The sequence below is a fragment of the Saccostrea echinata genome, unplaced genomic scaffold, assembly GCF_033153115.1.
Source record: "Saccostrea echinata isolate AGI-Se365-2 ecotype Australia unplaced genomic scaffold, CSIRO_AGI_Sech_v1 ptg000029l, whole genome shotgun sequence".
Taxonomy (NCBI): Eukaryota; Metazoa; Mollusca; class Bivalvia; order Ostreida; family Ostreidae; genus Saccostrea; species Saccostrea echinata.
In genome coordinates, this window is record NW_026889778.1 from 36,203,479 (window position 1) to 36,347,657 (window position 144,179).

Genomic DNA, 144,179 nt, shown 5'->3' on the forward strand with positions numbered 1-144,179 from the left:
TTTATCGTGCCAACGCCTACCGTGACACGGGGCTTCGGTTTTTAAGGTCTCATCTCTCAGGTATTTGAAGAAGTAGCTTTGTAAGTACCTTTCACTATTATTTGTTGTTGGTTGATGTGCAAATTATATACTGCATGTTCAAGCAGTGGTATTTAGACATAAAAGAAATTTCTTAGTAACTGGCACATTTTATATTTGTTAAATCTCTCTCTGTAAAAAAAAAATGTTTTCTTATAAAATACAGTGCTTCAGAGTTACATGTATCATAAGCAATATATGCCTTATACATTGATCATGAAGGCATTACATATACCAACATGTTTAATTACTGCAATTTTTAAGGATTGTTTTATTTCGTATTATTTTCTCTTGTAATAGAGTGTATCATTATGCTCAATGCAAGTCAGACAACATTCACTTTGGATTATATAAAATCAATGAAAATAAATTAGAGAGAGAAATATGTGTATTTAATAAAACCCTTATGTTTAAATTTTTTTAATTAAGCGGTTCCCAGTAAATTCTAAATATAAGCAATAATTACAATATATTTTGTAATTATACATGCCAAATCTTTCATAAATTAAATTACAATATATGATTTATTCTCTTCATGAAAGCTACTTCTAAAATGCAATTTGTTCAACATTTACTTAAAATAGAACAAAATCATTGGCTATCATTAAATATCAGTCTTTCACACATTTAAATTAACGAAAGTGTCAAAGTTCGGGCCCTTTTTTAGTAAACGAACATTTCGTGTTCCAAAATCTCCTTCTTCCCTGTGATGTTAACGGTGACAAGATACGCCAGTATTTAATTATATCCTCATTAACTCAAGATCCGTCATCTAACTTCCCTGTTCATCGAATATACATGACTGTATGTATTCTGTTTAATATCAATAGTTTCCTATTTCCTTTCCCGCAGAGTTATATCACAAACAGTAGAAATATTAAATTATAAATGTTTCCATCACGGGGTGTTTATCAAAAGAGGTAAGGACTCATTTGGTTAACATTTTGTGAATTACTCTTAAAATTCGGAATGCAAGTTAAAGTATCGAAGTGGACAATATAATAATCACTCACATTTAAAATCATGTAAGTAACGTTTTCAAAGTAAATTTGTAATTAAGAAATTACACTTGAATCGCAATAAAAAGATGTGTTTTTATAAATTAAAAATGGAAAAACTTTATACATGATATCCTCTGCAAACATTTTTCTTAGGTTTCCAGTTAATTCATGAGATGAAGGGATGCAAAAAGGGTAAATTGATTCCTAAAACAATTCTCATGATGTACAGATACCGAAACAACTATGTTAGATCTGAATCTATATAGTGAGCGAGTCCTAGATTTATTGAACAATTTTTCTGGAACTCAGTTATGCCTCAAAGTGTCCGAGAAGAATTAAGTCTGAGAAATTTAAAAACAAATAGGGCGGAACCAAAAGACTTCGCCACATCGAAAGTAAGTATCACTTATCAGTGGAGGCACTATGGAAGCCACGATCACCGCCAAACAATGTTGAAAATATCAAATATTGAAAAGATTTGGTTTCATTTATTATTGCCTATTGAAGACTGTCCTTTCTTTCTTCCTCTTCTTTAGATTTTTTTCTTGTTTGCATAGTGGTAAACTGTAGGCATAAATACGTTTTCAAATCAATAACAAATTTCTGGATCCATTATTGCTTATTGTTGTTTAATATCAATGAATTATAAACAGAATTGATTTATATTTGTTAGTGGCTTTGATTTTTGTTTTGTGTGTGGTGTGTGTTTCAATATTTTGCAAATAGGGCCAAAGTGTTTATATCCAATATGGTCAACTACATGGAGCCTATTTCACTTTACAAACCTTATATTGATGCCATACTTTAGGATAATCCAAGCACCCTATCCTGAACCTTGGCCGTTGAACCTCTCAAACTGGATATATCTCGCGCTTGCCTCAGCATCTCTGATAGACTGTTTGACTTCTAACCTTGTCTTTATTAAAAGAAAAAATCTTCTTGAGGTTGTAGCGGGTGTGTTATTTTGTTGGTTTATATTCTATATTTCTGAACAACTGATATTATCAACAAATTGTTTAGGCAAATTAAATTATACCTAAATTCCATAAGATATTTTGAAATTCATATATATTTACAAGACACCTTATTTCACTGATATCAAATATACTGACATATGAAATATTCCGCTTTTTGCTAGATTATATTTGTTGATGATAAGCATTAATATTGTTTCTGACCTTGTCTAGCTTACCTTAGCAAAAGAATCAAATGAGCTTAAAAATTGTCCGTTTCTATCTGTCTCTCAGTCTTGCTTTTGTCGTTTGTTATCTATTTAAATGAAACTTGTAAAAATGCAAGAGATTTCAAGTTAATTGTTGAAATGATGGGACAAACCTTTGTACGTGTAATAAAGAAGTACTGAAAATAGGAGGCCTCATTTAAAAATCTTAATCTGCAAAACATAAGAAATATGTAGGAAAGATTATTGAATTAAACTTCTCCTAAAAAAGAAATGCTTACAACTAGTCAAACTGGTATGCATATCCTGATGCAGCGCTCATTTAAGTTTGTTCAAAGTATGGTGTTTGGGACAAGGTTGGGGCCAAGATAAGGGGGTGTCAAAGTTTTACAGAGAAAATGATCAATTTCTGGAAAGACAACAAGGCCTCAATATTTAAGCTTCACTTCAAGCCTTCAAATTCTTAATCAAGTTTGCTGCAATCATGAAATTTAAGAATTGATGGCTTCTATAGTGTTCATTAGTATTGAATATTTTTTCCTTTAATCTAATTTCTGTTATAGATACAGAGCCTAACATTCCATGGTTTCAGCAAGTGGTATGGGTGCTCTTTAATATAGCTAGTGCCTCTATACTTACAAGCACGTTGTTACTTTAAAGCCTTATACCCTTTCGTAAGTGTTAATATTTGGTTTTGCTCATTTCTTAATTATTGTTTTTAGATGTATGTTCTTTCCTACTGAAATACATAGTATATAAAAAGGGAAAATATGATGAAACAATCAAAACAATGCAAGTCGACTTTGAAAATTTTTGTGTGGTAATTTTCCTCTTTTGTTGCAGGAACCGATCCATACAACATCATTGTACAAATCGTCAGCCCAGTTCACGTCATCCTGAACAATTTTATCAGTGCTAAGGAAACAAGGATACTTCATTTCTACCAACCTGTTTTATTTATGTTTCTTTATTTTAGTCAATATGGGTTACTCTTTGATAGCTGGCAAGCGAGTTTGTCCGCTATTAAATTGGAACGAATCTCCGCTTATTTCAGTTGCAATTTCAATGGGGATATTATTAATATTTGTACCATTATTTCATTTGTTCGTTTATGGAATATTCCGATTAAGGACTTATGCTATTGATAAATTTAACAAACGCAAAGAAGAAGATGTTCCAAGTAATTGATTTTATAAATATCATATTTCAGTAAAATGATTTAAGCAATTTATATTTCAATACGTCTCAAATGTTTAACATTTTTCTTAACCCTGTAATATTGATTGATCGATTGCATATCGTTTTACGTCCCATTCGAGAATGTTTCACTCAAATAGAGACGTCGCTATATACCGGTGAGGGGATTCAAATATATAGAGGATATTTAATGTTTTGTAGTTAGATATGGAATTTATTTCACGAGTTGGACAGGATTTTTATTTATATTTTCACGAGTGCAGAGCACGAGTAAAAATATCAAAAAATCCTGTCTCATGAGTGAAATGAATTCCATATCCAACTACAAAAGATTGAATTTTCTGTTTATTATATTTTCTTTGATTTTCCCTTTGCCTCTGTCTTTTCTTAATAGTGTTATGGGCTGTGACGTCATAGTTGAACGGTTGAGACGTCATAGCTTATCATTTGTGAGACCTATAGAAAACATTGTAACATGGATTTTAGCAACACATTTGGAGAAATTGGCAGTTTTTGTCTCTATCAAGATGGTTTTGTTACATATTTTTTGACAGGCCAGAAATTATTTTTTACTTACATTGATATCATTTCACATTGTAACAGAATATGACTTTGCATCCTTTCACTCTGTGAGAGAAAATCACTTTTATTCAATAAATAAATCACAGTATTTCACGGTTGAAAATGTAACAAGCATTCTGAGAGTGTTGCATTACCAATACTAGTCCCCTACCTGCAAGTGTAATCTGGTTCCCTTTAAAAATTGAAAATAACATAATTTCGTCAAAAATCAATGAAGCATAATGAAATGCAAACTTGATCTATAACTCATCAAGGTTAAGTCACATACCAAAAATCAGCTCAATATCTGCAAGCGTTTAGAAAAAATTGCGGAAAACCCTGAAAAATTGAAAAGATCGTTTTTCCTTCAAAATCATTGGAGCGGAACGAAATGAAAACTTGATCTGTAACTCATCAAGATACACCCACATGCCAAAAATCAGCTCAATATCTGCAAGCGTTTAGAAAAAAAAGTGCGGAAAACCAAGTGGGACAGATTGACACACAGACAGAGGGACAGCTAGACGGACAGACAGACAGATGGGCGGACAGACTCAATGGAAACCTATAGTCCCCTCCGGTTTCACCGGTAGGGAACTAATAAAAGACCTATAATCGGCACTGAGGGCTTATTAAGCAGTGAGGTTTTTTTTATTTTGCCAACGCCAACCGTGACATGGAATATCGAATTCTAAGGTCTCATTCGCAATTCGTGCTCAGTCGATATGCTTTTCTGTAAAGTCGATATATCTATGGATCGACCTCATGAAAGGGCGCTATATATTTGTAAGAATTCTTTATTCTACCGATTTAGAAAAAAAAAATGGATTTATTGATATTGTAAGAAGATTTGAATTTTCATAGAAAGCATCCATCATCATGCTAAAGTCAGTTAACCAGTGTTGGTGTTAGTCTGAATTGATTTTTTTTAAAGAACAAAGACCATATTTAGCCAAAATCGGCCTAATGTCAAAAGTGATATATATCACAATTTAAAGACTTTTAAATATGTTTTTTTCAACATTGTAAACTTATTTTTCGTTTTTATTATTGAGAAAACGCTCAGTTTGAAGTTTATATTAAGGGAATATAACGAGTGATTAAGCGTAATTTGTGATGTAAAGTACTTGTGTTTTATGACGTCAACCCATAGACAACTGCAGGGTGTTATTGAACTTTAGTTCTAATTTTAAAATCGTGTTTTTTTTTAAAATTATGAAAATGAAATGAAATACGAAATTACAGAGAAACAAATCATAACACACACGGCACACCATAGTTCAAATCGGTCGACAAACCCGCTCGGAAGATTGCAGAGGACTTGTTCATCGCCTTTGTTACGTAAGTAATGTTTAACATTCCTTTGTTGTTGCTTTTTCTTGTTTTGTTTTCTTTTTCTTTTTTTTCTTTTCTTTTTTTTTTTTTGGAAATATCTTCAGAAGCTGCTACAAACTTTTTGTTAAAAATTGACTAAAATCAAGTCACAGGTGCAGCACATGTAACGCGTCTACCAGCTGTCTACTGTTTTACAAGTTGGCCTTATTTGTTTTTAAAAACCACAAAGTGCAGGTTGAAAAAGCAAACAAACACAGTTGGTCGTGGTTACCAAAGGATTTTTAATATGTTTCGTAAAGTATATGTATTACCATGCTCAGTAGAAGATTTTAAATGTAATAAATGTCATAAATCATGTTTACCGTCATATCAGCTGTTCGGTAGAATCAGCTGTTCCTAGCCATGCTATCTCAACAAACAGTTGCAACATGTGTAGAAACATAATGAAAAGGACATCAGAACCAGTTTTAATCCCAAGTGAAGTAATTAAGACTCTTTCCATTCAGGGTATTCACTATACAAAGCAGACCAGGATTCAAAATGACTTAAATTTTTTTGAGGTACATGTACCTGCTTACTATAATTTAACAGTAGTTCTGACATCTCGCATATATTTGTAATTGTTCATCTGGTATACATTTTTCACTAGCCTAACTGTAAGGTTGCATCAACTTACATGTACTATATATGTACATGTATAGTACATAACAATAACAATACCTGTTATTAATCAAAAGTTCTTGTAAATATTGCCAATTTATGCATTTTGTCATGTACACTGTTAATGTACAGTACCAACCAGACCCAACCTGACACAAAGCAGTCCCAGAGCAGTCCCGGGGACTGCTTTCTGGGACTGCTAAAGCAGTCCCAGAGCAGTCCCAGAGCAGTCCCACAGCAGTCCCAGAGCAGTCCCACAGCAGTCCCAGCAGTCCCAGCGGTCCCAGAAAGCAGTCCCAGCAGTCCCAGAAAGCAGTCCCAGCAGTCCCAGTGGGCGGGGTTAATTAACTTAATGGGCGGAGCTTACTCAGAATGAGATTAACAATAAACAATGTAACTATATAAAAGGCAGTTGAAATTGATGAGCAATTCTTTCTGAGTAGTGTCAACAAATATTTACAATTCTTACACGACAGTCATTTCTGAACTGTTAAGAAAATCACAGTACGCGTATAGAAACAAATTCTAATTATTGAATGAAGAAGACGTTCACACATATTAATAACATGCATATTTAAACACAATTATTTGGTATATTAATTTTTAACCAAAATAAAACCAATTTCTTTATTTTTTGTGATTGATATTGGTTTTCATATTTATTTTTTTATATAGAAAATTAAACTTGAAATGTTTATTTTATACCAGATTTAGCTTTAAATAGATAATAATAATTATAGAGCAAGGCCGATTCCCATACTATACTCTGAATGCATTTTTCTTAAGTATTGGAGCTTTTGAAAAATTCTTTGTTAAACATTGCCGAGTATTATATTTTAGTCATGATTATTTTCAATGACTTCTTAATTAAATTATCTTTAGATTCTCAGTTTTAAGTGTTTTATTATATAAATGTTCGAGTGTACATCTGTAAATCACGCAAATGGAACCCTCAGATTATGTTCAAAATTAATTAATCCCGAAATAAATTTATACACAATTATTGAAACTAAGATTTTTTGCAGGACATAGATTGAAATTAGTGTCAAATTGAATGTTGACCAGCGTGTTCAATGATGTGTAACACTGATACCCAAATAACATGCATTGACTTTCTGCTAATGCCCAAAGGCGATTGAAACCTCAGGTGTTGACACCATTTTATACAATCCAGCTGTATTAACCGGCCAGGTAAACACAAACAAAGAAATAAAAAAACAAGTCACAATTCCCGATATTTTCAAATGTTTATTTTTTAAATAAATGTACTCTTTTAATAACTTGTTTATAAATTAAAAACTAATTCATAAATAAATCCCCGAATAATTGTTCACATTGTTTATGTGACAGAAGAATGGTAGAATAATTTTATTTCATGGTCATTAAATAAATTATTAGGTTTTATTTGAGGATGGTAAAAAATAGCATGGAGTGCTCTTTTTTAAGCATGGTATTAGCTTTTTCCATTAAGAAAAAAAAATCCAGTACAGTACGTTCCTCTGAATACATGTATCTTACTGAAATGACAAGTTTGTTTGTTTTTAAATAGTGCTAATGCAAACTTTGAGTACATATATAATTTGAAAGCATTAATTTATTAAATAGGCCTAGATAAATTTTTTTTCAAACACCTGTATTGAAGTTTAATTTAAGGGATAAAAATCATCCCCTGACTTCCCTTTTTAACTACTTTTATTTTCTTAAAATTAATTCTAGACTACAATTGTGTAAATTTACAGCCCTCTTAAGACATTTAGTAATTACATGTATAACTATCTCTATTTATTTAATTTTTGTATGAAATTAATACTTGTTTTTTTTATATTTGTTTCTATCTTAAACACCTCTCTGCAGAAAGTAAACAAAACAACAACAAGGAGCTGCAAATTCAGAATACACAGGGGGCGGAGCTATCATGTCACTCAGAACCCTTTTCACGCATGAGTGAACAAAGCAGTCCCAGAAAGCAGTCCCAGGGACTGCTGGGACTGCTGGGTCTGCTTTCTAGAGCAGTCCCACAACAGTCCCAGAGCAGTCCCATAGCGGTACCAGAGCAGTCCCACAGCGGTCCCAGAGCAGTCCCAGAGCAGTCCCAAAGCAGTCCCGGGGACTGCTTTCTGGGACTGCTTTGGTGTCAGGTTGGGTCTGGTTGGTACTGTACCTACGAAATTATTCCTGCTTAGTTTTCATGTTCATTTAGCTTACAGTCTTTTCTTGTACATAAATGTACATACATACTGTGTAACATACATATAAAAGAGTCTTCATAATTGTATACATGTTTATCTGGTAGCTCCTTACTAACTAAACTTGTAATGTCTATATCTTAAATAGTTCATTCAGATTTGATGTTTCCCACGTATAGGAATGTGCTGTATCAGCAGAATGCTATATGTTTAGTTTTAAGTCAGTAATTGATGTTGACAGCCTAAGCCACGCGGTTTGTGAAATCGCTTAGTTATGTAGTTTAGAATTAAAGCATTTAACTGAACGGACGTGTTTTATAATGAGTGTCTAGAGCACGATAATATTACGGACAGTACATTGGCGACGAGGATAAAAACTGCAACAATGGCAAAGGCATTGCAGTTACCTGCAATTAATTCGTTTGATGTTAATGGTGACCAAACCAGTGTTTCACAAAGGTGGGACAGATGGAAGAAAACTTTTGAGTTTACCTAACAGCGTCTGGCATTACCGATAAACGCAAAAACGGGCACTGTTTCTACATTCCGCGGGAAGTGAGGTACAGGAAATATTCGATACTCTTGGTGACTCGGGAGACGATTTAGACGGCGCTAAAAAGAAACTGGATGAGTATTTTCAACCAAAACGAAACATAGCATTCGAGCGCCATTTGCTCAGGAACGCGGCACAAGGTGAAACAGAAAAAAAATTGATAGTTTTGTGACTAGACTGCGCAAACTGGCTGTAACCTGCGAGTTTGAGAAGCCAGATAGCAACATTCGAGACCAAATCGTTGAAAAGTGTAGATCGTCAAAATTAAGAAAAAGGCTCCTAAAGGAAAAGGAATTAACTTTGAACAAGTAATAGCTTTTCAAAAAGCTTGCCTGACTAATCAATCAATATCCACGGAACGTATAAACAAGGGAGGTGCTAAACGTTTTCGTCATCAAGGAGCGACATAGTTGCGATACTTCATTACACAAGATGTACAATTGACTTTCTCAAATCTCATAAGCAAATACTGCAGATTAACAAATATCTAAGACATGCCACTATTCAGTCATTTATTATTTAGTCCACGGGTTGACAAGTTACGTTGGGATGAAACTATAACTTTAAGTGCGATAGCGTAGATTATAATTTTGGGGAAAATAGTTAGATGATTCTAAAGAAATTCATATTGCATGTACTCTCTTACTAGAGGGCGCACTTCTCTAGTCAGTGATAGATTGATGAGATGGCCTCTTTTTATAGACTGGTCTGTTTTCCGTCGTTCTCGACGTCGAAGTAAATTATTAACAGTTTTTTCTGCCTTTTCTTGAAGTGTTTGAGACAAAAATGCTTCAATGCTGCTCTAGAACTCAAGGTAAATGGACTGTACACTTTATAGCTAGAGCAAAACAAGACACTAATAACACCCCCCCCCCCCACATAACCACCCCCCCCCCCCCCGGACGAAACTCACGCGCTGATGGTCTTACCATATATGTATTATAAATGAGTTTAGAAATACATCTTTATGTGCAGTTTTAAAATTGTTTAGTTTTTCTTAGCCTTTCTCATAATTATAATATCGTGCTTTTATATGAAATGAAAACTAGTACAGATCATGATGTCTTCTTCATTTTGCCGATTCTTTGCTTAGAACCTTACGGTAGTTAAGCCCATTCCTCTATGGGAACTGACCTACTCTTGTCTCTATCCTTGTTCATCACAAAGCATGAAATAATATGCTACTGGCTGACTTTCTAAGCTTTTTTAAAAACCTTACCTTGTAACGTACATTATTAATAAATGTAATTGAAAGTAAAGGTGGGAAACAGACTGAATCAAGAAGGGATGTCCCATTTACTAGGTGGAGTGAGTTTGCTTATGATTGGACTAGTTCACTTATGGGATATATAGTAAGAATAATCAGCAAATCCATTGCTTTAGTGTTGCCTGCCCATATACGATGTGTTCTTTTAAAATGAGATAAAATTTACTGTTAATAAAAAATCTGAAGCTTAAGAATCAGGTTAAAAGAATAAACGTTATTTATTTCCATAGAATATCACCCATTCACCCATCACCCATTCAATAGAACAATCCAAGAAAAAGGCGCGAAGATAATTTACATGTGACATTTGGCGCGAAATGATTGTGTCACCCCTTTTGTAGAAGGCAAATGGACTGATCCAGTAGTTTAGAAACGCAGAAAAAATGTTACACGGACATGCCCGTACAAAGAATCGCAAAGAATAAACGTGTGCATGCCAAAAAACTGAATTAATTAAACACATCATTATTTTGCATCAGTAATACGATTATTTCTTCAGCAAAATGTATTTGTTTAAATGCAGGTAGCAAATTCCAGTGTAAATCAGCTTCCAGAAAAACTAGTTCATTAAGAATGATCGCTTAGTTTCGGATCTTGAAAAATTTAATCCTTATACTGCCTGACGCACGTGGCGTCAGGCAAAAATGCAGTGGATATAGCCCGAGCTGGCGAAATCGTAGACGAGGAAGCAGACAGATTTAAGGGCAATGAGACGTTTTCAAACTCCGATGTTAATGCTGTTAGACCGTCGGTAGGTCACAAAAAACAGTACGGGACTGAGAAAAGTTCCCAGAAAGATGCTACGTGTTTTCGGTGCGGGCGGAAGGGCCACATTGCAAGGAGCTGTACAATCACTAAGGACAAAACGTGTAATAAGTGTGGAAAAAAGGGTCATTTCGCAAAAGTATGTAAGACGAAATCGGATACCCCGCGCGCAAAACCAGGTAAGGACCACCGCAGTACAAAGCATGTTCAATTAGTACTGAGCGAGTCCTCAGATGACGAGTTCGCATTTGCTGTCTACAACAAAGATACGAACGGCATGATATACGTTAATGTGGGCGGAGCTACAATACAGATGCTAATTGACTCTGGCGCTAGCTGCAATATCGTAAACCGCAATGTATGGAGCGCCATCAGTTATAACGACGAAACATTAACCCTATCGAAAAGCACAAAAAGATTGTTTTCTTACGGATCAAAGGAACCATTACAAATACTAGGAACATTTCGGGCACTCACAAAGTATAGGCTGCGCGAAACATACGCAGAATTTGCTGTCGTTAATGGCGATTACATTTCCTTACTAGGAAAGGACACAGCGGTAGAGCTAGGAGTTTTACGCATAGGAGTCGATGGACCGGACCTCTGCTCTGTTGTAAGTGAACTTGATAAGATTGTTGCCTCAAGGAATCCTGTTTTCGATGGAGTAGGGAAACTGAAAAAATTTCAACTGAAAATTCATGTCGACAAAACCGTGACCCCCGTAGCACAACCGTTACGACGCTTACCGTTTAATGTGAGGAAAAGCGTGAACAAAAAGCTCGAGGAGCTGAAGAAGATGGACATAATTGAAAAGGTAAACAACCCCACGGCTTGGGTGTCACCACTTGTCGTTGTGCCAAAGAAAAACGGGGAAATTTGAATCTGTGTCGATATGAGACGGGCCAACACTGCCGTCCAACGTGAGCGGTACCCAATTCCGACGGTAGATGAAATGCTAGAAGACATGAATGGCAGCAGAGTGTTCTCAAAACTTGATTTACGCTGGGGATACCAACAAATAGAATTAGACAAGAACTCAAGAGAGATCACCACATTTGTGACACATGAGGGCTTATATCGCTATCAGCGCCTTATGTTCGGAATTTCCTCAGCATCTGAGATCTATCAAAGAGTAATTGGTCAAGTCATTCAAGGTATTAAAGGGGTGCGGAATTTGTCTGACGATATTATAGTTTACGGGACGGACCAGGCGAACCATAACAAGAAGCTTACGAAAGTGCTTGACAGATTAGCTGAGAAAGGACTAACCCTTAATAGAGATAAGTGCAAATTCGGTCTGTCATAAATTGTATTCCTTGGACACGTGATTTCATCAGAAGGGATTCGCCCTGACCAGGAAAAGGTCCAAGCTGTATCAGAGACCAGGACACCGACCAACAGTTCTGAAATAAGGAGTTTCCTGGGGCTAGCGAACTACTGCGGCCGTTTCATACCGAATTTTTCAACGATAGCTGCCCCACTACGCGAGGTAACAAGAAAGAACACGCATTCGAAATGGACGAAAAGACACCAGGATGCGTTCGACATGCTTAAAAGAGCGCTCGTAAGTGCCGAAGCACTAGCATATTACAATCCGAAAGCCGAGACAAGGATAATCGTGGATGCAGGTCCCGTAGGACTTGGAGCCATTCTAGCACAGAAACAGCCAGATGGATTATTTAAACCAATTGCATATTCAAGTCGATCTCTAACCGACGTTGAGCAACGATACTCACAGACTGAGCGTGAGGCGCTGGGTGTCGTGTTTGGTTGTGAAAAGTTCCACATGTATATATACGGAATAGAGTTCGAAATCTGGACGGATCATACGCCATTGACCTACATTTTCTCTCCAAAGTCAAAACCACCAGCCAGAATCGAGCGATGGATATTGCGACTACAACCGTATCAATATAGGATCGTCTATATACCTGGACCAAAGAATGCTGCTGATGCTCTATCGAGATTGAGTCGAAATCAGGCTTGCCGAATACGCCACATTGCAGACGAGTATGCGCATTTTATCGCTGATAATGCTGTGCCAAAAGCACTTACCATTCAAGAAGTTCGTCAGAAAACATCAGAGGATCGAGGACTCGTCGAGATAATGAGGAGTATCAAAAAGGGTCATGGCCGTCTGGATCCAAGAATTCGTACCGTGGAAGCGGAACTTTCGGTCTTCGACGGGATAGTATTACGTGGATCGCGCATCATACTGCCTAAATGCCTGAGAAAGCAAACAATATCATTGGCCCACGAAGGACATCAGGGGATTGTACGCACGAAACAAAGATTAAGAGAAAAAGTATGGTGGCCAGGCATATATACAGAGGCCGAGCGATTTGTTAGAGCGTGCCACCAATGCCAACTTTTGACGAACAACAATAGGCCCGAGCCAGTTCGAACAACGGTATTACCCGACGGGCCATGGCAAGATCTGGCTATAGACCATCTTCGCTAGCCAGGGGTTTCTGATACGCTACTCTCCTCATAAGCCCTAGGCATACGGTGTTAAAAAAAGTTGGGATTTTTTTCTCAAGTTGTGATTGGAGTTGATCGACATCGTTCGACCAATCAGCAATTGTTTTTTTTGTAAATGACGATATTTGCGTTCGGGATATATCTTGACTCATTAATATCGGTAATGTAAAACGCAAGTAAACAATGATCCGTAAGATAACATGCCAATGTTCTATGAATAGCTAGTATGGTGTCATCCAATATCTAAAGCTACGTGCAAAATATGTGATTAAGAATCTATACTGAAGATGTAGATTTGCATTTTTACATGTTTAAATAACAAATTAACCTAACTCAATACCTTCTTGTTAATTATTCTTTAAAAACATTTTTTTTTAAATACGCTTTTTATTTCTGTCGATGACGCAATCTGTGCGTACCTGGTATGGTAAGAATCATGATCACGTGACAAAAACAATCCCGTCTTTTTTTCAGCACCGTATGCCAAGGGTTTATGAGGAGAGTAGCGTATCAGAAACCCTTGGCTAGCGAAGATGGCTATAGACCTTATGGGACCGTTTCCCTCCGGGGAATACCTATTAGTCGTCATAGACTATTTTTCCCGATTCCAGGAAATAGCCATAATGAAGAAGATAACTAGTGAGAAAATCATTCTTCAACTTGACAGTATGTTTGCTAGGCACGGCTTGCCTTGCACCATGCGGAGCGTTAATAGACCACAGTTCGTGTCGGAAGAGTTTAAGGGATACCTGGATTTAAATGGTATCAAACATATTCGGACCACACCATACTGGCCGCAAGGGAACGGGGAGGTAGAAAGGCAAAGCCGAACATTACTCAAAGCTATTAAGGCTGCAAACGCAGAAGGTAAAGATTGGAGACAAGAGCTACCAGAGTTCCTACTCGCTTATCGCGCCACCCCGCATTCTACAACGGGGAAAAGCCCGTTTATTACTGTGAATTACTGTATAACCGGAAATCCGTACCAAGCTACCAGAAATGAGTAAAAGAAACGAGAACGAAGAATTACGAGAAACGGATGCAAGACAAAAAGTAAACTTCAAAAGGATAGCAGATGAGAGGCGCCGCGCTGTAGAGTCCGAAATTGATATCGGCGACACAGTTGTACAACGTCAGCCTAAGCGCGACAAGCTATCAACTGAATTCGCGCCTGAAAAGTTTATCGTGAGGGAGAAGTGCAGAAATGCAGCAACTCTCGAGGATGAAAATGGATCTTAAATAAAGATAAACTGCACAGCTATAAAGAAATTCATACCGAATGAAGAAAACAAAACAGAATTGCGTGACCCGGAAATTAGCGTGGAAGAACCCGGAGACGAAGTGGATAAAGATCGTTCTGTCACAAATACTGGAAGATCATCCCGGGAACGCAAGCCACCTGCATATCTAAAGGACTATGTGACCAACTGAAAAAAACTGATCTTTTATCATTGAACTATAACTATGTTTTGATGTTGTATAAAGATGAGTTGTTAGCATTACAGGCTGTCATTTCTGAAATTTTGTAAAAAAAAAAATGTTTTTGTCTAAGGTAAAGAGGGATGTAATGTCTATATCTTAAATAGTTCATTCAGATTTGAAGTTTCCCACGTATAGGAATGTACTGTATCAGCAGAATGCTATATGTTTAGTATTAAGTCAGTAATTGATGTTGACAGCCTCAGCCACGCGGTTTGTAAAATCGCTTAGTTATGTAGTTTAGAATTAAAGCATTTAACTGAACGGACGTGTTTTATCATGAGTGTCTAGAGCACGATGATATTACGGACAGTACAAAACTGTTACATGTACCACCTGCTTAGATCTCATACATCCTTATACCTGTATACAGTCTTTAGCTTGTTAAACAGTTACGTGTACAGTAACATTCAAATTAGGCAATAAGTATAGATTAATGAATATAAATAGATAACGATAATGATTGACAAAGGTCTAGACATTAAGCGTGTTATTAAACAGTTTTGTGAATGAAGATTGAGGTATATGTCATTTGAGGTATATGAATTCACACCTATTTCACAAAGAAGTGGCATATGTATATCTGAGTATAAAAATCTAGTATAGAAAATTTAAGTACATATCTCAAAAATTCAACACTACTTATACAGTAATCAACCACACTTGATTTTGTTGCGGTAAATTCACCCTCTTCAAGTCTTCCATTCAGCAAATACATATTGTTATTTTTACAAAAATTTTATAAATTGTTTCCAAAATTATTTTTCGTTTTATCAAATGATTTTCGTTTCCTAGGTATATTTATCTTTTGTAATTCAAATAGTTTTGAAAGACAGTCTAAACTGGGATCATCTAACTCATATTCTTGATTTGATATGTCATTTGGTTCAATAAAATCATCTTTTTGAGACATTCTTGCATTAAAATCTCCAATTAGGCATATATGATTAAATTCAATCTGTAGATTCAAAAATTCAAGTTCAATTTCTTCAAAAGCTTCCCTTGAACTATATATAGAACTTTCTGGGGGTATGTAAACAATTCCTAAATTCAAATCTTCATCTGAATTAATTAAAAAAGAATTTAATCTTAACCAGTGACAAACTTACAATTTGTGTGAATAATAGTTACAAAATCTTTAATAGATTTTTTGTATCCAATTACAATACCACCAGAACGTTTGTTAGAAAATACGTGTCTACTTTTAGCATCAAAGAAAAAATCAGTATGATCAATGGGTGTAGTATCATCCGTTTTTGTCTCAGTAAAACACAGAATATCATAAGAAGTAATAAATGTAGAAAATTCTGGGTAATTTAAACGTCTACTTAGACCACAAATATTTAATCCTAAGATTTTAAGTCTGCGAACATGTTCAGTGAATGAATTGAGTGAGTGAAAGAGTGTCGGTTGGATAAGTGTCCACTAAATTGTCACGTGGTAGATTTCCTCCTAGGTTATCTTACCTTTGACTTACTGAGCCGCGTCTGTTGAATGGTCGGAATTCACGGGCCGCTGGAGATAGGCGCGGATCTAGATTGTGTGGCGCGTTGTTTGGCTTTTTAGCTCACCTCGACGAAGTCGAGATGAGCTTATGCTATACCCCCGGCGTCGGCGTCGGTGTCGGCGTCGGCGTCGGCGTCCCAGGTTAAAGTCTTAGGAGCAAGTCCCATTCCCAAGTAACTATAAGCCCTACCTTGACCAAACTTGCATGGATGATGCATCTAGGGATGGACACTACCACACTTGCTTCGGATGCTGGATCTGACCTAGATTTTCCAGATGAGTGACCAGGTTAAAGTTTTAGGAGCAGGTCCATTCCCAAGTAACTATAAGCCCTACCTGGACCAAACTTGCACGGATGATGCATCTAGGGATGGACACTACCACACTTGCTTCGGATGCTGGATCTGACCTAGATTTTCCAGATGAGTGACCAGGTTAAAATTTTAGGAGCAGGTCCATTCCCAAGTAACTATAAGCCCTACCTGGACCAAACTTGCACGGATGATGCATCTAGGGATGGACACTACCACACTTGCTTCGGATGCTGGATCTGACCTAGATTTTCCAGATGAGTGACCAGGTTAAAGTTTTAGGAGCAGGTCCATTCCTAAGTAACTATTAGCCCTACCTGGACCAAACTTGCATGGATGATGCATCTAGGGATTGACACTACCACACTTGCTTCGGATGCTGGATCTGACCTAGATTTTCCACATGTGAGACCAGGTTTAGATTTAGGAGTAGTCCCATTCCCAAGTAACTATTAGCCCTACCTTGACCAAACTTGCATGGATGATGCATCTAGGGATGGACACTAACACACTTGCTTCGGATGCTGGATCTGACCTAGATTTTCCAGATGAGTGACCAGGTTAAAGTTTTAGGAGCAGGTCCATTCCCAAGTAACTATAAGCCCTACCTCGACCAAACTTTCATGGATGATGCATCTAGGGATGTACACTAACCAACCTGCTTCGAACGCTGGATCTGACCCAGATTTTCCACATGAGTGAATTTTAGCCATATTTTAACCAAATTAGCATGGATGATGTATCTAGGGATGGACACTTCCAGACTTGCTTTGGATTCTGAATCTGATGTACATTTTCCAGATGAGTGACCAGGGTAATTTTTTTTGGAGTAGCTATATAATATTATGGCCTGTTATGATTAAACTTGCATAGATGGTGCATCTAAGGATAAAAACTTGCAGACTTGCTTTGGATGTTGGAACTGACCAAAATTTTCTTGATTACTAAACAGGTCAAAAGTTTTTTTGAGCAGGTCTATAATTAAATCAAACTTGCATGGATATTGATCTTGGGATGTACCCTATCTAGAAAAAAAATATGATGTGAAATTTGCCTTACATGTAGATAACATTCGTCGAGGTGAGCTTCGTAATCTTTGATTACCTATGTTTCTGTTCGTAATCTGTCAGCACAAATAGTTCGCCGTTAATATAAAGTTTATCCATAATCAGTTGCGCTCTCTTGCCCTGTCGTTTAGCTGCCTTGTAGTGCAGGTACAGCAGTTTACCGTTTTCGTTTATCTTCTTGGGAAATTGTTCGAATACACTGAATTCTGGGTCGCTTTGATCGCCCGGACCGCCTTGATCCCGAAGGGCAGTGATAACCGTAATTGCAGATTTTCGGACTTTTTCACGGTCCTAAAAGTTTACAAATTTTGCCACAACTGCCCGAGATTTTGTCTCTTGTTTCCGGCCTATGCGGTGAACTCGATGAAACGGAATTTCATCTGTTATTCCAAGTTTATCAGTCATAAATGCTTTTAACGCTTGTTCACATTGTTCTGCACTTTTTTTCTTTTGGTTCATTAATACCCAGGAATATTAAGTTGTCCGTCATGGACCTTGCTTGTAATTCATTTTGCTATTCTTTGAGGTTGGTCAGTTTGTTTGTAATAGTTGCCATTTGTTCTTTAAGTGCCACATTCTTTTTTTCTATATTTTCATGCATTTTTTTTGGAAATCTTCATTTCTGCTACAGTCCCTGAAACGTTCTACTTTCCCACTTGAACGGTGAGCGAACGCTGAACGAACGGTGAGCGAACGCTGAACGAACGCAGAGCGAACGGTGAGTGAACGATGTGTGAACGCTGAACGCAACTTGGTGAACGATGTGTGAACGGTGAACGGTGAGCGAACGCAGAACGCGAACGGAGCGCAAACGCGAACGCAAAGTGAACGGTGAACGAACGGTGAACGCAAGATGAACGATATATTCGGAATGCCTCTGATCTTTTCCTTGCATTGAAACTATTTTATTGTATTATAATGTCAGGTGCCAAAATAAATAAATAAATAAATAAATAAATAAGTAAACCAAAAAATGAATAATAAATAAGTAAATAAAATAAATTCTCCAAAATTGTCCTAAGAAAGACGATTCATGCACATTAAGTTTTTAATCACACGATTTTTAACGCATTAAAACATTGCAATTGTTGCCGAACGCTGAAGTATAAAAGATATTTTTTTAGTTGGAAAATAAAAATGTTTATTCTTATTTGATAACAAATCAGAGAAAACTTCTGACTTATAGAATGAATTAAAGCGATTGTAACATCCATTCATATATGTATTTCCGTGTCAAGACGATTTCATGTAAAGTAATAAAAAAATTAATTACAAAGGTCAGTGGACGTTTTGCATTTATACCCTCGTATTTTAAATGTTTAATACAATAATATATTATGTGTCATTTCTATTTTTCATGATGATTTATTGAGCAGACTTCTACATGTATCTGTAGATGGCCGTGATTATACTCAGACAAGATAATACAAGGACACATATTCATATTATTTGTTATAAATTCAATTTTCAGAACTTGATATTTAAGTAATATTATCAAACAGACAAATGAGAGAGAGAGAGAGAGAGAGAGAGAGAGAGAGAGAGAGAGAGATTCCGTTTCAGCCCCCCCCCCCTTCCTTCCTTTCAGGCTTCACTAAATGTTTGCACCTATATCAAACAATAACTCTGATATTTTTTTCTAAATATATTAGACAGTGAAAGTAACTCTTTTTTTTTTTTTATCAACAAATCATATCCATCTGTTTGACAGTATTACTCGTTTTTATTTTCCTGTTTCAAGTTCACACGAAGTCCACGTGCTTGTCCTGTCAATCAAAATCATTCGACACTGTGCAGGTGTGAAAGTTTCGTCACATCGAAGACGAAGTGCAAGTATTTCCAACAAGTTATAACATTTATTTTTATCATTTCTAGATTTGATACCAACATTTGAATAATTAGTGAATAAAATATATTGGGCATTAACACTTGAATTTGAAACATACTCTCTGCCAATTTCAAATACCACCGCCGACACGTGTACATTTTGAACTACTATTGTTTTGTGACTTTTTTTTAGATGCATGTTTGTTTTGAGACTGAAATTTTTGTTCTAAAAAAGACCTTAACTTTTTTTTAACAGGTTAATTAAAATTTTCTGGAAATACAGTACTGACTAAGTAACCGATTTAGCAGAAAAGGGGGGGGGGTATTAATTATATCGAATAGCAAACATATAAAGTTACGGTGAAGAAAGATTTTTTCTCTATAACTATAGACTTTACATACATGTATTATAGTAGCGAATATTCTGTAGTGCATTACATTTTAAATAAATATTTCCTTTAAACACACTATCAATTTAATTCTCTCCAAAGATAATAAATTAACAGGATATCCGCAGTACTATGTATAACTCTCAGAACTAGTTCTATCATATTTTCTGTAGTAATTGAATAAAAAAAACGCGTTAGAAATAAATATTTTCGTAATTTTGCTGCGTAATTATTTGACTTGGATAATTATATCTCCATTAACGATTTGTCGTCTTTAACAAAACATCAAAATGTTGCAGTGCTTGAAGTATTTGCACATTGGCCTTAATTAAATTTAATATTTCAGCATCGTTCTACATAGGTACAGGATGTGCTTATAACAACATTTTTTTCCAGAGTAATTTAATAAATAACCTAATAGCTAAGTTAGAATAATAAAAATATATATATTAGATTTTTCCCCCATGAAATAATGATTCTTCAAACACGATATGTTAGTATTAAATTAAAAAATCTGTAACTCCTTACCTACAAAAAGATAAGTCCTTTCACTTGGGAGTTCCGAATGGCAATGACCACTGAACGATAGGTGAACGCTGAACGCAAGGTGAACGCAAAGTGAACGGAACGAAGAGCGAACGCTGAACGCTTTGTGAACGGTGAACGCGAGCGCACGGTGAACGGTGAACGCAAAACTGTGAACGGAGAGCGAACGGTGAACGCACGGTGAACGAACGGTGAACGCACGCTGAACGAACGGTGAACGAACGGTGAGCGAACGGAAAAATGGGAAAGTAGAACGTTTCAGGGACTGTACTATCTCTTTAGATGTTTTTTTTCATTCTAATCTAATTTGTCACTAGTGAATGTAATGCTTTTTTTTCTATTTCTGACATTTTTGTTTTTAATTCGAACACATCTGTTGTGGCAGTATTCATTGTCGCTTCAAATTTGCTGATTCGTGATTCAATTTGGTCAAGTTTATCTAGTTTCTGAAAAACTTTGTCAAGTGTTTTGGCTAGATTATCTATTTTACTGCCGTAATCAATTGGCTGCATTCCGCCCTGATACTGTTGTACATGTTGTACTGGGGGTACAGGTCCTACGGGTGAAAAGCTGTATTTCATTACCGGCATTTGCGACATTTGTGGAATTTGATATGTATGATTTTGATTGCTTTGCATACTCTGATTGTTCACTGGGGTTAAAAATTACGGGTGAGAGATTCTTTATGTGTCTACATTGTCTACATTGTCTTGAGACGTACCCATAACACTTACTTTTCTTTGTTGCGCTTCACTGCTCACATTTGGGCCTTCTTTTCTTGCCTTTTTTGATTTATTTCCACCGCAACCACTTTCAGGTGTTTTAGGCTTCGTAACACACAGTTGATATTGTTAGATTAATCTCCCAAATCTTCCAAAGTTTGTTTTATAACAAAAAGATTATTTTAAATTCAGAGCTTAAAAAATCATGACTCTCATTCAGCTCACGCATGCTGAATATGATGCTGCATATCATTTAAACTAGACACCTATAATCAGTTGTGTTTTAAATACAAGTAACTTTATCTTTTAAATTTAGCAAACCTTTTTAACACATAACCTACATGTAATCTGTATTCCTTGACTTAAGGTACATTTAATATAATTGAAATTATAAAATACCGTGATATAATTCACCCACACAGTACATCATCTTCATTGATTAGAAGTCTTGGGAGTTCACCAATACGAAAGTCAAACTTTTGTTAACTTTTGATTTGGTCTCTAACTTTATTTTCCATCCGATAAATAGTCGTTTTTTCAGATATGATTTTCTTTGACAGTTACTTTCTAAATAGTTAAAGATTATTTCTACTCCCTCCAAAATTTAAGGAAAAAATACTAGTAGTTTAATAATGTTTCATTTTGAAATAATACCAATGAACCGATTTGAATATTAGAATTTCTTTTGATTTGTTATTTTGATATCAAAAGAATATAAGATTTAGTTTGGGAGATCCAATTACAAGAAGGTTTAATACATGCAAAATTCTGAATCATCTTTAAAATAGAAAGGTACACTGATTGCATGTCATTGATCAAAACATAAGTGCAGCAAAAAGTACTAACATTAAGTTTCATACCAAAGTCATAAACTGCTACTTATTCCACAAGGAAGAAGTGCATTAAGATTCAACATCCCTCTGTTAACAATGTAAAATTTTATTTAAATCCTAATGAATTTCCAAAAGGAATTCAATTTATAAATGAAATACACTTTCAGCATAGATTGCCGGGATACAAGAATTGACAGAAATTGGTTTATTAACTTGACAGTCTTATAAATAATAGCTGTTTATCCCGATGAAACTTATCTTTCTTATCAAAGGGTCAATGAATCCTTAAAGATTAAGATAAAGCATTAACAGGTGGTCAACTATGTTCAGCATTTCAAGCTGAAAATCATTTTGAAATGAATTATTTTAGTACGTATAGATGAACAAAGGCCGTTATTTCATCTGTGTAAACTGCAAGGAAATGCATCGGGGATGAAACAAAGCATCTGCAATAAATATGATCTAAAAGGCTATAAAATTGCAAAGTATTTTCATTTTAATTGTATTGAAATATTTTAATTTTTATATCTAATTATCAATGGAAAATAGAATTAGATGTATTTTTCCAACTGAAAAAAAGTAAAGTGCTTTAAGCTACTGAAGACTCAAACTATTGCAAAAAGATAGATGTAAGAAACTCATACATGATGAGGTAATCGGTAATTGTGCAGCACTTATCTTTACGAAAAGCCAAGGACACATACCCGTAATAAAACATGTAGATTACCCATGATGACCAGTCAAATCTGATGTATACATGTAATTTCTTATCAATAACTTTAACGAATGTAGCTTACGGCTGTTATCGTTAAATGGTGTTACTTGGAGCTGTCTGGAGGTAAGTAATTTCGCAGTACAGTTAAGGTGCCAAATGGAAATATCGGCGAATTTTTTAAACAGAAAATACATTCTTTATAAGGGTGGGTGATTCTTTTTAAGCCTTTACTATTATCGGACAAATGTAATGTGGCTGAAAACTACATGTTGAGGACGTTTATATTTCTTATTTAGATTTGTCACGTAATGTGGCAGTCACGTGATTTTAGCAAATATACCTGTAGTATTGAGGTCATCTATAAATTCCAATATTGCAAGGGCATAACCAAGTTAAAAATCTAAGTTTAATTTATAATTATTTTCAACACTCTTTGTAGTTTGTGAAAAGTGCTGTGAACCTATATAGCTTCTAGTATATAATTGCTAAAATTACATTTGTTAGACCGTATGTTGAATATTTTGCTGGTCAAGTACATTAAATGTAGATATAATTAATTCATTTGCAAGATTTCATCAGGTTCGCAGCACTTTTTAAATATCTTCATACCTCTTGAGTTTATGTGTAAAAGCTTGTCGTTATTCATTGAGGGTATGCCCTTGCAATATATCGATTTATTACGACCCTTCTATTACCCTTAAATGAATCTGCATGCAAATGTACGGCAGTTTCACTTGTCTAGGAATGCACGGGAAGTATATGAATAAAATCATAAAACAGACATCGCATCCAAGTTAATGGCCTCTTATATATCTATAATTTATATTTCATTTAATTACAAAACACATTTTTCATTGTATAAAAAATAACTTGATCCGCCTCTCATTGCATACAAACTGCGTCAAATTTTACGATATGACGTCACATTGACAAGTTCATTGCGATCAGTGAATTGTTTATATATGACTGTGTGGGATTTAACCAACGACAAAACTACATCCAATAGTAAGTATTGATGTAGTTTAAAGCTATCCAACAGTTTAAAATAGCGTATCATTTCATTTTGTGGTAATTTGAAGACCATGTATTTTTGTGAGATGTCATAGTACTTAAGCATTTCCCGTAAAAATTAGGCCTCGCCTCCTTATTGCAGCCTTAACTGTGCTGCGTTATTATTATATTAGGTTAGAGAAAAAAATCCACGTAAAAAAATGTTGGTATTTGATAAAAATTACGATAAAGAATGACATATATAACATGCATGTATATGAAAAATGGGTTATCTCATCAGTCACATACGTTACTTAACCGTTATACTAAGACCACTACAACTCTAGAAATGTTTCCAGCTCCAGCCTTTTTTTCAAGAATGTATATTTATCTAAATCAATATCTTCTACATATTATGTAGGGTTTATCATTTCATCTTGGATGGGTCATATATATATATATATATATATATATATATATATATATATATATATATATATATATATATATATATATATATATATATATATATATGATGTTCCTCTATAAAATAATTTGACTATATAATTATTGGTCTCTGCAATCATATACAAATAAGCCCCTTACCATATTTAGGAGAAAACCGCGTATGGTCAGCCCTTTTAACTATATAATTTATAAATTGATACCTTTAGACAAAAGCATGCCTTATTCATGCAGTAACATCTATTGAACAAGCAAGCCCTATATGCGTACTAAAGGTATTTGAATTCCAGATATAGAAGTTACTGTGTTAATGCCTTATTCAGAACGGACAGTGAACTGCTTATGTCTGAGGTCTTATTCCTTCAGTCATTCGGTGAAGGAACGACATAGAGTTAAGCAAACCCTTATGAGGTCAACTTTTAACTTCTAAACTAATTTATAACTCATCAAGCGAAGGGTTAAAGAGGCTGTTTAATTAGTAACAGATTACACCCTTTGACTAGGTGCAAATAACAAGTGTGAATAAATGAACAGTACCTAATTTTTTTTTAGCAATTTCCCCTTAACATTCCATTCAATGTTAAAAATTGCTTGATATGTAAATCACTTTACAGCAACAACGATCATCATCAGCAACGACGTCGGCAGAGAAAGGCAATTTGTCTAAAATCCAAGACTCAAATGGAAGTGTAACCAGAATCCTTATAAAGCAATCGTCTGCAGTTTTAAATCGGCATCATGTTGGAATATATTCTTACAGTTTTTATTGTGATTATGTGTGGATATACCGTCGTTAAAATCTTTGTTTTTAAAACAGAGAGCCCGCAGCCCCCAGGACCAAAAGGATGGCCAATAGTTGGGGTGGTGTTTGAGGTTGATATTTCAAAACTTCACATTAAACTTTACGAATGGGCGCAAATCTACGGCGATGTGTTCCAATTTGATTTATTAGGCCAAAAATTTGTCTGTATAAATTCAATAGATATCCTTAGAGAATTGTTTCTGAAAGAACCAAATGCCACTATTACTGCAGATCGTCCATTAACATTTACTGGTAAATATGTATGCGATGATTATGCGGATGTAGGATTTTCATCACCAAGTGTACTTTGGACAAAACGTAGGAAACTTGCGTTTCAACTTCTACATACGTATGGAAACGGACTAACTTGCTTGGAAAGTCAAATATTAAAAAATCTACAGACAATCAAAGATAATATTCGGTCTTTATCTGGGAAGAATATTTTCCCTGTCGACTTCGTCGATGACTTTATTTTCAGCACCGTTGAAGTTTTGGTAAGAATTACTGATCATTCAATATCAAACTTCAAAAAAATTGGTAGAAATTACATTTTTAATTATGTTTATTACTGTTTGCTTTAGTGAAATGGTTAATTTTGAAATTTTCTTGTTCTCATGCATCATTTCTCAATTCTTATTTCAACGTAAGTTACCTGTTATTGAACAGAATAAAAAGTGCATAGAATAACACGCATTTACTGCTTTTAGTGTTTCTAACAGTTCAGGTTAGAAATACTGAAAGCAGATACTATCTTGCAGATTTGAATTAGTCTATAATAAGTCGTGTTGTTAAAGATAGGCTATATTTAATTAGTTAAGTAGAATCTGAAGACAGAAGATTTTTTAAAGACGTCATCAATCAAATCAGAGGCGTGAAGATGTACTAGAAACAGTAAATCTTCTACAGTAGCATTCTAATTAATTTTCATATTTAACCACAATTTTCAGGTGAAAACCTTTAATTTTAAAAATTGCAATTATTGATGTTAATTAATAGAAGAAATGATGAAGCTTTATCGTTGTTTTGAAAGGGAAACTTTTTTAAATTTTCAACAGATAATTGGTCGCAGTTTTGGAAAAGAGGGTCCCCTGCGCAATCTTCTAATAAAACAGAATGATTTGGTGAACAAGGTTGCCAACCCAGGAACAGATTCAATCTACGCTGTGTTTCCTTTCCTCCGATTTTTGCCTCTGTCTGTATCATTGGCTTTGCGAGAACTTAAAAAATCCCAAAGTTGTTTGTTGGATTTATTAGATACGTTATCGGTAATGCATTAATCAATATCATATTTAATAAACTGTTATATGCTCATATATACAGCGGAAATCAATATTGTTTTGGCCTGGTCTTATTCATTAAGTAACAGTGATCAAGACTAAAATCTGAAAGCTTTGTAATTTCTTTGTTTATTAAAGATATTTGTCCATAGAATTCTTCACAATATATTCTAATGAAGTAGAAAAATATGACTTTTGTGTCCCACTTAGGCTCCGGTAGTTTTGGAGTATTGTCTTACCGCGGCAGGTGTAAGATATTTTGTGAAAGGACTTCAAAGGTACACAGAGTACAAAACTGTAAATATTATCAACAGAGAATAGGCTAAACCAAGAAAAGGACTTAATATCCAGCGATGTCCATAATTATACTACTGATTGCATACGCAAAGGGTTGGGTTGTTTTTCTGCTACTCTCTACATAAAAAAATAAATCAATTGCACGATTAGTTGAATCACTGTACGTACAGCAGTATACTTTAATGAGGCTGGGCGGACAACGAAGTATACAACAGATTCATATTGAAAAATATGAAATATGATTTTCTAGCCTTATGCTATTATTTAATAAAGAAAAACCATGTGTTCCAGCTAAATATTTAATGTATAATATCCTATATTTTTATAAAGAACTCTTATTTTGGATGTTTAAATAGTCTGTAAATGGTCCTGACCACTCAGACATCTTAAAGTACGAGGATGATCCAAAGGTTTGCAAACTAATTGAATAACTTCCATAAAAAAATCAAGCTAGGTTTCAGTGTTTATCTTTTTTTTTTAAAAAAAAACCCTCTTGTTTTAGTACATGTTTTAGTACACACATGCCATCGTTCTGCCAATGCACGAAACACAGAGTCCAGATGGTCATGTAACATGCTCCGCAGCGTACTGTTCAAAGCAGCCCAAAAATTTACCACGCAGGTTATTTTAGTAATAGGAATAGCCCATATGTCACAAATTGCCAAATTTCGGCCATATGATGGTGGGATTAGGATATCTTTTCCCAGTATTAGTATGGTGTCCATCACAACCCGACTCCTCTTTAATTCGTCGTGTTTCCGGTGTGGATCAAGAATGGTTCATTTCCTTTTATCATATCTGATTTGTTAACGGTCTAAAGTAACTGATATTTAAGTGGATTTAGATTTCCTTATTGTTAAGATATTCAACTATTTTTCTGACTGTGATTCGGCGATTCTTTATTACAAATTCCTCACATAAGGACACATCTCTTTCCAAGCTCCCTTTCACCGGGCACCAAAACAATCATCATATTTAACCATCTCCCTTCCATCACTAAAATAATCCATACAATTACTAATTGAATTTTTGGCACGTCTTTTCTCGCCATAAACCTTGTACAAATCATTATTAATTACTGCAAACGATTTTACGTAAAACTTTACAGCCGTTCCTTGCTCGAGTACGACTCGGTCAACCTTTTTTTTTTGTCACGTCATCTACATGTTGACGACATTTTCACATCGTACATGTAACGTCTTAAACAAGTAGCAAAATATTACGTTACACATTATTTATAGAACATGTTTATAAATATACATTTGCCAAATTTCATTCTGATCTGAATTGTGTTGATAGTTCACGAACTTTTTGATCACCTCTCGTGATTGTTAATAGTAAATATCCTTTATTACTTATAAATTTTAATGAATTATATGTTTGTTATATCTATCAAAATTTTTCATTTACAGCAGCGAAACTAGTTTTTAAATTAGAAAAGAAACTTTTACAACCCAAATAAACTAATAAAATATGGATTCTTTTAAGAAAGAAGAATGCGAAGAAAAGGGAATGTATCACACTATGAAGGAAGTAATGGAAGAAGAAGACAAGAGCGGGAAACCCTGGTTCACAGAAGTAAATCTGGCGGCATTATTACTGAACCTTGTTACAGCCAGTAAGTGTTAAAAGACATTTAATACTTTATATGGTTAATAAGTAACCTGTCCCCTAAAACAATTCAGCCTCATACAATGAGCTTTGCTGTGAGCCTTAAAAAGAATGTCATGTAAATATATTCAGGTCGAAGATGCAATTTCAAATATTCCACTGCTCAGCATGAACATTTTGCAAATGTATTAACAGACAGAGCATATGCTTTAGAGTATAAAAGGGGTGAATAAAATGTGACGTAAAGGACAGCAATAAAACACTGGTCAAAACTGAATAGAATACTGGTATTCTATCCTGTCCTGTTATTAAAACTTATGTATATGGACTTTTTTTATCATATGTATATCCTAAAATTAGAGCCTTGACTAACTTTCTTTTTAAATAAAAAAATAATATGTTCGATTTGCTTGAATAAGAAATTTAGAGAAGCTTTCCGATGCACATATTTTATTGAATTTCATTAAATTTTATGCTTCTACCATCACAACTCATAGATGGCCATTTGGCATTTGGCTATGTTCTATTATTTCATTTCTATTTTCTGGTAATAGAATGGCAATTACATATGGACTTGGAATAGGTTGCTGGGTGGGTAGGATATTTAAATTATTTGAAAATTTACACAAACGTAGAAATAAAGCTACTTTTACAGATCTCGCGTTATTACAGGTTTCCTGACGACTAGAGGAACACTTCTGTCACTGGTGCATATACTTGCTAAGAGACCAGAACTTCAGAAAACACTACAAAAAGAAGTGGACGATGTCATAGGAACCGATCGGGAACCTAGACTGTCTGACAGAGAGAATTGTCCTACGCTCGAGGCTGTTATCTTGGAAACTTTGCGATACATTTCCCACTTACCAGTCTTTGTTTTTCACTCAAGCTCCGATTCTTTGACAATTGGTGATTATACAACAGATAAAAATACAGTGGTAAGAAGATTTTGAATAACGTACATGTAATATGAGTTAATCTGATATTTTTTTTAAAAATATATGACTTAACTACCGATACATTGAATTTGTAAAATAATTTTTGTTTTTTACATTTTTTCACAATATGGAAAAGTTAAAATAGCTACAAATACAATGTTGTAAAATACTACAATATATGAACTTCAGAATGGCAATGTACCTGAAAATATTTCCAGACCTCAAGATACATGTATTTTCATTGCGCGAAGATTGAAGCAAGGATTTATGTTTTATAAACTTGAAATTGTAAACAGTTACTTTTTCTTAGGACAACAGTTACAACTTAACTGAATTGCCGAGGGTCATTAAAAAAACTTAGACAATGTCGCTCTTCATTATGTTATTATTAAGATTAACACACACACACACACCCACTCACACACACACCCACAGATATATATATATATATATATATATATATATATATATATATATATATATATATATATATATATATATATATATATATATATATATATATATATATATAACATTTATTTTGTCGATGCGTTAAGTTTCATTCCATTTGATTAAATGGAACTCATGTTTCTTAATTCTATAATAATCATGTTTTGTCACCACTGAGCATTGTTCACAACATTGTAACGTCAAAAACATCGTTGTGAAAGTTTCTCAAGCTCCTTCTTCATTTCTAAAAGGGTCTGTAGTGCATACCCATTCATCAAAATCGTCTCCATAATACTTGACACTTAAATTTGCTAACAGTTATTCGAGTAGCATGTATTTAGTCTGTCAGTGTTCTCAAATTCTTTACGGCAAAACGCTACTTTGATTCACAAGTTCGGCAACTGTAAAGTCACTTTCAGTGCCGTTACACACTTTTTTGATCAGATGTTTACTTATAATCTGTTTTTTTTTGGCAGACCGTCCATCGTCCGATTCAAATCTCTGCCACTCAAAAACTGACATTTATATATAAATGTACGGCTCACTTTTGAAACGTTTCTTGATTCCTCAAGCATTTTTAGCTCACCTGAGCCGAAGGCTCAAGTGAGCTTTTCTGACCACATTTTGTCTGTAGTCCGTCTGTCCGTCTGTAAACTTTTCACATTTTCGACTTCTTCTCCAGAACCACTGGGCCAATTTCAACCAAACTTGCTACAAAGTATCCTTGGGTAAAGGGGATTCAAATTTGTTCAAATGAAGGGCCATGCCTTCTTTTAAGGGGAGATAATTAAGATTTTGTGAAAAATTAATGGCATCATTAAAAAATCTTCTTCTCAAGAACCACTGTGCTTGAAAATATGAAACTTATGTGGAAGCATCCTCCGGTAGTGTAGATTCAAGTTTGTTCAAATCATGACCCCCGGGGGTCGGGTGGGGCCACAATGGGCGATCAAAGTTTTACATAGGAATATATAGGAAAAATCTTTAAAAATGTTCTTCTCAAGAACAGCAAAGCCATAATTGGTCATATTTACATGGAAGCATCCTCAGGTAGTGTAGATTCAAGTTTATTCAAATCATGACCCCCAAGGGTAGGGTGGGGCCACAATGGGCGATCAAAGTTTTACATAGGAATATATAGGAAAAATCTTTAAAAATCTTCTTCTCAAGAACAGCAAAGCCATAATTGGTCATATTTACATGGAAGCATCCTCAGGTAGTGTAGATTCAAGTTTGTTCAAATCATGACCCCGGGGGTAGGGTGGGGCCACAATGGGCGATCAAAGTTTTACATAGGAATATATAGGAAAAATCTTTAAAAATCTTCTTCTCAAGAACAGCAAAGCCATGATTGGTCATATTTATATGGTAGCATCCTCAGGTAGTGTAGATTCCAATTTGTTCAAATCATGACCCCGGGGGTCGGGTGGGGCCACAATGGGCGATCAAAATTTTACATAGGAATATATAGGAAAAATTTTTAAAAATCTTCTTCTCAAGAACAGCAAAGCCATGATTGGTCATATTTACATGGAAGCATCCACAGGTAGTGTAGATTCAAGTTTGTTCAAATCATGACCCCGGGGGTTGGGTGGGGCCACAATGGGCGATCAATGTTTTACATAGGAATATACAGGAAAAATCTTTAAAAATCTTCTTCTCAAGAACAGCAAAGCCATGATTGGTCATATTTATATGGTAGCATTCTCAGGTAGTGTAGATTCAAGTTTGTTCAATTTATGACCCCCGGGGGTCGGGTGGGGCCACAATGGGCGATCAAAGTTTTACATAGGAATATATAGGAAAAATCTTTAAAAATGTTCTTCTCAAGAACAGCAAAGCCATGATTGGTCATATTTACATGGAAGCATCCTCAGATAGTGTACATTCAATTTGTTCAAATCATGACCCCCGGGGGTCGGGTGGGGCCACAATGGGCAATCAAAGTTTTACTTAGGAACACATAGTAAAAATCTTTTTAAAAAACTATTACTTAAGAACAGCAAAGCCATGATTGGTCATATTTATATGGAAGCATTCTTAGATAGTGTAGATTCAAGTTTGTTCAAACATGACCCCTGGGGGTTGGGTGGGACCACAATGGGTGATCAAAGTTTTACATAGGAATACATAGGTTAAATCTTTAAAAATCTTCTACTCAAGAACAGCAAAGCCATGATTGGTCATATTTAAATGGAAGCATCCCCAGATAATGTAGATTCAAATTTGTTCAATTCATGACACCCCCCCCCCCCCACCAAACCACTTTTAAATTTAAACTTTTCAACCTTTCAAGACTGAACTGATTTCTGCTTTTTCCTAGCCATAGTGCTCAGGTGAGCGATGTGGCCCCTGGGCCTCTTGTTAGAGTTGATTTCAGAGGTTTCCCGAGTGCAATACATATATATTGTTATAACAGTAACTTGATTCGAAGAGCCGTATCACGTCAAGTTGACAGGTGCAGATCATCAGATCAAACGAGACGCGAAGCGTGATACGGCTCTTCGGATCAAGTTACTGTTATAATGATAAATTTATTATATACCCCTTTACAACTAGCAAAATATAATAAAAGGAAACGTTTTGGCTCAATTACATTACTTTTATTCATTAAACAAACCGTTTTGTCAAGGAGCTTTTTGATGGACGAAAAAAAAACAACATTTATCTGTGTACTACGTCATCAGTTTCAGAGAGGGGTGATATGGATTCAGAAAACCACAGAGTGGTGATCGGAACGTCGGATCACACCGTCACGTGATTGCGTAAATTCAACAGTAAAACTGAGTGACAAACAGTTGGGTATATAATAAATATGTATTATTATAACTGTTACAGTAACTTTATCCGAAGAGTCGTATCACGTCGAGTTGACAGGCGCGGATCATCAGATCAAACGAGACGCGAAGCATCGAATTTGATCTGATGATTCGCGCCTGTCAACGAGACGTGACACGGCTCTTTGGATCAAGTTACTGTTATAATGATAAATTTATTATATAACCCCATACAACTAGCAAGACATAGTTTTAAAAACTTCTGAAATCAATTATTTAATATTTTTTCCATTAAACAAAGCATTGTGTCAAGGGACTTTTTGATGCGCAAGAAAAATAATGTCATTATTCTGTGTACTACGTCATCAATTTGAGAGAGGGGTGATATGGATTCAGAAAACCACAGTGTGGTTATCTGGAATGTCGGATCACGCCGTCACGTGATTGTACAAAATCTAAAGTAAAACTGAGTTATACACTGTTGGGTATATAATAAAAGATTGTATCGCTTCTCGCTGCCGCGTAACGTCCTACGACGTCATCTTTTTGCGCTCTTTTTCAATGAAGACTATTTGTCTTCTGAAATAGTTTTCATTTTAACGAATCAATATATTACAATAATGAACGTGCTCCGACAGTCCATTTTCGTTGTCGTTTAAAATATTTTTTTAATAATTTTTTATTCAAATTACTTTAATTGTTAAAATATGTCTACCAAATTTGGTTATAATATTTCGTCAAATGACAAAAGTATGTGTATGTTTTAATGACTCTAGTTTATATTCTTACAGATTATTCCAAATGGATGGACAATGCACCACAGTGAAAAATACTGGGAGGATCCTTTCACCTTTAAACACGAACGATTTCTAGACAGCGAAGGCCAATTATTGGCCGCTACTCATCCTATCAGGAAGAGGTATTTTCAGGAAGAAGCACAAAACTCTAGGAATAAGATCATTAGACTAATTCTGCCATCCGATCCCGATCAATTATTATATATTCATGAGTAGAATGTTAAAATTAACTTTCTTTTGTATGAACAGTTCTGAAAATATGCTAAATGTTAAGCAATAGTGTTTACTGCCGTCTTTGAGATTTGTAATAAACTACAAATCTACTCTGCAAAACATGTATAAACTGTACTTTGAAAGTACAGTTCAGACTTTAGATATAGTCAGACTAGTGAGGTGTGAGTTTACATGTATAAATGTTTCCCCCCATTAATTATTTATTATTTTCAAATTGTATATGACAGTACATTCCTAATAAATGCTTTCTGAAAGATATAACAAAATGAGACGCATAATTACAGTATTTGAACCTAGTTTCTAAATAACTTTGAATTCAAATTAAACCTTTCATTTTAAAGGCAAGCTTGTATAAAATGTTCAATATTTCATCTCAAGGAAACAGTGCAACTTATCTTTAACGATAAAATATTCTTCAATGTAAGCTTCTTAATTTGATATGAATGGTTTACTCTTTGTTTTTTTCCAGGTTGGTGGCATTTGGACTAGGCAAAAGAAGTTGTATCGGCGAAGTATTTGCAAAATCCCGTATCTTTCTTTTCTTATCTACTTTGATGCAAACAATAACGATAGCTGAACCTTACGGAAAACCTTTACCAGATCTCGATCCAAGGGAAATGATTCCAGGACTCGTCTTACAAGCACAACCATTCGAAGTTCGTTTTTTACTGAGAAATAATGAAGAGTGACCTCGTAAATTTCATAATGGGAAATATACGATAAATACAAGCGAGACCTTGAAAAACGTTATGAATACATGCTTCGGAAATATCAAAAGATTAACCGTAAGTTATCAGATTTATACATGACTTGTACATACAGCAAACAGCATAGGAGCAAGAACGTGAATCGTGATTTTGTTGTTTTTGTGCTGTGTTAATGTTTTTAGACAAATTAAAGTATCTTTAAAAAATAAGATTTTGTACCTTACCTACAATAAAAGCATGTATTTTTATGCTGTAGTTACATTTCTTTCCATATTGCACTATTGGTACCCCTTTCGAAAACAGCTGATTCAAAATTGATTCTCATAATATCATAACGAATATTCTTGAATGTGTTGAACGCTTCAAACACTTATGACGTTAATGTGGAATTACTTCTATCATTTATGATTAACAATTAATTTGTGTGACTAAACTCTCAAACTGAAATCTTTCAATGACATATTTGTGATATAATATATACCAACAATTCGAAAAATAAATGAAGAGACGACTTATTACCAATTTCTTCCACATAACCAAATATGAGTGCAAGGTATAAAAACTGGACATATTCTTGTTTTTTGTACGAATTTTTAATCAAGGAAATATTACGAAATATCTAGAGAAAAGAAGGTATTTTAATAAATTGCGTTTTAAAAGGGGCATAACTCTCAAAACAAAACCCGCAAATCAGGTTAAAAATAATTAGAATCATTTCATTTACATAAGTGGTTTAGAACTCTTTGCTTTCAATTCATTTGAAATATATTTTTAAGGTGTATCTCAACCAAATTTCTTCAAATGCTTATTTCAAAAGAGTGTTTCAGACTTTCTGCAGAGCTACCTATTTTTTGTAGAAAGTCGTATCCCCATCACTTCCGTTGACTAAGCTTTGAGCAGTTTAAAAACGCTAACATCCTTTTGGAAAATTGGCCAAATCGACTGTTGAAGTGCCTAAACCTTTATAAGAGTTAGTGGTTAATGAAAAGAATATTTAATCTATGACATGAGTTGTTGATTTTAGGGCTATATGTAGATTTATGAGACAATTAAAAAAAATCATCGGCAGTGCCTCTCGGTTTGCAGACGAAGTTGGCAACCTTGTTGATTTATATGTAGAGAACGGGGTATATTATATAAATTGTTTGTTTTAGGTAATTTTTCGAATCGTTGGTATAGATTATATCACAAATATGTCACTGAAAGATAATTTATGAGAAAAAAGTCGAAAAGGACCGGGGGTCTATATCGAAGGGGGGGGGGAATGGTCCTGTCCTCAAGCACCTGTGAATAAAGTGAGATCATCGAGAACTGAAGAAACCTGAGCCTTCTCTATCGACTTCGTTGTCATTTGGAATAAAAGATAAGATTTTTTTTTGCTAAATATGAAATAATTTTCTAATTCTGCATATTCAAATTGTACTGAATGAAGTTTAAACAGTTAATCTAATAGATACCTCTGTGAAAACTTGCTTAAAGCCCTATACACAAGAAAAATGTTTCTTTAATTCATAAGCCATTATTAATTAATCCTGTTAATGGCGTTTCAGCTGATTACTATTTCACATTCAAAGTAAATTAAGAGAACAAATTTCTTTTGGATGATATCACTAGCTAGGTAACATCTTTGAGAATCGCAATGTTAAAATACATATTGGTATTCCGCAATGCAAGTTTTAATTTTATGTGGGATCTTTCTTTTTTTTCTTTTTTCTTTTTTTGTTATAAAAACGGTGTTCTCGAAAATGATGGTGAGCCTACAGGACCCGAGGAATGGTCATTACGAAGGACATAAAGAATACTTAATGATTTTCCTCCAAAAACTTTTGGCATTGACCAAAAACATCCACACAAGTTGTCCTAATTATTCAACAAAATTACAAGATTTTTGCTTAAGCATAAAAAGATAAAACTCTTTTCTATACGTGTCATAATTCGGTCAAGTGATAAAAATATTCATAAGCCAACGAATAGTCAGTCACCTTTTTAAGGTCATTGGAAAGTGTGTCATTTGTAGGAAACCTTCATGAAAACAACGAATTGGCAAAGCGAAAACAGCCGTCGTTTTAATCAGCGATCAGCAGTTTTTCACATAGCAAATGCTAGCAAAAAAGGTAAGTAGATAAGTTTGATTTTTAGTAGTTCTTAGCCAAAACTGGAACTACTTTCACATTATATGTACCGAATAATAAAATTCGAATATTTCTCAAGTCATAGTTTCCCATTATATGCACAAAATTGTAGACCTCTACAATGTAAAATTAATTCGACTTGACAAGACTGTAGCTCTTCTGGTGTATATTTACGATACAGAAAGATCTATCTTAGTATAGTTTACTTGTGTAAAGATCTAAGCAGACCAAAGCTTAGGAGGAGCTAGAAGCGTTTTAAAAGAATTCAAAGAAATTACTAATTTTCTTAACCATGGCAACACAATTTGTCAAAATCGAGAATTATGTATATAAGTGTAGTCTACCTTGCAAAATGATTCTGGATTGGATTGGCATGTCATTCGACTTCAACAAAAATGACAGGCAAATTTTTGAATGGAAATTGAGGCCCAGGAGAGCTATTTATACAGTGCCGACCAGACACAACCTAACAGAAAGCGAACCCAGAGCGCACCCGGGGTTCGCTCTCTGGGTTCGCTTCGGGTTCGCTTGGGGTCCGCTAGTGCTGACCCCGAGCGAACCCGGAGCGCACCCGTAGTGAACCCGCAGCGAACCCAGAGCGGACCCAGAGCGAACGCTGAAAGCGAACCCCAAATTCAGTAGCGGTCCCAGAAAGCGAACGCGCGTTCGGTGTTGCGTAACAGAGCTGTCAATCAGGATTAGCGATTAACTCATCAGCGCGTCGACCAATCAGCATGCTGAACACAACTGTCGATCAGGATAAGTGAGAAAATGCGTTGACCATCAGCGCATCGACCAGTCAACATGCCAGTTTGTAATTTAAACATTGTACAAGCAAAGCGTGTGAATGTACAGTGTAAAAATATTATCAATGTGATTTTTAGACATGATTTTACATTTATATATTTTAATTCTCCACACAATATGCAATATTTACAAATCTATTTTCATTATTTTTTATTTTTAAAATATATTAATACATTATAAATTTTTATTATGCAGGTAGCATGTTACATGTATAGTTACATATTTATTTTCTTTATGTTTTTAAAATCCATTAATATATATGTGAAGTCAACTATTTTGGTGTTTACCAAAACCTCGGATTGATGAGGATTCTATGTTATTTTATGTTAAATAAGTGTAGTAGTCCTATCTTGACTAAAGTGAGTTTTTGCACATCTACATGACACCACCAACCATTTCTGATTAGGCTACTGTGTAAAATGTAAGAGGAGTTTGAAAAAGAAGAGTGTGACAGACAGACGGACGGACAGACGGACAGACATGAGTAACAACAATATACCCGAACTTTCTTTAGAAGTTTAATTACACTATCTTGAATGGTATCTTTAAAACTGAGCTAAACACTAATTTAAGAAAAGTGAAGTCAAGATCAAAGAAAAGGTTAAAGTCAAAAAATGTTGATGCAGTTACATAGCTCTCATCAATATCTATCAGCATATGAAATTTGATAAAAATATCTTCGATAGTTTCTTTGAAACTGAGCTTCGAACAGAGCTAAACGCAAAGTATGACGGAAAGAAAGACGGAAGGATGAAAGGACAGAAGGACGGAAGACGGACATGACAAACACTATATGCACCGGCCATATTCATGGCGGGGCATAAAAAACAAGGTAAAAAATTTTGCTTGCATGCACCCTTTCTCCATACCACCTCTCCATGTTCCAAGATTGAAGTTTTAATGTCAAAAGGTTCTTAAGTTATGGTTTGGAGGTGTTTTTCTCAATTTGACCTTGAATGAAGAAAGTAGTCAAGGTCAAAATTTTTAGTGCAGTGCATCTTTTGTAAATGTCTTTTTTCTATGTTACAAATTTGAAATCCTAATGTCAAAAGGTTCTCAGGTTATAGCATGGACTATATTTTTATATAAAGATTGACCTTGACCTTATCAAAAGGTAAAGGTAAAAAAAGTTTGGTGGCCTCAACCCCAATTCCATACCACCTCTCCATGTTTCAAGTTTGATGTCTGAAGGGTTGTCAAGTTAAGGCTCGGACAAAATTTGATTGAAGAAGAAAACTGACAAAAACAATATGTAGACTAGTATAGTCTACTTGTTGCATCAAATCTGTAGGAGGAATAGTTTTGAAAGAACAAATTTGTTTCTACATTATGTAATGAAACTTTAACGTAAGATTCAACTTTTCTTGCCTAGTGGTTCCTGAGAAGGAATTGTTTCCTTATACAGTAAAGCATGCTTATAGCGAAACAAGCCTATAATGAGTTGACACTTACAGCAAAGCGATTTTCATTCCCTGTGACTTTAAAATATATTGTAAACTTAATGGATATAAGCAATTACACTTATAACAAAGCAAAATCGTCCGTCCCAGGCACTTTGTTTTAAGTGTGTTTTACTGTACATTCCCATGTTTACAAAACCTTGATCCCCTATTGTGGAAGCACCCTACCCCTAAAGGTCATGATTTGGACAAAGTTGAATCTACACTAAGTAATGAAGTTTCACATAATTTTAAAAACTTTTCTGGCCCAGTGGTTCTTCAGAAGAAGATTTTTGAAATAACATTAAATTTTCACTCATTCTTATCTCCCCTTAACAGAAGGCTTGGCCCTTCATTTGAACAATTGTTTTACACAAGAAAAAATATTTTGCATGAGAAATAAAACTCGTTGTGTTTCTAAATATTTCATCACACCTCTAGTGTGTTTCTTCTTATTTTAACTAAGATAATGATGATTTTATTATGACTTCAATTTTGTACAGGCCTTTGTTTGATAATTATTTGTAATTTACCCCTCAAAGTAGTCATTTTGCCTCAAGGGACTGCCAATAAAAGGACGAATGAAAACCTTTTTTTTTTTTTTTTTTAGAATTTAAAGCAAATGGAAACCTTTTGCTGCCAATCTTTTCTGATAAAAATTCAGTGCATACAGTCTGCATATTTTAATAATAAGTGTTCTATCGTTCTGTTGCAAAAGAACTTTTTTTCCATCCAGATGATGCAATGGTATTAGTGAAATAGTTATCTTCCGCTGAATAATCAAAACAAGAAGAGGGCAAATTAAGTTTTAAGAATTTGTGCCCAATTCCATATTGTACATGTAGATATTCAATACTAAAAAAATCAAATCAATAAAAAGGAACAAAAGTTAATTTAATTTTTTCATGCAAAGGATTCAAAATATTTTTATGTTCCAAAACCTATATATTTCCTTACGATACTTAACCTGGATTCTTTTATAAAGACTACTTTGGTTGAAAGCCCGTCAGTTTTAAAAATCAGGAATAGCTACATGTATGGAATATATTTGGAAATAAGCTTAAGCTTGGTTTTCAATTCGTATTAACACATCATCATTAGGACCATAGGTAGCAGTTTTAGTTGAGGGCACAATCAAATATTTTCAGGGTGGGGAAGGTACTACGAAACAAAAATTCCCTGACAAGCAAAAAAAGCTCATCTTTAAGAAGGCAAAAGAATAAAGTAGCTATGTTTCCTATAATATACCATATAACGGCAGCATTTTTTGAGGGCCCCTCCCGTGCACCCCTCTTCAGTTTCCTACGGCTATAATCATATGTGTTTCATCTGTGCGATGATTTAACAAACCATGAGCTGGAAATGCATTTAACTTGAAAAAAAAAACAATCCTTAAAGAACCTCTATTATATATAAAATACATTCATAAGAGAGAAAAAAATTGTATAAATACACGTACTTTAAAATATATAGTTCATAGTACTTTATAGCTGACATAGCAATTTATAGCAATTTTAAAACTATGTTTGATTGATACACGTATATTGTTCTCCTACACTGCCCATGAATGTAGTTACGTGCAATAATATGAATGAAAGGAAAAATGATTGAAAGTAATGCAACTCTGATCAGTGTAATTATATTTCTCTTACAAAATCAATGTGAATTTCCAATTCCAAAATTATAGCTTATCGCTATCAAATAAATGCAGCTTGAGAAATATTACAAAAGTGTCAACTTTTTTTATTACATAAAACTACATGTAAATGTTAAAAATCATATTAAAAGAAATAAAATTATACGTGTAATTAACTCCATATGAGTACATTAGATCATGCCTACCCAACCAGGATAGATAAAATCAGAAATTTCCCCTCCTCGAAAGGCATTAGAAAATAAAGAGCCAGGGGTATATAAATGTTTATAGTATACAACTGTTCCACGTGTCATCCACCCTGCCCACCAACCAAAGGTTCCAGATGACATAATCACGTGATTACAAAGAGATAAAATAGCCATATCAATAATTGGGCTATTATCATGCAGAAAAAATATATTTTCTTCCTCGTGTAGCTTTTGTTTTAACCAGCCTATCTCATTTGAAGCAGCAATAAAGAAAACTCTCTTTGTTTTAAATTTGTCCCTAAAATACTTCATTGCATTGAGATAATATGTTACATTCGGAGTGACGTAGCCATAATTCTTGGCAGGCTTAGACACGTAATCACCTCTTCTCGAATGAATGCCAATTACTACATCTTCCGATGTATCCCTGAATCCCATTTCATTCAAAATGTCAGACAGTTTTTCACGAGCTTCATCTTGAATTTCGGAATTGAATGTAAAAAGTTCCCTGATTTCATCTTCATATTGAGTCCAATACTTCCATGACTGAAAATAGCCATGAAAATAAAATCTTTTGTTCATGGACAGTTTTGTAAATTTTTCATCATAAGAACACGGCCATCGCTCAGCTTCACGAACAACTGTGTTGCATTCTTGTCTTCTTGCATTCTGCTCTTGAGATTCGTAGTGAGGTAAAGTGAAATATCTAGACAACTCGAAATTTTCAGGAAATATAGGATATAAATTCTTAATTTTTGACGTAACGTGGAGAAAGGCGTATTTAAATATAAGATTCCCTAACCTCCCATTAAATGTCATACAGGCAATGGACTTATTTCCGCTTGTGTAAGTGTAAGCTTGCGCATTGCGAACATATGACGATGTTGTGAATATCTTCAGAATGCCTGTTTGTCTTCTATGTTCTGTTTGCTTGTTTTCTCTGTGGAGAAATACTGAGGACGAGTGATATAAAATTTCAGTTTTTTGCAGCGGGAAATTTTCTTTTTTGATTTGATTTTGTCTCAAATAAATGTTTTGGACAGAAAGAAAAATAACGGAAACCAGTAACAGCAATGTACCTGAAAATAAGAAGAGAAGTAATTATCTTAAAGTATGAAAAGTATGAATTTTAAAAAAGTGGCGAATTGAATTATCTCTTCATTTTTAAAAGTTTGTTACATGTAATTACTGATAAGTTCAGAGGATTTCATTGCTCCTTTCTTGAAATTCTATATTACCTCTGTTTTAGTTGCAATTGAAAAATATTCATTGAAACCTTACTCAAATAGATTTGTCTGTTTATTGTGAGATATATATTAAATTTCCCATTAAAAAAATGATTTAATGGAAAACGTACATGGAGAAACAAAGGAAGACAATCATGCATATGAACATAAGAATGTTTTCAAATTTGCATTCATATTAGCAGTGTGTCATCATAACAGTTTTGTTTTATTGTTTTAATAAGCTATAGGCATATATATTATGGAATATTAGTCGTTTTAAAAGATCTACATTATATAAAATTTTTTACGAAATGTGCAAGAAAAGATATTGTTATTAGATTTTATAATTAATAAATAATTGAAAATTGTTAAATTTCAATTATTCCATGGATTATAAAAAAGAAATAAAAATATATCTATGCAAGCAATTTGTGTGCTATGCACAGTATAAATGTCGAAATAAAATGTAAGGCTTAGCAATGAGTCCAAGCGATAGTATACGAGCTCATTGACTGATCTTAATTGAAAATCAACTCATCTCAGTCAACTGCAATTATCTATAAGGGGTCTGGTAATTTACGTGTGTTTATTTCGATACAGCAAATCCATTACTCACAAATTGTTTTCAAACTTCCTGGCTAAAAAAAAAATTATGATTCTTATATTAATGAAATTAAAATCTAAAATTTCATCTGAAAAGGGAATATTAAGTACCATTATTAAGATGCAGTTCGATTGACGCTAACAACTCTTGCTAAACATGAAGTATGCTTGATCAAGACAGTACGTGACACGTGAAAAGAACAACATTGTTACAAACAAAAAATGCTGAAATATATCAATAAAAAAAACAGGTTTCATGCGTCACTTAGCAAAATTTTCAGCCAGTTTTATATGCTTGTTGCATACATTTCGTGAACTTTGGACATTATAATGACCTTCTTAGCAAATATAACCTAACACTGGATCGTATTTTGGCTGACGAATTTCATAACAATTATTAGACTTTAATAATGAATTTTACTACGGAATGTTAAATCTACCTGATAAATACAGAGGGGTTACGGCGGACGTGACCGGTGAACAGAGGATGCTTACTACTCCTAAGCACCCGATCCCACCTGGAATTTTCATGGATCCGTGTTTTTTCCCCTCTTCACAGATTTTTATTGTTTATAGATTTTTCTTGGAGATCGATCACTGTTCATTATCTTCAACGTTTTTATTGAAAGCATTTAACGTTCTTCACTCACAGTCTTTCACTTATAAAATTCACGAAATCTTGTTAACAATCATTATCATTTGTTCTTGGGATAATGATTTAAAAAAAACGTCGACAATATTTTCAATTTCAATTTCCATAAGAATCAACCAACCAAACCCCCAAAAAACAAAACAAAACAAAAACAAAAAACAAGAAAAAAAAAAAAAAAAAACAAAACCCAAAAAAAACAAAACAAAACAACCCCCCCCCCCCCCCAAAAAAAAAAAAAAAAAAAAAAACAAAACAAAAAAAAACAACAAAAAAAAAACAAAAAAAAACAAAAACAAAAAAAAAAAAAAAAAAAAAAAAAAAAAAAAAAAAAAAACAAACAAACAAACAAAAAAAACAAAAACGAAACCAACTAACAAGGAAAAGGAACCATACCCATTAAGAAGAAGGGGAAAATATCATATAAAGGTTGTTCGTACCAGTATCCTCTATATCTAACGAAGGTCTAAATCTTGGTGATAGGTCAAACAAGCCAGATACATACATCCGGGGTTTATATCCTTTATATAGGATGTTATCATCCGAAGATATTTCTTACGGATTTGACTAGTACATAGACAATCAAGTTCGATCCAGAAAGTTTAAGAAAACTTAAATTATAAAACTTGACTTTTTCATCTGATAATCATTCCAAAAGGATAGTAATTTAACTTACCTAATTTAGACTTCGTAAAATTATTCATTATTTTCCTTCCTCTGCACTCAGTTGATAACCTTTATACTGTGTTTGCATTGATTTATCAATGTAGGAGTTGATAAGTTATAGATATGAATTTATATGGTTCAGTAATATTGTAATATCACAGTTTGTATTCTAGTTTGTGCACGCTTTATACAATGAAATAAATGATATTTGTATGTAAGCATAATCTTTTAAAACAGGCCAAGCATCTTTATCAACTGTGTAAATTATTGTAACAAAAACATACCATCCCTGACGCATACCTAGGTTATATTGTCTCTCTTTGACAAACAAATGCCATACTTAAAAAGAAGTTTCAAATTTTAGCGTTTTCAAGATATAACATTTGTTAGAATTGCCATTGATGTTTAACATATTAATTGCACAATATACATTATGGTTTATTTGCATAAGCCATACATCATTGTTCAATGCAACAGATAATGAACCCCGCTTTGCGACATAATTCAGCACTTGACAATTTCACTCCTTTGTTTATCATCTGTGATGGCGTAATCAGTATCGTGGTGTTCATGTACTAAGCTAAACAAACTGTTCACACTAAATGCTGTAAAATTACAACAAACGTACAAGCTTGACATCAATGCTTATTCACTTTATCCGGCTCAGGCATCGCAGTCAATTTTATACTGTCGACAGGGCAGGTATGATTTAAAGAGAAAGTGATTTCAGTTCTTCATTTTGTGACACTTGCGAGATGTTAACTTTATTCAATTTAGCAATCCTTACACTCTTGATAAATAAACAAAGATATATATATATATATATATATATATATATATATATATATATATATATATATATATATATATATATATATATATATATATATATATATATATATATATATATATATATATAAAACAAACAAACAAACAAACAAACAAAAACCAAAAAAGAAAAAAAAAACTAGATGATTCTTAAAATTTTATTTTAACGGTATGTAAATAATGGAAACATATATTTTATGCAATTATAAACGTGAAGTCAACAATTTTGGTGTTTACCAAAACCTCGTTTATAAATAAACGGATTGATGAGGATTCTATGTTATTTTATGTTAAATAAGTGTCGTGGTCCTATCTTGACTAAAGTGGGCTTACCTAAGGCAATCAGAAGTTAGAAGGTTATTCCCTATTCCCTATTGACTATTCGAATGGCGAACCGGATGCTGCTACCGGTTCCCTATTCAAGTTACCGTAAGTGTCCTAATAATTTAAAAAAAAAAACTTGAATAACTCATTATAATACATGTTAAAGAAGCAAATCAAAGACATCACTTAAAAAAGAGGAGTGAGGACCACAAACCAATGTAGCTAGCCTGATCGAAATGATGACAGTGGATAGAAAAGGTAAACCTTGAACCAGGAGCTAGTTAACACCCTGGATCTCATATTTAGATCTTCATATTTTTCCAGAGGAGGGGACAGGAAGGGACCCCTTGTCTTTCAAAAGGAATTGAGTTTGCAAGAGCGGTAGCCCATTTACTTAATGCTGTTCATGCTCAATCCATGTGGTTGCTTGCATTAATTTTTTTTTTTTACTTTTAATAAAATATGGAGATAACGAACAGGAACAAAGCTCAAAAGACCATTGGAAAAATACATATTGGGAGCAGGGTAAATACGGATTTCTAAAAAAAAAATCTGAGGTAGGATCAGGTGCAGTGGAGGAGTAAGCATCCGCTATTGACCAATCACACACATCGTGTGCTTCTTGTTTTGATCGGATAAATGGAAAAATTTGACGACATAGAGAACAATCCCTACTCATTTAAAATACATATACATTTATTGATTACAAAATAGCCCACAAAATAAACAATGTTCATCAAAAATAAGAATAAATCCTGGAGTAGATATTATAAAGTACTTTACATATTTATACTATGGTATTTTGTTATCTCTTCTCTAAATTGTCTCATAAAAATTGTTTTTAAAATTTCTATTCTGATGAAAGTCATTATAACTAAATAAAATGTGAATTAACATAAAAACTACTATACATGTACATATTCTAAACTGAACTATTAAACGAGGATTCCAGATATGTGCCAGTTGATAAAATTCATTGACCAGGATTTGTTCTGCTAAACTAATCAAATACAAGCATCTAGGTCCTCCTTGTACTCTGTGTACAACATTCTCCGATATTTCCAGTATTTTTCATTCTTTTCTTTTATATTCTTTTTCAAACATGGTGAAAACTTTCAAGGAGGAATTTCAGGTTGAGTTTTTCAAACTCGATAATGCAGAACCCCGGAATTTTGTCATTTCCAAAGTAAGTCCAACTATAAAGTATTCACCTATATTAATTTACAAAAAAAAATGAAATTCATTTTTGTTTTCAAGTACAGTGAAGATGTTTAGAGCAAAATCATATATTTTTTTTAAAACTTGAAAAAAATTTCAATTATTCTAATACATTTTACATGTATCATTTTAACATAATCTTATCAATCAGATGTTTAACTCATTGTTAACTCCGTCTGGTTTTTTTTTTTTTAATTTACAGAATTTAACTGTAGCTATCTTTAAAATTAGAGAAAGATGCAGAAGCAAAATCTTAATAGAATTGCCGTATCAATTTATCTACCATTTTTTTTTCATTTAAAATACTAACCAGATAAATCCTCTTTTTCTAGTTGATGCACATGTTTTTCTATCCAATATGGACAGTGATCTGGGCCGTATTTTATTTATTCAATTTGCTCTTGATGCCATACTATAGAAAAGACCTAGCACCGTATCCTGAACCATGGCCATTTTTACCTTTCTAACTGGGCCTGTCTCATTCTTGCTGTTCATGCGGTATTGGACTGTGTAATTACTTTCTACGTCTTTCTGAAAAAGCAGCCACTTCTGGTCCCTGATCCAGGTAGCGAATATAACAGCAACATCATCAGACAACAACAAAAACAACAACAATAATAATAATGTTGTCATAAAATCTTGAAGTTAACTATATGAATAACATAAAACACATATTGCACATATTATTTACATATCAACTTTTCAAAGACAATTACATATTTTTTATAAAGCAAAACAGTAATATTATTCAGAGTTTTGATAATTTTGATAATTGATAATAGTTTATGTGTATATAAGCTAGTATCTACGTGATATGGATTTAAAACCAAAACTGATTATAAAAATGTTAAATTACAGCTGGTTTGATGAATACCCCCCTGGTATGAGAAGCTGCTGTGGGTGACATACAACATCACAAACGTTACAACCCTGACAATGACACTTCTACTTGGCTCTCTTGTTACTTACCGTAATACATACCACTGAAACACTCACAGTTTTCTATAGTAGATATTAATTCAATTGACTATAGGTCTATTGCAACCAATCGCAAAAATGAATCTTTTTTACGCAAGTTATTAAAAGTCAGGACCAAAAATAACAAATTAAATAAATCTTAATGGAAATTACTTACACCTGTTAGAGATAATCATCCAGCATGTTGCATTCTGTTTAAAGGAATTTGTTACGAATCTTGATATTAATAACCCTTTAATTTATGCTTAAAAAATATTAATTTGATAATTTTGTTAATTTTGGGTGATTTGTTTATATTTTTTTATGTAACGTCCCTTCAAGAATTTTTCACTCATAAAGAGACGCCACCATTTAATGTGGAGGGCTGTCAATTATGACCTGTACTCGGCACTTAAGGCCTTTCAGTAATGAGTGATCTTTTTCGTGCCAGCACCCTCTGCGACACAGGACCTCTGTTTTAACGATCTCATTCGAAGAACTGATCTCCGCATTGCGCAGTGGATTCTAACCCGCGACGTAAGGATCAAGTCCTTACACCGCGACTCTAGAGCAAACGTTTTAACCACTGCGCCACGCGGGTGGAAGCACTTTGTAAAACAACTGTTTATGGCATTTATCTTTGGGATCATTTTTGTCTGCGTGAAAAAAAAATATCGAATTTAATTCATTTGATAAAAATTAGTATAATGTAAAAGTAAATTGGTTGTCTCATTTTTCAATTAAAAAAATAATTATAGAAAAAAAAAAAAAAACTTTTTTACAGGTGCTGACGCCCCAAGTGTTCTGATACAAATATTCAGCTCCTTCTACGTCATCGCTAATATTATAATCGGAGGCAAGGAAACAAGGATTTTGCATGCCTACCAACCAATGGCATATCTGTTCCTTTACATCCTGTTCAATTTGATTTACTCGGCAGCTTCCGGTAACGCGATTTATCCAACTATGGATTGGGCAAAGAAACCTGGATACGGAATCCTCTGGCTTCTTTGTATCCTCCTGTTAATTGCACCTCTGATTCATCTTCTTGTTTATGGTATTTATAGACTCCGAGAATTCATTGTTGAGAAGTGTACAGAAAGATGACGTACCTGTCTAAAATACTTCTGAATATTCCCACGACAAATACTAGACCTGTTTGATTATATTTGTTAATCAATTAAACCTGTCAGTCATATCTGAACATTCCATACACTAATAATGTATAAAATTGTAAAACAATAAATAAATAAATAAAATAGATAAATAAATGAAAGAATGTTTCAGACTGTCTTGTAGTGTTTTTTATTTTTGTTGATGGCATATATTACCTCAAGAAAATCTGTATATGAAGAAAATACCATTGCATTCTAGGTTTGTTTTAAAATGTCAGTGGGTATGCAATGAAACATTGTTATGTTATTTCTTACAAAGTTAACTTAAATATTAATGAAATAAATGCAGACAAGCAAGTAAGATTAACAAGTTTTGTAGATTTTAAAGAAATATTTTTTTTTTCAATATTGATTTGATACGTTTGAGTATGTCACAAAAAGTCATTTCTTCTGAGTGTTGCATAATAGAAGATGATCTTAATTAAATGAATTGAATCAAACAAATAAATCTGTTGAAAAATGTACATAGGAATGATTAAAGTGTGTTTATTCTGTGTGTTCTTCCTATGAGATAACAGTTTCAAATAAATAATATTATTATATTTACTGATTTATTTGAAAAGTGATGCTGTTTACTTGTTATGTCGGCAAATGAAATTCTTTTTAAAAATTAATACATTTGCCTAAGTGATACGTTGGTACTTTGCCATCAACCTATGGTGTACAGTAATGCAAAGTGAACTACAATGCATGCAATAACAATTAAATATGTTCGAATAACTCCTTGATCAGGACTAATTGATAAAAAGTATAAACACCTTTTATAAAGAAAAAAAAAACCCAACAAACATTTGATATGGTATATGGGTTTAATATCACTGGAATATGATGCTGCATATCATTTAAACTAGACATCTATAATCAGTTGTGTTTTAAATACAAGTAAGTATATCTTTAAAAGAACTATATGCGGTATATGCATATTTTTTGCCCCCTCCAAAAGTCACATTTTGAAAAAAATTTGAAATGTGCTGAATTTTATATATTGTATGAGAAATCTAAATGAACAAAAAATATTATAATTTCAAAGTAGGTTATTGGCAATTTTTGTTTCTATGACGTCACAAACTATTCGGATTTTATGTTATTTTTCAGAAAGAGGGACAAAATTGAAAAAATTTGTTCAATTTTTACTATAAAATTTATAGAGCGCAGGCCTGCTCAAGAACAATATTTACATATTTCATTGATATTATCATTCTACACATTATATTAAAATATTGGGTCGGAGCAGGCCTGCGCTCAGTGACTTTTACTCAAATTATCGACGTAATATACACCTTTTTCTGTGTAAATCATGAAAATTTTGAATTTACGTCATTTTCCTGACGTCATATCTAACATATGGCGTCATGGCTTATGAAAATATTCAGTGCTTTGAAGTCTGCAGATATCCCCCTGTTTTAGAACATAATTAAAGATTTCTCCGTCAAAGTTTGATTTTGGGGGGCAAATATCGGTCATTACCGAATATAGTCCTTTAGCAAACCTTTTAAACATATAACCTACATGTAATCTGTATTCCGCGACTTAAGGTACATTTAATATAACTGAAATTATAAAATACCGTGATATAATTCACCCACACAGTACATCATCTTCGTTGATTAGAAGTCTTGGGAGTTCACCAATACGAAAGACAGACTTTTGCTAACTTTTGATTTGGTCTTTAACTTTATTTTCCATCCGATAAATAGTCGTTTTTTTTCAGATATGATTTTCTTTGACAGTTACTCTGTAAATAGTTAAAGATTATTTCTGCTCCCTCCAAAATTTAAGGAAAAAATACTAGTAGTTTAATAATGTTTCATTTTGAAATAATACCAATGAACCGATTCGAATATTATAATTTCTTTTTATTTGTTATTTTGATATCAAAAGAATATAAGATTTTGTTTGGGAGATCCAATTACAAGAAGGCTTAATGCATGCAAAATTCTGAATCATCCTTAAAATAGAAAGGTACACCGATTGCATGTCATTGATAAAAGCATAAGTGCAGCAAGAAGTACTAAGATTAAGTTTCATACTTAAGTCATAAACTGCTACTTATTCCGCAAGGAAGAAGTGCATTAAGATTCAATAACCCTCTGTTAATGTATGTAAAATTTTATTTAAATCCTAATGAATTTCCAAAAGGAATTCAATTTATAAATTAAATACAGACACTTTCAGCATAGATTGCGGGGATACAAGAATTGACAGAAATTGGTCTATTAACTTGACAGTCTTATAAATAATAGCTATGTATCCCGATGAAACTTATCTCTCTTATCAAAGGGTCAATGAATCCTTAAAGATTAAGATAAGGCATTAACAGGTGGTCAACTATGTTCAGCATTTCAAGCTGAAAATCATTTTGAAATGAATTTTTTTTAGTATGTATAGATGAACAAGGGCCGTAATGCAAGGAAATGCATCGGGGATGAAACAAAGTATGGCGTGTAAAACGTTGCTTTATTCGATAATCTTGTGATGCATATTCAAAATCTTGTGATGTATGTGCAAAATCTTGTGATGTATATTCAATATCTTGTGATGTATATTCAAAATCTTGTGATGTATGTGCAATATATTGTGATGTATATTCAAAATCTGGTGATGTATGTGCAATATCTTGTGATGTATATTCAAAATCTTGTGATGTATGTGCGATATCTTGTGATGTATATTCAAAATCTTGTGATGTATGTTCTATAATCTTGTGATGTATGTGCAAAATCTTGTGATGTAAATTCAAAATCTTGTGATGTATGTGCAATATCTTGTGATGTATATTCAAAATCTTGTGATGTATGTTTATAATCTTGTGATGTATGTGCAAAATCTTGTTATGTATATTCAAAATCTTGTGATGTATGTTCTATAATCTTGTGATGTATGTGCAAAATCTCGTTATGAATATTCAAAATCTTGTGATGTATATTCGATAATCTTGTGATGTATGTTCAATAATCTTTTGATGTAGATGCAAAATCTTGTGATGTATGTTCTATAATCTTGTGATGTATATGCAATAATTGCATTGTGGGTAATATTCGACTTAATTTCGATAACCTTTGTAAGGACTTTTTTCATTGGTCTCCAAAGTGAAAGTAGAAACGCTGTGAAAAGGAGAGTCCTCAGTCCAGGCTTGGGGTCTGTAACTTTATTTTACACTGATAAAGTCGATAACTTTTGCGCAAATCTGAGAATCCTGTTACCAGTGAACATGTCCTAAAGTTTTTGTACAACGAGGAAATTCTGCATGTCCATCCAGGCGTAGATGAAAAGAAAGTTGTACAAAGTCACTGTAGGTACATGTAGGTACGTATAGGAGTGCACTTTTGATAAAAAAGGAATCATCATGATCATAAACATTTTTTTAATGAGAAAGTGATTGTACGCGTACATGATTTCGCATTTTAGATTAACCCTTTTAAATTGTAAATTTACTTTTCCATGACTTTTCCATCGAAGAAATGAATGTAGCCTAATATTTTTTCTTTGACCAAAGTATCAAACAAAAATTTGGATGGAAAACTTTTTCATCCTACGTACGCGCATTGATGACGTTTTCTGTCCAAATTTTTGTTTGATACTTTGGTCGAAGAAAAAAATATTACATTCATTTCTTAATTTATTATAAACCCCCCTCCCCCCGGAGGCAGGTCTTTTCTTCCAAATTTTCACTATGATTTTTATATTTTTTTTATTCCAGTCAACTCTAGTTACGCAGTATCTGCTTGTACTGTGAATGCCCATTGGATAACTTCATATGACATCATTTTGAAACAACCTCTGCACCTCTGTTGTATGGGTAATTATAAGATATGCATTAAGATTTATATGTACAGTACTTATAATTTAAATGAACATCTACAAGTGTCTGTTGTAAAGGGAAATTAATTTGATTTTTTTTCCTCAATCAGTTAAGAGGTTAAAATGGAAACTGTATAAATTAACGAAATCAGTTAATTATTCTTGTGTATTCTGTACTAATTTGTTTTAATGAAATTAATTATAATTATTATACTCCCCAGTTGAAAAGTGGGGGGGGGGGGGGGGGGGTGTATAATGATGGGGGTGTCCGTCCGTCTAGCTCTCCATCTTTCTGTACAACCATACATTAATATATACTTTGGGGTACCCATTTCTTATCAGCATCTCCTCTTATACCACTGAATGAAATTTGATGAGACTTTTACAAAATCTTTGTTACATATAGTGCCATTTTGCAACCCCTATTCTACTTTTAATCGGACACATATTTCAGATTTCCCATAGCAAAATATGGACTTTGCCATTATAATAACATGGGAGGCAGGGGGATCATTTTGTGAGCTCAGTGCTCACAGTACCTCTAGTTTATTTTTATTTTCATTTTCAGATATAAATGCATGCTGTGTATGTAAAACATATGTAAAGTGTTGGTGGCTTAAAAATCTGAAGACATCAATGAGAAGGAACACAAAAACCATGGTGCATAAGTTATGTCCAACAAGTCCTTTAAAATACAGGTAAAAATTACTGTACATTAATGAACAAAAATTTCTACTTTTAAGGATCCTTCAATCACTTTTCAACAAACAAACAAATTATCCTTGCTATTTTTGTCCCGCCTGCAAAGCAGAGTGACACATAGGGATCACTTTACCCGGTGTCTGTCACACATTTGATTTGAATATTTTGCACAAATTATTTGCATCGCACAATGACTTTTGTAAAATACCATAGTTACAAACTTTGAGATCATTGAAAGTGACCTTTGACTACTTTTTGTAAATAGTTCATAATGAATGTATCCGGTTCGGCTTTTGATATTTAAGAGGTAAGTCTATGCTATTTAGTATATGCACTGATTGTTGTCAGTACCAACATTATGTGAACAGTCTACAACTCTACATGTCCTTCCTCTTTGACCTACTTCGCAAAAAATACTCCAGACATTTAATCCAACATACATGTATGCCTTTTGAGTTTTGAGAGGTAGGGTATCGATAATTAATTAGCATTTATACATGTTTATGAGCTCATGACACTGTACTTGCTGGATTATGTATAGTTACCATACACATTGAAATTTAAATACTCATGTATTTCTATCAAAGTCTTACACACTTTACTATTGATGGATTTTTTTCTTAGCAGACAATAAGCACTATAATGCTAGTAGGAAATAAATAGCTGACCACTCTTAATTAAGATTATTTACACTTTTAATGATGCAATATAGAAAAGGTTACACTTCTTTGAAACACTCTAATTATATTATTCTCTATATTTTAAATTAAAATAAAAGAGCATTAGATATGTCATTTGATAATAAGTACAGGATTTTCCTTAGAAAGATATAATGGCAAGGCTTGTCAGGTTTATTGTTAAAATTTGGAACATTGTATGAATGATTTATATTTTTTTTTTTAGCTCACCTGACCTGAAAGCTTAACTAAGCATCTCATGTATTGTGATGAGGTTTTGAAATTTCTAAACTGTACAAATCATGACCCCTGGATGGTAAGATGGGGCCTTTCAATTGGGGATAAAAGTCTTTAAAAATCTTCTTCTACTGAACAACTTACTAGGAAAAAATTGAAACTTTATAGAAAGCTTCCTGAGGTAGTGTAGTTTGCAAACATTCCCAATTTTTATACTTCTTTAAAATTATGAACCACAGGTTATAGAGTTAAAATATTAATTGGCATCATCAACTAAATGTTTTTAATATTTTCAGCTATGGATTGGATTCAGCCAGAGTCACATGAGCACCATATCCTTCTTGCTCCTATGACAGAGGATCCTTGACTTGTCTGAAATTTACTGAAGCAGATGCTCCATTTGTCTGGTTATGCTATGCAATGATTCTGTCTAAATACTACAGAGGCACCAAAAGGGTATTGAACAAATCTTATGGGGGAAGTCATGAGGACACAAAGAATAACTGTCTCCAACTTTGAAGCTGTGCTTAATTTTAAGTGAAAAAGGTAATGCATGTGCACATCTGCAAATGGGTATCTGAACTTATGTAGTCAAAGTTTGTGTAGCCATGTACAAACAATTTAAGAGCCCTCTATACACTGCACACTAAAGAGTTCTGATTTGTTGTATTTTTATGCAGATAGAGTAATCTGCCCTTTGATCTAGAATAAGATAAATTGACGTGTACAGTTTATTTCTTAATTTGTGATCAAATAAAGCATTTATAACATTTTAATAGGCTAAGATGAATAGATTGAACACTTTAATTTGCTGGTATTTTGCCCATTTAAGTAAACAACAATGATATTTGTTCATCAGTACTTCATTGTCTTTGAACATTTTTCCTGGGGGTAAATGCAAGGTACACTATGTTGAACATGTAATAGATACATGTAAGCTCAACATTTAGACCCTTACACACTATAATTTTCTCAATGTCCAAAAAATCTTTTCCTTTAGTGTATAGAGGGTCCTTAATGCAATGAAATTTAAATTTCAGTGTAATGTTATATATTTAAATGTTTATGAAAAATTCAATGAATTAAATCAGATAAAACTGTTTTGTTTTATGCAAAAACTAATTAATTGCAGACTTGCTGTTTTTTACCTTCTTTTTGACCTTACTATTTTAAACTCAATTTAAAAGAAACCATTAAAGATATTTTTATCTTTATCACATATAATAAAACTTATTGGTGAAAACTTATCAACGCTGTCCATTATTTTTTTACCTTGTCGTTCCCCATGACATTTTGACTTTACTAATAGTCTTATTTTAATATTAGTTTGAAAGAAACTATTCTCAAGATTTTCTTTAAACCTCATTCACTAACACAAATTGGTCACAGCTATTCAACTGTGTCACATATTTCTGACTTAACTTTCACTGTGACCTTGACCTCAATATCTCTCATTTACCTCATCTTTAACAAAGAAGCAAAGCACATTTCTTTTCATGTTGCATTACAATGAACACTGGGCAGGGCATTCATGTACTATGGATGTGGTTTTAGTTTTCAATGATTGAAATATTTTGGTTTATTTTTCAGGAATTTGGCTCGATGAATTGATTGGGTGCTTAAGGTGTTTCACATAATTTAGTTCTGCATCCTCCTCTCTGTGAAGTATCTTACCAGACTTTATGCTACGACAGCAATTTCCAAGTTTGTGAAAGTCAAGTGTACCTACTCTGCTGCATTATTAACAGCTGAAGATGCAGTCCATTATCTGAAAGACTTATACTTAGGTACATGTTATTGTTTATAATATTATAAAAAGGTTTATTACTCCAGTCCTCCTTTGGGCTATCACCGACTACTTGGCGAAATTTATCTGTAAAAAATTTACCTTAGTTTGCATAAATTCTAATTATATTTTCATATTTCAGAATACGGGGAATATTCTTTACATCTGAAAACTGACTTTGCCCACTACCACCAGATTCAAGGTCAACACATGTGTAACAAGACATGTTGCGTCTAAATTCTTCTTGGTTGGGACCCTGGTCAACAGTGTCATTATTATAAGAATTGTGTAGGATAAGGAATGTACTAAAAATATTGCACTGCTATAAATTTTTACTATAGTACCTTTATTCCAGAGAAAACTAGAAACTTTGACAAACTATGTTGGTCTCTGTTCTGTTCAGTAATTGATATGACAATATAAATCTGAGATAAATAAAGTGAAGGAGATTTTGTAAAAAAAAAAAAAAATAATAAAATTTCAATTCAGTACCTTTTTAGTGCATAGACATACAAAATTTGGTACTAAATTCCATACATGTGTAGTTCAGTGACATATAGAAATACACTTTCTGCATAATGTCTAATTTTTAATCATTCATTTGTAAAACATGATCATTTAAATATTGCAACAAGTAACCTGTGTATTTAAAATACTTATATTGTCAAAGGAATAAGTGAAGTACTCATTGCCATTGATTGCTCTCCAACTGATAAGTGTGTTTGTTTGTATGTTGTTTAATGTCCCTCTCGAGTATTTTTTACTCATATGGAGGTGCCACCACTTGCCAATGGAGAGCTGCAAATTTTGTCGTATGCTCGGCACATAGGGCCATTGAGCAGGGAGGGATCTTTTTCATACCAGCACCTACTGTGACATGGGACCTCGGTTTGTACGGTCTCATCCGAAGGACCTGTCTCCACGTCCCACAGTGGGATTCGAACCCACGACATAAGGATCAACTCCTTACTTCGGGACTCTAGAGCAGATGCTCTAATCACTGCGCCACGCAAATCTAGAGCAGATGCTCTAAGCACTGCGCCACGCGGGCAACCTGATGAGTAAGAATTTTTTAAAACACATAAAATGGTTCAATTTCACTCTTAACCAATAACGAATCTACAAAATACAAAACTTCCATCAGAAACATTGGGAGAACATAGACTTAAGTACACGTATATAATAGCTGAACAGGTGACAAAAGAATAATATTGAAGTTAAATTATGCAACTTCTTTCAAAAGAGGGACTTGCAATGCAAGTTAACAAGATGAACATAGTTGAAATATCTGTGGAAGTAAACCAAAAATGAAGTATTTCAGTATTTGATCCTTTCATTGGCACTTGGCAGTGATGTTGTGCACTGGCAATTTTAAAGCACAATGCAGCCTCTAGTTAAGTGAACTGACCTCTAAATAAAAGAAAAGCAGGTATATTTAGACACAGTCCTGATTCAGTGAATGATGAATCTTTCATCAGATACATGTAAGATAATTAAGGACTCCTGCACTGATTTTAGAATTTGAACCTCACTATGTAGGACTATGACAAACATCTGATGTTGGGCCAGGATATATTAGCTTTGAGCAAAGTGTTATGAAGTATGACGATTTATGTAAGAGAGATGGAATGACTTGTGTCATTTTAATTAGTATCATCTATCAAGGCTGTAGCTGATACAACTCTGCAGAAGATTTAGACAGTGATATTTTGCTTTTCAATTGACAGGGGAAAAACAGGGGTTTTATCTGACTTACTCTAACAAGTTACAACTCTCCATGTGAAGCATGCATGTACATTGTATATTTAAAAATGACTGGAAGGCTTACAAAAAATCTGTGAGATAAGGTTAGGTCACATAGGTTTAAACATTGGGTTGCATCAAGTTAGTCATCAGTTTTAGCAATCATGATTGCAGGTGACCAATCACCATATCTCATGTCAAACCTAATCAGCTGTCCCACTACATGTGTAATACACTGAGAAAATCATATGAAAGTGATCGATGTATACAGTAGCTGCGAACTGAAGAAAAAAACATACAAAGGATAGAGTGTAGTTGACACTGTAATTGGATAAGCCTTAAACTTCTATATACTCTTCAAATTTATCACCGTTCACGGTAGCTCAGTCGGTAGAGCGCTCGCTTCGTGATCGGGAGGTCGTGAGTTCGAATCTCGGCCGCGACAGACCTAAGTCGATAAAAAAATAGGTAGCAACTGTTCCTTCGCCATGCGCTCGGCACTTTGAAGTGAAAGTTGCGGGTCCTTCGGATGAGACCTTAAAAACCGAGGCCCCGTGTCACGGCAGGCGTTGGCACGATAAAGATCCCTCACTGCTCAATGGCCCTGAGTGCCGAGTAAAGGTCAAAATTTGAAGCCCTTCACCGGTATATGGTGACGTCTCTATATGAGTGAAAAATTCTCGAATGGGACGTAAAACAATATACAATCAATCAATCAATCAAATTTATCATGAGTATATTCCAAATATAAAATTATGCTGAGTAATCACCCTAATTAATATGACAAGAAGATAATCTTTTTTCGTGTTTTCATTATTACTAGACTACCGATCAGCTCTTTTACAGGAGAAGAAAAAACTTGATGAACAACTAGTTTTTCTTTAGAAATATTAAGATTTTCGATGATTTGAGGACTTCACTCTATTTATCATGTTAATTACATTTATATCTTCCTCACTGAAATACCTGCATATATAATCCATATCTTATGTCTCTTTTCTTTGTATCAAAACGAGAGACTGATTGATAATTATTTTTTAACGCCGAGTCGGCAATATTTCGGCGATCAAAACGAAAGAAAAGAAAGTCCAATTGATCTACGTATGCATCACCCCGCTACTTTCGTTATTTGCAACCAATGAAAATTGTCCTTACTTAACCAGAACACTATTGCGTCATATTACCCAAAATGCAATTATTGCACATACATAACAAGATTATTGCATATACATCACAAGATTATAGAACATACATCACAAGATTTTGCATATACATCACAAGATTTTGAATATACTTAACAAGATATTGCACATACATCACAAGATTATAGAACATACATCACAAGATTTTGAATATACATCACAAGATATTGCATATACATCACAAGATTATAGAACATACATCACAAGATTTTGAATAAAACATCACAAGATATTGCATATACATCACAAGATTATAGAACATACATCACAAGATTTTGAATATACATTACAAGATTTTGAATATACATAACAAGATATAGCACATACATCAAAAGATTATAGAACATAATCACAAGATTTTGAATATACATAACAAGATATTGCATATACATCATAAGATTATAGAACATACATTACAAGATTTTGAATATACATCACAAGATATTGAATACACATCACAAGATTTTGAACATACATCACAAGATTTTGAATATACATCACAAGATTTTGAACATACATCACAAGATTTTGAATATACTTAACAAGATATTGCACATACATCACAAGATTATAGAACATACATCACAAGATTTTGAATATACATCACAAGATATTGCATATACATCACAAGATTATAGAACATACATCACAAGATTTTGAATAAAACATCACAAGATATTGCATATACATCACAAGATTATAGAACATACATCACAAGATTTTGAATATACATTACAAGATTTTGAATATACATAACAAGATATAGCACATACATCAAAAGATTATAGAACATAATCACAAGATTTTGAATATACATCACAAGATATTGAATACACATCACAAGATTTTGAACATACATCACAAGATTTTGAATATACATCACAAGATTTTGAACATACATCACAAGATTTTGAATATACATCACAAGATTATTGAATAAAGCAACGTTTTACACGCCATAACAAAGCATTTGCAATAAATATGATCTAAAAGGCTCTAAAATTGCAAAGTATTTTCATTTTAATTGTATTGAAATATTTTACTTTTTTGTCTAATTATCAATGAAAAATAGAATTAGATGTATTTTTCCAACTGAAAAAAAAGTGAAGTGCTTTAAGCTATTGAAGACTCAAACTATTGCAAAAAGATAGATGTAAGAAACTCATACTTGATGAGTTATCGGTTAGTGTGCTGCACTTATCTTTACGATAAGCCAAGGACACATATCCGTAATAAAACATGTAGATAATCCATGATGACCAGTCAAGTCTGATATATATGTAATTTCTTATCAATAACTTCGCCGACTGTAGCTTACGACTGTTATCGTTCAATGGTGTTACTTGGAGCTGTCTGGAGGTAAGTAGTTTATTATTATATTAGGTTAAAGAAAAAAAATCCACGTAAAAAAAAAATAAACAGAAATGTTGGTATTTGATTACAATAAAGAATGACATATATAACATGCATGTATATAAAAAAGGGTTATCTCATCAGTCACATAGGTTACTTAAAGACCCAATTTTTTTACCGTACGGTTACCTGAGCAGAGGGAGTTGTCTTAGTTGTACTGGTGTTATTTACCTGGAGAGCCCAAATACTCAAGATGTCAAAAATCCCTATACACATTGTAGTACACAGGAAGTCTGTCTTTGGTGATCAGGATCAACATTACACGCTTTTGTCTAATTTTAAGAGAAATTATTGTAAATAATTTTTATATTTTAATATAAAATTGGTTTTCATCGATATCTTTTGAAGGAAAAAAAAATATAAAGAAATATTTTTTTTTTTTTTAAAGAAAAAAGAAGTAAATAAAAATCACGAGTGAAAACTACAAAGCAATCATATCAATATTTTTTAATCGTCAGTAAAAGAAATCATCATTCAATAAGTTTAAATATTGAAATAAAGAGATTTCATTTATCGTGTGGACAATCCGACATGTGCCATAACCAGAATATCATTTATTTTTCTGGCCAACAATCGTGTCAAAAGTATTCACCAATGGAATTTCTGGGGTCCGTGTTTTTATGCCCTGTTCACAGATTTGTATTGTTTGTAGACTTTTAATAAAAGATCGATCACTGTTCGTTATCTTCACCCTTTTCATTATACGAATATATACATTAGAGGAAATTCGAACAGTGATTGTGACAGTTGAGTTGTCTTGGACGTCATATCGCTTACTACATGTACAAGTACCAAAGAACAATGGAGATTGAAAAAATTAATCATAAAGTCAATGTTTAATTATCTACACTCAATTATTTTTTGAAATATAATTACCAAACAATATAGCGATTTGATTTTTTTTACCAGAGTGTATACATACAAAGCGACCATGCAGTATATGAAAGCGTTTTACGCATGACCGGGTAATTGTTTCCCAAACATGCAAACTCAGATTATCAGGAAGCACAGGTAGCTGGCCTGTCAATCAAATCAGTAGCTTTTGTTTTTTTTAATGATTGACGGGCGGTATATTATTGATCTCGAATTAGGTAAATTTTGGGGGCGTTAACGTAAAATTGGGTGTTTAACTGTTATGCTAAGATCACTGCAACTGTAGAAATGTTTCCAGCTCCAGCCTTTATTCAAGAATGTATATTAATCTAAACCAGTGTCTTCTACATATTATGCAGGATTTAGCATTTCAGCTGGGATGGGCCATACATATGCATGTTATATTTATTAAAAAATGACTATTTAATTATTGGTCTCTGCAATCATATACAAATAAGCCCCTTACCATTTTAGGAGAAAACTGCATATGGTCGGCCCTTTTAATTATAATGTATTAATTCATACCTTTAGATGCCTTATTCATGCAGTAACATCTTTCGTAGAGGCAAGCCCTATACCCGCACTAAAGGTATTTGAATTCCAGAAACAGTAGTTACTGTGTTAATGCCTTATTCAGAACGGACAGTGAACTGCTTATGTCTGAAGTCTTATTCCTTCAGTCATTTGGGGAAGGAACGACAAAAAGTTAAGCAAAACCCCATGAGGTCAACTTTTAACTTTAAAATTAATTTATAACTCATCAAGCGAAGAGATAAAGAGGTTGTTTAATTAGTTACAGATTAGACCCTTTGACTAGGTGGAAATAAGAAGTGTGAATAAATGAACAGTACCTACATTTTTTTTTTCAGCAATTTCCCCTTAACATTTCATTCAATGTTAAAAATTACTTGATATGTAAATCACTTTACAGCAACAACGATCATCATCAACAACAACGTCGACAGAGTAAGGCAATTTGTCTAAAAACCAAGGCTCAAATGGAAGTGCAACCAGAATCCTTATAAAGCAATCGTCTGCAGTTCTAAATCGGCATTATGTTGGAATATATTCTTACAGTTTTGATTGTGATTATGTGTGGATATACCGTCGTTAAAAACTTTGTTTGTAAAACAGAGAGCCCGCAGCCCCCAGGACCAAAAGGATGGCCAATAGTAGGGGTGGTGTTTGAGGTTGATATTTCAAAGCTTCACCTTAAACTTTACGAATGGGCCCAAATGTACGGCGATATTTTCCAATTTCATTTATTAGGCGAAAAATTTGTCGTGATAAATTCAATAGATATCCTTAGAGACTTGTTTCTGAAGGAACCAAATGCCACCATTACTGCAGATCGTCCATTAACGTTTACCGGTAAATATGCTTTCGATGATTATGCGGATGTAGGATTTTCATCACCAAGTGTACTTTGCACAAAACGTAGGAAACTTGCGTTTCAACTTCTACATACGTATGGAAAGGGACTAACTTGCTTGGAAAGTCAAATATTAAAAAATCTACAGACATTTAAAGATGATATTCGGTCTTTATCTGGGAAGAATATTTTCCCCGTCGACTTCGTCGATGACTTTATTTTCAACACCGTTGAAGTTTTGGTAAGAATTAATGATCATACAATATATACTTCAAAGAAATTGGTAGGAAATTACATTTTAGATTATGGTTTTACTGTTCGCCTCAGGGAATTGGTTAATTTTGAAATTTTCTTTCTCTCATTCATCATTTATCTATTATTATTTCAACGTAAGTTACCTGTTATTGAACAGAACAAAGATAAGCATAGAATAACATGCATTCACTGCTTCTAGTGTTTTTAACAGTTCAGGTTAGAAATACTGAAAACAGATACTATCTTGCAGATTTGAATTAGTTTATAATAAGATAGGTTATATTTAATCAGTTATGTAGAATCTGAAGACAGAAGATTTTTAAAGACGTCACCAATCAAAACAGAGGTGTCAAGATGTACTAAAAACAGTAAATCTCCTACAGTAGAATTCTAAATAATTTTTATATTTAACCACAATTTTCAGGTTAAACACCCTTAATCTTCAAAACTTGCAATTATAGATGTTAATTAGCAGAAGGAATGATGAAGCTTTATAGTTGTTTTTAAAGAAAAACTTTTTAAAATTTCAAACAGATAATTGGTCGCAGTCTTGGAAAAGAAGGCCCCCTGCGCAATCTTCTTATAAAACAGAATGATTTGCTGAACGAGGTTGCCAACCCAGGAACAGATTCAATCTACATTGTGTTTCCTTTTCTACGATTTTTGCCTTTGCCTGGATCATTGGCTTTGCGAGAACTTAAAAAATCCCAAAGTTGTTTGTTGGATTTATTAGACACGTTATCGGTAATGTATTAATCAATACTTCATTTAATACTGTTATGTGTACATATATACAGCGGAAGTCAATATTGTTTGGCTTGTTTTTTTTCAGTAAGTGACAGTGACTAAGATTGAAATTTGAAAGCTTCGTAATCTCTTTGTTTATTAAAGATATTTGTCCATAGAATTCTTCACAAAATATTCAAATGAAGTAAAATAATAGGAATTTTTGTGTCACACTTAGGCTCGGATATCAATTTTTGGAGTAGTTGACCTTTTTTGTCTTACCGTGGTAGGTGTAAGGTATTTTGTGAAAGGTCCTCCCCAAATCTGTATGTACATAGTACAAAACTGTAAATATTATCGACCGAGAGTAGGTTGAAACCAAGAAAAGGACTAAATATCCAGCGATGTCCATAATTATAATATTGATTACATACGCAAAGGGTTGGGTTGTTTTTCTGCTACTCTTTACATAAAAAATAAATCAATTGCATGATTAGTTGAATCACTATACGTACAGCAGTATACTTTAATGAGGCTGGGCGGACAACGAAGTATCCAACAGATTCATATATAAAAGTATGAAATATGATTTTCTAGCCTTATGCTATTATTCAGTAAAGAAAAACCATGTGTTCCAGCTAAATATTTAATGTAATATCCTATATTTTTATACAGAACTCTTATTTTTGGATGTTTAAGTAGTCTGCATATGGTCATGCCCTCTTAAAGTACGAGGGGCGATCAAAAGGTTTGCAAACTAATTGCAAACTAATTGAATAACTTCCATAAAAAATCAAGCTTGGTTTCAGTGTTTTTTTAAGACCTCTCATGTTTTAGTACACACATGCCATCGTTCTGCCAATGCACGAAACATATGGTCCAGATAGTCATGTAACATGCTCCGCAGCGTACTGTTCAAAGCAGCCCAAACGCAGGTTAATTTTATAATAAGAACAGCCCATGTGTCACAAATTGCCAAAACTCGGCCATATGATAGGTGGATTAGGATTTCTTTTCCCAGTATTAGCATGGTGTCCATCACAACCCGACTCCTCTTTGATGCGTCGTGTTTCCAGTGTGGATCAAGAATGGGACATTTCCCTTTATCATACTTGATTTGTTAACAGTCTAAAGAAACTGAAATTTCAGTGGATTTAGGTTTTTTTATTGTTAAGATATTCAACTATTTTTCTGACTGTGATTCGGCGATTTTTTATTACAAATTCCTCACCTAAGTACACATCTCTTTCCAAACTCACTTTCACCTGGCACCAAAACGAGCATCATATTTTACCATCTCCCTTCCTTTACTAAAACAATCCATACAATTACTAATTGAATTTTTTTTGGCACGTCCTTTGTCGCCATTAACCTTGTACAAATTATTATGAATTTCTGCAAACGATTTTCCAAGATTTACGTAAAACTTTACAGCCGTTCCTTTCTCTAGTAGGATTGAGTCAGCCATTTTTCTAACATGTCATCTACATATTGACGACATTGTAACGCATAAACAAGTAGCAAAATATTATGTAACACATAATATTTATAGACCATATTTATAAATGTATATAAATGCCAAATTTCATTCTGATCTGAATTGTGTTTATTTAGACAAAGGGATAATTCACAAAATTTTTGATCACCCTTCGTGATTGTCAATAGTAAATATCCTATATTACTTTGAAATTTTGACGAATTATATGTTTGTTATATCTATCAATTTTTTTCCTTAGTAGTATAAGCAGCCTGGATGGCTTGGTCAACTGAGTGCACTTTTTGTCCCCCCAGATCCTGGATGGCTGGGTCAACTGAGTTCACTTTTTTTGTTCCCTGGCCGGTTCAATCTAGTATACATCCTGGAAAAACCCAAGCAAAAGGGGGGTACGTTTAATCTACGTTTGTGCTGAGTCAGTCAATACATAGGCAATACACAAACTTGGCATCGATTCAAATCACAGCTCGGTATGCATTGTGACGTCATGTGTCATTCAGAGCAAGCCTCTCTCTCTCTATTTTCTGAAAACGGAAAAAACAATAACACAGTAAAGTGTGTAAGATGATTTATTAAAAAAAATGTGTACATAATTACTTTTTCTTCTGGAGTTTTAGGGGCTGTTTCTTCTCCGTCTGGGTTGTAGTAGCAGGAAGTTTCCTCTTGTTGTTAACTGGAATTTTATCCTGTTGACTGGTCTTATGTTCCTGATGAGTGGTCTTGTTTTCTTGAGCCTTTTTCTCCAGTTTTTCGACTTCTTTAACAAATTCCATACTATCATCTGTGCACTGATGGGCCCAATGTCCAAAATTTCCACACTTGTAGCATAAGTTCTGTTTTTTCTGGGACAGTCCGGAGCCCAATGTCCTAATTCTTTACATATGAAACATGGGTCTGTCTGTTTACTTTTCTTGGCAGCTCCTGTGTCTTAATTTTTCTTGGCAGCTCCTGTGTTTTCATTTTTCTGGTTTCCTCTCATTTTTTCTTCCATTCTAGCGACTTTAACTTCTAATCGGGACAATTTTCCACGTATCAAACAAAATTCACTGGTGTTGTACTCTTTCAGTTGAGTCAGCATGTTGACAATGCCATCCAAAGTGGTGGTTAAGATGCCCATATCTTCCTTTGTCATGGGTTCTGGCATATTATAAAGTCCCAGATCAAATCCGATCGGATCCTGCGTGTCAGGCATTGTCGGTAGAGCATATCCTAACCCTTCATTGGTAGCTGGAATATAATTACGGTTTTCCACGGAATTCATCATCGCCTGTGCCATATTTCTACGTCTGTCAAGTTCGAAGTGCCCAGTAAGAATGATCCTGAATTTCCAGCTCTGGTTTATATACCCTTTTGGATTTCGTGTGCAAAAATATGTTTGACTTACGTTTTGTACCCTCGCGCTTAGCACCCTCTCTCGTTTTACCTACGTTTTGCTGAGTCAGTACACTGTACGTCCTGTGTACGTCTTGTATAGATACAGGGGTATAAATAAGAAAACATTTCTGGTCATTTCTTCACAATTGACTATCATGTCAACACATAAACACACTCACTCTTTAGTGTTGGAAGGGTATGATTTTTTAATGCGATGTACAGAGAAAAATCAAGAAGCTTTACCCCCGGAGGCGGAACCAGTGTTCCAGAGAGCGACGACCATCATAGAAAATACTCAAAACTTGTGGTTACAATGCCTGGCTTTATTACATCATCCGACACTGGGGAGACTAGCGATTATACATTTTCTTTGTCAACGGATCAAAAAGACTCTACCAGAAAAAATGTACGGGATGAAAATGAGCGAATATTTAGGAAAACCTTACAGTTTTCTATGTCATCCCGAAGGGAGCAAAGTATGTCTACTCTGGAAGGAAATAGAAGCGGTAGAGAAAATATGCATCCAATACGGGATGAAATATGTAGAAATTTCAGACATGCTAAGAAATGCGTAACTTTTGATACCAGCCTCAATGAAATTTATCATTTACCACCCGAAGATCGAAAAAGTCCATGGATGGCAATAGTAGCAGATCGATTACAATTTCAGAGGAGAATTCGACAGTTTGAACAATTATTAAAGAAAAAATAAAGGATGTAAACCACAATAAGTCTTTGTTATTATTTCTATACAAATATGACGCCATCTTGTGCCCTTGTTTAGACGCTGAGATTTTTTAGACGCTGAGATTTTTTTTTTTTTTGTTTTTGTTTTTGTTTTTTTTTTTTTTTTGTTTAGTAAGAAAAAAAATCTATTCCCATTTCAATTAAAGTAGATACAGATTGATTTTAAACTAATCCAGTTCTATTTTATCTCAAAATCTTTCAGGATTCCTAAAAAAAAAAAAATCATGCCTATGTGTATAGAATGCTGTGCCTTGTAATAAGACGCTGTGTTTTTTCAATATTGTTATTTATAAAACATCTAGACATTCCCACTGGAAATAAAGTCGATTCAAATCGTTTTTCAACTAAACTGATTTTATTTATTTAAAAATTCCAGTCAGAAAAGGTCATGATTTAAAAAAATCCTATATTCTCTATACAAGTCTATACAGTGATTTTCTAAAAAAAAAAAAAATGGCCGACCTTCGCCTTCTTGTGTCTATGCTTAAACAGACTCTGGGTATATTTTTACTCTTGAAACCATTCCTTTGATTTAAAAACAGCATCAACACTTTTCCCTAGGTTTAATCCCATTGTATAGATTAAGTTTTCCTTGTATCACACTCTAAAAAGGTTTAAAATACTTATTTTATGTATTCAGGTGACCCGATTTTAGCCATTCGGTTCAACATCAATGCTTCTTTTCTAGACCACAGATAAATGTCATGCATCAAAAATATTATGAAATCATGCCTGAAACTTGCCTTCATCTGATGGGTAAGATGTTTGAAAGTATTTCTAATCCTATAATAAGTTATTCACTCCAGTGTATAGTTTGTGAAGCACAAAATAACACAATTTTACGTCGCCATGATTTTTTTGGCTCTCGGTTTAGGGTGCTCTCTTTTACGCTCGTGCTGTGCGCATAAATACGGCAGCTTGCCAGAGCTCGGTGTCATTCTGTTAGTAGCTGGTTTCCAGTCACCGTATCAGTATGGCTGAGGAAGACATTCCTAACTACTTTTTGGTTGATGGCGTTGAGGTCGTAAATGTCTGGATTGTCCGGGACACAAACACCGGGACAGAGGTAGCTCGCTGGCCGATAGCTACTCTGGGCCTAGCCAGTGACCTGTTGATCGGAATGAGAAAGACACCGTAGAAGAAAACGAAGATCGCCGTCTAACAGTGATGAAGATGACCAGCCAAGGAGGAGGAGGAGGACAGATTCAACACCATCTGCTTCGTATTCGGCCCCTCCGAGTAGTCCGGAACTACTCGAGGACACCCCGAGAAGCCCGTTCCCTTCAAGAAGACCACCAACTCCTACCTGGTCACCCAGTCATCCCCCGGGAGCAACTGCTGGACAGTGGGATTCCTCCGTAGATTAGGATTGGACCCCTCCCGTTAACAACGATTGGGCTGGACAGGGGGATTCTTCATCCGTTGATTCGGATTGGTCCCCTCCCGTCAACGATGACTGGGCACCCTCCCCGGAGCTGGCTAGACCACCACCACCACCCCCGACCCCGGAGATGTCACCAGGTGTGAGTACTACGGGGCCAATTCCTAGATGGGGGATTCAAGTCGCAGCAGCCAGGCTGGATTCCTGTTCAGTTTGCTTGGAGGAGGATCGCATGTCCAATTACATCTGCTGCCAGTGTCGCCGTCGACCGGCTTGTCTCGAGTGTTCAGCTGTGCTGGTACAGATGAACCAATGCTGCCCTCTGTGTAGACGCAGGCTTTCGAGATATGCAGCTCGCGGGCGAGGATTGAGACCACCTCCTCCAAGACACTCATCTCCACCCCCACCCGGAAGGCCAGACTTTATGGAGCCGTTGACCGGTAACCAACGACCTCCCCTCTCAGGCAGAACAGAGTTCCGCGGCAGAGGCAGGCCTCTCAGGGAGTAAACCCTTGATAAAAAAAATCAACCAACGGCCCTTTTAAGGGCCACTCCAATGATTCGAAAAGATACCTCTAAAACATTCAAGGTTATAGAAACGTATAAACGGCCCTTTTAAGGGCCACTTATTTGAAAAGATACCTATATGAAAAGATACCTAAAAAAAACATTCAAGGTTGTAGAAACGTATCAACGGCCCTTTTAAGGGCCACCTATTTAAAAAGATACCTATATGAAAAGATACCTAAAAAAAACATTCAAGGTTATAGAAACGTATCAACGGCCCTTTTAAGGGCCACCTATTTGAAAAGATACCTATAAGAAAAGATGCCTAAAAAAAAAACATTCAAGGTTATAGAAACGTATCAACGGCCCTTTTAAGGGCCACTTTAATGATTCGAAAAGATACCTATAAAACATTCAAGGTTATAGAAACCTATAAACACCAGGTCACTGTTTTTGTTTTTGTTTTTGTTTTTTTTAAAAAAAAAACATGAATCATTTTTTTTAAAAATGAAATAACATAAACACTTTTTTTTTTATAACACAATCAATCTTTATAACACTCACAATCAATGTTTATGAAGAATGTACACTTGTTTTTGATAAGTCTTTACAAATTGTTCAATATATTGTCTATAATGAGTCCAATTTCCTCCTGCTAAACCACATCCTATTTTATAGGGAAGGGCATAAGTCTGGTAAGGTAAAGTTCCCAATTCTTGTAAACAAGCTTGAAACCATTTTTCTCTATTTTCTGGTGTATCTTGATAATAAGGTAGGCGATTATAATGTCCTGTTCCGTAATCCCATTGAGCTAACAGACAAATGACTACAGGTTTTTGTAAAGAAAACACTTTAAGGGTGCCTGGAATTCCTCTATCTTCTTCTGGGGCTAAATTTCTAGACCTTAAAGGTCTGCGGGTCGCATATAAATTAGCTCTGGGGTATTTCATAGCTATACTTTGACTCAATCCATGAGCTTTTACAGTCAAACAATTACATTGATGTACAATAGCTTCTACAGGAAAGTTTAATAAATCTCCTGGTATCTCCTGTAAACTCATGTTTGGGAATAATTTTTTTCTTCAATGTCACACCTTTATATATATATATATATATATATATATATATATATATATATATATATATATATATATATATATATATATATATATATATATATAACCTGAACAAAAAATAACAACAATAACTGTTAAAAAATTTTAATCTGAATTTTCCATATACTCAATCATTTCTCTCTTTTTTTCTATGTAATCTCTCCAGGCACCAATTTCCCATTTCTCATATGCATCTCTGGACTCTAATTCTTTGCTTCTCTTCTCAGGTTTCAGAATTCCATATTCTTCATAGTCCCCACCTTGCATATAAAACATTCTTTCTAATTCTGGTGTACTGTGAGACATACAAAAATCTGCAAACAAGTGAATTCTAGCCACATTCAGTCCTCCTACAGGTTTTTTCATTTGAATGAATCCCCTGATTTGATGCACTTTTCCTGTCCAGGGATGAATTTCTTTTTGTAGGATCAGGTATTGAAATTGATCTTCACAGCTCATGAACATATCTATGTCTTCTTCTTCTCTCACATCTTGGATGACAAATGTCCAGTTAATGGCAACTGGATAATCTCTGAATGGGTTCTTTTGGTCATGGATCTTCTCATTTTCTCCCAAGTAAACATTACAAGGATCTTCATCCTCCAGAGTTTTCACTTCCATTCTTCTTTGAGGACTGGAATGTTCTTCTTCCATAGGCATGATCAATCTTTTTTTCTAATAACTGTTATTTCTCCTCATCTATATTCATACTCTCTATTTTTTCTAATAACTGTTGTTTCTCCTCATCTATATCCATAGTCTCTGTTTTTTTTCCAAACTGACTTTGACTCATGGTAAGGGTCAACTGATCATGATCATCTACACACCTTGTATTTATACCCTCAGGGGGGTGGTGTGCAAAAAAAATAAATGTTTTACCTACGTTTTTATTGAGATACTACTGTGTACGTTTGTTTACGTTATGCTGAGTCAGTCAATACACAAAACATTATTATTATGACGTCATACTTGGCAGTGATTCACAGTCTAGGGAAAAACCACACACACAAGCTCAATGTTAATGGATTTATTCAAGTAAATCTACAATCTCTTGGAATTAATTCTTTGTTTCTCATTTCAGGTTTTAAAGTCCCATATTCTTCATAGTTGTCACCTTGCCTACACAATGTTCTTTCTAATTCTGGTGTGCTGTGAGACATATCAAAACAGGTTAACCCATGAATGATTTTGTACATGTCTCTCTCATTGGTCCAGTGTTTCATTTGAATGAATCCTCTCACATGATGAAGTTTTCCTGTTTCTGGATGCATTTCTTTTTGTAAGATCAAGTATTGATAATCACTTCTAATGATTTGATCTATATCTTCCTGGTGACCTCCAGTTAAATTAAATATCCAATTAGCAGCTCTTCTAAATCTCTCCTTTTTAAATTTAGCAATATAATGATTGCCTGGATCTTCTTTATGTTGGTTCTCATAATGAGTTCTAATGTCTTTCAACAATTGAGTTCTGATTTCCATGATTAATCCTTCTGTCAGACTCATGTTTGAAACAATGATTTTTTTTTTGGGGGGGGGGGGTGACACTTCTTTTTATATAGATAACAATTCAAGATATTTTAAAATTATTTTTTATTCAGATTCTACAATGATTCTTTCTCTTGGTTTTAGAATCCTGTGTCAATCTTTTTCTTTTCTTTTTCTCAAAATACTTTTTTCTGACACATTTTGGCTTCTTTTACAGTCAAAGGTCTTTCAGGATAATCTTTTTTTTTTGGTAATAAATGGGTATATTCTTCTTCTGCTGCAGTCAAGGGTCTTTCAATGTAATCTCTCACATCATTATCATTTTCTGGACATAATTGATTATATTTTTCATGAGAAATGATCTCAATAGTCCCATCCTCATGTATTTGAATTGGTATACCTCTATCCACATCTTCCTCTCTCAGAACTCTCTTTCCAAATTGAATTTTACTCTTTTCTTTACTAGACGTGTTACCCATGATTAAGACAAATCAATAACTGATATATTTTTCATTTTTCACCTTGTATTTATACCTTTTTTTTTAATTTAGTATCACCCCCCCCCTTTTTTTATTTAAAAAAACAAGAACAGATTTTTTTTTCAATTCTTTTATTGATAACAATAACAACAACAACAATTACAATACATTTTGATAGAAACATTGACAAGTTTGTCCATGACCCGTAGGTCTTTTATGATAAGTGTCTTTAAACCATTGAGCTACATAATGATCTCTTTGTAATGCTGTACTATGGTCAAAGGGGAATAACCATTCATCTGCGGTTTTTCTCTTCTTGTGTCTTTGATGTAAATAATACACGCAATATTGTCCACATACATCTGTATTCCAATCTTGATATCGGTACGGATTATAAATCCATTGTTGAGCATGACGATGGATAAAATCTTGAATTTCTTTTTGTAAGAGAGGAAATCCATAAGAGTCAAAATATTCGATGACTGGACTGGACAAATACAAACATACCCAATGTTCTCCAGGTTTATCTTGAGGATCCGTATTCACCACAATGGCTTTTTCTTGAGGTCTTAATTGATCCGGTGATAAATCTAAAGGGTACACTCCACCAAAAGCTTAAGAACTCTTTAATTCTCTGGATAAGACTTCTTTTAACTGTCCTGTATCCATTAATAATCAACACTGACTTCTCTCTGTTTGTTGATTTCTAACAGATTATCGAATTCTGCATACACCACACAATTTAAGGTGTTCACCGTATTGTTAGTAAATTGGACTTCTACTCTCAGATTTCCGGTTTCTATGATATGGAATTTATCCGATTGCGCTTCTTGATCTTTCGTGAAATCCCAGCCCCATAAAGTGTGCCCGTTTTTATACTCTTCTAGGGTGATGTCCGGGGCCCAATCTTCTCCTAATTTTCCCAGTGCTTGATATAAACTCAGATAAGATCTCAGATATAAATCTTCATTGAAATTAGGTTCGAAACAACGAGTACTCATGGTCTCTCCGTTGATACTGACATCTAATTTCTTAATTCCCACGTTTTGGAAATGAAACGGATTTTTAGTTTTATCTCCGTTAAAAGCCGCATTGTCCACAAAGCCTAAAATGATGCGTTTAGGCATCTGGCCTTGAAACAGATGATCCGTGATTTTAGATTGAGTTCCTGTGAGTATAGTAAAGGTTTTCACTTTGACTCTTCTCAAAGGATATTTAGCTCTGTGAGTGTTCAAACCTTGATTAATACCATTCATCATGACGGCCGCGGGTTTGACTTTTCTTACCCACAAGATCATGCTCAATATTTTGACTTTTCCCGTACTTCCATCTTTGATCATCATATAGAACTGAGGTTTAGCTCGATTAAATCTCAAACGGACGTCTACTCCATTCGGTAGAAATCGGTCTTGTTGAAATAAATCCAGATGTAAACGATCATACAAGGTTATTTTCTTACTATCTTTGATAGCCTGGTGACGTTTTCTAAATCCTTCGTTTTTAGAATTGGCCGGTAACTCTGGGATAATAGGTTCGTCAATGACCACAGTATCAGCAGCACCCTGTGCACCTGGGGTTACATCAAATGTCTTATTTTGAGCCACTCCAAGGTCTGCTACCCCTACTTCGTCCATGTGTCCTGCTGTATCTTTTTCCCACAGACTACAAGCTCTCATCTGTGTCATTAAAGTTCTGGGTTTGTAAGAAAGTAATTTCTCCAGATAAGCTTTGTAAGGATAAGTGTCGGTTCCAGGAGTCACTATTTTTCCATTGACACTGAGATCGATTTCCGTAAACAAAGAATGGAAGATATTATTCACCGGGGCGCAAGTACTGCCAGCTCCAGTCAGATTACTACCATCATCTTTGGTAAATTTACACACTATTTGAACATACGTTTGAGATAAATCCAGATATTGATCTCCTTGTCCATTAATTTCAAATTCAATAGGAGCCGTATCCGAATCTAGAGTACTGGAAATGGGGTAATATTCTTCCCATTTGGAGTCTTCTAAAGCAATATTAGTCGGGGGGACTTGGAACAATTGTAAATTGTTCATCCCACACGCACAGGAATCTGGTTGCAACATGATGTGTCTACTAGGATTGATTTTTCACAAATGAAGGTCAATATCGCTCGACTCCCCTATTTATAGTGTCAATCAAAGATATCTAAACCCCTTTTTCTCTTCTTAGGACCTCCTCGGGCTAACACAGGTGTCTTTTTTCTTCTTTTCTTACCTAGATTCAATCTTTGTTTCAGGGCTTGTACTCCGTGAGTTTTAACAGCGTCTTTTAAAGATCTCTTATTTTCTAACACATCTAACCCCGTTCTAGCAGCAGCAGTCAAGGCATGTTTAGCTCCCGTTTTCAGTAAATCTCTAACAACTCCTCTGCCTCTCTGCCGTCTTCTTCTTTTTCTTCTCCCTTTACCTTTTTGACCTTTCTTATTCATCTTTTTAAAAGCTAAACCTCTTCCTCTATTGAGAGCAAATAAGCCTGTATTTTTAACGGCATTGAGTCCATGAGTTAAAAGAGCATTTTTGATATTTTTCCTTTTTTTTAATCACATCCGCTCCTATTTTAGCTCCGGCAATCAAGGCTTGATTACGACCCATTTTGACTAGATCTTTAAGAAATCCTCGACCTCTTTGTCGCCGGCCTGAGCCTAATTGGACAGCTTCTTTTAAAGTCATCCCTATAGGTAAGTTCGGTACCATTCCCGAAAGGAAGTCTAAAAAATTTCTTCCTTTTTGAAATTTCAAATGACTGGCTAATAGCTCTAATGGTGGAAGAAATGGAAATGGAAATCCAGAGATAATTCCAGGTATACCGTGTCCTTTTTGACGTAATAAACCTTTATGATAGACAAACTGTCCGTGTCCTCTTTGTGTCAATAATCCGGGATGATACTGCATGTTTCATGACTCGTGTCAGACTGACCTAAATGCACTCAAGTGACTCCTTTTATACCCCACCTGTCTTAAGGTTGAATACAATACAGACAGCATACCAGACAAGTCATCACTCCCAATAGGATGTAACAAAAAAGATGTACACTCATCTCAGTACACTTTTCTGAAATGAAGTTTCACAACCGATTTTCCATTTAAAAAGGACATGAGAGTCCCTGAAGGAGTCATGATATGAATCTCAATGCTATCGAAATGTTTTTTACTCAGTTTCAAATATTCCGCTCTAACGGGTTCCCATTTAGCTTGTTTTTTATCTTCCAGATTGAGTGTACAAGGAACCACTCTTAATAATTTCAAGGCATTGGATCCTACCGTCTGGGGTTCAATCAAGTCACAATACAAGTACATGGATTTCAGATTTTCATATAAATCTACGGTATTGTTGTCCATGTAACTAACGTTGATCCATTTGGTGTCTGTATCGTTCTGAAGCATCACCTTCTTACTTTCTATTCCTAGCTTATAATTATAAGCTAAGGCTGTGGGGAAACGAATGCAAAAGGGATATTTTTTAAGTTCTCTCCCCATAAACTGATACATCACTTTATCATATTTGTCATAATATGTTAATTTCATGGCATTCTCTTTTTTAGAATCACCTAAAAACTTCCATAATTTTTTCAAAGTTCTTTCCAGTCCAAGACTGATTTCAGCTGTTAAAGCCATGGGATGAATGTAAGGCCCCGGTCTAAAGTGAATTCGTCTAATTTCCATCTTCTGGTCTGTATTTATGAGATTAGCAAATTCAGTATGGGCCCATTCTAACAGTACAGGACATTGGCTTAATGGCATCGCATCTATGGTTTTCATTTTAAATCTTTCCCATTTAAACACATTAGGTTCTTGGATTTTTGGAGCATAAAACTGAGGAAGCAGGATGTCAAAATAAGCTTCCTCTTCTGTGATGTTTTTCAATGATATGGGATACATCAATTCTGTTAAAGCCACTTCCCATTGTCCATCTGTTAAATCTACTGTTTGTGGTAATAAGGTTTTAAATTGAGCAGTCGTATTACTCGGAAAAGATTGCATGGACCCATCACTGGCTAAAGTCATGTAAAAACTACTGCTCTCGGCAATGTTCAGTGAGATACTGAGACAAAATAACTTAGGACCCTTCTATTTATAACAACCATTTTTTTATTTGTTTTTTTTAATTTTATTTGACATATTATTACGCTTCTTCTTCTTCGGATCTGTAAGGAATCACGGTCTCAAAGCACTGGCCCTCTTCGTTTTCCAAGCTATCTTTAATCTGGGAAAAAGGAATACGACAATACAGGTACTCTGTAGGACAGTAATAGCTAGGAATCATCAGTCCATCTTTTTGTTGGTTCCAGAACAAATCACGAAGACAGTGTTCTATATTCCAACACCATTCACCTTCAGCCAGAACCACACGAGTCTGGAATTTACAACGACCTAGGATCAACCATTTGTACTGTTGATAATGATGGTATATTTTTACCCTCACCTTAGATCCTTTAGGATGCAAGAATTTCTGTCTTTTTTCCAACCACATATCTTGAGTATATGTTCCTGCATGATTTTCAAAATAATCTAGGATTGCTCCTATTTTAGTTTTCATCCAGGGTCCCTGCATGTAAATACATCCAAATAAACTCTCACAATACCAACGATACTGCATATTTTTTTTTTTTTTTTTTGCGTCTGACTTTTAGACTTGACTTTTTCAGAATGAATAATTTTTTTTTGGTCATACCTCTTTATATAACCTTATCCAATCTATTTTTAGTATCTCAGGAAAAAAAAAACCCAACAACATTTTTTTTAATGATTTATTTCCTTCATATCTACATAATGGACAGAGTCTGTAGCAAGTCTTGACAAAGTTCTCGACACATTTCCCACAGCAAGGATACTGTCGGCATTGTTGACACTTCCATCTCCCCTCCGTATTTTCCTCCCAGCAGGTCAGGCATTTCTTTAAAGCTCTCTTTCTCGTTACTTTGACCCATAAGGGTACCATATTCTCTGCCCCGTACTTCCATGTGAAATATTTAACACACCAGTTACATCCACAGGTCTCCATAGAAGAGGGATCATCCACAAACCAGTGAGGAAAAGACATTTCACAATGCTCGCAAATTTGATAAGTTCTGTGATGCCATCCGGGATAATCATACACCGTAAATGTACGCACATGAATCATCTCCCTATCACAGTAATGACAGTAATACTTTTCTACGTCAAACAAATACATCAGTCTCCACGTAAAAATCATGATTGAGCGCAGTGTACTCAAAGCTAAGCTTTATATACCTTTTATTTATAGGGGTGGTGTGCAAAAATGTGTTGGACCTACGTTTTTTTTTTTTTTTTACTGAGATACTACTGTGTACGTTTTATTTACGTTATGCTGAGTCAGTCAATACACAGGTAATACACAATCTTGGCAGAGATTCAAGTCAGTCAAGCTAACCATTGTGACGTCATTGTCACAAAAATGTTATACACAGTTGAAGAGAGAGAGAAAAAATAAGACATTTTTTTTCTAGGTTTTTTTTTTAATTCACAATAACATTAAAGTAACAAACATGGAATACTTTGGCATAATTCTTTTTTAATAGGAAAAGTTCTCCTCATGTACAAATATTCTGTTTCACAAGCACAGTCCATGATGTCGTATCCTTCTTTGAGCACTTTATTTACATAATCTTTGATACAATCTCGGACTTCTTCCATCCATTTCCCTTGAATCCAGGTCCTTTCTGGTACCTCTGTTTTGTGAGCGAAAACATATTTTACTTTCCATTTGAATTCCTGATACTGGGGTCGCCATGGCCCTAATAATACTATTATAAGTTGTCCACATTCATGGTCCGGTAATTTGATTCTCTTATACAGGTACACATCATTGACTCCTGTTTCTCCCGGATTCTTATCCATGAAGTCTTGGATACATTCATCTTTATTTTTCATCCATTCTCCTTTTTTAGTGGAACTTGTATGCTCTTGCATTTTGCAACGATACTCTGAGCTTTAAAAATCCATGTTGCTCTGTCCTCAGTCAGATCAGAAATGAATTTTTTGTTGTTTCCCCATTTTATATATACTCTGTGATGTATCTATTTTTTTTTTAGACATTAACCCTGTGCATTGGTGGTCTTCTTAGGGGTAGGTGTATGATGCATCACCGTAGGACTAGGCATGATATAACCCACTGAAGAACTGACACATACCATCCAATTTTCTCGATTATGATCGTGTAAAGCTAACATGACCACACTGGTGACGATAAGAGATACACAGATAAATAATCGTGCGAAATAAACGATTTCTTCTCGAGTAATAATCTCTCCACAAAATTTCCAATGAGGAGTTATTTGATGAGATCCGTTTTGGGAATCCATGAATCGAAACTAGGGGGATATCCTTTCCACCGAACTTTGACTTCTTGAATGATTTTTTTCCCTACGCGTCGCTTTTTATACCCCAAGATTTCCTCCACTTCGTACACGTCGTCTTTTTTAATGATCTTTTGTAATTCTTTTTCGTAAAAAGTCCCTTCTAATTCCTCTCCGTTATAATCTTGCACTCAATACACGTAAGGATACCTTCCAGGAACTCTTTTAGAAATGGTAAACAGTTCTGTGGTCTAGTTAGGTAAATATCCTTTTTCAAATGTGCGTTTGGCTTTACTGATGCGTATCTGATCTCCTTCTTTAAACTGAGGTTTAAGAAACTGTTTTCGATTAGATTTCCCATATAAAGTTTTCCAGACTTTTAACACATTAGAACCATTCACTTGAACTGGTGCTCTTTTGATACTCCGATGATAGGTATGATTGTAAGCATACACTAAATCTGGTAAAACTTCTAAATACCGTCTGGTTTTATGACGAGTAAAATAACGCCACATGCGTGCTTTGAGTGTACGCTGAAATCGTTCCACGATACTGGCTTTAGTGTCCGTATTACGAGTGGTAAAAAAAAAAGAATGGATTTAAAAGCTTGTAAGAATTCCCGATTGGTAAATTCTTTTCCTTGATCCGATTGAATGCGGACGGGACGTCGACCGTCTTGTTGAAAAATCTCTTGTAATCCTCGAATCATTTCTTTTCCTGTTTTCTGTTTTAAAGGCACTACCCAGGCATATTTAGATAAGACGTCAATGGCACATAATAAAAACGTATATCCATCATTATGTTTCTTTAAACTGGACACATCTGCTAAATCTAATTGCCATTGTTCATCTATATCTGTCACTCTAGTCTGTTGTCTCCGGAATTTTCTTTGAATGGGTTTATGTAAGGTATAAGTATCTTGCTCTTTTAACCATTCTCGAATCTTTTTCAGGGAAATTCCTAAAGGTTTGACCTGACCATACAAAGCTTGTATTCCTCCGTACCCTCTTTTAGGATCATAATAAATCTCTTTTAAAATATCTTCTACTTGTTTCTTTTTCATATTTTAGGCAATGAAAGCCAATTTTCGTCGATTTGTCCTAATTTCTTTTCTTCTTCGAGTTTGGCTTTTAATTCCTTTCGAGCTCTAAAGGGACTATATCTGGATCCTACCCTTGTCCCTACAGGGGTTGAAATGGGTTTTTTAATGACGGTTCCTCTCTCTTCTATAGGTCTACTCACTGGAGTGTCAAAAAAGGAAGAAAATCCACTATCGTCTATTTCGTGACTTTTAGGAGTACTGATTTTTCCAGGTCTCTGCATGGCTTTTATAAGGTTTCCATTGCTCACGTATTCCAGAGGAGTACGCGTCTCTTTTAAAGCTTGAGCAAATTGTTCTAATCCTGTAGGAACCGGATGATTTTTACGAGACTGAGATCTCATACTATCAGCCATTAATTCCACAATGTTAGAATCGGGAATTTTTTGACCTCGATAACTAATTTCACCTCCTTTATTCCAAGTTAACACTTTAGGGTTTTTCTTTAAATGATTTAATAATAATCCTGCTTTTCTTTTCATGTTTTGATTCACTGTTTCAAGGATTTCATCTTCAATTTCAGCTGCTGGTAATGCTGCTGCTGCTGCTGCTGCTGGGGGTGGAGCTGCTCCTGCTGGAGCTGCTGCCGGAATTTTCAGTTTAGAAATAGGCTCCTGTCTAGCTTGTTGTAAATAATTCCTATATCGATGAAGTTCCTGGCCAAAGAAAGCGACTTTCTCTTCTGGGGTTAAATCTTCACGTCTTGTAATCTCGTCCAATTCCTGACCTAAACTGATGGTTGATTGAAATTCCGGAGGTTTGGGTAATTTTGCCTTGAGATCATTTAATAAGACTTCAGGAACTAACACCATTTTACGACTCATTTTTTTCTTCTTCTTGATGACTTTATAGACGGATTGACCGGCACCCAACAATAAAGGTGCTGCTGAGATTAAAAGGGGTAAAATGTTTCCTCCTTTTTGTTGAACTAATAAAGCTCGTCGTTTCTGGACAGATTGAGGTTTGACCAGTCTCCTGAAGATGTGTTTCTTAGGAGCTAGTTTTCGTTTATGAGCCGAACTAAGAGGTAACACTCCTTTTAATAGGTTGTACACGATCTCGCAGATTTTGAGAATACAATCTCCAGAACAATGTTTTAAAATACCCGTCTTTATTGAAGAGGAATAGTGAGGGTCAGATAACACTCTTAAAAGAGGCCAATGAGGTTTTAATCGTGTAGAACAACAAGTCCTTCTTTTCTTCTTCTTCTTAGCCATCATGGGGTTAAAATGAGGACATGTCCCAGGTTTCTCCCCTTTTTATACTCTCAAGGAGGAGCATACATATCGTGTTTGTCCTTCTCGTGTTTGTCTCTATTTTCTGGGTGACGTAGATTTTGGAACAATATCGGCATTTATATCTCATTCCTTTAGGAAGTTGAGGTGTAGAAGCGGTCAGAGGTTGAAAGCGTGCTATTTTAGGAGTGTGAATGGTTACTTTAATTCTAGGAGTGTGAATGGGTACTTTAATTCTAGGAGAGGGAATTCCCACATTGACTTGAGGAAACATTTCTAAATCGCTAGCTCTTTGACTGCCTATGGGTCCCATAGGACGATCCATTCTCATTTCAGCTTGTTTTTTTAATAACTCCCCAATAGTTTTTTGTCTTTGTTCTTTATAATACTGATTGATTTCGTTTTTTTTAACTTTCAGGCATTGCTTTACGTTGAGCTGGAGTTTTTGGAGTAGTTTTTTCTTTCTACCACCAGGGGCTTTTCTTTGAGCAGCAGCAGGTTTTCTCTTTTGAGGTTTTTTCTTAGGAGGTTTTCTCTTCTTTCTGGTCTTTTGAGCTGCTCCTCCTACTTGGACCATCCAATCTGGAAACACTCTTTGTTTCTTATTATCGACTCGCACTACCACACTTTTTAAACGACGAACACGTCGTTTCTTAGGTGCATTCCATTTAAATAAATGACGAATAATGACTCCGCCTAGAAATCCGGCTCCTCTGCGTTTTAAAATGGCATTTTTTCTGTCTTGATCACTCGCCGACTTATCGGCTATGATACTTAAATCTTGACGATGATTATTAATAAACTTTTGAGTCTGTTTATTGATAGGTAAGACCCCACGTATCAAATTTCGAGCTCCCATAGCAAACCAATTCAATAAGGCTTTACGCCCTAATTCGATTAAATGGGCTCGCTTGGCAGGATCTCGCTCCCGCTGTAAACGTCGTAACGTTTTCACTAATTTACTCTTGGCTGAGAGAGGTCGACCCATGACGACTGTATAATGATAAATGACAAGTTTAATGTTGGTACATTTTTATTTATACTCTTGTGGCATGTGTATAGTTAACAATTCAAACAATCGACTTCTCAATCTGCATTCGTCTGGGGTCTGTGGATTCAAGTCAACCAGGATATACCCGTGAGGAACACTGGTGGCTTCTTGATAAGCTGACATCAAATGAGGTAAGGCTAACTGTCGACTCAAGACACTGATTTGAGATTTGTCTCTGGGATTTTTAAACAACACTAAATAATGAGCATTCAAACTAATGGTGCGATGCTGTGGTGCCCGATCAAATAAATTCTGAGTGATGTAAATCACACTGGTATTCCGATGATGCGCTTTACGGGTAAACCAATCCACGATCGATTCGATGGCTTTTCCTCCTATTATGTCGTCAAAAATGAGTAAGTGAGGAATAGTTAAATTGGCCACTAATTTCTCATCGTCTCTTGGAATATTTCGAATGAAGGAGACCTGATCTGTTAAAGAAGTATAAGCAGGTTGCCATTCCCGATAACACCAGACAATTTTTTGTGGCATGGGGGTAATCCAATGTAAATTTTCCACTAAATTTTTAACAAATTCCGTTTTCCCCGATTTAAAAGGTCCTGCTACCACCATGGTAAATTCGTGTTTTAATTGAAAAGACGGGAGTGTCTCGTCAGGTTGCATGATGATAAATGAAGAGAAAAATAGGTTTTCAATCCTTTTTATTCATAGTTAACACAGAAATATACGTTGGGTTCTCTTCACATCGGCTCGACAGATGGGGCAATACCGGAAGGTGGGAGCACATAATGAACAGCAACATACGTGTCCACAAGGGAGTTAAGCAATTTGTAATTCTCCCTCTAAACAAATGTGACATTTTCCTGTTGCCTGAATCTCTGTAGAGGTTTGGTCTAGTAGAGGTTTGATATGAGGTGAAGGTTTGTATCCCACCCAGAGTAAATGGTTAATGAATACATTCATCACCCACTCACGTCCTTTATAGGTATTGATGTAAGGACAATTAGGGTCCCAATAAGCATGTTCTACATAAGGGTCGTCTGTAAGTTCCCAGTTGGTGAAAGTCATACCACAATGAAAACAGATGGTCTTATCACCCACTCCCCTGTAATAAAATCCGGCTTTGGCTAGGTTGGGTAATAATCCTTTTAAAAACTCGGGCCATCCATCTTTAAAGGTAGCTTCTCTCTTTAAGAGCAGAATAGTTAGGGTAAACAGGAAGCCCATCTGGCTCTCCTAGAATGAACAGCCATGACTGAAGTGTTAAAATATTTTGCCCCCCTTTTATAACCCTTCATTTTTTAGGGTTTTCCCCAATGATAACAACACATTTTGAAATACAGTATGTTTTTAATAACCATAGGGTAAAGTATTATAATCTTCCATTAATTGTCTCTTATCATAGACAATTCTATATTGTTTTTCTAAAGGTACTGTCTTGACTTCATGTTGACGAGTCCTCTGTATTTTGTAAGGATTCGAGACTTGGGTTTCATCAATTTCTTTCTTGAGCATTTTTTCTAATGTATCTGGTGACACGATATTGGAAGCCCGATAATTAAGAGTCAATCCTTTGACTTTACACAAGGAATTTCCCTTGCCTGTGAGGTAAGCATAATTTTTGGGGCCTCCTGTCCGTATCGAAATAAAGGACCCGATTTCCTAAAGGTTGTAAAGTCTCGTAGAGGTGTAATCGGGCATGAGCGGTAGTGAAACAGGCCAGTACCACGTTTCCGAAGGGACACTCTTCTACAAATTCCTGTTTCTCTTGATAATTCACCGGCATCATGTCCGATTCTGGCTGCTCTTTATTTTCTAAGAGTTCTAGCCCTTTGATGTCAATAGTCGAATCTTGTAAGAGTTGCTGTAATTCCTCTTCTTCGGTCAAGTATCGAGTTTTAGGTAATAACAGGCGTTGAGCGAATTTTCCCCACAAGCAATTTAAAAAGAGTTTGGCTATCGTTCTCCGCACCGGATTTTTTTCTATACTTAACAGGCCCATTCTAATCCCTTCTCTTTCTATTACTTTACGAATGTAATCTAGTTTTTGTTCCTCCGTCTGACAATCAGGTGGGAATCCAGAAGCTTCCTGTTTGATCTTTAAGAAGGTATCGATGTAAGATCTGAATAAATCTTTACTGCTTTCTGGAAAATGCCAAACCTCGTAAATCCGCTCTAAAATATATCCCATGTCTAAGGCTTTATGTAATTCTGTAGTCACCCGAGTACCTGTAAGACTGCGTTCCTGGTCTGTGTGTTGACATCGATGTTTAGAAGTAGAGTCCTGTCGTTCCGCACAGGTTCGACATAATGGAAATAATAACTTGCCTCCCGTGCGATAAGGTAAAACGGGATGATAAAGGCCTCGGGGTGGTTAGACCCGACAGTGAATGAGACCGAAATAAGTTCTCAAGTCCTGGAATTGGTCTGTTATGATCTGAGGATGACCTAGGGGAAAAAGTCTGTGTTTTAATACGTAAGGGTATAAGGAACAGACGTCCACGTATCTCATGTCCCCCTCCTCACAATACAATCTTGTAGCATTGGTCCGGCCTCCGTACAGAGCTTCTCGGGGGTTCAAAGGATCTGGAATGTCCAGGTCTCGTACATAATTCTGTAATGCCACCTCTCTTTGTACTTGTTGATCGAAATCGTGTTCCGAGATACTATGTACGGAGTACCCCATTTCCTCTAAGACCGTATTCCTCCTTAAAGTTTCCTCGTGTAATTCCTGGTAAGTAAATTGTGTCAGGTGAGGATGAGTTTCGGTCTGTAAATTCGGATAGCAAGTAGGGCATCCGTGCCAATAGCATCCGTAAAATTCGTAGATGGTACGAGTAGCTTCCTGGTATCCATCTACAGTATAAGTTCCGATCTTGACTTCTCCTCCGTTTCTAGCATGTCGTATGTTTAATCCGTTCTGGTGACTCATCCAGGTTAGCCACTGACAGGCTTTGGCGGAATATTGACGCGCAGGCTGAAACCCCATGTTCGGAATGATGGCAATGGTATCTTCAGGCATGAATCCTCGACGGTAACCTAAATTGGCCGCACTGGCAAAAGTGATGGATTCCTGGAAGGGGTCTACATTGACCAAGGTCTTGAGAGTGGCTCGAAACTGAGCACAACATCGTCGTAAAATATCGACGTCTGAAATACAATAGTCTAAAAATTCCTTCTGGAAATTAAACACTTTTCCGGCTTGTTTTTCGTACCATTGGTAAAAAGCCTGTCGTCCACTTATAGACATGTCGTCCGGATTGTAAAAAGCCGCCGGTGAATAAGGGCCCACATAATTCTGGTTCTGTTCTGTATTAAAAAAGTGAGGGAAATACACTTTTTTCAGTTCGGTGAATCCGAAAGCAGAGGGCATTTTGGACAGAGCAAAAGGTAAAAAATTATAATAGTCGATGAATTTCAATCCGCAGATTTGCATGGATAAGATTTTACTGCCGTTCATGATGACTGTAGGCTTCATGCAGGCGGAATGTAACAGGTAATTTAAAATGAACTGTCCGTCATATCCTTTGAAATTGTGGGCAATGATGATAGCCTCGTCGTGTAATAAGGCGGAATTCTTATTTCCTGTGTCGGGTTGTAATAACCTGTCCATGAAGTGTTTTAAGGTATCTGGGCCTTTAAACACGTGTTGACGGGGTCCCATGTGTCGACAGTGAGGACAGGGATCTCGTATGGGTAAGTGTCCGCAATGTTGACGTACCCGGTGTGCCACACATAAATTAGGGACGTGGATGCCGTTTTCCTGTGTACATTCGAAATCGAAATAAATATAAAACTGTAATGTCTCTTTGCCTTTCTTTTTCTTTTTCTCAGGCTTCAGTTGAACGTAGCACTGATGATCCGTGTCTACAGTTTTCTTACAGATCTTACATTGTTTCCGTCCTCCGCAATGATGATGAGGGGGTAATTTTTTAGGCATCCATTTCTTACAATGCTCGCATCGTCCCATTAAACTGCATACCGTTGTGGCCGTATTCTTACTGTGAGGTTGTAAATGGTTTTCGTAGCAAGTTCTGCTCTGAAAAAATCCCTGGCATTGACTACATTGAATGTGGCTCCCGTCTGGAGGGCAGGGCGTGTCTGTTAAACAAAAGGAACATCGGTATAAACACTTGGTACGATGCTCTGTAATGTTCCTGTAGCCCACATCGCAATGATCACAATAGTATTGATTGCCCGTTACACCTGGCATAGATAAAATAGCATCGTAATGATGGTCGTCTAACAAAATGTTTAAACAAGTTCCATCTCCGCAGCCTTTGTACAGGGGCTCCAAACTGAGTTTAGAGGAGGTGGACTTGAACTGAAATATTTTCAGTCGATAGCGAGGGGCTAACACCTGTTGTAATTTTCCCCATTCTTCGGGTCCACAAGGCTGATGAATATCACAGCCGGCTTGTTCCATGAGAGCTATAGCTTCATTTTTCTGGTATAATGACTGAGAATCTCCTAACCTCATGTTCCATAATTTTTCCCATTCAACTAAACTCTCTGGATTTTCCGGTTTATGACTGTGTAACCGGGTGACTACAATGGCTCTAGCTAAACAAAATTTATCCCAGGGATTGTCGATCTCAACGATGGATCGTTTATTCTTTTTAAAACTCTCCTTATTGACCATCAGGTGTTTGGTATTATGTCCACCACTGCCTTCTGGATATTTGACATGAAACATGTCGAATTCCATAGACCCGTCTCCCAGTTTAAAATCTTTCTTAGATTGTTGCACGGCTTCTATTTTGTTTAAATGTTTACATTGCGTAAACTCGTACCAAATGTCGGAATCCAGAGAAGGGTGGTGAATGTTCAGGCGTACATAATCGTTGGGGTTACACTGCATTTGATATTTGACATTCTGTAGCATGTCTCTAAATAATCGCCGAACAAATCCTCTGTTTTCCTCCTCTGGAAATTCTTTAAAATTCACACTGTAGACATCTTCTTTAGCTTTAAATTTTCTGGAATGCTTAGCTTTATTGAGTCTCACTTGGTAATACTGGGAAATGGTCTTTGACTTCTGGGGTGGTGAATGAGGTGGTGACGAAGACGGAGAGGGTAGTTCTTCTTCTTCAGGTAGATTCATTAAAACTTGTAGGTGTTGAGCTCGGTTGGCTTTGGCTCTCTTTAATCTTTCCATTAATCTTGCATTTTTTTCCCTGAGAACTAATTCTCTGGTTCTCTGTCGAGAAATAATTCTTTCTAATCCTTTCTCCCGTTTTTTCCATCTCATAAGTTGTTGTGCATGTAACAATCGTTTCAAGGTACTATCAAAATTCATCTTGATAGATCTGAAAACAAAATGAGCTGAAAGTCGAAGAAAAGCTGTATTTATAGAGTGTATGACGTCACAATGCATAGGTAGCTCGCTGATCCAAGACTAAGTATTGAGACGTACACAGTACGTACAAAAGGGTATATAAAGCAGAGCTGGAAATTTTAGGATCAGTCTTAGTGGGCACTAGGTACTAGACAGACGTAGAAATATGGCAGAGGAAAATTCCATGAATTCACCTGCAACCTTACCAGAGACACAAGATAGTATTGAAGGAAATGAAAGAAGTTTGATATGTGATATCTTAGATCAAATGACCATGATAATGCAGGAAATTGATAATAAAATACGTATGTTTAGAGAAGTGGTGATGCATGAGCTTCGTGAGTTTAGAGAAGAATTGAGGAATGAGATTCGTAATCTAGGAATGGAGGCAGACCAGGGAAAAATCCCCATTACTGTGAACAACAAGAGGAAACTTCCTGCTACTACAACCCAGACGGAGAAGAAACAGCCCCTGAAACTCCAGAAGAAAAAGTAATTATGTACACATTTTTTTGGAATAAATCATCTTACACACTTTACTGTGTTATTGTTTTTTCCGTTTTCAGAAAAAAGAGAGAGAGAGGCTTGCTCTGAATGACACATGACGTCACAATGCATACCGAGCTGTGATTTGAATCGATGCCAAGTTTGTGTATTGCCTATGTATTGACTGACTCAGCACAAACGTAGATTAAACGTTCCCCCCTTTTGCTTGGGTTTTTCCAGGGTGTATACTAGATTGAATCGGCAAGGGAACAAAAAAAGTGCACTCAGTTGACCCAGCCATCCAGGATCTGGGGGGACAAAAAGTGCACTCAGTTGACCAAGCCATCAACGCTGCTTATACTACTTTTCTTTACAGCAAAGAAACTATTTTTTAAAATAAGTAAAGAAACTTTATTTGTTATGAATAACCAACTTTTATAAACCCAATAAACTAGTAATATATTATCAATGCATTCTTTTTAGAAAGAAGAATGCGAAGAAAAGGGAATATATCATACTATGAAGGAAATAATGGAAGAAGAAGACAAGAGCGGGAAACCCTGGTTCACAGAAGTAAATCTGGCAGCATTATTACTGAATCTTGATACAGCCAGTAAGTGTTAAAAGACATTTAATATTTTTATGGTTAATAAGTAACCTGTCCCCTAATATAATTCAGCTTGATTGTGAACTTTCAAAAAAAATTGCCATGTAAATATATACAGGTCATAGGTGCAATTTCAAATATTCACATCCACTAAATATTATTTCCTTTGTTTCTTACAAAAACCATGGTTGTTAATCAGTCAGTAAACGCCGCTGAGCAAGCCACCTGTATTGATTTCTTGAGTAGCGGCAGTTCCATCAATGAAACACACAATAATGTACATTTCAATAATACAATATTTAACATACATAATCATATTTTACATGATTATCTATACAAATGTCAATATAAACAATAAAATGTCTTTCATTGGTTGTTACTAGAGGAATTAACGTTGCATCTATCAAAAAAAAAAAAAAAAAAAAAAAAACATTACCGGCTTACGCGGGTTATGCATTTTTTCTGCAACAGCTGCAACATTAATCCCCGTTCTAACAACTAAAGGCATTTTATTGTTTAAATGTTCTGCTGCTCAGCATGAACATTTGGAAAATGTATTAACCGACAGAGCGCATGCTTTATTACACAAGTTAGAGCTAAGAGAGAGAGAGAGAGAGAGTATAAAAGGGGTGAATAAAACGAGACATAAAGGACAAAAAAAAAAAACAAAAAAAAAAAAAACAAAAACAACAACAAAAACAAAAACTGATCAAACGATTACCGTATAAGCTGAACAGAATACTAGTATAAAAGAAACAAGTGATTTCCCCCCTATAGCTATGTTTTTATTAAGACCTATGTATATGGACTTTTTTTTATACATCAAACCAAGAGCCTTGACTAACATTCTTTTAAAAAGAAAAACAAAATGTTCGATTTGCTTGAATAAGAAATTAAAAGAAGTTTACCGAAGCACGTATTTTATTGAATTTTTATGCTTCTACCATGACAACTCATAGATGGCAATTTGGCAATGTTTCATGATTTCATTTCTATTTTCTGGTAATAAAATTGCAATAATTATGGACGTGGAAAAGGTTGCCGGGTGGGTAGAAAATTTAAAATATTTGAAGTTCACACGAACGTAGAAATAAAGCGACTTTTACAGTTCTCGCGTTATTACAGGTTTCCTGACAACTAGGGGAACACTATTGTCAGTAGTACATATACTTGCTAAGAGACCAGAACTTCAGAAAACACTACAAAAAGAAGTGGACGATGTCATAGGAACCGATCGGGAACCTAGACTGTCTGACAGAGAGAATTGTCCTACGCTCGAGGCCGTTATCTTGGAAACTTTGCGATACATTTCTCACTTACCAGTCTTCCTTTTTCACTCAAGCTCCGATTCTTTGACAATTGGTGATTATACAATAGATAAAAAGACAGTGGTAAGAAGATTTTGTATGACGTGTTATGGGTTAATCTTATATCATTTTTTAAAAAAATATGAGTGAATTACTGTTACATTGATTTCGTAAAATAAATTGTGTATTTTACATTATCCACAGTATTAAAAATTTAATATACATGTAGTTACAAATACAAAGAAAATGCTGTAAAACACTGAAATATATGGACTTCAGAATTCGAATGGTAATGTATCTGATAAATTTTCAAGAACTCAAGATATCTTCATTGCGTAAAGATTGATGCAAAGATTTAGGTTTTGTAAACTTTAAGTTGTAAAAATTACTTTTTAATATAAACTGTTATAGCTTAATTTAAACTGCGAGGGTCATTCTAAAATACATACGTAGACAATGTCGCTATAAATCATGTTATTATTAAGAGTAACACGTTTTGATATGTAAAAACATTTATTTTGTCAATGCGTAAAGTTTCATTCCATTTGATGAAATGGAACTCATTTTTCTTTATTTTAAAATCATCATGTTTTGTCACCACTGAGCACTGTTCACAATATTGTAACGTCAAAAACATCGTTCTGAAAGTTTCTCAACCCCTTCTTCATTTCTAAAAGGATCTGTAGTGCATACCCATTCATCAAAATAGTCTCCATATTATTTGACACTTAAATTTGCTAACAATTATTCGAGGAGCATATACTTACCTGTAGTTTGTCAGTGTTCTCGGTGTTGTACGGCTCTTCGGATCAAGTTACTGTTATAATGATAAATTTATTATATACCCCTTTACAACTAGCAAAATATAATAAAAGGAAAGTTTATGGATCAATTACATAACTTTTCTACATTAAACAAACCATTTTGTTAGGGAACTTTTTGATGTTCGAGAATAAAAACGCCATTTATCTGTGTACTACGTCATCAGTTTCAGAGAGGGGTGATATGGATTCAGAAAACCACCGTGTGGTGATCCGGAACGTCGGATCACACCGTCACGTGATTGCATAAATTCAACAATAAAACTGAGTGACAAACAGATGGGTATATAATAAAGCATTGTATCGCTTCCTGCTGCCGCGTGACGTCCTACGACGTCATCTTTTTGCGCTTTTTTTCAGTGGGGACTATTTGTCTTCTGAAATTGATTTCATTTCAACTAGTCAATATATTACATCACAATTCAGTATGTGAAATGATGTAACAATACTATTATAGTATTAGCGCTATTATTTGAGATATGACTAAAGAAATTATACAGTATTTTGTTACTGAATTATTCAATTATAATGACCGTGCTCCGGCACCCCATTTTCGTTATCGTCAACGATATTTTTTTCTAAATATTTGTTTGATTCAAATTATTTTTATTGTTAAAATATGTCTACCAACTTTGATTATAATATTTCGTCAAATAAAAAATTATGACAGAAGTCTGAGTATTTTTGAATGACTCTCGTATACTTCTTACAGATTATTCCAAATGGATGGACAATACACCACAGTGAAAAATACTGGGAGGATCCTTTCACCTTTAGACACGAACGATTTCTAGACAGCGAAGGTCAATTACTGGCCGCTACTCATCCTATCAGGAAGAGGTACATGTATTTTCAGGAAGAAGCACAGAACTCTGGGAATATGATCATTAGTCTAAATCTGCCATCCGATCCCGATCAATTATTATATATTCACACGTATTGAGTAGAATGTTAAAATTGACTTTCTTTTGTTTGAACAGTTCTGAAAATATACTAGATGTTAAGCAATAGTACATTGTATTTATTGCCGTTGTTTGAGATTCGTAATTAACTACAAATCTACTCTGCAAAACATGTATAAACTGTACTCTGAAACTACAGTTCAGACTTTAAATATAGTCAGACTAGTGAGGTATGAGTTTATGAATGTTTTTCCCCATTATTCATTATTCTCAAATTGTATATGGCAGTACATTCGTAATAAATGCTTTCTGAAAGATAACAAAATGAGACGCATAATAACAGTATATGAACCTAGTTTCTAAATAACTTTGAATTTAAATTAAACCTTTCATTTTAAAGACAAGCTTGTATAAAATGTTCAATATTTCATCTCAAGGAAACAGTGCATGTTATATTTCACAATAAAATATTCTTCAAAATAAGTTCCTTAATTTAATATGAATACAGTTTACTCTAGACTTTGTTTTAATCCAGGTTGGTAGCATTTGGATTAGGCAAAAGAAGTTGTATCGGAGAAGTATTTGCAAAATCCCGTATCTTCCTTTTCTTATCTACTTTAATGCAAACAATAACGATAGCTGAACCTGGAGGAAAACCCTTAACAGACTTCGATCCAAGGGAGATGATTCCAGGAATTGTCTTACAAGCACAACCATTCGAAGTTCGATTTTTACTGCGAAATAATGAGTGACCTCGTAAATTTCATAGTGGGAAATATACGATAAATTGTAAAACATTATAAATACACGCTTTGAAAATATCAAAAGATTAACCATATAATTGTCTGATCTATACATGTACATACAGCAAACAGCATAGAAGCAATTACATGAATCGTGTTTTTGTTGTTTTTGTGTTGTGTGTTTTTATTTCTTTGTTAATATTATTAGACAAATTTAAGTATCTTTAAAAACAAGATTTTGTACTTTACCTACAATAAAAGCATGTTTTTTTTTTATGGTGTAGTGACTATTGTTTCATATTGCACTATCAGTACCCTTTGCGAAAACAGTTGATTCAAAATTGATAAATACTATAACACTATACCCTAAGAATTAAGTCTTAAGATCACTGATTTTTTTCTTCTGTGTCACTTCACCTTCCGGACGAAGTTTGTATTTATATATACCAAGTATTTTCAGTAGTCCGGACGTTTCATCAAGCGTCCGGATAAAAGAGGCGCGACTGTATGACTTGAGTACAATCTGATTTACAAGGTTCGAACATACTGATTTTCATTCACTTGCATGACTAGGATTTTCTTATGGACAAGGCAAGTTTGGAAGCTTGACAGTGTCGCCTATTGAAGTAATTATTTTTAAATTATTCTATGAGTGACGTTGCAGTGAATGAGACTGAAAGTTTAAAGTGTGTTTGATTTATTTGATACATTTTGTAGAGGTTGAAAAAAGAAATTATAACGAAATACAACATGCAAAAGTACTATTCGTCAAAGCATTTATTGCAAGTATATGAGTATGATTACAAAATTATTTTACTTCGTCTCACGTTTTAAGACAGATCAAATGATAATAATAACATAAACGTGGTGATGAGACAACCATGTTTAATTTCTAAATTGGTTTCAACAGGATTAAAACAAGGTTGTGAAAAATGGTACAATAATCTATCATGCTTTGTAGAACCTTGATGTACAGTACAAGCCGTACAAATATTAATAGTCGCCATCAACGTGGCGCAGTGGTTAGAGGGTTTGTTCTAGAATCGCTGAGGAAGGATTTGATCCTAACGTCGCGGGTTAGAATCCCACTGGAGACCAGTCCTTCGTACGAGACCGTATTAAATGAGGTTCCTTGTCGCAGTAGATAATGACACGAAGAAGATCTCTCACTACTCAAAGGCCATAGGTGCCGAGTATAGGTCAAAATTTGCAGCCCTCCACCGGCAAGCGCTGGCGTCTCAATATGAATGGAAAAATTCTCAAAGGGACATTTAACAAACAAACAAACAAATGTTAATAAATTAAGACTCATCTATATGTAATAGATTTATGAGATGCACTGAGTGTTTTTAAGGTACATGTACAGTGAAGTGACAACTATATTCACTTATATGTGACAATGTTCATGAAAACCGATAAGTCTCAGTTGACGAAAATGTAAGATTACTTCCGAGTCAATATAAGTTTATTACAAAATAAATTCTCATTTAAGGACAGATAATACAAACAAACTGTTATGAAAAATCTTGAAAATAACAACTGAAATCATGTTTATATAAGTAAAATGAATAAGTTTAACCGCATAGATTTTTATTTTTCATTCAAAAGTTTCACAATAAATGGATTTTAAGTGACAAAAAGTTGTATAGATTAATAAGGTTGGTTGCAGAAAGGTGGAATTTTAAGCATCGTAGAAACTTTACGTTTTCTTAATATTTTAGAAATTTATTATTCTATTCATTTACAACCAAAATAAGTCAAAAAATATATATCTATCCAGACATCCATTTTTTAATTTGTATCATCTGTCCTTAATTATATAATTTTCTCGTCAGAACTATTTATTTTTAGGTTCTTTAAAACGAAATATTTTCTGCTTATAATGAAATTCTTTTTGTAAAGAGGCCTTTTCGTTTAATGATGAAATAATATAACTTGCAAAAATTTTCAAGGTCTAGTCGTTATATATATAACGTGTAAATGTAGTTTATATAATATGCAGTAAAATTATCATTAAATAATTTGTATGTCAATATAAGGGTAACTTAATAATTGTACTCATGTGTACACATGTATGCCATTAGGTGGTAAAATATAAAGTGTGTCACTCCTGAGCAAAGCGTTAATATGATTATATGCATATGACCGAAAGATCACATAACATATTGGTGGCTTTAAGATTATAGGTATGTCACTTGATCAAATTGAATATAACATACATTAAGCATTGCCTGATATTTAAGAAAATGGTTACATTTTTAAACATTTATTGGGATATAAATATTGGTATGTCACGTGATCAAATTTACATTGTACAATAAAGGTCTTCGGGGATACCAACCCGTATTTGTTTTAAAAGGATACCTTATTTCCTATATTTTCTTAATGGCTGATTTATAACGAATATTTGTGTATTTAAGTTTTAAACCTATGAAATGTTTTATTTTTTCAAACCTCAACGATATAAATTGAATGAACGCTTCAATCACTTATGACGTCACTGTGGAATTAATTCGATCGTTTATGATTAACAATTAACTTCCGTGACAAAACTTTTCCTATACAATATAAATACGCAGTGTTACATACAGGAAAAAAATGCAAATGTAAATATTCTCCTTTGAATCAATATGCTCATGAAACTTTGATAGTCAGAATGTTTATGATCGCAGGTAATGAATTGAAACTTAAGGAAGAAAACAGAAGAAAGTGGGGTAATCGAGAACCGAAGAAACCAATGCGTTCTCTCTATCGACTTCGTTGTCATTTAGAGTAAAAGATAAGATTTTCTTTTTGTTAAATATCAAATAATTCTCTAATTCTGCATATACACATTGTACTGAATAATTAAAGTTTAAACAGTTGACCTATATATACCTCTGTGAAAACTTTGGTTTAAGGCCTATACACAAGAAAAAAATGTTTCTTTAATTCATAAGCCATTAATTATTTATTAATCCTGTTAATGGCGTTTCAGCTAATAACTATTTTACATTGAAAGTAAATAAAGAGAACAAATTTCTTTCCGATGGCATCACTAGCTAGGTAACATGTTTGAGAATTGTGATGTTACAAATACATATTGGTATTCCGCAATGCGAGTTTTAATTTTGTGTAAGGTCTTTTTTAAAAATAAAAACGGTGTTCTCGATGGTGAGCCAACAGGACCTGTGGAATGGTCATTACGAAGGGCATAAAGAATACTTAATGATTTTCCTCCAAAAATTTTTGGCATTGACCAAAAACACACAAGTTGTCCTAATTATTTAACAAAATTACAAGATTTTTGCGTAAGCACAAAAAGATAAAACTCTTTTCTATATTTGTCATAATTCGGTCAAGTGACAAAAATATTCATAAGACAACGAACAGTCAGTCACCTTTTTAGGGTCATTGAAAAGTGTGTCATTTGTAGGAAACATTTATAAAAACAACGAATTGGCAAAGCGAAAACAGCCGTCGTTTCAATCAGCGATCAGCAGTTTTTCCACATAGCTAATGCTAGCAAAAAAGGTAAGTAGATAAGTTTGATTTTTAGTAGTTCTTATCCAAAACTGGAACTACTTTCACATTGTATGTACCGATTAATAAAGTTCGAATAATTCTTCTCAAGTCATAGAGTCCCATTATATGCACAAAATTGTAGACCTCTACAATGTAAAATTAATTCGACCTGACAAGACTGTAGCTCTTCTGGTGTATATTTATGATATAGAAAGATCTATCTTAGTATAGTTTAGTTGTGTAGAAGCCTAAACAGACCAAAAGTTAGGAGGAGAAACGTTTTAAAAGAATTCAAATAAATTACTAATTTTCTTAACCATGGCAATACAATTTGTCAAAATCGAACATCTATACGCAAAATTATGTATGTTAGTGTAGTCTACCTTGCGAATTGATTCTGGGTCGGATTGGCACGTAATTCGACTTCAACAAAAATGACAGGCAAATTTTTGAATGGAAATCGAGGCCCAAGAGAGCTATTTATATCAGTTTTGGAGCATATATTGTTGCATATATCAAGTATTAATAATACATTCACCTTCGGAACACGTAGGTAGCAACATTTTAGATAACAACTTAATAAAAATACGGAGATATTCAGTAACCCTTGAATCTTTGCGCTATTATTATTCACGCTTTGAAAGTATTGAACTGTAGCTTTCTGGACGTCCATCTCATTTTCTAGACAGACCAGTGAGCTACAGAACTTTAGCTAAGAAAAAGGAACATTTTTAAGCTTTTCAGTGCAACATTATTTTTTATTCTAGATTATGAGCTAGGACAAGGTCTGGACTCGCGTAAAACAATTTTTATGGAAAAGGCTGATATTTGCATTATGCTGGAGTACCTTCTTTTTGTTTTAATCTTAATTTTGTGTGGAGTCATCGTCATCAGAAGCTCTATTAAGAATACTGATGGACAGCCGCCAGGACCAAATGGATGGCCTTTAGTAGGAATAGTGTTTGACGTTGAGATTCCAAAATTACATTTAAAACTATATGAATGGACACAAAAGTATGGTGATGTTTTCCAATTTAAAATATTAAACAAGAATTTTCTCTGTATAAATTCAGTAGAAGTACTGAGAGAAACGTTTCTCAAAGAACCAAATGCAACCATAACTGCTGATCGAACACCAACATTTGTTGGAAAATACATTCTTCATGACTATGGCGATATAGGGTCCTCGTCACCCAACGTGCGGTGGACAAAACGTAGGAAACTTTCTTATCAGCTATTTAATGCATATGGAAAAGGTCTGGGGTGTTTAGAAAGTATCATATTGAAGAATCTACAAACCTTCAAGGAAAGGATAAGGAACATTGATGAGGAGAACGTAGATCCAGTAGATATGGTCGATGAGTTTATTTTCAATTCAATTGAAGTGCTAGTAAGTTGTTGAAAATTAAACATTTGAAGAATTCAATGATATAATTATTTTTTAAGTATTTAATGATTTTCTTCTCTCTTTTACAGAATAATTATTTTTAATATCTCTAATTATGCATAATCATTTCTTAAAGGAAATGAAAAGCACATTATTTAACAAGTGTATCGAAAAAAAACTTATCAAAATACCTCGTTTTCTTTATTTAATAGTTAATTGGACGCAGTTTTGGTAAGGAGGGTCACTTGCAGCAACTTTTAAAGAAACAAAATAACCTAGCAAATCAACTCGCCATTCCAGGGATCGATTCATTGTATGGAATATTTCCTTTTCTGCGATTTCTGCCTCTCCCAATGTCTCTTGCAATTCGAGAACTTCAGAGGACACAACAATGTATTTTGGATCTGTTAGAAAAACTATCGGTACAGTCCATTTTACTTGAAGCACGGTAGCTTGATAATGATGTTTTTATTAGATGTAGATATGTAAATCTGCATGGCAAGTAAGATTTGTGCCAAGTATTCAATTGATATACAACAATTTATTTTGACAACAGTAATCATTAAACATTTAATTTATTATTTTTTGGTCCTAATAGAAAGAAGAATGCAAAGAAAAGGGAATGTACCACACTATGAAAGAGGTCATGAAAGAAGAAGACGAGAATGGGGAGAGATGGTTTACGAAAGAGAACTTGGAGGCATTGATTTTGAACCTTGTTGCTGCCAGTATGTAATGAATACATTTTTCTTTTATAAAAACATGGACAAGATATACAGTAAAAAAAAAAAAAAAGAAAAAGATATTCTGGTCTCCAACTGTTACGTAGAAAAATACAAGATTATCATCAGTGTAAAAATATTTTATTTATTTATTCCATTATTTTGTGAAAAAAATGTTTAGTTCAAACCATGTTTGGATAAGGGAAAATATACAAAATGTTTATTAACCTATTTCATCACTACATTTCTCTACACTAAATAACTGTTTTCTTGATAATCTCAAATGCAGGTAAATATTGCTTAATAACATATATTCTTTTATTCATTAAGGAAAATCATCTACAATTAATTTTATTCCTTATTTCTATTTAAGGTTATCTTACTACAAGAGGTACACTTCTGTCAATGCTACATATTCTAGCTAAAAGACCCGACCTACAGCAAGCTCTCCAAAACGAAGTAGACATTGTGATCGGGTTTGACCGGGAGCCAAGGCTCGCTGACAGAGAAAAATGTCCAATGATTGAGGCCGTAGTCTTAGAGACATTGCGGTACATTTCTCACCTTCCTCTACTATTACCCCACTCATGCTCACAATCAACCACAATTGGTGGATACAACATACAGAAAAACAATGTAGTTAGTATACCTTTTTCATAGCATTACAATGTTTTTGGCCTTCTTTCCCTTTTATCTGTCAAAATGTATAATTCTCGCGACTAGCTCAAATACCTTTTTTCCAAACCCGTTGAAGAAACCTTAGAGAGATTTAAATTGCTATCTCTTACCAAAGAAATCATTTTTCGGCGGTTGTCTTTCTTCCATTCCTACAGGATTTTTTCCCAAATGCAATAGTGATATTCTTTAGGAATAAAAGATTGAAAAATTTCCAAAGTGCACACAAAAACACATGTGGAGAGTTTTTTTTTTCTCTCTTTAATCTGCTATCTTAAAATGTTACTTACCTTGTGTTCCTTACGTATTTTCTACTAAATATATGACAAATTGTTCCCAAATTTTGTTTTAGTAGTGCTCTTAAGTCTGAAATTGAGACCATTGAAATTGATATTTCGTTTTGTATCAAAACATTGAACAGATTTTTGCAAACAGTTGGACATTACATCACAGTGAAAGATATTGGAAAGAACCATTTTGTTTCGTACCTGAGCGCTTTTTGGATTCTGATGGTCAATTGTTACCTGCCTTTCACCCAGTCAGGAAGAGGTATTATATACTTAGTTATTTGGATCTATCTACAAAAGTATACAGCTGAGACTAATATATGTGGTAAATATCTATGATTAAGTGTACATCTGCAGTTTGAAAGTCTGAGGTAGAGTGGAAGGCAGTTATTTCTAACAAAACGGTTATTTTATCAAAAGAATTTCAAACGCTAACAGTAATCTCTGCAAATCAGTGAAATACAGGTACTGGTAATATACACGCGTCTTTTTATATATTAAAAGAAAGTAATAAGAAACAAATTTTGAAGGAGATGTCAGTTTACTTTTGCATGAATGGTTTAAAAGAGTGAAATTGTCGTAACTCTTAAAAATCCCTACAAAATATTTCATTTTAAGACATTTTTTTCCGTTAACGAACTTTTGGGAAATTTAAAATGTAATTAATTAATCACAAGGATGTATAATGTACAAGAACAATGTTTATCACTGGTGATTCTAGAACATTCAATTCGTCGTAATTTCAATTGTTGTTCATATTTTCTAGGCTTGCAGTGTTTGGATTTGGAAAGAGGAGTTGTATAGGAGAAGTATTTGCAAAATCCCGTATTTTCCTCTTTTTATCTACTCTGTTACAAACAACAACGATTGCAGAACCTAAAGACAAGGCCTTACTTGATTTTGACCCCAAACAAATGATCACTGGATTAGTTCTGCAACCCAAATCCTTCGAAGTGCGGTTTTTATTGCGATCAAAATCGAATGTGTCCAGCTGATACTGTGAACGAATTTAAAAATACTGTAGATTCCCAAATATACGCGTGGAATTAATTATCGTGTAATTTCGCGAGAAGCACCACTTGCGAAATAAAATTACTCGCTTTTATTTTTGTGGTGCTGAAATCAATAAAATCTCTTGATCAACTGTCCATTAGCAAATTATTATTCTCGTGATTTGACGTTGAAGAGCCCATTCGCGATAATAAGTACTCGCGAGAAATAAGGAATCTACAGTATGTAGTAAAAAACAGAAAACCAGAAAATTAGAAAACTGTCGGATAAGTATATTTAGGGTTCTTTAAACAAAGAAAAGGGATTACTTTTAAGGTGAAAAATGATTGCAATGAAATTGCAAAGTACTTTTCTTTATCTAGTTATAAAAGTACGAAATATTAGGCTCAAGATCATCAACGCCATTCCATTGCTTGAATGAGTTACATGTATTATAAGAACTCTTTTTTAGAAAAAATATTAAGAAATTGTATATATTACGATAAATATTCCTTGTAAACTTTAAATAAACATATACTCTTGAATTCCACATGCATAATTTAAATGAACAAAGTTACAAAACATATCTTTGTTTATATCTTCTTATCGCAGGTATTTGAAAAAAGTGTCTTTTTAAGAACCTTTCACTATTATTTATTGTTGATTGATGTGTAAATTATAAACTGTACGCTCAAGCAGTGGTATTTAGACATAAACAAATATCTAAGTAATTGGCACATTTTATATTTGTTTAATCTCTCTCTGTAAAAAAAAAATCTGTTTTCGTGTAAAATACAATGCTTTAGAGCTACATGTATGAAACAATATAAGCCTTATACATTGATCATGTAGGCAGTACATATGCCAACATATTTATAAATTAAACATATTAAAGTATGTCACTCGTCAGCTTTTTAGAAAAGTTCAGTCAGAACCTTTAACTTCAAAACTGCTTGTTACAATTCAATCTTTATAACATATTTAAATTAAACAATGCAAATTATTCAGCATTCAATTAAAAAATTCCTCATAAAGAAGAAAGATTTATGAGGAATTACAGGGACGTAGCTTGACTTTGAATTCTAGTGAGGCAAAACCATGCATAGCAGCAAGTGGGAAGCTATATATGATATATGATGATACTACATATTGTAAAAGAATTTAAGAGTTAATAAATATGTTTACTGAAACTTTTAAGACATTTTAAAAAGATGAAAATGCATCTTATTAAACTTTGTTTTTATTTCTTTAAAACTTAAATTCACCATTATATAACTGCTTAAATGTTAAGAGAAATGCCATTAATTTTACGTAATTTCTGCAATGTATTCTTGATTATGTGAAGAGGTGGTGGTGGTGAAAAATCTGGTGAGGAAATTGCCTCATTGCCACAATGGAAGCTACGCCCCTGGACTATTTCTTGTGGTGGAAGGATATTTAGAAGAAAATTCTTCAAATCTACACATTTGTTCAAAGGATGACTGCACTTAACGCCTGTTTTTGGGTCTTTTTCGGTTGCTTCTGTTGTTTTCATATCTAAACCTTATTTCACTTTTGTATGTTTATGAAAGAAAACTGTCAATTTGGAACCACATTTATATCTTAAAATGATTTTAGACTGTGATGCAATAAAATGATTCAATGTTTTTGTCCTTAATGCTTTCCAAATATAGTGATTTTACACTTACCTGCCCTTGGTTGAACATTAGATATGCATGAGAGGTGGAGCTAACATTGTAAGAATGGGTCTAAAATTAGACTTGATAAATAACAATGACATGTTTGGAAAAACGAATGTGATCACTCTTTCCAATCTCCCTCTCCATTCTATATGGCACAAATACACTTCTGACAAAGGTCTCAAAACGAAATTAACAATATGGGCACATCAATGTAATTAAAGCAGATTTTATATCAATGCCAGATGACTTAACGTGTTCGAACACAGTGTCCTAGTTAGCACAAAACATGCTACCTTATAAGTCACGTGACGGAATTTAGTATTCACAAAGTTACTTGAGGTAAGAAATCACGTGGTGAATTATAATATTCAACATGTCACAATCCTTGGTTACAACACAGAGAGCGAATGTAAGAAGAAGCATTTTTTTTTTTTTAACCATGAGCGCATGTTTGTCTTTTAATCTCCTTTTGATACATTATTATTTATGCAAATATACAACTACTGTTACACGTATAGTAGAACAATAGACAAACATGCGCTGACTATGTATAAGGTCAGTAAAAAAGTGGGCGTCCTCATTATCGAACGGAGATTCAAGAAATTGTGATGACCCCTGCCTTTGAAAACAGATTCGAACATCGTAAATACACACTTTTATTAAACGTAATTACATAAAGTTGTAGATTGGATGTTGACCATTCTTGCAATGAAAAAAAATGCTTGCTTTGAAAGTTTATTTTGTCGCAAATTCCACATGTCCTTAAGTGCAGTCATCCTTTAATATCTTGGAACTTCAGCTCCACATATATTTACTTGGAGAATATTTTCCGTTATGATATGCTAGGAATATTAAATATATGTCCCAATTTATATTTTTAGAACAAATTTTACACATTCATTCAACAGACTTTGCCAAGAAATGAAGATTTATTAAAGAAGTCAAGATAAAATTTACACCGTTTTTTGCCTGAAAGTCGCACATTTTGACCAATATCTCAAAATGTACATAACTTTTTCTTTCATTATTTTAAACAACACGATACTTCCAACCGATCTGCACTTAAGTCATATAAAGTTTGATACAAGAAAATATTTTATGTCTATTTATATTTTTTATACCCCAAATATGATACTTTTTTAGTGCAAAAAGGTCATACAATAATTTATTCGCATCAATTTGCATGATTTGTTTAATGATAAATAATATTCAAACTATTTTACGTAAAATAAGATAATGTTCATGCCATAATTACATCTGATAAAATATGATAAAGATTAAAGTGATTAACCAAAGAATTACTAACAATATAACTGCAAAAAGGTCAACTTAATTGCACCGTAGCTCAGTAAGATGCACACTGACCCCCATTTTCTTTGCGATTTTAGCTATGCTATATGACTACTTATCTAAAATATACTTCTCAAAAAATCCTTGATATAACACATTTCACGAGTGACATACCTTAAATTTAGAGGGGAAAAACCCACCTCGTAGCGAATATTTTTTAAAGATTGTTTTATATCATATCACATTTTCTCTTGTAATGGAGTGAACCATTATGCTTAATTTAAGTCAAAAATCATTCATTTTAGAGGAAATTAAATAAATGAAAATAAATCATAGAAATATTTGTATTTAATAAAACCCTTATGCTTGATTTTTTTTAATGAGGCAATTGCCAGTAAATATAATTTGCAATATATTTGGCAATTTTAAAAAAAAATCTTCCTGACAAGTCTTTCATGAATTAAATTTCAAAAAATGTATATTCTATTCATGAATATGAAATTTGTTTAACACTTAATTAAATAGAACAAAATCATCGGCTATCATTAAATATCAGTCTTTCGCACATTTAAATAACGAAAATGTCAAAGTTCGGGCCCTATTTTAGTAAACGAATTTCGTGTTCCAAAACCTCCTTCTTCCCTATGATGTTAAGGTGACAAGATACGCCAGTATTTAATTATATCCTCATTAACTCAAGATCCGTCATCTCACTTCCTTGTTCATCGAATATACATGACTGTAGGTATTCTGTTTAATATCAATAGTTTCCTGTTTCCTTTCCCGTAGAGTTGCATACAACAGACAGTAGAAATATTGAATTTACGATTGTTAGTAACTTTGGGTGTTTATCTATAGAGGTAAGAACATATTCAGTTAACATTTTGTAAATTACTCTTTAAAAGATCTAAATGCAAGCTAAGGAATCAAAGTGAACAATCTAATAATCACTCATATTTGAAATCATGTAAGGAATTTTTTTCAAAGTCAATCGAATTGCTGTCGGTGTTAATTAAGAAGTTACACTTGAATTTCAATAAAAAGAAGAAGTGATCTGATGAGTTCAGAATGGAATACTATATACACGTACACTGCAAACACTTTTAAGGTTTCAAGTTAATGTATGAGATGAAGGGATGCAAAGAGCGCAAACGGATTCCTAAAACAAAACTGTCTTCATGATGTACAGATACCGAAACAACTATGGTAGACCTGATTCTATATAGTGAGCGAGTCCTGGAATTATTGGACAATTTTTCTGGAAATCAATTATGCCTCAACGTGTCAGAGAAGAATTAAGTCTGGGAAATTTAAAAACAAATAGAGCGAAACCAAAAGACTTTGCCACGTCAAAAGTACGTACATGTATCACTTATTAGTGGAAAGCCATACATATCCTCTAGACAATGTTGAAACTATTGAAAAGATTTTCTTTCAGCATACTTTTTGCTATTGAGGACCCTCCTATCTTCCTTTCCCTTCTTGAGATTTTTTTTCTTGTTTGGATAATGGTAGCTAGTACAAATCAATATCAAATTTCTGGATCCAGTATTGCTTACGGTTGTTTAATATAAATGAAGTGTAAACGAAATTTGATATATATTTGTTAGTGGCTTTGGTTTCTGTTTTGTGTTTTTTTCTCTCTCAATATTTTGCAGATAGGGTCAAAGTATTTATATCCAATATGGTCGACTACCTGGAGCATCTTTCACTTTACAAACCTTATATTGATGCCATACTATAGGATAATCCAGGCACCCTATCCTGAACCTTGGCCGTTGAACCTCTCAAACTGGACATATCTCGCGCTTGTCTCAGCATCTCTGATTGACTGTTTGACTTCTAACTTTGTCTTTATTAAAAGAAAAAATCTTCTTGAGGTTGTAGCAGGTGTGTAATTTTGTAAGTTGACATTTTATGTCTTTGAACAACTGATTTATCAACGAATTGTTCAGGCATATTAGATACCTAAATTCCATAACATATTTTGAAATTCATATATATTTACAGGACACCTTATTTCACTGATATCCACTATACTGACATATGAAATATTCCGTTGTTTGCTAGCTTATATTTGTTAATGATAAGCATTAATATTGCTACTGACCATGTCTAGCTTACCTTAGCAAAAGAATCAAGCGAGCTTAAAATTCTTCCGTTTCTATCTGTCTCTCAGTCTTGCTTTTGTCCTTTGTTATCTGTTTAAATGAAACTTGTAAAAATTCAAAAGATTTCAAGTTAATTGTTGAAATGATGGTACAAGCCTTTGTACGTGTAATAAAGAAGTACTGAAAATAGGAGGCCTCATTTAAAAATCTTAATCTGCAAAACATAAGAAATATGTAGGAAAGATTATTGAATTAAACTTCTCCTAAAAAAGAAATGGTTACAACTAGTCAAATTGACATGCATATCCTGATGCAGCGCTCATTTATGTTTGTTCAAAGTATGGTGTTTGGGACAAGGTTGGGGCGAAGATAAGGGGGTGTCAAAGTTTTACAGAGAAAATGATCAATTTCTGCAAAGTCAACAAGGCCTCAATATTTGAGCTTCACTTCAAGCCTTCAAATTCTTAATCAAGTTTCCTGCAATCATGAAATTTAAGAAATGTTGGCTTCTATAGTGTTCATTAGTATTGAATATTTTTTTACTTTAAACTAATTTTTGTTATAGATACAGATCCTAACATTCCATGGTTTCAGCAAGTGGTATGGGTGCTCTATAATATAGCTAGTGCCTCTATACTTACAAGCACGTTGTTACTTCAAAGCCTTATACCCTTTCGTAAGTGTTAATATTTGGTTTTGCTCATTTCTTAATTATTGTTTTTAGATGTATGTTCTTTCCCACTGAAATACATAGTACATAAAAAGGGAAAATTTGATGAAACAATCAAAACAATGCACGTCGACTTTGAAAATTTTTGTGTGGTAATTTTCCTCTTTTGTTGCAGGAACCGATCCAAACAGCATCATTGTACAAATTGTCAGCCCAATTCACGTCATCCTGAACATTTTTATCAGTGCTAAGGAAACAAGGATACTTCATTTCTACCAACCTGTTTTATTTATGTTTCTTTACATTTTAGTCAATATGGGTTACTCTTTGATAGCAGGCAAGCGAGTTTATCCGCTATTAAATTGGAACGAATCTCCGCTTATTTCAGTTGCCATTTCAATGGGGATATTATTAATATTTGTACCACTATTTCATTTGTTCGTATATGGAATATTCCGATTAAGGACTTATGCTATTGATAAATTTAACAAACGCAACGAAGAAGATGTTCCAATATTTCAATAAAATGATTTAAGCAATTTATGTTTCAATTCGTCTCAAATGTTTAACATCTTTTTTAACCCTGTAATATTGATTGATCGATTGCATATCGTTTTACGTCCCATTCGAGAATGTTTCACTCAAATAGAGACGTCGCTATATACCGGTGAAGGGATTCAAATATATAGAGGATATTCAATGTTTTGTAGTTGGATATGGAATTTATTTCACGAGTTGGACAGGATTTTTATTTATATTTTCACGAGTGCAGAGCACGAGTGAAAATATAAAAAATCCTGTCTCCTGAGTGAAATGAATTCCATATCCATCTACAAAAGATTGAATTTTCTGTTTATTATATTTTCTTTGATTTTCCCATTGCCTCTGTCTTTTCTTAACAGTGTTATGGGCTGTGACGTCATAGTTGAACGGTTGAGACGTCATAGCTTATCATTTGTGAGACCCATAGAAAACATTGTAACATGGTTTTAGCAATATATTTGGAGAAACTGGCAGTTTTTGTCTCTATCAAGATGGGTTTTTTTACATATTTTATGACAGGCCAGAAATTATTTTTTTTACTTACATTGATATCATTTCACATTGTAACAGAATATGACTTTGTATCCTTTCACTCTGTGAGAGAATATCACTTTTATTCAATAAATAAATCACAGTATTTCACGGTTGAAAATGTAACAAGCATTCTGAGAGAGTTGCATTACCAATACTAGTCCCCTACCGGCAAGTGTAATCTGGTTCCCTTTAAAAATTGAAAATGACAGAATTCCGTAAAAAATCAATGAAGCGAAACGAAATGCAAACCTGATCTATAGCTCATCAAGGTTAAGACACATACCAAAAATCAGCTCAATATCTGCAAGCGTTTAGAAAAAAAAATTGCGGAAAACCCTGAAAAATTGAAAAGGTCGTAATTCCGTCAAAATCATTGGAGCGGAACGAAATGCAAACTTGATCTGTGACTTATCAAGATACACTCACATGCCAAAAATCAGCTCAATATCTGCAAGCGTTTAGAAAAAAAAGTGCGGAAAACCAAGTGGGACAGATTGACAAACAGACAGAGGGACAGCTAGACGGACAGACAGACAGACAGACAGACAGATGGGCGGACAGACTCAGAGGAAACCTATAGTCCCCTCCGGTTTCACCGGTAGGGGACTAATAAAAGACCTATAATCGGCACTGAGGGCTTATTAAGCAGTGAGGGTTTTTTTTATCGTGCCAACGCCAACCTCGACACGGAACATCGAATTTTAAGATATCATTCGCAATTCGTGCTCAGTCGATATGCTTTTTGTAAAGTCGATATATCTATGGATCGACCTCGTGAAAGGGCGCAATATATTTGTATGATAATTAAGAATTCTTTATTCTACCGATTTAGAAAAAAAAATGTATTTATTGATATTGTAAGAAGACTTGAATTTTTATAGAAAGCATCCATCATCATGCTAAAGTCAGTTAACCAGTGTTGGTGTTAGTCTGAATTGATTTTTTTTTAATTTTCAATGAAAAATAGCAAATTTGGTTTTGTTTTATTTTTCTTTTGATAGCATGTACGTTTTAAATCTAAAATGATGTATTATTTTCCGGACAATTTGGAAATGTTAATTTAAGGTGGCAGGAGATAGTTTTGCACTGAATGCCAGGTATAAAATATAGAAATAAAGGAACAACATGTGATTTTAGGGTTTATTTCAGGGTGATACATTATTTTTTTTTTCATAATTATACAACCATGCAGTGTTTTCTCACTTCATAATACTAGATAGTCATATAAGTATCCAGAACTTAAAATTAGGTTCTATAGTTATAATAAGTTTTTGCGTATATATATTTTGCCAATTAATTTTAGGTGATATTTTTTTATTTCACAGTTTTATAGAGGAAAAACATGAATGTCCAATTTGCATTATTGTTGTAAAACAATTGATTGTACCACCCTTATAAATGTCCAAAAAAGTACTTGTGTATTGAGACGCGTGATTAGTTTTATGGGTATTTATTGTAACTCACTGTGCGCGCGCCTGCACACACACACACCCTAACACACAACTTAAGGATAGACGATACGTTCCTCAATAATATATAATTTTTTCAAAGATTCTGTCTTTGAAGTATTGCTACTTTAACATGTTTACTCTCAGAAAATTGAGGTAGCTTATCAGGCATTTGTGCAATATATCAAAGGATGATGTTTCCTATAAAATCCTTTTGGAAAAACTCAAATTAGCCAAAAACACATTTTTAAGTGTTTCAATTTTTTAAAGACAATTAGAAACCAGTTTTGAAATTAGAAGGTAATTAAAATTTTGAATATTTTCCACACAATACGAAGATATACAAAACAGAAATTTAGGAACGCATCGCCTGACCTTTAACAGATGGTATACATTTATTGAAAGGCAATGCTGTAACATTACTGAAAAGGTACCGAAAGATTAATACTCTGTAACATTACTGAAAAGGTACCGAAAGATTAATACTCTTAGCTTTAGATTAGGGAGAAGAAATTCACACGGTAAATTATTCTGCTGCCAATATTATTGAAAACCCGATCAAATATTGTAGACCATGGTTATAAACAAATCTAATTAATCCTAATTGAGTTAAATTAGATTAAAGCACCAGTAGTTGTTATATGTATGTCAATGATTTGATATTAGAGGGCACTCAACGAATTCATTTAACCGCAAGGGATTATAGTGACGCATATTTCTTACGGAAAACCCAACATCAGTGGTATTAAACAGGTAACGGTTATCAGCGGATTTATTTTTAAACTTAAATACATTAACTTGGATATTAGTTAAGTATGCAAAGAACTTAGATACATGTACCATACTGTAGAAAATTGATCAAAAATATTTTGGTTAATATTGAAGGAAGAGTAATTTGTGATTAGATGTACACTTGCATGAAAAACTTACCAAAAAAAAAAAAAATCCTCTTTCTGTTTTTTGTCATAGAGTAAAAAATAAATGTACAATGTATGGTTAAAAAATAGGTAATCGTTAAGAAAAGTAGATATAAGGATATTGGATACTGATGATTTTTTTTTTTAATTTTGCTAATCTTAAATCTCACAGGAATCAAGGAATTAAAGTGAGTTTAAATTTCTCTATCAACATACATCTGATTTGTAATTTATGCATCTGTTATTTAAAAAATAAAAAAGCAAACTTCTCAAAAGAATAATGAAATGAATAAAAAAAATGAATAAATAAATAAACAAATAAATAAATAAAACGGTTAAATAATTCTCGTCTTTATATTTTTGCTTAGTCATGTTTTCCATCTTTAAAAAAGGGGGTCCTTGTAGTTTCACGCTGACAAAATGAAAATAAAAAAATATATATATAAAAGATAAGTAAGTAAAAAAAAAAGCAGAAATATGTAAATAATTATAAACAAGTTTTGAAAACACACACAAGAAAAGAAATGATAATTGTCTGGGCATATAGAGAAACAGGCGCTTGAATTTAATCCCTCAGTATGTATCATAATTGTATCCCGGGTCGCTACAGCGTTTCTTTCAAGCTCACAGAAACCTTTAAATTATCCGTGTTACAAAATGTACTTTTATATGTCCCTAAAGCTATTCGTCTTTGTAACAGTTACGAAAACAGATTAAGGATTTAAACTAGCATCCGCTCTTCTTAATTATTGTAAAACCTTTAATACCGTGGTCATTAAAAAAATTACTAGAGGGGGCTTATGGTAGTTTGGAAATGGTGTGGTGGCACTACTTGTGAAAAGAAGAAATAATCTTGTAAATAAGCGTAAAAAATCTTTGATAAGTGAGGTTTAACATAGATATTAGAATACCGGGCCAGTGGGACAGTTCCCCCTTTTCTTTTATAGGACGTTTGTTCACTGCCGAATAAGCGGAAATAATGAAGTAGAAAGTAAAACTTATTCAACATCGCCATAGCGTACGACCAATAGCAGTCCACTGACACATGGCGCGGGTTGTTACGGAATAATGTCTAATACTCCTACATGAATCGTGGAAAAATTATCAATGAAGACTTGCCGTGTATTTGTGGGAATAAAACATGACTTTCAAGCAAGAAATTAGTGTGGACGCTATGGAGTCTTGTTGTTGTCTAAACTTTAAAGAAGAGTTTAGATTGCGAAATTTGTCATTAAAACACAACAAAGCGAAATCTTTCGTGACTTCTCAGGTATGTAAGTTTAAAAATTATGTCTTACTTTGATAATCTTTATAATCCTGATATCAAACTGTTCGAATTCTCTGATTACTCTATTCCAGCTTGGTTTTATTTTGTCCCTATTTCTTGCAGTTACTGAGTATGTTTTAAGTGATATTTGTAACATTTATAATATTTTTAATGTAAATCATAAAATAAATGTTGAGTTTACAAGCAATATAACTTTCCTAAGTAAATATTTATTCTGTAATTTTTATAATGTTTCATATAGGAAATTTCATACTGCTTTGGATATATTTTAAATTCTATACAACTTGTAACCGACTTTGTTTGGAGTAGACAAGTGTTAACTCTCTCCCATTCTTTTTCTTCTACCTTCGACTTATCCATCATTCTCTTCTGCCTATTTCTTTTTTTTTTTCATTTCGCCCCCCCCCCTCTCCCCCGATTCTACCTCCACTGGCCCCTGATGACTCCAGGTTCAATACGTTTTCCGTTCAGTCAGTAATAGCAATGGAAACTGACCACAAAACCGGGCATATTGTGACGATAGATTTGAAAAAAAGGAAATGAAAGATATTTTTCTTTAGTTTTTATTTCTTGTCATCTAAAAAAAAAAAAAAAAAAAAAGAGAGAGAGAGAGAGAGAGAGAGAGAGAGAGTAGATATCCATACCTCAGATGTTTGTGGTTCAAACTACTCTTTTCTGTTTTCTCACTATAACATTGTTCATCCCCAACCCCTTTCATCGTGTATCAGATTTCTCTCTAATACTCTACTCATGCCTACAGGTACACTTTTTTTTAAATCATAATCATCATATATAAGGTTGAATGTGTTGTTAAAAAATTAAACATTTCAAAAATAACTTCAAATTCGTTGTCTGTCAGGGGGTAAAAATAAGTCGACTCAATATGCTCTCAAAGACGGCTTAATTTGTTATAATATTGTATCTTCTTTTAAAACATTCCAATTAAGCATTCTAAGAGCAATATTGTAAAACTTATGATTTGCATAATATTTTCTGGCCCCAAGACCATAAACTGAGAACAGACTTAAGTCAAAATTTCAAACTATTATAAACTTTTGAAATAATTTTGATATTGAAACAAAATTTTCATCATGTATTTGAATTGAAATATTACACAAAATTGCAAATTTTTAAACAAATACATTAAATAAAACTCAAGATATTAAAAATCAAAATTTTGACTAAAGTCTGTTCTCATGCAGTTTATGGTCTTGGGGCCAGATTTAAAAATTCAAGCCAATTCTACTACATTAATTAATTGCACAATATTTTATTCTCTCGATTTTCTTTTTAGTGTGGACCAAGGTATTTCTACCCAGTATGGACGACATTTTGGGCACTTTATCATCTGTTGAACCTTCTCCTCATGCCTTACTATTCTACAGAATGGCCAAATACCCTAGCTTGGCCTTTGTATTTGACGAACTTGGGATACGCTGTCCTGGGAATTTTTTCAATTTCTGACTGTATTTTCACTATTTATGTGCATATAAAACGACCGGATATTTTGTCTGGTGAGTACTATTATTAATATCAAACTGGCCATTTGCAGTTATTTTCCATAGCCGTTATAATCTTTTTTTTAAATCTCTGATAAAAGTGTATATTTGTATACAGAAAAAAAATCCCAGGAACAAATCTTGTTTGAAGTCATATACATAAGCCACTTTTAACATTTCAGGGAGTGCGAGTGAATCTCCATGGTATCTCCAGTTTGTGTGGTGTCTATATAATATCAACAATGTGGTGGCTCTTACAATATCCGTGTCATATTATGGCCTCCTAACTGTCAGTAAGTCATAACCCTATTGCACAATACATAGTAGTGATAGTACAGTAGAACTTGCTTTAAAGAAAATCTGTTATTAAGAATTCTTGTTGTAAGGAATTCTAATCTTATGCACGTTCACTGGAAAATTATAATTTCAAACAGTTTTTTATTTAAGTATAAGGAAGTTCGACTATAAGGGAATAAACTACAGAGTCACCAAATCATTTGATTGCGATTTGAAATACTTAACTTTTCTCTAGTTGAAATTAATGGAAATGCAAAATCGTGAAGTGTATCCATGTACATGTACATGTACACTGCTGCATAAAAAATAATATCATGAATATGGAATTCTTTTATTATACTTTTTTTTCTAATAATTGAAAATGTGTGCTCGTAAACATGTACTTTGGTATCAATGTATTTGATAGCTGCTCTTGCAAAAGTTTCTTTTATTTAAAGCATTTCCATTTTAGAAAAAAAAAAAATGTTTGTTGATATTTTTACTCCACAGGTTTTGATCCACCAAGCATTATCACCCACATGATAAACGCTTTCTTCACATTTGCCAACATCTTAGTATGTGCCAAACCGACAAAACTCTTGCATGCCTACCAACCTCTACTCTTTTCTGCAGCATATCTCATTCTCTCCCTCATTTATTACGCCGCGGGGGGATCGGCGATCTACTCCGTGCTAGATTGGAACAATTTGTCAGTGGCTCTACCGACAGGTTTGATTGTGGCATTCGTGTTGGGATTATTGGTGCATCTTTTTGTGTTCGTGTTGTTTAAAATTCGTGTGCTTTTTCATAAGAGACTTTGCAGTCAGACAAAAGTTGACACAATTCAAGTGTGTATTGTTGAAAAGGAGAAATATGCGGTGGAAAGTCCTAAAAAAGTGGGGCCTTAATATACATATTAAATATGTATCATTTAGATTACTACCTCTTGTATTTTATTTATATCTGTTATGTTTCTCATCAATCCATTGTCAGTTATATTCAGGGATAATAAAAGATTTTTTAAAAATTGAGACTTATACAATAAAAATAATTATAACCTGTAGCCATACTTGAACGTGACCTATTAGTTTCACAAAAATCCCGTGTCTTTCTTGATAGATTTTCCCTACATAACGTAATATTCTGATATGCTACATATCATGTTGGGTTTGTTTTCTTTCTCGGTGCCATTAGATTTATATCTAATATATTGTCTGATTTTTTATGGAATGAGTTGTAGGATTTCCAAACTTAAACTAATAATCAACATATTGTCCCCGGCGATAATATGACTGTGCCTATCCTCACTGCACACATTGTCGCTCTACATTAAGATTTGTTTAAGTTTTTTTTTAAATAATAGGCGTGTAATTCACACAGAATTGTCATATAGGCATATTTCATGAAGTGCGATATAACGCAATAGCCTGAGTTTTTCTGTGTATATTGATATGCGTGAGTTTACACAAAAATGACATTTAAAATCGAAAATAACATTTTCAGTTTTCGTGAGATAGGATGTTCACGAAATGAATAAAAAAAAAAACTCTTATGAAGCAATTTTAATAAAATGCTATATTTAAAATATAAGTAATGTATTCTAATTAGCAAGAATGCTGTAATAAATTTATTGATTTGATCAAATAAAATGATTTATATGAATTCATGTAAAATACCATCAATATATTTCTCTCTAATTCTCTCCGACCACAGTAAAATATTCTTCAAACCATAATTTTGGCGACAACCGAGAGCTAATTCAGAGGCATGTAGGGGACCGGTAGGTTAATTTACAAGACCTTTAACAGATGGGTTTATACTTCACCCACAAAACCGCATTTCAAATAATTGTGAATCTTTTGTTTATGCAAGTGTTGCTCCGTTTCATGCCTTTTGTGTGCGTCTGTGCATGTTCTTCTTGATGTAAATCTGTATCTCATGTGACCTGTATATATCCCCCCCCCCCCCAAAAAAAAAAGCGAGAGACAAAACTCCGTGACCACAAATCAAAACTTAATCTGTTGTATGTGTCGTTGGTCTTCGATGATTTCATTCATGATGGCTTAAAAAAAGATAGGTTAAAAGTCTTAACCCAGAAACATGTTAACATGATAACTAAGATTACTCAAATCTTATCTTAACCTCGACAGGCTGTCAAGTCTCCTCCAATTGTTTCTTTGCATTATTTGTGTTTGCAATGCACTCAAACAATCTTCTGACACGTGCAAGAGCGTCAGGATTTTTTCTGCTCTATTCATCTCCAAAGTGTCCGCGGATACCATTTTGATTTATTTGAAAAACTTTATCTTCATCATATCGATTATGATTCTGATGAATGAAACTAATCAGCGGCTGTTTTGCAACTCCCTGAAGTATAAAGACATTTCATAGAGGGAGTATTAGTTTCAAGTGCATTTTATTTCTTTTTATTCATAACAAATTGATTTCAAAAATATAGTCAAACAAATACTACGAAGATCATGCAATAATATTTGAATGCAAAATAAATGCATTTAATCACTTTGGCTAAGTGATTCTTGATTGTCAAATTGAACAGGAAAGCAGTGCAATAAATCACGTTTGCAATGCAAACATGCACATGTTACAAAAGCTATTGCTTTAATCTAACATTGAATGAATCTTGGACAAATGAGATCAATTAAAATAAATTAAGATGATAACCATTCTTTAAAAAAAAAATTGCCTCTGGACAAATGCAGCAATTTTCCAAATTATCAAAAAGTAAATATAATTAATTTGTGTATATCTAAGATGAAAAAGGTGAAGATAGCGAACATTGATCAATCTAAATAAAACTACAAACAATAAAATATGACACGAAAGTTGTATATCACATTGTGATTTAAAGTAATTACATGTATGAAGGACAATTACCGACATTTTCTGTTAAAAAAGCGTAAGGATTTTATAGAGTAAGGATAAGGCTCGAACGTTTGATGCTTTCATTTTCAAACGTTGGTGAACCTTTAACTAGCTTGCATTAGCGTAATCAAATAACAACCTTCTCCCTTTATCTATTATATTACGAAAACGCTGACGAAGCAAGAGGTTTGTTTCCGAAATAACAACATCTCTGACATTTGACCTTAGAACAGAAGAAATATATAAATGGATTAGCAGTGACTTTTATGGAACTGAAGAAAAAAGTCACATTAAAAAGTAAAGGTCCATCTACCTTAAATGAAAATGTACAGAACAGTTCAAGAAATTTCAAAATATCGATCACGAGAGAAGGTCCATTGGCGATAAAATAATTAATCAAAATGACGTAAATTGATTTCGTCATTCTAGACGTTACGCGATCGATTTGTACATTTGTACTGAGATGTGTCGCACGTAAACGTTTTATTTTACTGCGATGAATAACGATCAACAAAATTAAAGTTACCACCCAAAATGGAATACCCAATGCACCGAAGAAAGGCAGAATACAATTTGCGTTCATCTCTTTACATATTAGTTGAATAAGTATGACAAGAGTGCAAATATTAAATACCCCGGTTATAAAAAGGCAAAGAAACGATTTTACAAATATTCTTTTTGGTGTTTGAAATCTAGCATACTTGATTGGATTCTTCATTAAAGAATATCTTTCAATAGCAAACAGCACCATATTCTCATTGGACCATATAACAGTTGTCGCCATTGCAAGTAGAATATTTCGGTCCACAATTTCAAATATTTCTGAAAACGTGACTGTGCTTATTGGTTTTGTATTAAGATCCACCGAAGCAGCCATCATGGAAATTGATGCACTGATGTCACTTAGAGCTAAGACGAAAATGCAAGCAAAAGTAGTGGTATGGTAGGATCTCTTTCGGATGATCTGGAAACAAAGAAAGCAATTTGCCGCTGTTCCTACTGCAAGGTTTACCATTGTGAGAACAAAGGTCCCACATAGGTACCATGGCTTGTCCTGACATACGGATAACCTACATTTCAACGAAGGTGTAAGGTCTTCCTCATTTCCAGTTGTTGTGATATGTAAATTTGATGTGATTGTAATGTTCATTGGTCTGAAAAAAAGGATAAGTGTACTTCATATTTAGATGCAAGCATATATATTACAAAATGATTAATTGATTGATTGTTTGTTGTTTTACGTCCCGTTCGAGAATTTTTCACTCATATAGAAACGTCACCGTATACCGGTGAAGGGCTTCAAATTTAGACCTTTACTCGACACTCAGGACCATTAAGCAGTGAAGGTTCTTTATCGTGCCAACGCCTACCGTGACACGGGGCCTCGGTTTTAAAGGTCTCAACCGAATGGCACGCAACTTTCACTTCAAAGTGCCGAGCGCTTGGCGAAGGAACAGTTGCTACCTATTTTTATCGAGTTAGGTCAGTTGCGGCCGTGATGCGAACACGACCTTCCAATCGAGGAGCAGGCGCTCTACCGACTGAGCTACCGTGACGGTTATTACAAATTGAGAGTTGAAAATAAAAACTGGTTTTAATGGAAGAGGAATATTTTTACTCTGCAGTATCCTTATGAGGTCATTTATATAAGTTTTGTGGATCACCATTATAATATTCAAAAAGAAAAAAGAAAACAAAATCAACGATGTAAAGGGGTGTTCAAATGATATAAGAGGTTCTTTGGTCATCATGATCAGTTTGAGTAATTCTAAACTTAGCTGAACAGTCGATCAGAATAACATACAGGTTATTCTGATGTACGAAGGGGCTAATATTCCCTGAGTGAGAGTTCAACCGCCGGCTTGATTGAAAATGTATCTTCTTAAACAGTTAAATAGCTAATTAGCATTGCTTCATGGAAAATTATTATCTCTCAGTTCAAAAGAAATATCTAAGATTAAAACCACTTTAACATTTATTGTTTTGTTAAGACATCCTCCTACGTACATAAAGAAAACATGTTGTAACATCAATACAACCCAAAGGAGTTCATAATATTTTTTTCTCTTTCGCAAAGGTACAATTTTCTGCAGAAATTAGACATTTTGGAATATTCAAAAACAGTGTTTTTGTCAATATAATGCATCTCATTTCTACATTGTTTATCTTATTTAGAAAGCATTATGTATTACATTGTTTATTAGCAGGACGCACAATGAATGAATTTTTTTTAATGAAATGTTTAAAAAGTAAATCAAATCAGAAAAGAAATAGTTTATTCATCATTGAGTTATGTTAGAACTAAAAGAAGGGCTTAAAGATTATAAAACAGCAAATTGTCATTTACTGATGAATAAAAATAAAATCGGAAAATAACAGAACATCTTAAGAATAAACGATATTCTCCGATTGCCAAAAGAAATAAAACCATCTTGTAAAGGTTTCAAATTCACACATACTACGTTATTTATGAGTGGATAAAAGTTTCATATGCTTACATAGGTGTTTTTTCCTTTGCTTTCATAAATTTAAGTATTTATAAGATTTATCCAAAGAATTTATTTAAGTCCCTTTTTAATTACTAATTTTTATGAAAGAAAACTTACCTTGCAATGCAGCTCCAAGATTGATAACTGAAATGTATGTAAGGCTCCACGTGCTCTTTCAGTTATCTTTAAATATTAAGGAGCAAAAAATCGATAGCAATTAATCAATGTAAAATCAGTCTCTAAACGAATGCCTTGTCTCTAGATAACAATTATTATATTGACCCATTTTAGTATAAATATCAATATTCCATTAATTTTATAACTTTGTAGGATTATCATGTAATAAAAAATTTGCAAAGAATACAGGTCCCATTTCTAATGTTCTTTGTTACGAATAACATAAGATTGTACTATCCGATTTCTAAATGTCTTTTTTTTATTAAGAGGACATGCACGGAATGGGGGTTATGTAGTAAAATTAAACAGCAATAAACATATTGAAATATCTTTTAAAACAAAATGGAGTTTTAGCGTCAACAACTTCAATTTTTAGCTAATCTTTTTGCCCAAAACTAAAAAATACCATTGGAGATGTATCCGTAAAACATAGAAATACGGTTCATTCAAAGAAATATCTCAGCATTGTGTAAGAAGCTTTGATGATACATTTACATGTAACAAAAACAAGTGATCTCACGGAATTAACAGCTATGCTTTAAAGTTTCCTTCGATATTAAGTTTGTGTGATATTAAAATAAAATCTATTTACGCAATAATATACGTCATTCATTTAAGGAATCTTAAATTGATAGCACCCCCAAAATTATAAACAAAAACATAAGAGCACATTTTTCCAGGAAATAACCGTGTTTGTGTTTTAACATTTCTATCTCTAAATTTAGAGAGGAAAAATATCAATTCGTGAAAATTTTAATGATATTTTTAAGGAAAAGCAAACAATTCTTTGGCACAAAATACCATGTTTCAATGATGGCTCTGTCATATCCTAAATTTTGAATTTAATAGGTCTGAGTAAATACCAAATTGTCATATTCTAATTTTTGTAATTTTTTCATCCAATAAATTAAAAATAAAAAAAAGAAGATAAATATGCTTAGAAAAACAACTATCTAATGCTTTTTCGTCTTTACAATAATTCGCATTTAAAAACTAAAGAAAAATAAAAACGTATTATGGAAATATGGCTCAATTTCATACAGAAGAAATTTAAGAATATTAATAGCATCTTTTCCATAATTAATAGAACTATATGAGTTTTAAAAATTAAAAAAAAATATGAACATCCCAGAGATATTATGTATTTCAGAGCAAACAAGTGCACGGATCATGGTAGAAGCAATTTTGATTGTGTATTTGACCGAGCTGCAGAAACGTGATGTAGTTCAAAATCTCTTAAAGCTTGTTTATCATCATGTCAGGATGTGGCTTCAGTGTTGTTAAGCGATATTAAAATAATTGAAATTGTGCCCAAGTAGGGAGTTGAGGCAGGGACAACTGAAGATATCGGATGCTTATGGCTTTGGTGAGATGTGTTTTACAATAAATTAAACAAAAGGAAGACGCTTTATTTATCAGTATCAGATATTTAGAGGCCCTTGAGGACTTATAAATATCTGATACTTTTTCATAAACATTTGATTCAATCTTGTATCGTGCTAAAGTCATTTGGATAAATTTACGATGTATACATCCTGACATTGGTTAGAGAAACCCATGAACATTTCAGTGGAAGAAACATTTTTAACCTAGTACTGTAAGCAAAAAGTACATATAAGTTTGGATACGTTTCTTTGACTTTCAGGTGAAACATTGTCAAAAATACATGAATTTGTAATTCATTTTATATTTTTCCATGCATCTATTATACATAACGTATAAACAATCAGACACTTTTGTGACATATTCTTTTCTATATATAAAATTGTAAATACCTTCAATTTCCATAATATAATAGTCAAAACAAGATCGCTAAAGGAATTTACGTGTATATATAGTCCATTTATTTAGTTCTAACGATGGTAATTCGTATTCCCATCTCTGCCTTGTTATAAGCTATAATAATATTACTTGAAGGAAGTATGGTGCCGTTGCACGTTATTGATTGTTGATAATTATTAAATTCTAAGCATAAATTCTACTGTCACATCCATATGAAAGCTTCTATATTCAAGGAGAAAAAGTGCACTTACAATTAATGAAGACAGTCAAATAACATATATACTCGTTTGATGCGTACCAGATTTGATCGTTTCGATTCCAATACATAGAATTTTGAACATTTAAAGATATAATGTTTAAAATGGTCTTTTTTATTGCTCGACCTCTGCATCAAAAATGACACGAAATGTGCTTAATAACATCTATAATGCGTTATTGAAACACGTATTGCTCTTGTGATTGATCATGTAGTGCAGTGCAAAATTAATCATGTATGCATGGCACTAATGATTATTGAATTGGCGAAATTGAAAATGTTGTCTGCATTAAAGTTAGCTGCAGAACTGTAGCTCTCTGGTTGAGAAAATTCAGAGTGATAAACCAGAAAACTACAGGTCCAACAAGTGTAAAAACCTTACGGCGACGCATTTTTGTTTCTCTTGTATTTAATCGTTCCCCCGCTTTGAACAAGCATGGTATCCGTTACGTTTGATTTCCATTAGTGAACTCTTCTGACTGGGACAGCATGGCGTTGCGGATAATACAAAACATGCCAATCTCAATCCAATTTTAAATGTTAAATGTATTTGTCATTCCAATTAAAGAATAGAAAAACTAAAAGACATATGTAAGAGAGCGAGAACCCTAAATTTATCATCCATTAATAAACAATACAAAAATTTTATTTGCATTTTGTTAGGATTTGTTCATCGACATTCAACATATTGTTAACATGTTTATGTTATGTTTGTCCCAGAAATCCCGCGAGATTTGTACATTTTCCGACTTTTTCACAAAAGAGCGCACTAAGAAGTATAACTCTTCCATAGTGGAAATAGAACGTGAACTCCTATTCTTTATACTTTATTTACCTTTCAACGGTTCCAAACAGCCCTATATAGTCTTGGAGTATCAGTTTTAAAAATTCGCATTCTGACGTCCATGTTGATGTTATGCTAAAATAACACGCCCGAGTTTTATTCATCTAATTTCTTTTTTTATATACATATTGTCTTCATTTTAGACGATATACATTATATTTGAACCTCCAAAATTTTTATTTACATTTTGTCGGCATGTGTATGTCCATTGACTTACTTTATTTCGCATGACCCCCTACATGTGCGTCGGAATGTGACTGAATTTTTTGAACTGACATTCCAAGACCATATAGGACCGTTTGGAACCGTTGAAAAATTAATAAAGGAGAAAGCTACATGGTTAATGATCAGATACCACGCTTGAAGCGGAAGAACGCATAAAATACAAGGAAAAAAAAAACAAAGCGAGCGACAAAAATGCGTCGCCGTAAATAGAAGGTTTTACACTTGTTGGATCTGTAGCTTTCTAATATTTATCCAAACTTTCTCAACCAGAGAGCTACAGTTCTGCAGCTACATTAAAGTCTAAGTCGTACAGGTAAGTGAGAGTACTTGTTCCATGCATAAATACTGGTCCATATTGAACTCTTAATTATTATATATCCATAATATTTCCGTCTGAATAAACTTGTCACGAGAGAGAGAGAGAGAGAGAGAGAGAGAGAGAGAGAGAGAGAGAGAGAGAGAGAGATGCACTTCTAATTTCTAATTCAAATCCTTTGAAATCTGCAATTTATTGTTAAATCGTACTTTTCAATCATTTTTTTAAATTTTTAGCTAATTTTTAATTCATATGCTATACATTTTTTCCTTGACTGGATATCTGTGGTTATTTTCAACACATACTCTACTTTTATTCAAACGTAACAATGAGTACATATAATAATATATACAGTTCAAAAATGTTCAGTAATTGTACTCTTAATTTAGTCAGCTAAATTTGCATTCATTCTCTAATTGAGATAATATGACTGTGTACTGTTAAAGTTAGTGAAATTTATCTTAATATTGTCACTTCATCAGTACTAACAAGAACATTTATCTAAATTTAAAGCAACTAACATATCGATTGATGAAGCCACATATCCCCAGAAGAATTGTGCGGACACGTATTCTAGAATTATTCCAAAAATTAGGGACACGTGAACCTTGTATTTATTAATTTCAGACTCGCACGCATTATCACTTGGTCACATTCAACCAAATATTCAGCCAATCAGCTAAAATTGCATGAAAGTAAATGACATTTAACGTGTAAGTAAGGACAGCTTCATAAATGCACTTCAAACTAGGGCAGTTTTAATATGTTAGCTAATTTTATCTTCAGTACAAAACATCCACTGTTGACAATTTTAGGTGTTTCAGCTAGTCAATTCAATGCAGCAAGACAAATTTGAAGTTCTAATTCTTACAAAGGATGAGCAATTATGGTAAATAATAATCCCTAAGTAAACTATTTGTTAATTGTAGTATATTTCTGCTCCCAATATGCAAGTTATTTTTTAAAAATTATGTTGACATGTAAGATAATTATTTCAACATGCAATAAAATTGTGTCAACGTGCAACACAATTATGCTGAACATGCAAGAAAAATGAGATCTAATGAGAATTCTCATAAATAATCGAATATAACCACATATGTGACTTTCAAAATGTCCAATCTCTTTATTCTTGTTGCTATGCAACTTATTTATGCTGACATGCAACCATCCTCGCAAGCCAGGGGTCCTGAGTCAACATGTTGCTGTTGGACCCCTGGCATATTTCATTCAATATTTGTGGGCTGACTGTGGCGACATCTTTCGGAAAAATTACAAATCTTGATTGTTTTTCTTATCTCTCAACCAATCACGTTAAGCCATTCTATGATAAACAACTTGTAACACGTGCATTTGAGGTGTCAACTGAATCCTTATCTAACTATTTATGAAAGCTTTAATTTGATTGGTGCTTCTCAATGAGAGAAGCAAGCCCACGAATATTGAATGAAATATGCCAGGGGTCCAACAGCAACGTGTTGACTCAGGACCTCTGGCTTGCGAGGATGACATGCAACATAATAATGCTTATTTGTAAATTATTTATATTGACATGTTCCTTATTTATGTCGACATAAAATCTATTCATATGGGTATTCAACTTTACTAGCATTTCGACAAAAAGACAGCTTCAGGAGGTTAGATCCTGCCATCAAAAGTATTGAGAATTTTGTATCAAGTATATTTTTAGAATCTACACACATAGACATAGTTTATTTCAAAATCAAAACAAAAAATGGGGGTCAATGCATTTCTTTTGGCGCTACAGAGCATTAAGTATGACCTTTTTGCACTGGAATTACGTGTAACACATAAATTAATTTTTAAAGTTTTTCCTCCAATATTTTTCAATTCAAATAATATATGGGAACAAACACTATATTTCATCTTGAATATACACATTAAAATTTGTGACAACACAAAAGTTACAAATTACTTCGCATGGTCAATTATTTGACTTTCTGCACTAAAAAAATGTCATTTTTTTCCATTAAAAATTTAACAAGCCAAAAAAAAAAATCATTTGAAGGTAATGACATTTTATTGAATTTAAGAAGAATGGTTAAAAGTATCTTATATATTCAGAAAATAAAATTAGAAGTGGGGTCTGTTATGTTAATTTTTAGATATTACTAATTTAAAATAGTTCTAATTTTACGCTTAATTTGGGGCTATTTTGCATGATTTTCACAATATATTTGCTATATTTGTCAAATATGATGATAGAATTCGTAACAGTTCTTTTAATATATAATTTAGGACCGGCACAAAACAGTTCACAGCACAAAAAAAAAAAAAAAAAAAAAAAAAAAAAAAAAAAAAAAAAAATTGTGTGCAGGCTGCATGGAAAAATAGGAATCCAAACTTAACAATACTTTAAATACTTCGAAAGAGAAAAAAAAACAATCATTTTCTTGTAGAAAACCTTCCGCCACAGAACATAGTACCTCACTTAATGCTTTTGGTATGGAATTTAATCATGGGATTTTAACTGAATATACATGTAGTTTATTTTATTGGCACAGTAGAATCCAAATTTATTGTAAAAACTAAAACATTATGCAGAATTTTTTAAATATAGGTCGACAAAAATCTGCCTCAAAAGCTCAGGAGCGAACCTCTTTAAAGGGGTCGCTGATTGATTGGTTGTCTATTATTTAACACCGAGTCGGCAATATTTCAGCTATATTTCGGCGGAAAATTTACTTTATACAGTGTATAATCGGTGATGAAAGGTTTTGGTTTCTCTGGCGGTCCCCAGTGAGCCTACTATTTTCGAAATCCAGAGAATCGATCTTTTAAGTGCCAAGGGGGTTGTAATCCTTGACACGGGGCACCATGTAATGTCCTACCCGACGCATTTAAAATTTAAAAATATGTAAAAGGGGTCGTTGAAATATGAAGATAACGGACACTATTATATGACTGAATAAATTCCATTTCTCTGAATGGCTGAGATCCAACAATGTTAGAAAAATACTACGTATATTCATCTGCACGTGACCTTCCGGATGAATATAAGGATTTTTTTTTCTCACATTAAACTAAAATAGATTGGGAATTCCAATTTGATACAAATAGTTTTGGAAAGTTATTTCACTTCTTGCGCCTGATTTCCACTCATACGAAGATAACATTAAGGCACTCCAATTCAACTTCTTTTTTCATTGGATTGATTGATTGATTGTATATTGTTTTACGTCCCATTCGAGAATTTTTCACTCATATAGAGACGTCACCATATACCGGTGAAGGGCTTCAAATTTTGACCTTTACTCGGCACTCAGGGCCATTGAGCAGTGAGGGATCTTTATCGTGCCAACGCCTGCCGTGACACGGGGCCTCGGTTTTTAAGGTCTCATCCGAAGGACCCGCAACTTTCACTTCAAAGTGCCGAGCGCATGGCGAAGGAACAGTTGCTACCTATTTTTTATCGACTTAGGTCTGTCGCGGCCGAGATTCGAACTCACGACCTCCCGATCACGGAGCGAGCGCTCTACCGACTGAGCTACCGTGAACGGTTTTTCATTGGATATACCGACGATATTTAAGAATGACCATTTTTAAATATTTTATTATTACCAACAAACAAATTGAATTCGAATTATCATACCTATACTGGATTCCAAAACTTCATAAAATCATTAAAAAAATATATATAGTGCGTACTACTAAATGTTCTACCAAGCCTCGTTCTTTACTCCTCACTAAAATATTAACAGCAGAGAAGGAGAAACTTCAGGGTACTGTCCATAACATATTCGAAAAAGTTGTATTAAAACATATGACTTTTCAACACTTTATTCCCCACAATTAAAGACCAGAGCCCAGTTTTGAAAAAATTCTTTTAATTAAGATTAAAATTCAATATAGTTTTAAGAACTCGCCAAATGAATAATTTTGTAAGATTAAGCTTAAATGAAATTTATAACTAAATTCTCCATGTTAAAATCACAATTTAATCAGCATAAAAATTACCAAAAAATACAAAATAAGATTCTGGTCTTAGTCGTAAGATCTTTTCTAAAACGGGATTGAGGCTTTTTTGGCATCTGCTTCTTAAACAATGGAACATCTTGCGATTGGTCATCTGCAAACTTATCTTGTTAAAAAACATTCTGATTCTTTACATAAGTACTCCGAAGTTTATATTAAAAAGATTCCCGACTTCCTCTTTGATAATATCTATCTAATCTTTGGAGACCCGGTCTTTAAAAAATCTGTAAGAACTTGGATCCCATGGCTATTAATTAGAGACCGTTATTATTAGCAGACCTTTTTGTATTCTTATGAAGCAGAATTTACAGAATTTATTAAACGACCTCTACACTGTAGAAAAAATTGCTAACACACCACTTTCATTTGCAAATAATCTACCTCATCGATACAAGTAAATCTAAACTGACGTCTTGCCTACCGAAGTCAAGTTTTCCGATGTCTTTATTTCAACACAACTCTCAAATGACCCTCTTGAGTGCAAACTAATTTCCCAAAGTCGATTGCGCACCTTTTGTGGCTGATATAAGGTTGGCAGTTACCGATGGTGGCCAGAGAGGTTGCAAAAGCGATGGCGACCATATCTCCCAAACGATATCATTTACCCACACACAGAGGACATTCTTTTTTTCCATTCCTTAATCTAGTCATTGTACTTTTCAACCAAAAGAAACAACATTTTTTTTTTAATTGTTTCACTTTTAAACAACAATCCCCCATGGATACATTGCAGACAATATACCAACTTCCCTACTACGCTTTTTAATGGCCGAACGCTACATACCAAGTTTTGGTTTTTTTCTGAGTTTTTAATGAATGCAAACATAAAGAACACAACTTCAAAGAAGATGAAAATTTATTCCTCTAAAACGTGAAAGTGCGATTTTCATGCATTTCTACATGTATGAAATAATTACCTCGGGTGTTCTTCATTTACCTGTTTGGGCATGCATTTAAACATCTTAGTTTTAATCATGGTTACAAATTTATATTGATACAACGTAAGAAAAAACTTTTGAAAAGTTGAAATTTTATATGATGGTGCGTTAGCATTTTTGGTAAAATACACAAACATGTGTAAATGAAAAGAAGTCTTCAATGCGACATTTACATATATTGATGATGTTTTATCAATTAACAATATCCATTTCCATTTCTACTTTGATTCTATATATCCCTTTAACTCAAATAAGACACCACCGAGTCTGACATATCTGTATCATCGTTGGATATGTTACTTGAAAAAGACATTGATGATAAACTTAATTTTATGAAAAACGTGTTAACTTTCATTTTCAATCATCAATTTCCCTTATTTATGTAGTAATAGACCATCATCACCTGCATAAAGAGTTTATTATGGCATGTCAAACGTTGCAATATTCGATCTTTTCCATTTGTATTGTATAATTTTCCATTTGTATTGTATAATTTTCCATTTATATTCAATAATTTTCCATTTGAATTGTATAATTTTCCATTTGTATTGTATAATGTTTATTTGTATTGTATAATTTTTCATTTGTATTGTATAATTTTTCATTTGTATTGTATAATTTTTATTTGTATTCTGTAATTTTCCATTTGCATTCTTTAATTTTGTATTTGTATAATATAATTTTCCATTTGTATTCTATAATTTTCTATTTGTATTCTACAAGTTTTCATTTGTATTGTATTACTTTACAATACAAATGGAAAAATAGACAATACAAATGAGAAATTATACAATGCAAATGGTAAATTATACAAATTGAAAATTAAACAATACAAATGGAAAATTATAGAATACAAATAAACATTATACAATACAAATGAAAAAATATACAATACAAATGGAAAATTATACAATACCAATAAAAATCATAAAATACAAATAAAATTATAAAATACAAATAAAAAAAAATTACAATGCAAATGAAAAAATATAGAATACAAATAAAAATTTTACAATGCAAATGAAAAATTATAGAATACAAATGGAAAATTATACAATACAAATGGAAAAGATCGAATATTGCAACGATTCATGACATGCCATAGTTTATGTCTCTCGGTTGATTCAATGCGCAAGAACATCATCTACATATGAACAATTTCTTATTCTAAAATGAGGCAGGCTACCGCAAAATAATGATAGAAAGATATCGTCAATCTCGTTTGACAAGATTTCGCAAATTTCATGGTCGATACAATGACCGTCTGCAAATTGTTAGGCCATTATTTTATCCCTTTTTTCCGTTGACCTGATCATGACAAAGGGCACAAGGCGGGTGTGACCAGTCGACAGAGGATGCTCACTCCTCCACGGCACCTGATGAAATATATGGAGATAATGAAAAGTATTCAAGCACATTTCAGTGTTTAATACTTTTAATTTTCCAGTCAAACAAGGTGAGTTCGATCTATCCTACCTAAACTAGATTCCTAAACTTCAGAAAAATCTTTACAATGAAATATATGGAGATAACGAACAGTATTCAAGCTCAGAAGTCCATTTAAACAATACAAATCAGGAGCAGAGCAAACACAGACCTCTAAAACATCAGAGGTGGGATCAGGTGTCATGGAAGAGTGAGCATCCCCTGCCAACCGATCACACCTGCCTTATGCTCCTTGTCATGATCGGGAAACAACGGAAAAATCCGCCGACAATTCAGTGTGTAAATAATGAACTAACAATTAGTATGAAAAACGTCACTCAGCATTCGACTTAATACATGTAATAGATTGTATTTGCTAACAAGGTCATTGTATCGACCATAGAACTTACGAAATGAATACTTAAAACGAGACCGTTAATATTCTTGTTTCATCAACTTGTTTGTCTATAACTTACCTCGTTTTAGATATTGTTCATACGTAGAGCATGCTCTTGCATATTGAATCAACTGAAACGCATAAACCGCGTATGCACTCGACAATGGTATATTGCTGCATAAGTGAACATTTTCGGAATCTCAGACACCTGACATCGCACTACGGACAGCGGACTGCAAACAAAAGACAACTTAAGGGGGTCGTATAGAAATACGTTTAAACTTTTACCTGAGAATTTTCTCTCATTATCTCTGACATATATTAAAACGAATAAATTAAAAACAATTAAATAGGTTAGAAATGTATAGATTGGTAGAGATTAAAAATATTTCAATCTTGGCACATTTTAGAAACAATTAAATTACTACATTAATTGATCATGATCATGATGTGTTTCTTTACATCATATGGCAGATTCAGAGGGGTTAGTGGGAATGCAACCCCTCCCTTTGATTTTGGAAGAAATAAAAAAAAATGAGGATTGTAAAAAAATGTTGGAAGAGGTGAAAAGAGAGAGTTTTGACTGTATACATATGTTATTGGAATTTTAACATGTTACAGACAATAATATTACTTTATGTTAATATTTGATATATCTTCTTCGGCATAATGAAGTTATTGAAGTAGTTCAAAATTTTCGATTTCTCTCGACTGCACCGAAATAGAAAATTAACTAATTCTTTTTTATAATATAGAAACTAACTTTAAGGCCATCGACTAGCTAAATATGGCCCTTCTCAAATTTTTTTAATCTCCAGGAAGAAGTTATTTTTTCATGCATTCCAGAAAATAGATTTTGAAAATTCAGCATTCATAGTGACATTTTCTAGGGGAAAAAATTGTCACCAACCTACCGACCAATTTTTTTCATCCTGAGTCGGGAGAGGGCAAATAAAAATTATTTTAAGATTGGCCATAGCCAATTCTTTCTTTTGTTCTTTTTTTAAACAATAAATCGGATATGAAAAAAAAATAATTTTGAAAAAAAGTCACAACGAGAAGATAAAATTTGCAAATTTTGATTTGAAAAATCCAAAAGTACATTGCTAAGCTGACTTTCTTGAATGATTTTAAGAATTCAAAATTTAATGAAAGGAAACAATTAAGAGAGATTCCCATTATAGATAACACATATAGGTGCAAAATTTTAAATGATGTTTAGCATATTAATTACGCCATTTCTTGGTTGAATATGAATTCCTGTATACGTACATTTATATGGAATTCATAGTGTTCATGTAATTACCTAGATAATTCAAATTGTCCCTAACAAAAAAATACTATAGTAAACTATAGTTAACTATAGTTTACTATAGTTAACTATAGTAAATCAAAGTTCCAAAGTTTTTACTATAGTAAATCAAAGTTCCAAAGTTTTCACTATAGTAAATCAAAGTTCCAAAGTTTTTACTATAGTAAATCAAAGTTCCAAAGTTTTCACTATAGTAAATCAAAGTTCCAAAGTTTTTATCATAGTAAATCAAAGTTCCAAAGTTTTCACTATAGTAAATCAAAGTTCCAAAGTTTTTACTATAGTTAATTAAAGTTTCAAAGTTTTCCCTATACTTAATCAAAGTTTCAAAGTTTTTTCATTAGTGGGGCTGGTTTTTTTGGTACATCTTTATTTAAATATACAAAGTAGTTAATTCAAATGCAATATTTACATTTATAAATTTAAAAAAAATACATGTTGACTGAAGTTGATGAAGCAGATATTTTGATTCTAATGACACAATAATATATTATTTTTTCTCCATAAATAAGACTTACGTTACATCTGCATAACATGAAAATTAAATGCATTGAAATAAATATTGCTTATTTATCAGCGCAAGCGACAATCTTTACATTAAAATTCATATCTTGTACATTATTCTTTTAGGGGAGGGGTCGGGTTTTAAAAATGTTCTCTAAAGCTTTTATGAATCTTAAACTTGAAATATTATAAAATGTAAAGAATGGGAATCAAAAACATAATGCCACAGGATTTATCGTACTTAATCAAAGTTTCAAAGTTTTTATTATAGTAAATCAAAGTTCCAAAGTTTTTACTATAGTAAATCAAAGTTCCAAAGTTTTCACTATAGTAAATCAAAGTTCCAAAGTTTTCACTACAGTAGATCAAAGTTCCAAAGTTTTCACTACAGTAAATCAAAGTTCCAAAGTTTTTACTATAGTAAATCAAAGTTCCAAAGTTTTCACTATAGTAAATCAAAGTTCCAAAATTTTTACTTTGGTACTATAGTTAACTATAGTAAACTATAGTTAACTATAGTTTACTATAGTATTTTTTGTTAGGGGTATTTTTATCATGATCATGATGTAAATACAAATTCTTTATTAAAATACATCGATGCAATAAAATTTATAGGTTTGTATTAAAAATTCCGTCTTTCAAAATACCAGAATCAACAAGCTTCTTGGACCCCCAGCAAGGCTTCAAATTTTCCCTGTACCCAGTGGAAACCTCAAGGTGGCCTCAGATTCCAGATATCCTGACTATGCTATGCATCACACTTTGCCTGGATATTCAAACGAGAATGTAATTGTTCAGTTTTTATTTTTTAGGGGAAATATGACTGTGAATTCTAGTAGTTATATTTCAAAGCCCAGTGCTCTTCGTTTCTTTGCCCCCCCCCCCAATATCTGGGTCCGCGCCTGATTTGTGGGGTACGAAATAAGTTGTATGTGATATATTATTCACGTTCAAAACAATGATAATATGATATTGTTTGTTTAAAGTTATCATTTATTTCCCGAGAAGGTACTTTTTCTTTTAAATTAAATGGTAAAAGTCCACAAACAATTTCCTAAACAAAATTTATCATATAATTTTTAGAGTGACGCCATAACTTACTTTGACAGATTGTTTCTTATTAAAAGATTATGCGCTCATTAAGGTACATGTATCTATATAAAGATACAAGTCCTTTATATTTTATTAGTTCTTGAAGATCTCTGTTTTCTATTTATTGTTGGGAAAAGGGTACCACTGGAATTAAAAAAAATAAACAATCTCTCGGGAAAGGGAGCAAATTTATTTTAGGAAAAGTTGGGGGAGGACCCCCCCCCCCCCCCCCTCAATACCACGTGCATGTGTACACTTGTACAGTATACAGAGTAGTGCAAATCAAACAAATAAGACTAAATGTGATTATCGAGTACAATTAATCAAGACTACAAATATATTAATATTATTCACATTTTGACACGTTCCCTTACGTGAAAAGTCCGCTATCCGAAGTCAGCTGTCGGGTGTCTGAGATTCCGAAAATGTTCAGTAAGAGAAGTTGACGATTAAGAAGTTAAAGCCATCGTCTTTCTCTGTGTACATATGTCCTTGTTAATTGCTTTTTTCACAGTTTATATTGTTTAGTTGGACTTTTGAGGGTGTTTAGTGTTCCGTATCTTCAACATTTCATCAGATACTTGAATCTCAATGTCTGTCTACCATATTGAACAGCTGACATTTACTTCCCTGTAATCCTTTTCTGGATCCTAAGTCATTGTCTGTCTTATTCTTTTTTTTTTCCTTTCAAATGAAAAATTTGAATGTATTTACTGTGTGAAGAGTTTATCTAGGAAACATTAATTGCATGCACTCAACTGTCTTTCTTATTGGATTTCTAATTAATCTCGCTCGTACAGACAACCAGATAAAGAGACAACCTTGGTGATCCCACTTCTTCCAAAAACTTTGTTAGGGATAATTTCCTAATAGACATGTTCTAGTAGTAGAGAAATTTAAGAAATGCTATATACCCTCTTTAACTTTATACATTCTTTATTGATTTGTAACGTACATGTATTAGCACAAGCATTCAATATGATCTTAATTTTCATCCTTGAGTGCCCACTTGCTGGTCACCTCTATGAGTCTTTTTTGACTTTCTAACAAAAAAGCATTTAAACAGCAATCAATTGGTAAAACCCTCTGTTCTCTTGAAAAAGATGGAGTTACATTCTGAATTTTCAGCTCATTCTCATATACCGATAGTTTTTCCTTAGCTTCTTCAAAAAATCCTGCTTTGTACAGTACCAACCAGACCCAACCTGACACCTAAGCAGTCCCAGAAAGCAGTCCCTGGGACTGCTGTGGGACTGCTCTGGGACTGCTGTGGGCCTGCTGAGGGACTGCTCTAGAAAGCAGACCCAGCAGTCCCAGCAGTCCCTGGGACTGCTTTCTGGGACTGCTTTGTTCACTCATGCATGAAAAATGTTCTGAGTGACTTGATAGCTCCGCCCCTTGTGTATTCTGAATTTGCAGGCTCCCTGTTGTTGTTTTGTTTACTTTCAGCAGAGAGGTGTTTAAGATAAAGAATTAAAAACCCAAGGATTTCTTACAACATTTTAATAAGTAAAGATAGATATACATGTAATTACTAAATGTCTTCAGGGGCTGTAAATTTACACAATTGTAGTCTAGAATTAATGTTAAAAAATGAAATTATAGTTAAAAGGGAAGTCAGGAGATGACTATATCCCTTAAATTAAACTTTCATACAGGTGTTTGAAAATATATATATATATATCTAGGCCTATTTAATTAATTAATGCTAATTAAAACTTTAATACAGGTGTTTGAAAAAAAAAATATCTAGGCCTATTTAATTAATTAATGCTATCAAGTTACGGTATGTACTCAAAGTTTGCATTAGCACTATTTAAAAAAAAAAAAAAAAACAAACAAACAAACAAACAAAAACCAGACAAACTTGTCATTACAATAAGATATTCAGAGAGACGTAATGTACTGGATTTTTTTTTAATTGAAAAAGCTAAAACCATGCTAAAAAAGAGCATTCCATGCTTTTTTTACCGCCCTCAAATAAAACCTAATTATTTATTAAATGACCATGAAATAAAATTATTCTACCATTCTTCAGTCATTTAAACAATTATATTTGTGAACAATTATTGGGGGATTTATTTATGAATTTGTTTTTGATTTATAAACAAGTTATTAAAAGAGTAAATTTATAAACATTTTAAAATATTGGGAATTGTTACTTATTTCTTTAATGTTTTGTTTGTGTTTTTCTGGCCGATTAATAAAAAGCAATACAAATGTATAAAATGGTGTTAACGCCTGAGGTTTCAATCGCCTTCGGGCATGATTAGCAGAAAGTCAATGCATGTTATTTGGGTATCAGTGTTACACATCACTGAACATGCTGGTCAACAATGACACTAATTTCAATCTATACTGCAAAAAATCTTTGTTTCAATAAATGTGTATAAATTTATTTCGGGATTAATTAATTTTGAACATACTCTGAGGGTTCCGTTCACGTGATTTACAGATGTACACTCAAACGTTTATATAATAAAAGTATTATTGTTTTCTGTTACATAGATAATCTAACGATAATTAAATTGGCAAGTCAGTGAAAATAATCATGACTGAAATATAATACTCAAAGATTTTTTCAAAAGCTCCAGTACTTAAGAAAACTGCATTCAGAGTATAGTATGGAAATCGACCTTGCTCTATAATTATAAGGTCTATTTAAAGCTAGTTTTGATAGAAAATAAATAACTCAAGTTTAATTTTCTATAAAAAATGAATATATAAATATGAAAACCAATATCAATCACAGTAAATAAAGAAATTGATTTATTTTGGTGAAAAATTAATATACCACAAAACTGTTTTTTAATATTCATGTTATTAGTAGGTGTGAACGTCTTCTTTGTTCAATATTTATTATTTGTTTCTATACGCGTAGTGTGATTTTCTTAACAGTTCAAAAATGACTGTCGCATGAGAATTGATACTGCTCAGAAAGAAAGGGATCATCAATTTCAACTGCCTTTTATAGTTACATTGTTTATTGGTAATCTCATTTCTGAGTAAGCTCCGCCCATTAAATTAATTAACCCCGCCCACTGGGACTGCTGGGACTGCTTTCTGGGACCGCTGGGACTGCTTTCTGGGACCGCTGGGACTGCTGTGGGACTGCTCTGGGACTGCTTTAGCAGTCCCAAAGCAGTCCCAGAAAGCAGTCCCCGGGACTGCTCTGGGACTGCTTTGTGTCAGGTTGGGTCTGGTTGGTACTGTATTGGAGCATTTCATCTGTCAAACCTGTGCACAGAAATCTGTAATTGACAGCTAGCCATGTTATTAGGACTGCCTCAACAGAAAACTTGTTTTCACATGCAAGTGGAATTTGAGAACTCTCTAAGAGTACATCATGCTCTGAATCATAGAACATTAAAATCATGGCAGTATCTGCAATCCCTATACATGGAATGAGAAAGTTAGATAGCTCAGGGTGTTTCCTCTTCTGAAGAAAAGAAAACACAATAGCTCTGCAACCAGCTGTGGGCTTCTAGTCAAAACAAGTAGAGCTTTTTCAAAAAGCTTACCGTCTTTAGCAACAACCTTCAAAAGTAAACTGACGTAATCCTATCAGGCCGTATAATTCTTGAAAATTTCTTGGCTTTGTATATTCTTCATTGTTTTTTTTTTTTCTGACATAAGCCCTACCAAGTGAAAGGTTAACAGATGCTCAGCTGTCTGAGTAAACTTCGACTCTGCTGCCGAGATCATTCGGCAAATCTCGACTGATTCCGTCACATTTGTGATATGTAGATGAGGTGCGAATCGGCCGAGGTGTGCTGAGTGCTGCAGAAATTAGAAAGACAGTGCAAACAAGGGAATAAGAATACATACAAGCTGTAAAGCTTGTATGCAATAGAGATCAATTCTGTTAACAATGAAAATATAGAAACTTTTTTTGGTAATTGTTATAAAAAAACTACTATGTTATTTCGAATTAATTACAGCCAATTTCCACTGTTCGTTTTGTCATATTTTTTTACAATTGAAAATCTTGAAAAATTGTAAAGAAAATTATTTCCCTTGCCTTGAACAGCATTTCAACTAATGAAATAATTGAAAATTTTCTCATCATGCAATTTCTACCAATCACAAAAGAGAGGAAGTACATAGTCCGAAGACTGTAAAATACTTCAACTCTGTGTACCGTCTTCCAAGTAAAACGGTAATAATACTCCCAATTGTATCAACTGTAGGCGATCTTCCATCAGGACTCTCCGTTTTTCTCTCCAAATTCTCAACAATAAGGTCATTCTTGATTATGATCTCTACACAGCCATGCCATACATGAGGATTACCTGCAGAAAAAAAGGCAGCAGAGAAGGTGACTACTCAGGGTACAGTATTTGTATAATATTGTGTACTATCAGTATCAGTAATTTCTTGTTGTAATTTAGTTAAAATAACTCTATCAGCTAACACTGGTCATGTCTCAGGCTTTTCTAGTTTTACTTCAACCAAATCAAACCTGCTTCTAAGCATCCTTAAGCAAATAAATTAAGTTTATTTTTTAATAAATGGAAAAACAATGAAGAAAATAGATGAGACCATTTAAAGAGTTTTTAACACTAGAAGTGAAAACATCTAGGTCACTGCCCAGTCTATTACAAAAAAACCCACAAACTAATATTAAACTTCTGTGTATTAAAGTGTTACATATACAATGTAATAACAGATCCCCCCCCCCCCCAATTAAATTTGATTTCAACTCACAGCAGAGACAATATATACTATTGCTGCTCAGGATATGTCCATAACTTGGTGGTATCCTTCGGGCCTTAGATTGGCACGACATGTATATTACAAGATTTTAACCTGGATATGTATTGGTGTATCAATACTAGTCACACTAAAGAAGAAACATAATATGGTGGGGTGGTAAGGAAGAAAAAGTTTTTTTTTTTTTTAAATTCAAGGATTACAGATGTCAGACAATGATAGACAATAATATAAGTATGGCAATACCCATGAGATGAGTGACTTAGATCAGTTAGGTGATCATAATATCTTGAAAACTGTTCTTAAGATGGTTACAAAATGTCAAATACTGTTACATTGTAAACAACAATAACACAATTATAATTTTTAAAACTAAAAGTACTATTTTTACAATATATGATGGGCATGACCTTAATGTTTGTTTGTTTGTTGTTTAATATCCCTCTCCAGAATTTTTCACACATATGGAGATGCCACCACTTGCCGGTGGAGGGGTACAAATTTGGACCTATACTCTGCACTCAGGGCCATTGAGCAATAAAGAATCTTTTTTGTGCCAGCACCTACTACGACACGGGACCTCGGTTTATTTGGTCTCATCCAAAAGACTAGTCTCCATGTTCTGCGGTGGGATTCAATGCAAGGATCAACTCCTCACTTTGCAACTCTACAGCAAACACTGTGCATGTAACCACTGTGCCACACAGGCAACCATGACCTTAATGAAACCATCACAATGTCAGTGGCATATCCATTCATTTCTGAGGAATAGAGGTTAAGGTCAAGGAAGGTTATATGTCAGAGAATTATGACACAGTTGAAAAGCTCTCAAGACTGATGATAACTGATAGACCACAAAGCTGATGATAACTGACTGATAGGCAACAGAAATATATCTGCCATTCAGCTGACGGAATGGTAACTGAAAGGTCAAAGAAAAGTCCTTTCAATGACTTTGCAGTGATCTTTCAATGGTCACACAATTACCATTCCATTGACATCCTGTGAAAGTAACCAAAAAGAACAAGTTCATAGCATTTTGTCATCATTAGCCCCCCCCCCCCCCCACCACTACCTTTTAGAAAATACTATTGTGTATGAAACTTAAAACATTGTAAATGAGGTACATGTATAGACTGAGATCAATGCAAATAAATTTAGAAGTTTTACTTTATAAACATGTCTAGTTGTACCTATACTTGTGTCCCAATAGTCTCCAGTCAAGAGACAACTTCCATCACTGCAGCTACAGTTAGCACCTTTACTTCTACTTCTATTGTTTTTATCAATGATGTAGTCTGATATTGCCAACTTTCCGAAAAGATGATTGGCCAGCACAGCTGTCCTGTCAGCTTTGTTGTCAAAGTTCAAATCAATCATCTCACCTGCAAAAAGCAAAAATTCTTCTTTTTTTTTGCACTTGGAATGTGTTTTAGTGAGTATATTTGACCATAATTAAAATTGCATATGTGAATAATTACATTATCAGTGTTTTTAAGAAGTTAAAAATTTCAAGTGACATGCTATTTTTCAAATAGTCAGTAAATATGTGTCTTATTATACCCATTGTCAAGCAGACTTTACTTGCATTATGTACAATATCTTAGTGTAGTCTGCTTGTGTACCCAGTTATATTGTAATTAGAGACAATGTGTAAAAATATCAAAAGTGCAGCAAAACTAATTCCTTACTTCATGACTCTAGAGCAAACTCTGTAACCACTGCCCCCCCCCCCCATGGTTTTTATACCGTGGCAGAAAAAAATCATTTAACAATATCTAAGCACAAAATCAATTGCGATTGTCCTTCCTTCATGAAGAGTGTTCTTACAAAAAGTTGTTTTGTTGCATTGTACATGTGTTGTAGTGTTGTTGCATGTTACTATGACAGTGAATAAACTTTAAACTCGATCATTCATTGCTTAACCAATAAGGATCTTTTTGGGTATCATAAAACATATTAACACAGCCCTTGGGCTGCACATCAGTTTTGACATTGGAATTTATATGCAAATGATGCAGGAATGAGAGGTCACATTAATACATAAATATACATGTGCAAAGGGATGTTCTTTCCCCATTGTCGCAAGAAACAGAGTGACAGGTTTTGTGTCCATTCTTTTTCCACAAATATGTTGCTTGTTGCTGTCTACTACAAATTTCTCTTATTCTCATTAAAAAATGAATGAATATTTTTCAAGTAAATGGCAGACTTATTTTCACCAATGAAAATCACTCTGTGGTACTTTTTGGTAAGTTCACAAGTTTTGGTAAGTGCCCTTAATGAAATTTTGTTTGCTATGCATTGCAAATATTGATAAAAATACAATTGATCCTGAAGAACAGAGGAAAGTATTGTATATTCTAAAATACCTACAAAGCTTTACATTAAAAGACCGGGTTTCCAATGCAGACATGTGAATAAGCTGAATAGCGCCACTCGTTTAGACAAGGAAATTGGAACCGAAGTTGATGTACAGTTTCTGGTTATGGTTACAGACAAATATAAGATAGACTGATCATTTTCACTGGATTATTTTTCCATTGGTTGAATGTGTTTCATTAATATTTATGAGAGCCTAACAATACCAGGGGTCCTGAGTCAACACGTTGCTGTTGGACCCCTGGCATATTTCATTCAATATTTTAGGGCTTGCTTCTCTCATTGAGAAGTACCAATCAAAATTAAAGCTTTCATAAACAGTTAGATAAGGATTCAGTTGACACCTCAAATGCACGTGTTGCAAGTCGTTTATCATGCAATGGCTTAATGTGATTGGTTGAAAGATAAGAAAAACAATCAAGATTTGTATTTTTTCCGCAAGATGTCGCTTCAGTCAGCCCATAAAATATTGAATTAAATTTGCCAGAGATCCAACAGCAACGTATTGACTCAGGACCCCTGGCTTTGCGAGGATGTGAGAGCGAGAGAATTTTGTAGTAGGTTTTTGAAATAGAATGGACACAAAACCCATGGCTTGAGACAGTGATCTTTCCATAATTAGCATCATAATTACACGTATTAAAATATGGAAGAAAATCAGAAGCGGACCGTCAGAAGCTTACCCATTTTTAGAAACCCTACAAGTTTCCCAAATAGAACGTTTTCGTGCTTTGTCTCCGGAAGTTTTCCATCGAGGAAATCAACTACCAGTAACACTCCTCTCCTGAACACATCTCCCAAAACGAAGCAGTTATCAAAAGTGTCTAATTCATAAAATGCTTTAGAAAATTTCACTCCTCCAAACTTTTGCCGCATTGCAAGTGCTTAATTAGTCTGTATGGTAATAGTTTAATATAGTCGTGCAAATTTTTAACAAAGCTGCTGACAAATCATTTCGATCTATTTTAGATAGATCCTCTGGAGACGACAATGGACACATGCGTTTGTTTGCTGATGGTCCTTCACCTGGAGACAAGAGAGAAGACGGACGTTTGCTACTAAAAGAATCTTCCTCTCGTGCCATTTGATATATTCTCAAATTCTGGTCTGGTATTGTGTATACTCCATTCCTACGATGCCGGTGGTTCAACGGTACCGGGGTATCCCTTTATTTATAAATTTACTCGCTACAGGCGACATCTAGCGGCCAGATATTTTTAGAATAAGATTCGATATACCTCGTTGTCATTACCATTGCTTTAGATCTTGAAATGTTGCAAAGTCTTGAAAGTTATCAATAATTGCATTGAATGGACACATTTTTAAACTTTACCTGTAACAGTCCCCATACCCTGCATTGTAAAAATGTCACAAACAGTCAATTTATAGGTGCATTTTACAACTGATTGGCATATTTGTTGTCGTCTGGTTTATTTACATTAGGAATGGGGTCATATGTCATGTGACAACTGTGGAAAAGTTATGTATGGAACGCAGTTTCAGCAATATTTATTTAAAACAATGAAAGTGTAAAAAATATTTTTTAGATGACCGTAATAAGCATGAAGATTTTTTTAACCTGAGTTATCCTCCAAATATATTTATTTGTTATCTGATAAAAAAAATAATTATCTTCTGTTTTAAGGGTGCAGCAAAATAAAAATCAAAAGAATTGAAATAAAAATACAATAGAAAAAATCTAAAAATTCAAAAAGGCATTTTATAATGCTACTTTTTAAGGACTTTCAAGCAACAAATGAAAATTCAGCATCAAGATCTTTACCTCCAAGTTAAAAAAATCCAAGATTATGGAGCAAATCCTAAATGACAATAGATCAGTAACATTAGAAATTATGTACAAAAGTGAAATGGGGTGCAATTTGTATTGATTATGGTGAAATTTAACATTTGGAAATTGGAAATAATGATTATGTGTATGTAGACTGTGGGAGCCAAAGGAGCCAAGAATGAATACTTTTTGTTAAACTGTAAAAGAGTTATTTGTGTGGACATGATCCCATTTACTAATCTGCTGTAAAGTAAAAGAGATGAAAGAAGGGGGGTCTTTTAAGTGTTTCTTAATTATGAAGAAAGAATCAGTTTCTTGAATTTGTGAAATAAAATATTTCACAAATGATTTTTTTATCAGAATATTGTTTTTTCCCCTTAGCTTTCTGAAAAAAAAATGCACTTCAAAGATATTTAATCTCAAAATGATTTACATTTAAATAACGTAATTTATTCACTGAATTTTATGACAAAATGTTGCTTAATTGTAACGCTGGTAGCGCACCATACATATACACCGGTATCAGAGTAACGTCCCTTGATACTAGCAACTTACGCGCGGTATAGTTTTCATGTGTATTTAAAGATTTAGTGAGTAAACAAAATCATTTCAAGCTGATACATTATTGAAACACATGTTTTATTGTTGATGGGTGACATTTATTGTTTACAATTCTAAGTATTTAGTTTTGTTTTTCACCTTCATCAATAAGTACACCGGTACCGTAGAACCCCGGCATATATGGATAATATTTTTTTTTTTCGATCCCGATGTTGAGTGTTGGTAAAATGGGTAGGCAAAACCGGGCCGGGGCAAATTAAAAACCGGGGCTATTTGAGATTTTTTAATTTTCTGCCGTAATACTTTATCAATCCAGCTGAAATTTTCAGATTATGTTTGTTAAAGGTTTATTTGTATTCGATATGAAAATTGCCTTGAAATACTCAGTATTTTAGATTTCTTTGGCGATTGTTGATTTCCAAGTTGGTAAAATGGGTAGGCAGTTACCAAAGTCAACATTTTACGTTTTCAGACATATTTGACGAAAAGTCAATACAGTTATGAATCATTCTGATATCTAAGATTATATATTAACTATAAATTAGTATATCTTCCTTGGTAATTGTTATTGCTGCGTAAAATTACACGTTTTAAGAAAAACCGGGTCATTAAAACCGAATCCGATCACCCGGGGACAAACCTGAAAAATCCGGAATAATTGTACAGGTTACATTACAGTACGAGAGATTGTCACCTGAAAAAAAAAAAAAAGAACTTAATCCCAATTATTTGTTGGTAGCTTTTATTTCATTTTTATTGATATAAAAAATCATTTAAGGAAAGTTCGAATAATTATATGAATATTAATGCAGACTACTATGCCAGGCTATGCCAGGCTTTAATTTAATCACACATAAGCTGGCTTGATCAATTTAGACTAAGCAGAAGTGGCTTACCTTATTAAGTTAATTATCTTTGTAAGAGGAAGCTGGGAAGGAAATAGCTGTGATGTAAAAATAATTAAAAGATCAAAGTGACATCTTTTGACAATTATACTATAATGAGTTGAATCATAGTATTATTTGGGTACAAAATATTTCGTGAGAAATTCAACTTACCTACAAATGTGAGGGTATTTTCCACACAATATCGTAATCTGTATTACAAACAAAGCCATCAGACGAATTTCACATTTACAAAAGTATTTCCCTTTGCGGGGTCAATTTGGGGTCAACCGGCGTAAGACACCGTTTTCCCTCTATAACATTACAACTTTTGGGGGCAAAATCTCTCAAATTAAATCTGTTTGAATATGTTCATTGTGTTTTTTATGTTGCCCTATACTAAGGTAATTCAGGAACGGGTCAAAATTGACAGGTTGAAGGTTGAACATATTTACAGGTAAGTTACAAAGGACATAGTGACAAAAATGAGTGTTACGCCAACAACGGGAGATAACTCTTAGGAATGTGAAATTCATCTATGTAAGCAAGATTCAGTTAGAGAACAACCTCTTCTTACAGATTTCAACAAAAAATCTCAGATTAATCCTCATTAATCACCTGCACCAGACTCTTTTATACACACAAAATAAATTCTACCTCAAACCACGGGTATAAAACAGAGTACATTTCAAAAGTATATTTTTTGTAAGCATTTTGAACATGCTGAATTTCAATCAAGGGTACGTAAGCGATGTATCTTTAAAATATTCAGACATACAAGACTTAAAAAACCTTTAACGACCCGTGAATTTTGCATTTTACATGCAATTTGAAATAAAGTGTAAAATTCATGACACTTTCACCGTCATAACACCTCAAGTTGGCACTGACTTAACGTCATTTTCCATTATGACATCATATTTTGGTAGTTCAGAGAAGTGAAGGCACAGAGTGCACTGTGATTTTTTTTTATGGGAAGCCTTAACCTACCTGCGTAATTAATTAAAAAAAATAATATTTTATATTTTGATAATAAATCATGTTCAGTTTTGGTGGGCAATGCGGAGCAAAACGCAACAATTCCTTGAAAATAAATAATAGATAGTTTTCATATGACGTATTTTCTCTCCGAGTTATTTACCTTAGCCGCCATCTTTCTGGTCAACCTGGTAATTTTTCCTCTTTGTCTTACCAAACCTAAGATCTTTATAGAATAAAAATGATGAAATAAAGGAGGCTTTAACAAATGTATATTTTTCAGAAAAACAATGCGTCCTACCCCACAATGGCTAGTATAAAAAGTTAAAGTTGGTTGAATAATGAAGGAATACGAGATGTTGACCTCCAATATGGCGGTCAACGGGAAATAACTCTTGCTAATTTGGGCCTACTGAAAACTATAATATAAATAAATAAATAAATAAATAAATAAATAAATAAAAAAGGTCATCAGATATGGGCCTAATTATTGAGGAGGCATATCTATAAAGTAGCTTTACTTTCGGGCATTTTTTTTTTTTTTAGTTTTTTTTAAAGCCTTTCTTTTCCGGAATAAAATATGTCTCAAACTTTAAATTCAGTTTTTAATACCAAATTTGTGATTTTTTTATTTTTCAAATTTTCAGATACAATACAATCTCAAAGTATAAGTAACGGATACAATGCTTTTTACCATCATTTTATCATTTGGAAAGTGTTTCCTTCAATATGAATCGTATTCCAACCGTACCAGGCATAAAATACAGGATACTTTTACTTTCTTGAATGCCACATTATCACCTGGCGACATTAGGAGATTAACGAGGCCGAGTCTTATTCGAGTGCGCATAACTTTGCGCAGTTTTCTAATTTCATGCAGTCATATTTGCGACATTACACCTTTCCCAAATATTGTGATTTTAATACAAAATTAACATTAGCTGTAACACCTATGGTCTGAAATTGTGCTTTTGCGACAATAATTAGGAAAAAACCGCTGAAATGGCTCTAACGACGTCACTGTTTTCCGATTTTGTAAGCAATGCAAGACGCTGAAGAATGACACCTGACTCGCTTGTATATTCAAGACGTCCATGAATATTTGACTAAAAACTGCTGACAAAACATCAAAAGAAACATCCTAGCAATCTAAACATTGCCATTTTTTTTACCAAAATAATTCATCTGCGCCGATAATTCATCTGCACCGATTTTAGAGGTATTGGGCATTGAAAAAATAAATATGTAATAATTCCTACACCAACCTATAGCTAGATGGTCAACTTTTTTGAAATTTCACAGTTTGATGAGTTTTTACAATAGTTTTCATATACTTGGCTGAAAAAGAAATCTCTAGGGCAGAAATACAAAAAATATGGAAAAATGTGATAATTTGGCGCTTTTCCAAAAAATTCCCATAGGGTCCAATAGTAAAATTTGACAACTTTTGAGATGGCCTCCTAAGAAATCGGGACGGTAAACATTCGATTTTTAAATCTTAAAACAATGAATATAATAGTTAAGATTAATTCAAGAAAAATTTAACAAAATCTCTAGGGTACAAATAATTAGACCCGGCCTCGTTAAATCAAAGTTTGGTAATGTAACGTTATTAGGCATTATAATTTTTTGAAACATTTCAAGAAAAACTGTTATGAAAACTATTTTATTTAATCAACTATTCAACTTATCTTTTCACAAAAAAAATCAATTACATGTAAGTGTAACCTATCGGAATTTGCGACAGTCAGGTGCTTAAAAATCCCTATATGCCATATTTAATACCTCCGTGTGGTTTGTACACTCCATTTTTCTATTTCCGCACTATAGTTTAAATATTCATGGGTTCATTTGGAGGAAATTTATCTTTATCACCTCACTAATTTTTATACTTTACACCCCAGTGACATCAATATATTTGATTGCATAAAGTATATTGGCTATAGCATGTCATTGGTACTAAGCATGTAGTAAACATGAGTTGAAACCTTCTGTTTATATTGGACAAATCTATTATGCGTTTCAAATAGCTCATATTCATAGAAACGCCCATACCTAGCCTTTACACACTTGCGTTCCTTCAATTCTTTTCTCAGAAAGCCAATACGCCTTTGGTATACAGAGGAGGTTATACGAAAAGTTAAGAAATGTCCACTGGACGAGACAGTTTTTGCTCTGTGCTTGCATAACATATGATACATTACATACTATGGAATTTTTTGTCTGGGAGCTTCATTTATAAACAAAATACAACCGCTTTTCGTAGATGTAAAGATTTCATGGCCATGTCTAGACTAACATTTCTACAATTCATATCCATTAGTATTTTAGTATCTCTTTCGGTGTTCGGAAGGGAAGTCACTTTTAAATTCGAGCACTTTATTTCTATCGTTGACACTATTTCAGAGGAATTATTTGAATTCAATAGAGTTAGTCTTGTGACGTGTACAATTAAGTGTGCCATCAACTGGGCTTGTGTGACCTTATTGTATAGCCCGAAAATTAAATCCTGTAAAACATTACGAGAGTATATTAATGGAAACTTCACAAACTGTTCCAAAGAGTCTGGAGATTGGAAATATTACACATTTCCATATGGTAAGTAATAAAAATCATGTATGTTTGTACTTTGTTTTTCTTTATAATTGATGTAACATGCAACATTATACTTTTAAAGCGTCCACCTGTTTGGAGTTACATACTCGTGTTCCAGCTGTATCAGGCGTGTACAGAATTTACCCATGGGGAGACAGACAGAGACCTGTAGACGTATACTGTGATATGAAGACACAGGGAGGGGGATGGACGGTTTGTTCACAACTAAATGATATCAATTTATCAATTTTTTATCGGAATGTAGATACGGGTTACATGGTCATGTTATCAAATCCCTTAAACAAAGCCCGAAGGGTTTACGGTAGACTGGATCATGTACCAACCCGTATTTACATACCGATAAAAGTTTAAAATGATACCTTGTTACTTATATTTGCATTATTTTGTGACTGATTTATAACAAATACTTGAGTACTATAGTTTTAAACCCATGAAATTATTTATTTTTTCAAACCTTAACGGTATGAATTGAATGTGTTGAACACGTCGACCACTTATGATGTCACTATGAAATTACGTCCATGGTTAATGATTGAACAGTGACTTTATGGCATGTGACAAACCTATTTATACACAGGTTTAAATACGCCTTTTTCAAATATAGTGTTATATAAGGGAAACATTTGCAAATGTAGATCACACAGTTGTCATCCTGGACG

General features: G+C 33.8%; 8 protein-coding genes, 1 long non-coding RNA gene and 2 pseudogenes across 9 annotated transcripts in view; 8 read left to right on the forward strand and 3 right to left on the reverse strand.

Annotated features, from left to right (window-relative positions):
- The first annotated feature begins 11,060 nt into the window (after window positions 1–11,060).
- LOC133195250 (uncharacterized) lies at window positions 11,061–11,663 on the forward strand. The gene has a single exon (XM_061331105.1). The coding sequence runs from the start codon at window positions 11,061–11,063 to the stop codon at window positions 11,661–11,663; it is 603 nt and encodes a 200-aa protein (XP_061187089.1).
- A 2,134-nt stretch (window positions 11,664–13,797) lies between these two features.
- On the forward strand, window positions 13,798–14,271 carry LOC133195251 (uncharacterized protein K02A2.6-like). Its single transcript, XM_061331107.1, has one exon. It carries the CDS (start codon window positions 13,798–13,800, stop codon window positions 14,269–14,271), a length of 474 nt encoding a protein of 157 aa, XP_061187091.1.
- Window positions 14,272–24,715: 10,444 nt separating this feature from the next.
- Window positions 24,716–34,252, forward strand: LOC133195875 (steroid 17-alpha-hydroxylase/17,20 lyase-like). Its single transcript, XM_061331844.1, has 6 exons — window positions 24,716–25,410; window positions 25,972–26,181; window positions 27,979–28,108; window positions 28,774–29,039; window positions 33,058–33,185; window positions 33,767–34,252. Exons 1-6 carry the CDS (start codon window positions 24,853–24,855, stop codon window positions 33,984–33,986), a joined length of 1,512 nt encoding a protein of 503 aa, XP_061187828.1. The 5' UTR covers window positions 24,716–24,852; the 3' UTR covers window positions 33,987–34,252.
- A 5,948-nt stretch (window positions 34,253–40,200) lies between these two features.
- On the reverse strand, window positions 40,201–41,046 carry LOC133195876 (galactoside alpha-(1,2)-fucosyltransferase 2-like). The gene has a single exon (XM_061331845.1). The coding sequence runs from the start codon at window positions 41,044–41,046 to the stop codon at window positions 40,210–40,212; it is 837 nt and encodes a 278-aa protein (XP_061187829.1). The 3' UTR covers window positions 40,201–40,209.
- Window positions 41,047–45,625: 4,579 nt separating this feature from the next.
- Window positions 45,626–47,905, forward strand: LOC133195252 (uncharacterized; annotated as a pseudogene).
- Window positions 47,906–50,971: 3,066 nt separating this feature from the next.
- On the forward strand, window positions 50,972–53,604 carry LOC133194779 (uncharacterized). The gene is made up of 4 exons (XR_009722175.1): window positions 50,972–51,179; window positions 51,574–51,672; window positions 52,243–52,372; window positions 53,587–53,604. It is a non-coding gene; the product is annotated as an uncharacterized LOC133194779 (long non-coding RNA).
- A 7,794-nt stretch (window positions 53,605–61,398) lies between these two features.
- LOC133195253 (cytochrome P450 1A2-like) lies at window positions 61,399–98,708 on the forward strand. The gene is made up of 12 exons (XM_061331108.1): window positions 61,399–61,920; window positions 62,469–62,678; window positions 87,242–87,371; window positions 88,491–88,756; window positions 90,206–90,333; window positions 95,477–95,714; window positions 95,949–96,032; window positions 96,242–96,451; window positions 96,628–96,757; window positions 97,125–97,390; window positions 97,848–97,975; window positions 98,480–98,708. The coding sequence occupies exons 1-12, from the start codon at window positions 61,399–61,401 to the stop codon at window positions 98,706–98,708; spliced, it is 2,541 nt and encodes an 846-aa protein (XP_061187092.1).
- Window positions 98,709–109,070: 10,362 nt separating this feature from the next.
- On the forward strand, window positions 109,071–111,869 carry LOC133195254 (uncharacterized). The gene is made up of 4 exons (XM_061331109.1): window positions 109,071–109,168; window positions 110,481–110,700; window positions 110,868–110,978; window positions 111,472–111,869. Exons 1-4 carry the CDS (start codon window positions 109,073–109,075, stop codon window positions 111,867–111,869), a joined length of 825 nt encoding a protein of 274 aa, XP_061187093.1. The 5' UTR covers window positions 109,071–109,072.
- A 2,135-nt stretch (window positions 111,870–114,004) lies between these two features.
- On the reverse strand, window positions 114,005–114,994 carry LOC133195255 (uncharacterized). The gene has a single exon (XM_061331110.1). It carries the CDS (start codon window positions 114,992–114,994, stop codon window positions 114,005–114,007), a length of 990 nt encoding a protein of 329 aa, XP_061187094.1.
- A 15,555-nt stretch (window positions 114,995–130,549) lies between these two features.
- On the reverse strand, window positions 130,550–137,568 carry LOC133195256 (uncharacterized; annotated as a pseudogene).
- A 6,499-nt stretch (window positions 137,569–144,067) lies between these two features.
- The window catches only part of LOC133195258 (fibroleukin-like), a 6,484-nt gene continuing 6,372 nt past the window's right edge, over window positions 144,068–144,179 (forward strand). The window contains exon 1 of the mRNA XM_061331111.1: window positions 144,068–144,097. Within this exon, the coding sequence (XP_061187095.1) occupies window positions 144,068–144,097 (30 nt within the window). The remainder of the gene's footprint in view (window positions 144,098–144,179) is intronic.

What these genes read in the sequence shown, in the direction of transcription:
- LOC133195250 (XM_061331105.1), top strand. Translation starts at nt 11,061, where the DNA reads ATGATATACGTTAATGTGGGCGGAGCTACAATACAGATGCTAATTGAC.
- LOC133195251 (XM_061331107.1), top strand. Translation starts at nt 13,798, where the DNA reads ATGGCTATAGACCTTATGGGACCGTTTCCCTCCGGGGAATACCTATTA.
- LOC133195876 (XM_061331845.1), bottom strand. Translation starts at nt 41,046, where the DNA reads ATGACATTTAATGGGAGGTTAGGGAATCTTATATTTAAATACGCCTTT.
- LOC133195254 (XM_061331109.1), top strand. Translation starts at nt 109,073, where the DNA reads ATGGAGTCTTGTTGTTGTCTAAACTTTAAAGAAGAGTTTAGATTGCGA. An exon ending in AATCTTTCGTGACTTCTCAG is followed by an intron (nt 109,169 to 110,480) that starts GTATGTAAGTTT and finishes TTTTCTTTTTAG; the next exon opens with TGTGGACCAAGGTATTTCTA. An exon ending in ACGACCGGATATTTTGTCTG is followed by an intron (nt 110,701 to 110,867) that starts GTGAGTACTATT and finishes TTAACATTTCAG; the next exon opens with GGAGTGCGAGTGAATCTCCA.
- LOC133195253 (XM_061331108.1), top strand. Translation starts at nt 61,399, where the DNA reads ATGTGTGGATATACCGTCGTTAAAAACTTTGTTTGTAAAACAGAGAGC. An exon ending in ATTTATTAGACACGTTATCG is followed by an intron (nt 62,679 to 87,241) that starts GTAATGTATTAA and finishes CATTCTTTTTAG; the next exon opens with AAAGAAGAATGCGAAGAAAA. An exon ending in ACTGAATCTTGATACAGCCA is followed by an intron (nt 87,372 to 88,490) that starts GTAAGTGTTAAA and finishes GCGTTATTACAG; the next exon opens with GTTTCCTGACAACTAGGGGA.
- LOC133195255 (XM_061331110.1), bottom strand. Translation starts at nt 114,994, where the DNA reads ATGAACATTACAATCACATCAAATTTACATATCACAACAACTGGAAAT.
- LOC133195875 (XM_061331844.1), top strand. Translation starts at nt 24,853, where the DNA reads ATGTTGGAATATATTCTTACAGTTTTTATTGTGATTATGTGTGGATAT. An exon ending in ACTGAACCTTGTTACAGCCA is followed by an intron (nt 28,109 to 28,773) that starts GTAAGTGTTAAA and finishes GCGTTATTACAG; the next exon opens with GTTTCCTGACGACTAGAGGA. An exon ending in ACTCATCCTATCAGGAAGAG is followed by an intron (nt 33,186 to 33,766) that starts GTATTTTCAGGA and finishes GTTTTTTTCCAG; the next exon opens with GTTGGTGGCATTTGGACTAG.